General features: G+C 34.8%; 8 protein-coding genes across 11 annotated transcripts in view; 2 read left to right on the top strand and 6 right to left on the bottom strand.

The window, feature by feature from the left end:
- Positions 1–10,489: 10,489 nt before the first annotated feature.
- On the bottom strand, positions 10,490–19,481 carry LOC134253346 (uncharacterized). Its single transcript, XM_062735879.1, has 5 exons — positions 19,331–19,481; positions 16,234–16,372; positions 16,060–16,133; positions 15,750–15,894; positions 10,490–10,941 (listed from the first exon to the last, which is right to left on the bottom strand). Exons 1-5 carry the CDS (start codon positions 19,352–19,354, stop codon positions 10,538–10,540), a joined length of 786 nt encoding a protein of 261 aa, XP_062591863.1. The 5' UTR covers positions 19,355–19,481; the 3' UTR covers positions 10,490–10,537.
- A 20,283-nt stretch (positions 19,482–39,764) lies between these two features.
- On the bottom strand, positions 39,765–49,600 carry LOC134253324 (sialin-like). The gene is made up of 11 exons (XM_062735854.1): positions 49,494–49,600; positions 47,953–48,164; positions 47,578–47,811; positions 47,381–47,468; positions 47,186–47,281; positions 44,192–44,322; positions 42,983–43,132; positions 42,604–42,736; positions 42,109–42,259; positions 41,896–41,986; positions 39,765–40,172 (listed from the first exon to the last, which is right to left on the bottom strand). Exons 1-11 carry the CDS (start codon positions 49,522–49,524, stop codon positions 39,819–39,821), a joined length of 1,671 nt encoding a protein of 556 aa, XP_062591838.1. The 5' UTR covers positions 49,525–49,600; the 3' UTR covers positions 39,765–39,818.
- A 10,634-nt stretch (positions 49,601–60,234) lies between these two features.
- LOC134253294 (26S proteasome regulatory subunit 7) lies at positions 60,235–70,201 on the bottom strand. 2 transcript variants are annotated; one of them, XM_062735810.1, is made up of 11 exons: positions 70,073–70,201; positions 65,129–65,166; positions 63,930–64,011; positions 63,324–63,398; positions 63,045–63,201; positions 62,670–62,838; positions 61,724–61,888; positions 61,538–61,625; positions 61,118–61,320; positions 60,745–60,841; positions 60,235–60,489 (listed from the first exon to the last, which is right to left on the bottom strand). In XM_062735810.1, exons 1-11 carry the CDS (start codon positions 70,140–70,142, stop codon positions 60,332–60,334), a joined length of 1,302 nt encoding a protein of 433 aa, XP_062591794.1. In that variant the 5' UTR covers positions 70,143–70,201; the 3' UTR covers positions 60,235–60,331. The 2 variants fall into 2 exon arrangements, with proteins under 2 accessions (XP_062591794.1, XP_062591793.1); XM_062735809.1 differs by lacking the exon at positions 70,073–70,201 and adding an exon at positions 65,451–65,585.
- Positions 70,202–70,437: 236 nt separating this feature from the next.
- Positions 70,438–78,167, top strand: LOC134253344 (uncharacterized). Its single transcript, XM_062735876.1, has 16 exons — positions 70,438–70,520; positions 71,481–71,693; positions 72,047–72,190; positions 72,546–72,700; positions 73,313–73,406; positions 73,786–73,929; positions 74,038–74,114; positions 74,219–74,308; positions 74,422–74,521; positions 75,315–75,463; positions 75,700–75,827; positions 76,012–76,121; positions 76,215–76,319; positions 76,443–76,573; positions 77,051–77,142; positions 77,381–78,167. The coding sequence occupies exons 1-16, from the start codon at positions 70,488–70,490 to the stop codon at positions 77,560–77,562; spliced, it is 1,947 nt and encodes a 648-aa protein (XP_062591860.1). The 5' UTR covers positions 70,438–70,487; the 3' UTR covers positions 77,563–78,167.
- Positions 78,168–78,625: 458 nt separating this feature from the next.
- Positions 78,626–81,584, bottom strand: LOC134253322 (protein-S-isoprenylcysteine O-methyltransferase-like). The gene is made up of 4 exons (XM_062735851.1): positions 81,570–81,584; positions 80,940–81,198; positions 80,587–80,804; positions 78,626–79,174 (listed from the first exon to the last, which is right to left on the bottom strand). The coding sequence occupies exons 1-4, from the start codon at positions 81,582–81,584 to the stop codon at positions 78,986–78,988; spliced, it is 681 nt and encodes a 226-aa protein (XP_062591835.1). The 3' UTR covers positions 78,626–78,985.
- A 20,614-nt stretch (positions 81,585–102,198) lies between these two features.
- On the bottom strand, positions 102,199–119,161 carry LOC134253334 (uncharacterized). The gene is made up of 23 exons (XM_062735866.1): positions 118,765–119,161; positions 114,598–114,708; positions 114,279–114,431; positions 113,356–113,579; positions 112,094–112,339; positions 111,263–111,543; positions 110,762–111,003; positions 110,346–110,518; positions 108,521–108,698; positions 107,408–108,161; positions 106,884–107,138; positions 106,532–106,663; positions 106,045–106,167; positions 105,697–105,827; positions 105,084–105,215; positions 104,631–104,696; positions 104,163–104,251; positions 103,509–103,629; positions 103,265–103,367; positions 103,104–103,159; positions 102,881–102,991; positions 102,681–102,725; positions 102,199–102,430 (listed from the first exon to the last, which is right to left on the bottom strand). The coding sequence occupies exons 1-23, from the start codon at positions 118,951–118,953 to the stop codon at positions 102,383–102,385; spliced, it is 3,963 nt and encodes a 1,320-aa protein (XP_062591850.1). The 5' UTR covers positions 118,954–119,161; the 3' UTR covers positions 102,199–102,382.
- Positions 119,162–128,364: 9,203 nt separating this feature from the next.
- LOC134253326 (fibrinogen-like protein A) lies at positions 128,365–141,648 on the top strand. Of its 2 annotated transcripts, none has more exons than XM_062735857.1 (5): positions 128,365–128,387; positions 130,587–131,393; positions 138,465–138,587; positions 138,706–138,843; positions 140,366–141,648. In XM_062735857.1, the coding sequence occupies exons 2-5, from the start codon at positions 130,853–130,855 to the stop codon at positions 140,791–140,793; spliced, it is 1,230 nt and encodes a 409-aa protein (XP_062591841.1). In that variant the 5' UTR covers positions 128,365–128,387; positions 130,587–130,852; the 3' UTR covers positions 140,794–141,648. The 2 variants fall into 2 exon arrangements, with proteins under 2 accessions (XP_062591841.1, XP_062591840.1); XM_062735856.1 differs by lacking the exon at positions 128,365–128,387 and adding an exon at positions 129,035–129,183.
- The window catches only part of LOC134253327 (uncharacterized), an 8,270-nt gene continuing 2,934 nt past the window's right edge, over positions 138,844–144,179 (bottom strand). The window contains exons 1-3 of one of the 2 annotated variants that reach the window (XM_062735859.1): positions 142,806–142,975; positions 139,187–139,878; positions 138,844–139,093 (exon numbers count right to left, since the gene is read on the bottom strand). In XM_062735859.1, coding sequence (XP_062591843.1) covers positions 138,987–139,093; positions 139,187–139,850 — 771 coding nt within the window. In that variant the 5' untranslated portion in view covers positions 139,851–139,878; positions 142,806–142,975 and the 3' untranslated portion in view covers positions 138,844–138,986. Of the gene's footprint in view, positions 139,094–139,186; positions 139,879–142,805; positions 142,976–144,179 lie in introns of those variants that run through there. The other variant, XM_062735858.1, reaches the window with a different exon arrangement.

Below are 144,179 nucleotides of genomic sequence, written 5' to 3' on the forward strand. Positions count from 1 at the left end.
TAAAAGAAAATTTCAAATTTATTTTCAAATTTGGAAATGTATCCTAGTTTAATCCGGTCAGGGTTGATTTCTATTGCAAAAAAGTCCTTAGACACAGTAGGTATATGTCACTATTTTTTTTTCTCTTTGAGAATTCTTCCTGAAAGATATCCCATAGTAAGTTATCTGTTTTTCCGTCCAATTATGTTGGCATCTCCTACGTTTCACAGTTATTTTTTTAAATATTTTTTTATTTCCTTTCCAACACTGCATGACGGAATGGTACAAGGAAGATTTTTTTACGATCTCCTGCAGAGACAGAGATTGTTCCATGGAAGTTTCTTGTAAATTTTCCATGATCCTGAAATTTGTTAAAGAATTGAAGCTATATTATGTCATCCTCTGAGTGACAGGATATGTGAAAAGATTAAGATTAAGAGAGAATTTTTTTTAACCATTTGATTCTTAAAAGCAGGAGACTAATACTCCCCCCCCCCCCCCACTGGGAAGTAAATAAATAATAAAGGACCTTGATGAATGATACCCCCTAACAAAACAGATTTTATGGGTTCTGGATTACTTATTAAATTTTTGGTTTGTCAACTTCATCCAACATAGACAAGAAATATTCTGTCTCAAACCATATACACTTTTGGAAGTCAATATTCTGTTCTGCAAGGGGCATGAAACTCATTAATCTAACTTTACAAAATTTGCCAGCCCCTCTCTTCAGATTTTAGTAAATTGTTGACCCCCCTTCTCAAATTTGAATGATGACAACAAAAGGTGAGATTAATAACCCCCCCTCTAAACACAAACAGACACACACACCCTCACACATAGCAACATAGACCTGTAATTTAAAATTTAATAATGGAGTTTTTCATGCAAGCATTTGTATTATCATGCAGTTTTAGGTATTTTTAGCTCACCTGCCCCGAAGGCTCAAGTGAGCTTTTCTGATCACATTTTGTCCGGCGTCCGTCTGTCTGTCTGTAAACTTTTCACATTTTCGACTTCTTCTCAAGAACCACTGGGCCAATTTCAACCAAACTTGCCACAAAGCATCCTTGGGTAAAGAGGATTCAAGTTTCTTCAAATGAAGGGCCACGCCCTCATTCAAGGGGAGATAATTGGGAATTAATGAAAATTTGGTGGCATGTTTTAAAAATCTTCTTCTGAAGAACCACTGTGCCAGGAAAGATGAAACTTATGGGGTAACATCCTGGGGTAGTGTAGATTCAAGTTTGTTCAAATGATGACCCCCGGGGGTAGGGCGGGGCCAAAATGGCCGACCAAAGTTTAACATAGAAATATATAGGAAAATTCTTTAAAAATCTTCTTCTCAAGAATGACAATGCCATAATTCATCATATTTATATGGAAGCATCCTCAGGTAGTGTAGATTCAAGTTTGTTCAAATCATGACCCCCGGGGGTAGGGCGGGGCCAAAATGGCCGACCAAAGTTTAACATAGAAATATATAGGAAAATTCTTTAAAAATCTTCTTCTCAAGAATGACAAAGCCATAATTCATCAAATTTATATGGAAGCATGTTTAGGTAGTGTAGATTCAAGTTTGTTCAAATCATGACCCCCGGGGGTAGGGCGGGGCCAAAATGGTCGACCAAAGTTTTACATAGAAATATATAGGAAAATTCTTTAAAAATCTTCTTCTCAAGCATGACAATGCCAACATATTTAAATGGAAGCGTGCTCAGGTAGTGTAGATTCAAGTTTGTACAATTCATGACCCCCGGGGGTAGGGAGGGGCCATAATAGCCGACCAAAGTTTTACATAGAAATATATAGGAAAATTCTTTTAAAAATCTTCTTCTCAAGAATAGCAAAGTCATAATTCATCATATTTATATGGAAGCAGCCTCAAGTAGTTTAGATTTAAGTTTCCTCAAATAATGACCCCCGGGGGTAGGGCGGGGCCAAAATGGCCGACCAAAGTTTTACATAGAAATATATAGGAAAATTCTTTAAAAATCTTCTTCTCAAGAATGACAATGCCTTAATTTATCATATTTATATGGAAGCATCCTCAGGTAGTGTAGATTCAAATTTGTTCAAATCATGACTCCTTGGGGGTAAGGTGGGACCAAAATGGCCGTCTCTAGTTTTACATAGAAATATATGGGAAAAATCTTTAAAAATCTTCTTCTCAAGAATATCAATGCCATAATTTATCATGTTTATATGGAAGCATCCTCAGGTAGTGTAGATTCAAATTTGTTCAAATCATGACCCCTTGGGTGTAAGGTGGGACCAAAATGGCCGTCTCTAGTTTTACATAGAAATAAATGGGAAAATTCTTTAAAAATCTTCTTCTCAAGAATATCAATGCCATAATTCATCATATTTATATGGAAGCATCCTAAGGTAGTGTAGATTCAAATTTGTTCAAATCATGACCCCTTGGGTATAAGGTGGGGCCAAAATGGCCGTCTCTAGTTTTACATAGAAATAAATGGGAAAATTCTTTAAAAATCTTCTTCTCAAGAATAGCAATGCCATAATTCATCATATTTATATGGAAGCATCCTCAGGTAGTGTAGATTCAAATTGTTCAAATCATGACCCCCGGGGGTAGGGTGGGACCACAATGGCCGACCAAGGTTTTGCTTAGAAATATATAGGAAAATTCTTTAAAGAATAGCAAATCCATGATTGGTCATGGGATTACTTTTGGATTTAAACTTTTTAATAATAAACCAATTTCTACTTTTTCTTAGCTTCAGTACTCAGGTGAGCGATGTGGCCAATGGGCCTCTTGTTTCTGATACAACAGTTATGTTAATATGTGTGTAATAATTATCTCTGGAATACTTACCATTTCTGCAAATTAAAATTCTCTTTATCTTCCATGTTTTTTTTCAATTTGAATAACCGCGCCAGATATATTTAAAAAAAAAAAAAAATTCGAAATATCTCTTGTGTTTTAGAAGCTTTTAACAACATTCAGGAAGCATCGAAAATTCCGGTTCGCGTCATTTTCGGTTCGGGTTTTATAATCGTGGAGCAGTTCTGGGCACGTTAAGAGACTGGAGGAAAAAAGTGTTGAAAAAACATATAATCGGCATTATTTGCAAAGTTCTAAGATTTACATGGTGAGGATTTAATGTTTGTGGACTGCGAACTTGTGCGCGGAAAGGGGTAGGTGTATCTTGTTTTTACAGAACAAGCCATGTAAACAATCGAGTGGAGCAGACGCCATTACGGAGCCTGATACCTTTACTCTTTTTAAGGTACATACATATTTTTATAAACCAAGACCCAAGTACCTGTGATAAAAGTCTTAAAAAGTATCTGTATGTTGAACGAAGTTGGAGACTTCGGGTATAGCGCACTGACAGTATTAAACAGTACGGTGAGTAGACATCATAGGCGCTCGCTATGTACACAATACAAGTTTCAATAAAAACTGCATCTAAAGAATAATTTCATGAAAAGTTCACCAGTACTTCTTTCATGATTGATGTCTCCAACTCTTACTATCACCCTTGACCACATACCACACAGCTGCACGAAATAAGTTACATATCTTACGGAGCTGTGCAAAACGTGTGTACAACCCAGGGGAGCAACCTGTTTTCCTCTGTTTCAATTACTCAATAATTATCAGTCAAAATCACACAGGATTTTGTTAAGTTTTTGATTAAAGATAATTTTAAATGTTTGAAGAGAATACTGGAAAATACATTCCAAATAATAGCTCTCATTCACTTCGAAAGTCTAAATAAGCATTTCTTTTTCCTTTCAGTATATGATTAGTACCTATGAATAGAAAAAGGTTTCCAAAGAATTAATTCATAAGCACTATATAATCAATAGAATTCTACCCAGAACCAGAATTGATTTAGGTTCCATAAAATTTACAATTTTGGAAGAGGCACCCTTGCTCATCATATCCACGAACAAATAATTAGTTTATCTGTTTAATACATAGGACTAGAGGAAGTTTTCAAAGAATAAATGCACCTTCATATAATTAATAGTACCATAACCCTTCACCAGAACCCCTGAATGAAATTCATAATTTTTTTTTCTCTTCGGTGTACTGTCCCTCGAGTGGGAGTGGGTCAGTGAAGAGTCCACCTGTTTAAATACGTGTATCTAAACATCGAAAAACCTCCAAAATAAGCATTTTATGCTATTGTTCCATTCTTTAAATGTCTAATGAGGCGTTTTTTCTGTCTTCAAAAGGTGCATATTTTATAAGTTATGAGCACTTCCGGTCGAAGACTATCTGTTAACCTGTATAAAATCATTCAAATTCACACAATCGTGTCCATTAATGAGGTCTCGTTAATCTGTTTGGCGCAAGTACAAATCCATGTTTCTAAAAGTTTGGGATAGCATGTTTATCACTCCCTGTTCTTGGATGATTTATATGGAGATAACGAACTGTATTCGAGCTTTAAGGTTAACGTGGCGCAATGGTTGGAGCGTCTTCTCTAGAGTCGCGAAGTAAGGAGCTGATCCTTATGTCGCGGGTTCGAATCCCACTGTGGGACGTGGAGCGTATCCTTCGGATGAGACCGTATAAACCGCGGTCCCGAAGCGCTGTAGGTGCTGGCACGAAAAAGATCCTTCACTGCTAGATGGCCCTGAGTGCCGAGTGTAGGACAAAATTTGCAGCTTGCAGTGGTGGCGGCTCCATATGAGTACAAAATTCCCCAGAAGGACGTTAAACAACATAAAATCAATCAATCGAGTTCAAATGTTCATTAAACAATGCAAATCAGGAGCAGAGCAAATACAGACCTAAAAAAACATCAGAGGTGGGATCATGTGCTATTGAAGAGTAAGGATCGCCTGCCTACCGGTCACATCCGCCTTGTACTCTTTGTCATGATCAGGAAATAAGGTAAAAAAAAATCGTTCGACAATTCAACATGTAAATAATGGACTAGCAATTTACATGTCGTATTAGCATTTGACTTAATGATAGAATGCATTTGCTGACAAGTTCATTATTTCGACCAGAGATCTTACAAAACAATGGATTTAAAAGAGACTATTGATTTCCTTGTTTCATCAACTTATTTATCAATAATTTACCTCGTTTTAGAAAATCTTTATACGTAGCTTGTTCTTGCGTATCGAATCAACTGAGAGATATATATAAATCCCGTACGCAGCTGAGAAATATATATTGTTGCATAAGTAAGGGAAGTTGACGATTGAAAATGTGAAGTCATCAAGTTTGTCGTAAAGCTTTGTGAAACAGATTTGCCTTCCCCCGTGGTATCTTTTATTTCCAGCTCTGCCGCATCATTTGAATGAAATAAGACAAAGTATGTATGACCATGCAAAATCTACACTCGAGAATTCTCTTACAGGTTTTCTGACAGAAAGGCGTCAAAAAGGTACTGGAAAGTCAATAACAGAAAAGTATACATAGGATGTGCTATGAATATGCTATTGCAGACAGGGTTGTGTTGATCGCCGAGTTCCAAAGATTGATTGACTTTTTGTTGTTTAACGTTCCTCAGAGAATTTTTTACTCATATAGAGACACCGCTATTGCCGATAGAGAGCTGAAAATTTTGCTCTCTGCTCGGCACTCGGTGAGGGATCTTTTTCGCGCCAGCACCTACTGCGACACCACGGGACCTCGGTTTAGATGGTCTCATCCAAAGGACCGGTCTCCACGTTCTACATTGGGATTCGAACCCGCGACGTAAGGATCAACCACTAACTTTGCGACTCAAAAGAAGACGCTCTAACCACTGCGTCACGCGGGCGACTGATTTCCAAAGAGAAGTTATGAGTAAGTATAAAATGAGGAACTCTGATTCACAAGACTCATCGCAGATAGCAAATGTGATTTTATGTGAGGAAGAAGCAATAAATGGAATAACTCTTCAAATCCGAGAAAGAGCTTCAACCTTGGATACGCATCGGTGATTATGGTTGAAATCACTTGTTTTGTATTTTTCTTGATATCTGCGACAGAAATAATCAATCGACACTATTTTACAAAGAATAAAAGATTCCTTACCTATTTTGAGCTGCATAAAAGATCTAGGAAATGTAAATATATCGAAGAAGAAACAAAATCTAAGTAACACAAAAACAATGATAAATTGTGTTTGCTGACCGGGTCATTGTATCGACCTTAGACCTTACGAAATGACGACTTTAAACGAGACAGCAGAGATTCTTGTTTCATCATCTTGCTTGTCAATAATTTACCTCATTTTAGAAATTGTTCATATGTAGAGCATACTCTTGCGTATCGAATCAACTGAGATATATAAACTCCGTATGCAGGTGATGAAGGTATATTGCTGCATAGGAAAGGGAAGTTGACGATAGAGAAAGTTAAAGTCATCGCGTTTATCCTAGAGCTTCGTTGTTAGATAACCATTAACGTCTTTTTCAAGTAAAATATCCAAATACGAAACAGATGTGTCAGACTCTGTGGTATCTTTTATCTCAAGCTCACTAGGATATATCGTATCGACATAATGGAAGTCACCATCATTAATTGCCAGTATGTCGTCGATATACCTAAATGTCGAGTTGAAGGCCACAGCAAGTAATCTCTTCTTTTCCCGCAGAAGATTTTGAACAAATTCTTCTTCATATAAAGACAAAAATAGGTCTGCTAATAACGGGGCGCAATTGGTACCCATGGGAATTCCAATAGATTGTTTGAAGACCTGGTCTCCAAAAACGACATAGATATTGTCAATCAGAAACTCAAGCATCTTTTTTCATGTTTACTTCAGAGTACTTATGTGTACAATCGGAATGATTTTTTAATGACCAATGACAAGGTAAGTTAATTTACGAGTTCCATTTTCATTGAAAAAGCAACTGTCAATGATCGATATCAAAAAGCCTGGACTTTAATTTATCGTGGGGAATGGTTGTGTATAAAGTTGGAAGGTAGTAAGTTTTTAAACTGTTGATTTTGGTGAAATCTTGTGATTTCAAATTGTCCAAAATTTCCTTGGAATTCTTAAGTATCCACATCTGATTTACACCACTTCTTGAATATATTGTTGCACAGTACTCTTGAAGTTTCTCCTTCACTACTGTTAATATCTTAGTGAATGAATTGTCTTGGCTAACATAAAGCCACGAGAAACAACCTTTGAGGAGGTCCAAAAAAGAGATTCGTGAATGGTTGAAAGAGGTATTTAAGTGTCATGAATATTTCTTGTAGCAAAACACTAACAAAAATAATTTCCCATATTTGTTATCCGTGCAGGTATTGTTGAAGATGGCTATGAAAAAATCAGAATACAAACTTCTGTTCTACTTCAGAAACTATTTCGACCTAGAATGGAACATCCATAATGACAGTAATAATGAACCTGACCCTAGATATCAAAGATGAGAGTGACACTTTTTAGGATTATCATTATGATTCTGTCTTGTTTGAATGTCCATGACGTGACAGGGGCGTGTTGAGCTGTTTTCGTAGCTGTCTGTTGTGACAACGTTTTAAGATGTTGTTTTCATATACACTTTAAGACGTCATTTACGAGCGATACAAACGTGTGATGCAGGACGTATTTCACTTTTTTGACTAGCTTTGGTTTTGAAGAGTTTAAAAATAATGGAGGTGTCTTAGTGACTTTTTTAGGTGTGTTTTGGGGTAGTTGCAGGCTGTGACGGGAAACAACAGAATTTTTGGTTAAACGACTCAGTCTGCAGCTACAGGGATAAGCTCAAAGCGATAGGGTTGGTTCTTTAATGATTTGATTATAGCTCGTTATTGTTTAGTTTGACTACTAGTATCATTATCTAGATAGGACCATTATGGAAAAAGTATATATACTGAATTTTCAGTCAGTTGTGATACACATGTTTTTCTATTAACGCTTCATTGTGTGTTTGTTTGATTATCGATTTAGGTACCTCTCGAGAATTTTTCACACATATGGAGATGCCATCACTTGCCGGTGGAGGCCCCTCAAATTTATACCTATATTCTGAACTCAGGCCAATGCATTGAGCAGTCCCTAACAAAAAAATACTATAGTTAACTATAGTTAACTATAGTTTACTACAGTTAACTATAGTTAACTATAGTTATAACTTTGACACTATGAAAACCTTGGTTTACTATAGTGATCACTTTGACACTTTGAAAAACTTTATCGAAAACTTTGACACTTTGAAAAACTCTGGCGAAAACTTTGTCACTTTGAAAAACTCTGGCGAAAACTTGGACACTTTGAAAAACTCATCCTTAAGCTGCAAAAAGCAGAGCATGCAAATCGGTCTAAAGCAGACGCTCTAACCACAGTGCCACGCAGGCTACTTTTAGGGGGATGCATTACAAAGTAGCAAGAAATCATTAACACAGAGACGGTAATTAGATAGCTTAACGATATTTACTACCTGTCCATAGTCCAACATATATATCTTAATAAAAGAAACATAGCTGTTCTGCATTTCTCAATATTCCCCAATACAGAACAAGAATTACACGTACTTCCCACCGTACTGGGAAATGGTTTTTGTCCCTCGCTTTCGCGAAAGCGAGGGGACATTAAATCTCATTCTTCTGTTCATCCGTTCATCTGTTCACCCAAAAAAATTTTAACCGTGCTCATAACTTTTGATTTAGTGGAGCTATGGCTTTCGTATTTCACATGTGTATTCCTAGTGACAAGACCTTTCTTTGGGTACCACAAATTTGACCTGACCTTGGAGTTGGACCCACTTTTACACAAAAATTCCAAACTGTTACTTTGGCCATAACTTTTGAATGGTAGATACTTGGGCGTTCATATTTCACATATGTATTCTTTGTGGCAAGATCTTTCATTGAATACCAACAACCTTGACCTTTTGACCTTGACGATTTCCGTACTTATAAAAACAAGAGGCCCATGGGCCACATCGCTCACCTGAGTAACTTGAGTGATGCAGTTCTTTGCCAAATTCCCCATCTTGTTATACCTATCATGGCTCCCTACTCCCTCCCCTGTCATGATTTTAACAATTTAAAATCTATACTACCCAAGGATGCTTCCAAATAAGGTTCAGCTTTCCTGGCCCAGTGGTTCTTGAGAAGAAGATTCTTAAAGATTTTTCCTATATATTTCTATGTAAAACTTGGATTCCCTATTGTGGCCCTGCCCTATCCCCTGGGGTCTTTATTTTAACACTATAAAATTAACACTACCCAAGGATGCTTCTATATAAGTTTCAGCTTTCCTGGCCCAGTGGTTCTTGAGAAGAAGATTTTCAAAGATTTTTTCTATATATTTCTATGTTAAAATTGGAATCCCTATTGTGGCCCCGTCCTACCCCCAGGGGTCATGATTTTAACAATTTAAAATCTACACTACCCAAAGATGCTTCCACATAAGTTTTAGCTTTTCTGGCCCAGTGGTTCTTTAGAAGAAGATTTTTAAATATTTTTCCTATATATTTCTGTGTAAAACTTGGATTCCCTATTGTGGCCCCGCCCTACCCCTGGGGATCATGATTTTAACAATTTAAAATCTACACTACCAAAGGATGCTTCCACTTAAGTTTCAGCTTTCCTGGCCCAGTGGTTCTTTAGAAGATTTTTTAATGACCTCACCCTATTTTTGTCTTTTCTTGATTATCTCCCTTTGTAACAAGACTTTGCCCTTCATCCTAACAATTTAAACTCCCCTTCATCCAAGAATGCTTTGTACGAAGTTTGGTTAAAATTGGCCCATTGGTTCTTGAGATGAAGTCGAAAATGTGAAAAGATTACAGACGGACGGACGGACGACGGACAAAATGTGATCAGAAAAGCTCACTTGAGCCTTCGGCTAGGTGAGCTAAAAAACTTTAACGTTGTCCATAACTTTTGAACGGTATGGGCTAGGGCTTTCATACTTCACGTATGTAATCCTTGTGAGGAGACCTTTCATTGGATACAAACAACTTTTACCCTTTGACCTTGGATTGTGACCTTCTTTTTAAAACCTTTAACCTTGGCCATAACATTTTAACGGTTCGGGCAAGGGTTTACATACTTCACATAATTATGTAATACTTGTGGCAAGACCTTTCATTAGATATAAAGAACTTTGACTCTTTGACCTTGACCTTTGAGTTTGTCCTACTTTTTAAAAACTTTAACATTGGCCATAACTTTTGTATGGTTCGGGCAAGGACTTTCATACTTCACGTATGTAATACTTGTGGCGAGACCTTTATTAAGAAACTACTAATATATATTTAATTTGCATTTAAGAAAAGTTGAATCTTCGCTATTTTGCCATATGGGTTTATCAGGTTTCCTTATAACATTTGATTGAGAAGAGATAGGGCTTTCATATCTGAAATGTGCATTACCTATGACAAGATTTGACACAATATGTCACAACAAATGACATCCCACCAAAAAGACACCGAAAGCGGGGGACCACAATTCTTTGAATTTGCTTGTTATCTCTTTGTTCGTAGCTGTCTGTTGCAGAATCAGAAAAAACGCAATACGAAATACAAATATAAAAAATATTCATGTATTCAAGAACACAACAGAAAAAAAAAAATAATCAAATACATACGATAACAATTCGTCAATCTTGACATGTATACACTATGGATTTGTCTCATTGAACAAAGCTTTGGAGGCCTCTATCACCTCCTTCATAGTTCGTTCTGTGTGACTTTTAATAGTTTTCAGATGACTGTTCATCTTTCTCAGTTTATGAATGTTCTCATTACACCTCTTCATGGCTTCCGGTCCCTCCGTTCCCGCCAAATCGGCTTTCGTCACTTCCTTTCGCATATTATCTTCGTCATCCAGAAGAATTTTGGCGGAATTTTCTACTTCTGGTGCTCTTTCCAAAATTTTCTGAATATTTTTGTTGAATGAGTTAAATAGTTGTAAGCAGTCGAGGACTTGTTGGGGATTCGTTGTGCTGTTACGCATAACATCTTGGTTCTCGTACACAATCACAACGCTGTATTTCCGTCTTTCTACCGTTAATTTACAATTCCCTGCAAAAACAATCTTTTTATTAATTTCTTTTTTAATTTAATTAACTTTTGGTTTGTTAATTGGCAAAACCTTGTAAGCAATTACAAAGTTGCTCTGTTCTCTATAGATATTAACCAAAAAGGAATGTCGGTGAAACGTAATATTTGCCTTTAACCTTTGTATCGTATTTAGTAAATTCAAGTTTAGTTTTTCACATTCATGCAACTATTTTTACTTCCCTCTACAATGTACTCAAACAAAAACATCATGTCCGTCTGTTTGTCAGTGATTAATTTTCATTAGCTACTAGATGGGGATTGACTTCATTCTCTATTTTATGTTTATTTTGTTAGGTTTACGTATTTTAGAAGCAGCAAACAATAATTATCGGTCAATTCCTGGGTAAAATACAGCGATGATACAATACCACAGCGTCACGTACATGTCTGAAAGTCACCATTCTAATATTGATGTTTCCGCCCAATTTAAAAGTTCATTAAATAAAAAGTATGAGGAAGAAATAGGTGATTTGTTATCTAATAATTTGATAAGTTAACTAATAATTTGATAGGTTAACTAATAAGGTGAAAGGTTAACTAATAAGGTGATAGGTTGACTAATAAGGTGATAGGTTAACTGAAAAAGTGATAATTAACTGATAATATAATACCGGTAACGTGATAGGTTAACTAATAAGGTTAACTGATAAGGTGATAGGTTAACTAATAAGGTTAACTACTAAGGTGATGGGTTAACTGATAACATAAATTGCAAATTTAAATTGAATTTCTTAAAAAGGTTTCTCGTTTTATCGTATTTTTAAATAAATTTGTCTCCATAAATTTGTACTGAGATCACAATTCAACCATGCCATCTTTTCTTTTTAATGAGAGATGATTTTTTACTCTTGTTAAAAGTCGTGGCAAATTAAAGGTACTTCGGACTTAAACGAGAACTTTTATTTGGTCAGATATACAGCCCTGCATAATTTTCCGGGAGTACTTTTTTGTACTTTTAATCTCTAAAATCAATATACTCGCCAAACCCACTGTTTAACGCTTTAACTTTCCATAAATTTGATACGGTCTTATCTCTTAATGTTTACGTTTATATTATAATTTGTGAAAACAAACACAGTATCAGAAATTAAAATCTTGTAATCTGATTTGCTTCGTGTTAAAAACTTAACGGGGAGAGGGTATTAGCATAAGAGTCGTGATATTTGTGAACGATAAAAAATGTACTGTTTTGTCTTAAAATTCATAAAACAATTTTTTTTAAAAATGTAAGAATAACAATTATTTATTTCCATTACTTTTTTTGGTACAAGCAATAAATAAAGCAGAGAACAGCTCGTTGAAATGCTATCTAGAAAACAATTATTATATATACAACATTTATACAGGTTGGTGCCATTTTTAGGGTATGCTTGCTGACCTTCCGGCGCAAGCACAAATCTTTGCCACCTTTAATATATAGCTTAGAAAAATAAGCTTTTCAGTGTATGATAAACATTTTAAAATGTGTAATGAATGAATTGATCAGAGATTGTTAAGAATCCGACTTGAATTCATATTTGGTACTTTCACTAAGGCGCTTTAAACAAATCCTGTTTCATATTCCCCCCTCCCAACTGAACTGCATACATTTTCTTGGAAAAATCATTTTTAATTTGTCATTGAAAATTGATAATTTAAAATCATACTTGCTATATTCACATATAAACAACCTACATTAGTCCTCATATCATAGAATGGATTAATGTGATTGGTTAGATATGAAAAAAAAACAATCAAGATTTGTAATTACCGAAAGACGTCACTACAATCAGCAACAAACAAATTGCCAGGCGCCCACGGTTGACTCAGGACCCCTGGCTGCGAGAATGATTTTTCAGTTGGTTTAAAGCTTTCAGAAAAAATGTAGATTTCACTGACTTGGAACGAACGTCAATATATATATTTTTTACATTATGTAAATTTATTCTTGGCTCCCTCTCAGCATTAGTACCAATGAGAGCCGTAGTCAGATTATATACTAACCAAATTCCTGTGTAAGTACAGTGTATAGCTACATATACACAATACAGGTATATGTCATCAGTCGTACTGTAGTCAGGTATACATACAGACAGTACAGGTATGTCATCAATCGTATTGTAGTCATATTGTACTGTGTCAGTAACTATATACACACAGTACAGATATGTCATCAGTCGTACTGTAGTCATATATTAAACTATGTTAATATCTACATACACACAGTACAGGTTTATGTCATCAGTCGTACTAAAGTCTGATTGTACTGGTATAGTATCTACATACACACAGTACAGGTGTGTCATCAGTCGTACTGTAGTCAAGTTTCTAGTGTACTGTGTTATTATCTACATTCACACAGTACAGGTATGTAATCAGTCGTACTGTAGTCAGGTTACTAGTGTGCTGTGTTATTATCTTCATACACACAGTACAGGTGTGTCATCAGTCGTACTGTAGTCAAGTTTCTAGTGTACTGTGTTATTATCTACATACACACAGTACAGGTATGTAATCAGTCGTACTGTAGTCAGGTTACTAGTGTTCTGTGTTATTATTTCATACACACAATACAGGTGTGTCATCAGTCGTACTGTTGTCAGGTTACTGATGTACTGTTATTATCTTTATACACACAGTACAGGTGTGTAATCAGTCGTACTCAAGTCAAATTTCACCAGTCACATCGCTGTATATTAAGTATCTACTTTAACTATGTACATACACAGGGGCGGATCCAGCAATTTTTAAAACTCTTGTAGGGGGGGGAGAGAATTATTTATTTTTAGTAAATTGAAATATCAAAATTTCCTCTAACCCCCCCCCCATACACACTCTCAAGCAATAATTCACACACACAACACACGTATTGAAATATCTTATTTTGTGGTAAATAATATCTTTGTTCAATCCTTTTTTTTTTTGAAAAGGTACCCCAAGTCAGAATAAAAAACAAACTCATTTCAAAACATAATGAAGCCTTACAAAATTAATGGATCTGCAGCATTTCCGAATTAGAGTAAAAAGAATTATCTTTTAGAATTTGAAAAAAAAATTGGGGGGGGGGGGGGGGGGTAAGATTCATGCAGGGTGGGGTTTTAAAAAAGAGTTTTATGTTAGTTCCTTCAAAAGATATGATTAAAAAGGGTACATATATATAGCCAACACAGCCAAAGATCGCGGGAATATCATATCAAATTCAACTTCGCATGTTACATATCACATATATAAGATACAGTGTATATAAAAATAAGTAGAATATTTTCTACCACTCGCTAATAAAAAGTAATAATGAAGGTGAATGGAGGAAACTAAATATGTGGGAGTCTATTCAATGCATAAGTTAGACGTATAAATATTTTTTCTCAGATAACGTTGTTTCTCTCTCTCTCTCTCTCTCTTTCTTTCTCCACTTGGCAAAAAATAAATTGGGGGGGTTCCAACCCCCGGAACCCCCCCCCCCCCCTCTGGATCCGCCAATGATACACACACCATAGTTATGTCATCTTTGTGTGTTTTTAAAAAAAAAAAAAAAGCTGAACACGACTAATAAATAGGCATACGCCATTTTCGATAATACTATCTAAGATATCAGCACCAGGGTATACTCTTCGCATTCATTACACCTGACTGCTTGATTGTCACACCTGACTGCTTGATTGTCACACCTGACTTCTTTATTGTCACACCTGACTGCTTAATTGTCAAGGATTTCGGCTTGAAATGGCGACCCGTGTTCGTGGTGGTTAACTTGCATTACATTTATTTACATTATTGGTGTTAATCGTATTTATGTCTCTTCCTTTTTGGTTTTGTATACTGCACTGACCTGTGCAACTGTTGTCTGTTTCTTTGGTATCTTTCTTTCCTTCATTAGAAGAAGTACAGAGTTATTTTTTTATCGCTACAGAGTGCTGTATAGCGAACGTCCGTCTACATCACTGATTACAATGAACAGTGACCAAGTGATCGGCTCTAAGTATAGGGGTCCTCAGATATAGCGAAAGTCCAGTCGAATATGGCGGACACATTCTCAAGTAAAGGGTTTTTAATACGATCTGCTTCACTTGTGGGACGGAGCAGATCAAATACCCTTGACTTGGGAAGATGATTCCTTTTACGAATCGTGTTCAGCTATAATTACAATGCTTCTTTTCGTAAGACGTAAGATTCCAAGCTTTCTTTCGTTCTTTCCTAAGATTTTCTTTCATTGACCGTCTTCGTGGATGCTGATTGGTTGAAAATAAAGTTTAAGGTTTATCAAACCATATGAGCAAGACAGATTTGAGAAACCGTCGTGCAATCGAATTGCAGTAGGCGGTACTTATAACTTCTCTGACGATTTAATACATTTATACTCTAGTGTACCATGCTGCATGGTTTGAGCGAATACAACTGAAACTGATACCCATTACCAAAAAATCTAATTAGAGGTTTTCAACTCTCAATAGCCCCAATTATGTAGTTTTTGATGTTCACCTCCTATATAGAAAGAGTTTTTATAGATCCCTGATGTTTATGACTGTAGAGTTTCTCTTTGAATAAATAGAACACAAATATTAAAATCTATTGACAACATTTCGTGCCTCTTTAATTTATCTCCGCCTATCAAACAGCCAGCTTTGACAAGGTTGGCCAATAAGTAAGGACATTGTTCAGAAAGCAAGAATAAACACCTCAATGAAATACACTACTGTAGTCAGATTATGCTTATTACACCTTTGTGTAAGTATCTACTTACACACACTGCAGGTATGTCATTAGTCGCATTGTAGTCAGATTATACTTACCACACCTCTGAGTTAGTATCTGCATACACCTTGAAAGTACAGGTATGCCATCTGTTTCAACAGTAAAATGTGATTTGAAGTTGTTTAAGCTTTCTCTCATATTCTGAAACTGCTGGAATATTTCATCAAATACTTTTCCCTGATCCTGTGATAATATAAAATAAATCAAAATAACTTCGAATCTGAATAACTGTCATTGGATGAGAAGCATCTAAGTGAGCTTATCAAATTATCAAATAAAAAAGTTCTGTATTAATATCCATAGAAGCTTGTTTATATCATCATGCATCCAAGAATTAAATACACAAACCTGAAAAGTCTTATTTAGCGAAGGAATCGTAATGTTCTTCATATCAGCTGTTGCCAACAAATCGATGGAAGTTACTAATTAATTAAACAAAAGATTATTCATTAGAATAAAATATCTTGTTATAAAATGTTTGATATGATACATAAATACAGATAAATGCATAACGTCACTTACAAAAGTCCTTCTCTGGGGGCGGATCCTGTGCTTTGTACTTCCTGGCAGATGGCGCTGTTTGCGTTGAAGGACTAGTATACGGAGATCCGCCCCCTTTATTATCCTTAATCAACGGGGTCTTCGGATTGGTTTCTTCATTCTGAAAAAATAAATAAAGATAAGAAACGTGTACCATTTATTTAGAGTCTCAAAGTTCTGTGACTTATTTAAAAGAAAACTAGAGGTACTGTGAGCAATGAGCTCACTAAATGATACCCCCCGCCTCCCATAATGTCCATGTGTTGCCATATATTGTTTTACGGTAATGTGTAAAGAGGATTAACTCGTCCTTTCAAATGTTATCCAGAAGCTTCTATACATATGACGTCATAGGTAAAGATATAATGGCCATGTCCATGTTTTTGCTATGGGAAACCTAAAATACGTGTGGAATAAAAAAGTAAAATAGGAGGTGCACAATGGCAATATATAATAAAGATTCTGTGAAAGTTTCATTAAATTTCACTCAGTAGTATAAGAGGAGTTGCGGATAAGAGATAAAGCGTAACAGACGGACGGACGTACAGACAGACGGACGGATGGACGGACGGAAATCCCGATTACTATATACCCCCACTTTTCAAGCGGGGGGTATAATAATGGATCACAGATCGGGAACATTTGGCTTCAGTTTTGTCCGCGAACATCTTGGATTATTCGCCTAAACTTTAACGATTTTTGAATTATAAAAATGTTAAATAACATATATCATATGGCTTCGCGGGTGACTATAACTGAATATTTGCCCCTCGGTGACAGGAAAGCCCTGGAGTGTTATGTAATCCTCTGCCTTCGGCATCAGGTAACATAACACTCCAGGGCTTCCCTTCACCTAGGGACCAATATTCTGGTATGTCAGCCTCAAAGCTATATGATATATGTTTATTATCACCTATATGTCTCCCAGTTGATTTGAAAAGAAAGAGCATATTCTACGTTCGAACAATTTCTGAAACGACACAAACTTCTGACAAGTAAGTTGAGGAAATGTTTAAAATCAATATTTCGCAAATTCTATACGGTCGATATAAAGACCCTGTCAGCACATACAGTATATATACAGTAATATCAAGTCGAATTTTGATTGACGTTTTCAAAGAATTATAAGTTAAATACAATATATTTTCATATTTCATTGTCTACGGATTTTTCCGTTTATCTGATCATGACAAGAAGCACGTGGTGGAATGTTCACTCCTACATGGCACCTGATCCCACCTCTGATGTTTTAAGGGTCCGTGCTTGCTTTGCTCCTGATTTGTATTGCTTTAATTGATTTTGGTTATTGGACCTGATTATTGATCGTAATCTTCATATCTCATAAATGAAATAGGTTGGGATAATAAATTCCTACTCATGCTATTCTGAAAAAAAGTACCGCTTCATACGTCATATTATTATACCTCTACTGTAATTACTCTATATAAAATTAATACCATAAAACTGTCTATTTCCCCGAGAAGAGACTATTTCCCTCATCTGAAGACCACTCCCTGGAAGATCAGAGCTACTCCCTGGGACTACCCCCTCATGAATATTTATTAGTAATTCTAACCAATCAAAGTGTTCAGTGGGCGGAGCGTTCAAGGAATCTCGAGTCTGTGACGTTATGTTTAATATTAGCAAATGTAACTTTGACGTCAAAACATTGCGACAAGTGATGTAAAAATCATACTTGAATTCTAGCAAAATGAAGACAACGATAATTCTTCGAAATGTCAGTAAAAATACTTTTTAAAGATAATTTAATTGTTTTAGGACACGATGCATTACTTATCATACAATCTGTTAAACCACATGCATTTGTAATGCCTCTACAGTGTTTTTTTTTTAAATGTCGGAATATCTGGTAAAAAAAAATTTTAATCGCCTATGATTGTTTCGGTATAATAAAACAGTTATGGAATGGGTACAAGGGAAATAGCAAATTTATGGTTCCCCGAGGGAGGAAATATTTTCCTGCCGAGGGGTACCATAAATTTGCTATTTCCCTCGTACCCATTCCATAACTGTATACTATTTTCATATGAATTTTATGTCTTAATTCATCATGAAATCATTGTGAAACAATGTTGAGGTTTTTTTAAAAAATAAAAAAGAAGGCCAAAACTATTATAGGGTCGTTTCTTCGTAAGCCAAGTATTAAAACCTTGGTAAGCCGACAAATAGAAGGAGAAACAGGAAGAAAACATGGTGCTGTCCGATCCTTACAAAAAGAAATTCATGTAGAAGAATTTAACTCGTCATCTCAAACAGTCACGCAAGGACGGCGTACATGTACATAGTTACGACTGTATTTTAATGGAGATGAAATACATGCGTAAAATATTCCTCATTTTAAAGGAATTGAAGACTAGGCATAATTTCTCAATATTATTAATGTTCTGTTTAATATCAGGTTGATTACTTTTAGCTTATAGCCTTCTAAGTGTATGTGAAAGATACATCTTTACTCTTGACTTTCGAGTGTTCTTGTATCCTATTCCGGGAACAAACCCTGCTAATAATGTATCGACCAATTGTATACTTACTGTCAAAGTCACAAAACCTTTATGTCTATTTTCCCCTTCGTCAGGCGGAAATTAAAATTTTTCACAAAGGAGTTGGGGGGGGGGGTCCAAATCAACTCGGACTTAGAATTTTTTTTCAAGCCACAAACAAAAAAGAAAATTAACTTCAAAATTGAAAAAAATGAGGATAAACATTAAACAAGGGGACAGGTTAGAAGAGCTGGTACACTTTCCTACAAGTTTGTTTTCTTTATCGCATGTACATTACACTTCTTCTGATTTTACAGGGTTTAGTATTTCCAAAGGAGGTGAAAGGTCATTTTATCGTTACATTTTTCTTAAAACATTTAATAACAGTCCAGGGGTTTCGGACCCCCATCCCCGAGATCCGCGCATGCTCTATCCATATACCTGTATTGCCGACTGATTGTTTACACATTAAGAGTGTAGAAAGCTTATCCTTAATTTCAACATTTATGTCAAAATGTATGTACATGGTACATGCAAATAACGAAAGTGTGTTGTTATGTGTGTGACACTGTACATACCTCACTAGAAAAGCAACATCCCATCGTGTAACATGTAAATGGACTGTACAGCTGAAAGAGAAAGTTGTCACATGACGGCGGTCTCTCATGACCTATTTATAGGTTCAATGTCAACAAACACTGCCTTTACGGAACTACGCTGGGGATACCAGGTATTTAAAAATATAAATAATGGCAACAGGGGCGACGTACATTCTGTTAATAAGTCGGGTGCGTGCGCGTTATTTTTTTTTTTTAAATATTGATTATTAATAAGCATACTTGGTGAGAACTTTTTTTTTCTTTTTACTGTTTAAGCGCTTTAAAATTTCCTTCCGAAAATGTCATAATGATAATAGCGCGTTTCTAAAGATAATTCTTGAAATAAGAATACTTTTTAGCCGGGCTTATTGCTCAAAGAACAATTGCCGGCTTATGTCATCCTGTTCAAGACAGAATGTCAACCCCATAGTCGCCATTTTAAAGTTACGTGTAAAAATATAGTTCTTACTCTCAACCGCTTCTGAGATAATACAAACGCTAAATAAAGCAACATAAATAAAACGAAGTTTTATCTAAATAAATAAACATTAGTAGTAATGACTTTGAAAACTTCAGCCTTAAGTCAGATTAATTTTGATTCTGACAAAATCAGACCGTGGTATTTGGATCGAAAACTTACTGTCAGTGTCTTATAATTTATATTGCTAGTTTTAAAATAATTTTTTTCAGAATTTTTAATCTGATATTCTTGTTATTTATCTGTTAATACAATATAAACGTATGATTCATGTAAGAAATTCATTTTACTCTGTAAATGAGCCCGGCTCTCTGTACTTCTGAGTACTTTGATTATATCAAGGCTGTGGTGTTTTACCTTACAAATAAAGTGTACAACAGTGACGTAGCATCGTTTTTGACAAGATTGGGGGGGATGTTACAACTTACCTGAAGAAAAAAATTGAAAAAGAAGGGATGTCCAAAGTTCCAAACTCGAAAATCCTATAGGAGGGATGTTAGGTAGGTTCCAACTTCTTTAACTACCAATTTTTTAACCCTTAAATTACTAGGGATGTGTGATTTTATCGGTATACCGGTATATCGCGATTTTTTGTTGCGTGATACGTATCGTGATACGGATACCTAAATACCGGTTTTTAGGTACATATTATAAAGTCCAGAAATTATTCATTTATTTGTTCAATCTTTTAAATTACAATTACAGAAAGTATAAAAATTGTGTAAAGTGAAAAGAACGAGATCTTACCGTCCAAACATAATTGATTTTATATACATAAAAATTTCAAGAACATAAAATTTTGTTTTTATAGCATATTTTTTTACAAAAATAATGACTTTTCATACAAAATCAATGTAAAAACTGCTTTTAAAAATATCATATTATCATGATATCCTGGGAAAAAATCGTGATTTATCGCAATACGAAATTTTTGGCGATACCTATCCCTATAAATTACCCTTATATGACAATACTGCAACCAAAAGTGTGGGGGGGCTGACTTTGCCTGTAAAATAACTTTAGATACACTGGAGCCACCAAAAACTGCACTCGTCACCGCCCCTCGTCCAAATAAATCAGGATACACCGTATCAGATTTACAGTAACTTTTACTTGTATATTATTTTGTAAGAAAAGTTTGTATGTATGTCACTCTCGAGAATTTCTCACTCATATGGAGACGCCTCCACTTTCCGGCGGAGAGTTGCAATTTTTGACCGGCACTGAGGGCCATTGAGCGGTGAGGGATCTTTTTCGTGCTATCACCTTCTGCGACACTGGAATAAACCTATCATCCCGCGTATATAGGATCAACTTTTTACTACACGATTTCGAGCCATGTGGCGACTAATTTATACGTTTAGAAAGAGTGCAATAGGGTTAGAAAGTACGAGAGGGTTATAGCCCGCGTGGTAAGAGGTCTGCTCTAAAGTCGCGAAGTAAGGAGTCCCGCTACGTATTTACGTCGGGGATTCGATACCCACCGTGGGACGTGGAGACAAGTGATTTGGACGAGACTGTATAAACCGAGGTCCCGTGTCGCAGTACGAGGGCCGTTCAAAAATTACGTGGACTGTGCTATTATTTACTCTTACAGACGTCATATAGTTATAAAATTTCACAGAAATATGTATCTTAAAGATTCCAATAAATTTGTGGCAAAATTTCAAAATTTTAAAAAAATTTATAAAATTATCGGCATGTTGATATCGTTGATAGAAACGGCGCACGACAAAAAAACTTAAGCAAAAGCATGCAGATTCAAAACTTTAACTCATTGATTTTCTAAAATTCGCGATATTTTTCAACAATTTTCTCAAATGTACCTTTAAATTGTTCTATTATTATGTATTTAGATTTCGGAAATATTTGAAGTACATAACAGAAATAATATATTTTCTCATGCAATGCCCGTGAAAACGACTGTGAAAATGACGTTTCCTTAATTGACTGCGCACCACACTTTCGTTAAAATATGTATAATGACGAATATCGGCAACATAGATCGCAAAATTTGCAATAATACATGTTAAACTTTCAAGTCTTAACATTTGGACAATTTTAGACAGGAAAACAACTTTAAAAAGGCTGTACTAAGTCCAACTTGCCCTTCATTGATAAAATTATTTTGTTTCTGCAATAATGGTTTTCACAATATTACACTATATTAATTAAGTAGTTTTTTTTTAAAATATATGCAAAAAAAGAATTTTTCTTGTTTAATATTTTTTCCAAGTATGGTTTTTTATCAAGTGATACTTTCTATAAGTTAATCAATAAAAAATTTATAAACTGTAAAAGTTTTAAATTTATACCTCAATAGTTTTGGAGCTATTTAAAAATAATTTTTTGTGAAATTTTACCTTATGTCGTCAAAACCTTAAAGTGCATCAGGTGGTAAGAACATCCCATCTAGGTGCTGGCAAATTCAGTATAAAATTAACAAAATTAAAAGCCTAAAAATTAGCTCTGAAACACATGTGGTACAAAGTGAATCCAATGAAGGTTATATTTTTTAAAAGATCAATATATCAACAGGATTACCATGTAAGTTTTAATGTTAAACTTTAAACAACAATGGTGAAATTTTGAAAAAAACTTAAATGTCAGCACGCCATGAAAAAAAATATGTAACGAAAATAGATAAGGCCTAAAAATGACCGTTTTCGGAGCAAACCTTGAGAATGAAATCCCCGAGTTAAAATTTGGGATGGGCTTGTCACGCGATATACCCACCACTTTTTTTATATATATATATAAAACCTCGTCTCTGCAACTTCTTTTGATCTAAACAACTAAAAAGCGAGATCCTCAGCAATAGAGAGAGAGAGAGAGATATTAAAGTTTTTAAGTCATTATTGCTTTGCGATGTGTAGAACCCTCTGAAATATTGTAAAAAAAAAATAAACAAAATTAATAAACGAAACGCAATAAACATTCAAGCAAACAAAAAATGGCTTTGGGAAACTAGCGCAATGTTGAAAACCAAACTATGTCTCTAATTGGATGGAAGGCGGTTTAAAAATCACACTATTCTGTGTTTGCGTGTAAGGGAAGCAGGTCAATGTTTATAATTTGCATATGTAATTACAAATATTAAATAACGCTGGAAGTTTGGGTTGTTATCTAAGGCAACCATTTTTTGATTTATAAAAATCTACAAAAATGTGGTAGAAAACAGCCCAGTAACAAATGGCGCACAAAAACAAAAAAAACAAAAAAAAAAAAAAAAAATTAAAAAAAAAAACATTCTTCAAATATATAAGTATTTAATCCCAAAAGGGGGAGATACCCCCCACCCCCCCCTTTCACATCCTTCTGGCGACAAAATAAATATGCTTATTAATTTTGAAAATAGTAAACTTGAATATTTCTTTGACTTTGAGAAGAAAAGATCGAAAACCTTTTATTTTGAAAAAAATCCGTTGAGAATTCAAGTTGGACATTATCAGAGAAGTTATTAATGTTGTGTATAACTAAATAAGCACGTGCATCATGTGTTAACTCTCACCATTTTCCAAAAAGATATTAAGGAATTTTAAGATAAAATAAATGAAGTGTTGTTAGCAAAAAAAATTTAAATAAACAAATTTATGAACTAAATTGTATATTGTTTAACTATGTTTAGAGAATAACCAGGTGTAACAAATACAAATGTACTTCTTTTTAAATAAATATTAAACGAAATATTGCAATATTAAGCTACATGTAACTTTGAAATCTAAGAAATTTTTCTGAATTACACAATTTAGTGTGCATTGATACATTTGTGTAAAGAAATAGTCAATTTGAAAGTGCGGGGGGAGGAGGCTAAATTTGAGTAAGAAGAAAGAAAAATTCAAATCTGAAAAAAAAATTGACAAGAAACAGGATGTCCATTGTCCAGAACTAAGTAGTTCAAACCCGTAAAATCCTAGTGGGACATTTCCAGAATTTTTTTTTTTAAAAGGCTAACACATCTCTTCTTTTTTTTACTACACTGTAACGTGCCTGTTGAAAGCAGACTAACCCAATTTCAAATTGTTCAATGCCTATATTATGTCTATCTTTAAAAAAAAGGGGTAAGCTCGGGAGCCTAACCTCCCTCCCCGCGTTTCCCGACGCCTATGAATTAAATCACAGTTGTGAAAACCAAGTCATAAATATGTGTTTTTATACTGTTAGGAAATTTTGAACCGGTTTCGTGATCAAAATTCCACGACCCGGCTCAGTTTTCAACGGACTAGTGGTCTAAATTCAACATTTTGGTCTCACTATTCAACGTTGAAAAATGACCCTCGGGTCAATTTTGAATATGTCTGTATGTCAAAATTGGAACGTTACACCGGCGGAGAGTTGCAATTTTTGACGGCACTCAGGGCCATTGAGCAGTGAGGGATCTTTTTCGTGCTATCACCTACTGCGACACTGGACCCTAGTGGGAGTCGATCCCGCGACGTAAGGATCAACTCCTTACTACGCGACTCTTACCACCGAGCCACGTGGCGACTAATTTATATGTTTAGAAAAAGTACAATAGGGTTAGAAAGTACGAGAGGTTTATTGCCCGCGTGGTAAGAGGGTCTGCTCTAAAGTCGCGAAGTAAGGAGTCCCGCTACGTATTTACGTCGGGGATTCGATACCCACTGTGGAACGTGGAGACAAGTCCTTTGGACCAGACTGTATAAACCGAGGTCCCGTGTCGCAGTAGGTGCTGGCACAAATAATATCCCTCACTGCTCAATGGCCCTCAGTGCCAAGTATAGGACAAAATGTGTAGCTCTCCACCGACATGTGGTACGGTACTGTAGCTTCTCCATATGAAATATTGTTTAACGCGCAATCAATCTATCAACAGGATTACCCATATGACAAGTTTTAATCGTTAAAGCGTAAATACGCAACAATGGGTAATTTTGAAAAAAAAAGAAATACAGCACGCCATGAAAAAAAAATGTAACGAAAATAGATAAGGGAAGGTCACACGGCGTTCCGAAAGGACCCTGAGTTCGTAAATCCCCGAGTTCCCAAAATTTCCGAGTGGGCTTGTCACGCGATATACCCGGAGTACAGTTGTATATATATATATAAGACCTCGAGTCTCGATAGAGTCAGTTACTGATACATTTACTGATAGTGTTAGTGTAGAAGTCCGCTATAGTTAAGGAGATAGACAGCAATAGAAGAGAGCCAGTGAAAGGATATTGGTAAGTCTGTTCATAAGTCATTATTGCTTTGCGATGTGTAGAACAGTTTTCACCTAGTATGTAACAGTCTACGTGAGCGTTGCATAAACAGGCATTCTGTGTTAATCTATGAGTAACCTGTAGCTTCTGGTAGAAGCGACGTGCCGGCGCTTTGGTTGTTTCTTTTGGCGCTTCTTGAAGTCGCTCCAGGCATTGGCGTCGGAAGCAAATTGAAAATGGGGGGGGGGGGGCTAAATTAACCTACGAAGCAACGTTAAATGTCTATACTAAGTATTTATTTGGAAACAAAGTGGGGGAGGGGCTCCCCTACCCCCCCCCCCCCCCCCGGGTTCCGAAGCCTATGTGGCGGTTCCGAAGCCTATGTGGCGGTTCCGAAGCCTATGTGGCGACCAACGTGGGGCTTGATTTGGTTGCTTGATTGAATTTTAAAAAATAGTAAACTTCATATATTTCTTATGCTTTGATGAAGAAATAGCAAGGTTAGAATCCGAAATTACACGTTTAGGAAGGAAGACGCTTGAGAATTCTGAAATATCCTCTGGACAATCATGATCAGAGAACGTCTACTCCAGCTAGTATAAGAACTACAACTGCAGCCCGTAGAAGCCACTCTGGAATAATGACCCAAAGTCCTACAGAAGATGTTAACCAAGCTTTGGCTAGAATCCAGAGTGGAGTTCTTCGTGAGACACCAAGAATTGACAATTTAGAACAAGAGCCCATTTTAAGAAGCGATACTTGTATCGATGCCTGAGAGGACCAACCAGGTGTAACAGTCAGATTACGGCGCTTTCTTATAAATACTAAGACTAACGAACTAAAACCAAAGGAAGAGAATACTGTAAAGAAGCCATCTAATTATATTAAACCAGCCACGTATGACGGGCTTGGGTCATGGCTTGATTATAAATCACACTTTGAGGCGTGCTCTTAATTGAATGATTGGAGTGTTAAAGAAAAAGGTCTTTATTTAGCAGTCTCTTTGAGGGGACAAGCACAAGGAGTGCTTGAGAATTTGAGTAGAGATGATGGAAGGAACTACGATGAACTGATTAAGGCGCTTGAAGATCGTTTTGCCCCTGCAAACCAGACAGAACTATACAGATGGCGACTGAGACATTTCCAGACAGTCAATCCGGAGGCTAACACATCTCGCCTATCCTACGGCACCAAACGATGTTCAAACACTATCTAAGGAACGGTTTATCGATGCTTTAGTTGATGCAGACGTGCGCCTTAGAATCAAACAAGCTAGACCCCAGAGTTTAATGACGCTACAAGGTCAGCTGTTGAATGGGAAGCCTTCGTCAGAGCTGATTCTAGAAGATCTGAATACAAGTCGCTTTTGTGTGTAGCTTCAGGTACATATTACGATAGTACTGAGTTAAAGTCCCAGAAAATTCCGATGAGCTGACCAAAACTCCTAAAGATTTGCAGAGTTCTGTTATGGAACATAAGACAGAAATGAGTGAAATACAGAGTAAGCCACCTAGCTCAATGAAAAGGGTAGATCGTAAAGACAAGAAGCGACGGCAACCCCCAAGAACAATAAAGTGCTACAATTGTCGTAAAGAAGGACACATAAGCAAACTTTGTCCAATTAACCGGTTAAATGAAACGACAAGGCAGTATGGTAAAGACTCTAAAGCACCGGGTCAAGGTTCTGGTTCTGTTAAGATTGTTAGAACACAACGTAAGCTGCAACCAATTGCTTACAATTGACCAAGTGAGGCTGGAATGTATCTCTCAACTAAAGTAGAAGATGTAGACACAAAATTGTTTATCTATACGGGAGCGACCGTTACCTTATTGCAAAGAGAGTCTTCGGTGAAATTCAAAAATCTCATCAAAATCTTGTTTGGGATAGGATGCACCAAGACATAATGTCTGCTGAAGGTAGACCTCTAAAACTTTTTGGCAAAGCTACCTTAAATTTGGCCATTGGCTCGAGTAACTTTGTGAGAACAGTGGTGGTCGCTGATATAACAGTGGATGGAATCCTAGGTCTGGATTTCATGCATGAACAAAATTGTACGTTGGACGTCTCCAAGAAAGTAATGTCAATAAATGGTGAACATTATTCTTTACTACTTCAAGGTATGCTAGGATGTTATCGGATGGTGGCTTCAGAATCGTTCATTCTACCACCAAGAAGTGAAAATGATTGCAAGCTGTGATGTATGCGTACCAGAGGGCAAGAACCTTCCAAGTGGATATGGTGTTGTAGAGCCAAGGAATTGTTTGAATGAGTTTGATAGATTCAAAGAAAGGTTTAGTTGACAGAACTCTGGTCAGCAATCATAATAAGGTTCCAATACGAGTTATGAATCTCTCGACCGATGCACAGACGAGTTACAAGGGAACTGATATGGATATCTTAGCCCAGTGGTAAAGATACCTGTTATTAGAAGGAGAAAATAAAGATAGCAGTTTTAAGAGACATTTGTCAAAAGAGCTGCAGGTCTAAGTGAAAACACTTGAGAGAAGAAGCAGACTTGTTAGTTGTTGGTGGACGCCCAAAAATATGCTTGAGAGAAGAAGCAGATAGGTTGGTGGACGATATGCTTGGGAGGAATGTAATTGAACCTTCGTATAGTCCGTGGACCTCGGGTATCGTACTGGTTAAGAAGAATAGACCAACTCGATTTTGTATAGATTATAGGCGATTAAATGCGATTACTTTGAAAGTTGCTTACCCTCTTCCGAGGATTGACGACATGTTAGATAGTCTAAGTGGTGCTTCGTGGTTCTCGACTTGGCTATGGGGTACTGGCAAGTGGAAGTGGAGGCCAGTGACAAAATAAAGACTGCTTTTGCCACCAGAAAAGGATTGTATAAATTTAAAGTGATGCCCTTCGACTTGTGCAATGCCAAAGCGACATTTGAAAGATTGATAGAGACAGTCCTTGTAGGGTTGAATTGGGAAATATGTTTCATTAACTTAGACGATATCATCTTCATTAGTAAGACATTTGAGGGCATGGTAGAAAACCTATGCAAAGTGTGTCGAACGATTGTCAAATGCAGGGTTAAAATTGAAGACCAAGAAGTGTTCCTTGTTTTGCAAAACTGTAGAATATCTCGGACACATAATTTCCGAGAAGGGTATGACTAATGATCCAAGAAAGATTGAAGCGATTAGGGATATAACAGTGCCAGCCAATGTGATTGAGCTACGTTCATTCCTGGGTATATGTAGCTACTACAGGAAGTTTGTGAAAGACTTTGCGAGTATAGCAAAACCCCTTCACAAAAAGACAGAGAAAAGCAAATCCTTCGTTTGGAGTGAGGATTGTCAGACAGCTTTCGAAATGTTAAAAGCTACACTGACAACTGCCCCCATCCTTGCCCATCCTGACTTTAGTAAGCCGTTCGTATTGGACACGAACACAAGTAACTTTGCAATGGGAGCAGTATTGTTGCAAGTGCATGATGGTAAAGAACGATTGATTGCCTATGCCAGTAAGTTATTTACAAAGTCCGAAAGGCAATACTGCGTGACGAGAAAAGAGTTGCTGGCGGCAGTATATTTGACTAAGTATTTTAAGCATTACCTCTACGGAAGTAAATTTGTTTTGCGCACGGACCATAGCTCGCTGAGATGGCTGAACAACTTTAAAATTCCACACGGTCATCTTGCTCGCTGGCTTGAGTTGCTGTTCACTTATGACATGCGCGGATCTAGAGGGGGTCGGGGGGGGGGGGGGGGGGTTCAGACCCCCCCCCCCCTGCAATTTACAAGGTTAAAAAATGTATATGCTAAAGCAAGAAAGAAGTTACCTTGGACCCCCTTTGGAAAACGCTGACCCCCCTGGTAAACGCGAATATGTGTGGTATGAAATGGGCATGAAAAGTGAACGGTTTGAGGCAATAGAAGTCATAGACTCCCCCCCCCCCCACACACACACACACACACACACACACACACACACACACACACACACACACACACACGAAATAGGTTTTTGAAGTTTGGGCGAGATAAGGTTTTTTTTTTTTTTTTTTGCTTGTCAAGAAATTCGTGGTATTTTTTTTTTTTTGACTGGGGTAGACCCCCCTCCCCCCCCCTGGAAAAAAATTTCTGGATCCGCGCCTGTATGACATAGAGATCCAACGTCGACCAGGCAAGCTACACCAAAACGCCGACGCGCTTAGTCGTCTTCCTTGTAAGCAATGTGGATTCAAAGTAGACTGGGATAAAGAAAACCCAAAGTAAGAACTGCAACAGTTGACCTCCCAGTTATTCAAGAAACTTACCTCCATAGGGTACAAAGTGAAGACAAAGAAATTGTATTGTGAGACATTGGATGGATAAGGAAAAGAAACCATCGTTTAGAGATGTGGCCAGTCAGTGCATTTCTACGTTCTCTATGGTCACAGCAAAGTTTACTAACCATTCAGGACTATTTACTATATTGGAGAACCATAGACCAAAAGACAAGGACGGAAAAGCTCCAGATAATAGTATTTATGTCTGAGAGAAGGCATGTTCTAAAGAAATACCACGACAAGCGTACTGCAGGTCATTTAGGCATAAACAAAACTATCGCAAAGATAAGAAGTCAGTTTTATTGGCCAGGCCTTAACAAAGATGTTCGTCGGTACATAAATGGATGTGACGTATGTGGCAAAAGAAAGCCGTCATTTACTAGCCAGAAAGCGCCAATGCAAATTGTTCAAAATGGATTCCCCATGGATAGATAAGTAACAGATATTATGGGGGAACTGCCATTAACAGAATCTGGAAACAGATACATACTGGTAGTTTCAGATTATTTTACTCGCTGGACTGAATGTTATCCGATACCAAATATGGAATCAAAAACTGTGGCAAAGATTCTAGCTGAACAGTTCATCACTAGATTCAAGGTACATGTACCTAAACAATGCACTCAGATCAAGGCTGTCAATACGAAAGTGATTTGTTCCATTCGGTTGGCGAGCTATTGCAGATAGAAAAGACACACCACACCTTACCATCCACAGTCAGATGGTATGGTGGAAAGGTTTAATCGAACCCTTGAAGCCATGTTAAGTTCCTGCCTGGACAAAAATCATACGGATTGGGACGAACACTTACTGAATGTCAGGATGGCGTATGGATCAGCAGAGCATGACACAACTGGTTTCTCTCCGAACTAACTTATGCTTGGTAGAGAAGCGACAACACTTCTAGAACTCAGATACGAAATGGAGGTACAATGGAAGCCGATGCCACAAAATAGATGGGCCTGGATGCTTCAAGAGAGACTGGAAGAAGCACACCGTACTCCCCCTATTGTGAGGGAAAATAATAAAGGGGAAATGATGCGTCAAAAACGCTACCATGACAAGAAGTTACGGTGGCAGAGATTCTCCCAAAGAGACCACGTTTACGTATTCTTTCCTCGCAGGCGTATGGGTACTTCGCCAAGGCTAACGAGCTTTCGGCAAGGACCTTTCGAAGTTCTAGAAAAATGTTCATAATTTACGCACAAAGTATCTTGTGGTAGTAAAGGGTCGCCACAGGTGATACATGTAGACAGAATGAGGTTGGTTAAACCTCAGATTCTGTCTGGTGAGGTAGAACTTAAGTGATTCTGGTGATGTCAGCTAGAATGAAAGTCTCGTCTCATGTTACGACAAGATGAGTCTGAAGAGTTAGGCATTGATAGAGAAGGTGTTAATGATCCAGTGATCGATCAGAAGCCCCAAAGATCTGGTAGAAACAGACGGACTCCTGTTTATTTATCAGATTATGTAGAAGATCTTTGCTAGACAGGTTATTTACGTTACTTTATTTTTTTTATATTAAAGATGACAAAGATTCGAAGACCATTTAAATGAACTTTATGTCTTTAACCCATTTTTTGTTTGTTGTAGATTACATTTATGCCTAATATAAGGTTCACCAAAGCTAAACAGCCTTACTGACCTTTTTGTGACAAAGCCATTGATTAGCCATGGCAGGACCACGTTATTTTATGCTCAGGACAGAGATTTAAATGTGTAAATTGTGGAGCCAGGTTAAAGAAAAACAGCTACCTTGTGAAACACTTCAAAAAACTGAACTTGTGAAAGTTCATAATGGTTCAGCAAATGTTCCATCCCCTGCTAAGAAGCAAAAGCCGAGAACGATTACAAAAGCAGCTGATATTGTAGTTGGTGAAGATAGTCCAGAAACGACTTCTGCTAGTGACCATATGGAGAAGGAGTCTAACCAGAGTGACTGGGAATTTCAGGATCCTGGAGAACTGTTAGTTGTGTTGGGTTCATGTAACCCTAGTGATGAAGAAGACTCTAAGGAAACTGAAGAAGTAGAGAAGGCACCTGAGGACCTAGAGATAGGAAGAATCATTCGGAAGTGAACTCAGCCGGTTCTCTATACAGATTCCCAGACGAAGAGATTCAAAGAGCAAAGAGATTCCGAGCCGGTGGTGCATGATTTGGAAAAGTCTACAAAGGTATCCACTGTGAACGTGACTACGCAGACCGAGTCAACACTTTATGTGTACTCCACAAAAACCATAACCACCAAGTGCGGGAATGGGGTTCAGATCAAAGTCAGTGAAAGAAGAGGAGCTAACACATGAGTTAAACGATTTGTAGAATCCAGAATTTTAAAGTAATTTGTTATTGATGGAATACATGTAAATACAGCTTACTTTGTCAAGGAAATTGACAGTTTTGGATTTATTGTAAATAAGAAAAATTGTCTATACTATGCCTCTTTGTTTTATTTTCCTATGCAAGCGAGGACGCTTGAATCTGAGGCGTGGGTAGTGTAATGGAAATAGATAATTTAGGGAAGCTGACATGGCGTCCCGAAAGGACCCTGAGTTCGTAAAACCCCGAGTTCCCAGGAATTCCGAGTCGGCTTGCCACGTGATATACCCAGTGTATGTATATAAGACTTCGAGTCTCGATAGAGACAGTTACTGATAGAGTGCCAGTGTAGAAGTCCGCTATAGTTAAGGAGATAGACAGCAGCAGTAGAAGAGAGCCAGTGAAAGGATATTGGTAAGTCATTATTGCTTTGTGATCGATGTGCAGAACAGTTTTCACCTATTATGTAACGGTCTACGTGAGCGTTGCAAAAGCAGGCATTCTGTATTAATCTAGGAGTAACCTGTCGCCTCTTTATAGAAGCGACGTGCTGGCGCTTTGGTTGTTTCTTTGGGCGCTTCTTGAAGTCGCTCCAGAGTTAGAAGCCCAATTGATTAGGAGAAGGTTTAACTATTTCGTTTATTTGCGTGCTAGGTAAGCACCCGATATCTGCATATCTTGCATATGTAAATAAGTTCTATTCAACAATCAAATTCCTCAGCAAGTTATCTGAGGGGGGCCTAGACCCAGAGAAAAATCATAAAGTATATGTGTTAGGCAAACACGATACAACTTGAACACTTTTGATAGAAGTCAATTGATCTCCAAGTCTAATCTAAAATCACTGACACAAAAAGTGAAACTAAAACAGTCTCATATGTTAGCAAATAAGGGTGTCCAAAAGGAAAGATTTTTTTCAGTTAATGTGTAACCTTTATTTTCCGACACTCTGTATTTTATTAAAATTTTTAAAATCCAATTTTTCTCATTTTGTTTCACTATTATCCTAACCAGCATTGGCTTGGGAAAAAAATCATATTAGTTATAGCCTCGATAAATTTGTTATATCTGTAATCCGAGACTCCGACGAGTCTAACCCCCTGCTTTTTATATTGTTACATGCACATGAAGTCAGCACACAAATACACAGAGTTTCAAATTAACACGTGCTCAAAATAAATGTGATTTTTTGTAAAAACCTGAAAGTGTTGTGAAAAAGTACATAAAACAACATAATGATACGACTTCTTTGCTAATATGAGGGGGAAAACAGCAGCAACACCACACATGATTTTTCCAAGTGATAGTTTGTGTATTTATGTGCTGACGTCATGCGCAAAGAAGTCGAATGGCGAGGAGGAGATCAAATTCAAGCGGTGCTTCATCTGTCGATGGCCCCGTAGGGATCCGGGTTGGAATAGGTCCTCAGTACCCCCTTGCTTGTCGTAAAAGGCGACTAAATGGGGCGGTCCTTCGGATGAGACCGTATAAACCGAGGCCCCGTGTCACAGTAGGTGTGGCACGATAAAGATCCCTCCCTGCTCAAAGGCCGTAAGTGCCGAGCATAGGCCTAAATTTGCAGCCCTTCACCGGCAATGGTGACGTCTCCATATCGGTGAAATATTCTGGAGAGGGACGTTAAACAGTATACAATCAATCAATCATCTGTCGGTGTGTAGGGCCGTTTAAATAGCGAAAGCATTCGTTCAACTGATGATTAAGTTGTAGAAGAATCATCCCTTTACTTTTTTCTCGCGTCTAGGATGTTAGATCCGCGAAATAAAGTAGTAAAAGGTAGCCGCTTCATTTGTCGGTGAAAGGGCCGTTTAAATGGCGAAAGCATAAAACATATGCAGATAACGAACAGTATTTAAGATCTAAAGTCCATAAAACAATACATAACATAAAACGCGGACCTCAAAAACATCATATTAGAGATCAGGTGCCATAGAGGAGTGGGAATACCCTGCCGACCGTTCACACCCGTCATGTGCTCCTTGTCATGATCGGGAAATAACGGAAAATCCGTCGTCATTTCAGTGTATAAATAATGGACTAAGAATACGTATGAAAAATTGACTCAATGATAAATTGTATTTGCTGACAGGGTCATCCGTTTGATGATGATTAAGTGATCACCCCCTTGCTGATTTCTCGCGTCTCGGAAGTTAGATCCGCAAAATAAGGTTGTAAAAGGTAGGCAGAGTCGCGACACCAGCTGGTGTCGCTGAATTCCCACTTTTCAATATGGTCTCTTCTTTGACTCTCCCTTGCACATTTCACAATATGAAAAGCAGTGGTAAGAGTCAGAGGAGTCTCGGATTATTATGCCTACAACTGGCCCCTCAGCTTCAAGAAACGTTGAGACGTGTACTTGTTTTACTCGGTAGAAATTCAGTTTATCGACCTTTTAATTTTTTGACATACTAGTATACGGATTTTTAACTTTAAAGCTGACATGAATTCTTAAAAACGCAACATTTTCATATATGTACGACTTGTTTTATACCAACTATAGTCGTATTCCGCCATATTTCTTTCAGATACTAGTACCTTGTCTCATTGTAACGATATATACCCTAATGCGCTCGTTACAGTTGAATGATTTTTTGGTTTGGGTATCGACTTGTGCACATCTCCGATGGTAAAGCATATGAAAACACATGAGGAGATCAAGACATTTCAAAACCACAATAAACATAATAATCATATTTCTGAATAATTATTGATTTGAATCAAATGCAGACCTGTTTACCCTTATTGTTGTCTCTCAGTATTTTTGATCAGATTTGTCCGTGAGATTTAACATTTGCCAGTAAGATTTCGCTTTCCATTGATTTTACGTATATTATAGGAGAGCAAATGCTTTTTGATTAATAAAACATGGTTAAATACATGTAACATGTTCTTTTCATGTCATACCACAGCATTTTTGATAACTGGAAATCGCCGATGTGCTTGATTTTTTTTTACGGTGATTGAAGGGCGTGAAACTGAGACAGATCATAAGCATGGTCGATTGATTGTTTAATGTCTCTCGCAACATTTTTAGTCATTAAGAAGCCACCACCTGCCCGGCCGTGAAGAGCTGCAAATTTTGCTCTCTACTCAGCACTTAGTACCATTGAGCAGGGAGGGTTCTGTTTCGTGCCAGCACCTAATGCGACACGGTTTATACGATCTGATTTGAAGTCTCCAAGGCGCACTAGTGTGATCCGAACCCTCGATATAAGGAGCAAGTCCTTACTGTGCACTACACAGAGTAGACGCTCTAACCACTGCGCCAGGCGGGCGACCAGATCATAACGATTGATTGTCAATTATTGTTGCTGTTTTAAGCCGAGTCGGCATTCTTTCAGCTTTATTTCAGCAGATCAGAATGAAAACTAACTGCAAAATTCCAAACGAACACATTTCCGTATTTTCATAATAGCAAAACGTGAGACGTAATTTGGATTAAAAATCCGTAAAAAATACGGCGAAATCGTAAGAGTAAACACCTCTGCAAATGTAATTAAAAAAAAAAAGAAAATGCAAGTTTGAAAGAAAGTTTTAGTTGCACGAGTACGCATTTTTACACTGCGCCAATTTATGCAGAATAAACATGAAATAAAAAGCACTAAAACGCGTAAACACACTCTGAAATTACTATCATTTGAATAGAACAAAACAACCAGTGTCTTTGATTTGCAGGTTTTATGCAGACTTTGATGCATATCGAGAAAACGCGTCGAACGCTGTAAACGTACCCATACCTGGTAATAAGAACTCTGCATCGGTTCGAAGATGTGCACAAGTCAAGTGATATACACCCTGAATTCCATTTATTGAAAAATGCAACACAAAAAAGAAATAAACTCCATAAAAAATCAAAAGTAAACACACTGTGACTACTCCGTTCAGCCTAGCACATCAAAACACTTACCGGGTAGTCCGTGCTGATCATATTTTGGTCAGGGAAAATATCACAAGTGGAAAAGAGAAGTTATTTGGTATTTGCGCAGCTGAAAGGGGGGAGGGGGTGGGGGTGGGTGGGACTAAAGTATAAATATAACGACTTTATAAGGTACAACTGAAAATTGTCTATCTAGTTCTAATAAACATTCTATATATAGTCTGCAGTTGTTTTGCATCGCAAAATTCATTTGTCAATTACAACTGATTATTTTAGTACCAATCTCAAATCTAAACCAAGTAATTTGATATACGGTAATTATTTAGTTCAAGACTTAAAAGCATTTAACCAGAATACAAAATTTTACGTGTACATTTGTTCGTTCTTTAACACACACGCAAAAAAAAACATCCCTTGTTTAGATTGACATTTAGGCATTTGTATTTTTAAGGGGGGGGGGGCAGAAATAATTAACATGACCGTTACCTAAATAGTCTTGGAAGACAGACATCTCTGCCAATTCCATTTTTCGAGATTTTTTATTGCCTCACTCCGACCACAAAGTATGTGCATTTTTGAGGAATGTGGCTGTTTTATGATTATTACAGAAAGTCTTTCGAGATTTCAGTATCCCTGTCTGAAAGTCTAGCTTTTTTAAAAATAAAAATAATTTCTGTTGCAATATTTGGGAGATGTTTTTAAAAAGTAGGATAAGGATACTTGAAACCTGGTTGAATACAGATAATTTTTAATTACTATTTTATTCATTGAACTCTCTTTATTCTCCTGTAACCATCCGTAAGCGCAATAAGAGATATAAAATCATATGCATTTTGTGCTGTACCATTTATTAGATTCTGGGACAGATCAAGAATTTTTTTCAGGCGGGGATGTCGAAACTTGTTCAAAAATTGAAATAATAATTTTACTTTTGACAAGAAAAATAAACCTAAACGCCGAAATTAAAAGGGAAATAAACGTCAAATCTACATCAAAGGAATGGGAACATTGGGAACTTTCTCAAATACCTTCTAGCTCAGGTAAGGAATCTGGACAAAAATAATTAAGACAAGAGGTATAAAAAGCTAATTTTTGGAAGAATGTGGGACTCTCATCGGCAGTTTGCTATCCCTTCCTATATGCTTCGACTATTAACATTTTATGTGATGAAATATAACGCACATTTAATTCCAGGGGCGGATCCAGCCATTTTTAGAAAGGGGGGATTCCAGGTCGGTGCCCTCAGCACTCAGGCGCAGATCCAACAATTTTTTTCCGGGGGGGGGGGTCCACCTCAGTTCCAAATAAAAAATCTAACCCAGAAATTTCTTGACAAGCAAAAAAAAAAAATAAATAAATAAAAAACAGACTCGTAAACTCGCCCAGACTTCAATAACTTATTTCGTGGTGGTGGTGGTGGTGGTGGGGGGGGGGGAGTCGATGACTTCTGATTAGAATTAGAGTTAGAATATTTATTCAATCAATTTCGGCCCACAGTGGTGCATATAGAACAATGTACAAAATCATTACAGTTATACATACACAAACAGAACAAAACAAACATTGTATAAATAAGCTTCGAACCTTAGACTTTTCATCCAATTTAACATAAATTCGCATTTACCAGGGAGTCTGCGTTTTCCGAGGGGGGTCCAACGTAAACTTTTTTCCTTGCTTTAGTATATAAATTTCATAACCTTGCAAATCCCGGGGGGTGGGGGTGGTCCTGACCCCGCAATAGATCCGCGCATGGCACTCATGCCTAGAATCACACCACAGCCACTTCAGTTTGTATTGACGGGGGACCTCCAAATTCAGTTGACAAGCAAAAAAAAAAAAACAAACAAACAAACAAACAAACACAAAAAAACTTTTAAAAAACCCCTATGTATCACACTCTAATATCCATTTTTTTTAGGGGGGCTTCCTGTAACTTTTTTGTTCGGTACATTACTTTTAAAAATGCTTGAATCTGCGCATTTTCCGGCAACAAAAAAATGTGGAGGGAGCTTCCAAATCAAAATATTATTTAAAACTGCAGCAAAAGAGCCCCCTCCATTTGCATACTACGGGAACATTTTAAACCTTTATCTTCACTGAAACGAAATATTCCATGTATATTTCATGTATACTTCTAAAAGTTAGTTACTTCTGAGGTGTTCAAAAATGGTATAGCCAAAGTTCGCTGGAATCTACCTTGCATGTTACTGGTGGGTGATCGGAGCCCTTAGCCAGGGTTACCAAGACAAGATAAAAGAACTTGGAGATGAGTTTCAATACATACTAAAGTGCAGCTCGTTACTTTCAGAAAGAATGCTATGCTTAACAGAAAAAAGCATAAAATTTCAGAATGTAATTAATTCTTAACACATTATGAGTAACAATAGATACTGTTTTCTGTGAAAATTGTGCTCTTTTATAAAGAAAAAAAATAAAATATGCCCCCGGCCTAAATTCCCATACTTCACATTTATAGCAACGTACAATTTTTTGTTTAGTTTCTTATTCACGCATGCTTTATAGATCTACTGTTATGTATAAAATCACCTATATATTTTGTGATCTCTGTATACTGTTGTAAAATGGTGAAGAGATTCAAATAAATGACTGAAAAATGATTGAAGGTACAAAGAGGAAAGCAAATCCGCGAAAATCTACAGATCTAGCGAACAGACAGGACAAAGGAGATTTTTTTAAATTCTTCAAATTATATCTATCTTTTATATTGCAGAAAAACATTCTCTCTCTTTCTCTCTGTGTATGTATGTGCAAAAATAAAGGGGGTCCAATCCCCGGAACCCCACCCCACCTCTGGATCCGCCAATGAATTCTATTTTGATCATTCATGTACCACAGCATCAAGCTCGTTTATTGTGTAAAAAATTATAAAATAAGTTTAAATCAAGTTATATTAGGTCTATATTTAAAAAAAAAAATAAAGCCAATACAAAGTATTTATAATGAAAATATTTGATCGTAATAAAATCCGATCTTTTTCAGAGAGCGTTATGCAATTTTTATTACCCCCCCCCCCCCTTTCACGAGAGAATCTAGTCAAAGGATGAATGATTCGTAATGTTGCTCGCTATGAAATAAATGTAATGTAGTTAAGCCAAGTTTCTAAAACTTGTTTACATTTACATATACAGACAAGAGTAATATTTGGTTGATTGAAAAAATTATTTGCATTTTTTCAATCAACCAAATACCAGTAAGCTTTCCACCTTTGAAATTTCCCCTGAACAAATAGACTGATCGTCGTGGACCACGTGCGTCCAAGTGCTATGTGATGAAAATTATTTACTGTTCAGTTAGCAATGGATTACATGACTTCTGAGATGCATATTTCAATAAAAGTAAAATAGGATATTTCTTTAGACATGTGCACATCCCTGTAACGATAGCAGTATTCATGTAAATATCTTTATCACTGCGTTCGATGCATATTCTCGACCTGCATGCGTGCATATCCAAACGGTTTTTGATGTTTTCCGTGTTATTTTTTTTCTAAATTGCAGCAAATGCATTCAAAAATTATTCACTTCTCTGTTTTGTTATAGTTTTTGTTGGATTTTTTAACTTTTAAAACATGTTTTTGGTCAGTTTATGGATTTATGACAACTTTGCTATCGGAGATGTGTACATGTCGACAGTCAGGCTAGAAAATCACTCAAGTGAAACAATTCTACAAGGCTATATATAGCAGGTACAGGTGGCCAAAAATCTTCGATTAAAGCTGAACACGATTCGTAAAAGTATTGTGTCCGCCATTTTAGTTCTCGAGACTCGCTACCCTGCAGTCCCCTATAAATAGGGCAAGAATTAGAGACTTGTCAGTGTGATCAGTGGACACCGGTGTAGACGGACGTATGCTTTACAGGACCTGGTAGCGAGAATAATAACTTAATACTTCGTCGTATGCAGGGAAGTAAGATACCACACAAGTCAGTGCAGTATACAAACAACATAGATAAACGTAACTGCAATAAAATATAAACAAAGGTAATGCAAGATAACCAGCACGAACACGGGTCGCCATTCCACGCCGATACCTGTGACAATAAAGCAGTCAGGTGTAACGAATGCGACGAGTATACCCTAGTATTGATGTATCGTAGATAATGCTATCAAAAATGGCGTATGCCTATTTACGAGTCGTGTTCAGCTTTAAATATGGCGGAATCGAAGAAATATGGCGGACAAGGGCGTACAGGAATGTAGTAAGTCGTACAAAGATGAAAACTGATGCCTTTTTAAGAGTTCATGTCAGCTTTTATGTACTATTTTCAAATTAATACTACAAATGATAGACTATACATTTATTTAAAACTGTATTGTCCTTGCATTGTCATTGGCGTCTCCATCAGAATGAGGTTCTGGGTCGTTTTGGCGCTGAACAACACTGTAAATCGGACCTTCGTTTTCACGAGATTCTTTTTCTCCCAAGTTTTCTTCCTTTGTTTCTTCTTTAGAATAATCGTCTTTTGTAATTGGATTTTTGGGCTGAGCGTTGTTTTTACCGGGGATTTTTTCGTTACCAATAGTTACTTCCAGTTCTACCTCATCACGAGCCCAATCTTGAATCGTTCCACTGCCAAACAAACCATAAATAATGGCGCCAAACACGTCAAACCCTGCACAGACAAAGAAAACGTATCGCCACTCCGACTGTGATTTCTGTAAGTAAACCAAATATGGTATTTTATAATTCTATACTTTATACTGAAAGGAAAAAACAAGTAGAACTGTATACGTAAAAAGTGTAAATTTTAAACGCTATTCGTTTCAACTTTACAGACATAATGATAACCTCCTCTGCTATTTTCAGTAAAATTGTTCAATTTTGTGTTGTTTATTTCACTCCTTGAAACGTTATGGCTTTCAATTTGAGCTCTTGAAACCCAAGTAGAGCAATACATGTTATGCTAGTAACTGAAAAAGTTATTTAGCAAGACCAGAGACCAACAAGCAACACAAATTGCACATGTCCTTATGGTTAATGGCCCACAGAGCTACATATAACTGTGTAAATATATAACTGAAGAACAAAATATACAGTAGGCATGAATATAATTTTTTCAAATTTTTGAGTTCACCCAAGTATAAACTCAGGTGACTTATTGCTATCTGTTTCGTCCGTTGTGGTGTATTGTGTGTTTACATTTGAACATTTTCAACTCCTGTGCAACCGCTCGATCAACCGATTTTGGCATAGAGCGTCCATGGCTGAAAGGGAACAAAAATTGTGAATTTCGTGGTCCCGGCCAAGGTCAGAGGGGCGGGGCCAAAAACCAATAAAATTAATGAAATCTTTAACAATCTTCTTTACTTTTACAGATCAAGCAGTCAAATAGTTAACATGATTGTAATAAGCATTGAGCCCTCTACCAAATTTATGAAGATCATGGCCCTACGGTCAAGGGTTCTAGTGTTAGGGCGGAGCTATACAGAGTATATAGTGAAAATACGTTATTTCTTTGGAAATTTTCTTCTCTGCTCCTGGGTATTAGTCAGATGAACTATATAGTTATAATGAGCAAGGGTGCCTCTTCTAAAATTGTGAATTTCATGACTCCAGGGTCAGGAGTTCTGTTGTTAGGGCGGGGCTCTACTGATTATATAGTGAAAATGCATTAACTCTGAGTATCTTAAATTCTTCTGATTTTGGGTATTAAGCAGATGCTTTGCCTACTAAGTAATGATGAACAAGGGTGTCTCTTCTTAAATTGCGAATTTCATGGCCCCCGTGTCTGGGGTTCTCGTTTTAGGGCCGGTCTTTATTGATAATATAGTGAAAATGCGCATGCATGGATTCATTGAAAATCTTCTTTGTCCTGGGTATTAGGCAGATGAACTACCTATATGATAAAGTTATATTGAACAAGAATCACTCTTTGAGAATTGTGAATTTTAAGGCCCCTGGGTCAGGGGTATCCTGCGCGGGGGGGGATTATTATATTTTGAAAACTAATTACTGGGTAATATTTTGAAATCTGCTAGGACGCCTTTTCCAGAACTGTGAAATGTGTGGCCCCAGGGTTAGGGGTACCTGTGGGATGGGGGAACAACTGAAAATTACTGATTAGTTGAAACTCAATTTGTTGTTCCCCTACACTGCCTATGGGTAATAAGTAACCAAAGAAAGGATGCTAAGTGTATAGTTATGGTGAGCAATGGTGCTTCTATCAAAATTCTGAATGCCATGACCCCAGGTTTAAACATGAATAAATTGCAAATTTAATTGTTGGAAAGTTGTTAAATGATGCTCAGGTGACCGTTAAGGCCGATGGGCCTCTTGTTTGAAAATTAATATTATTTACATGTACATGTATGTCTCTACCCACTAATGACATTTACTATATTACTCATATGCTATAAATTAAATACAATTACTTCTTACATTTGGGGTAAGTTCCCCAGCAACAATTGGTGCTAACATCCCCGGAATGGTCGCCATGGTGTTGGTGATTCCATACAGCACACCGGCGTACCTTGTAGGAGAACATAATATATACTACTAGTATATATACAAAATGAAATGATAGTCTACATATATATTTTCATCATCGAAAGTCATTGCTTCATAGTAAAATATCAAAAATCTTTATTTTACTTTGGAGCAATATCCACGTGGTTAACTGTAAATCCCGCCCGACACAGTCCAGTGAACATCACCGCGAGAGACAGCAGCGCCACCGCCACGCCTCGCTGGTCACAGTCCGTGTATCCTACCGCCACAGACATAGCGCCGGCACCAATAAACGCTGCAAAAAAAATTGTCTGCATTCTCTTGATTCTTTAAAGTGCAACTTTAACCAGTTTTACATTACTGACTTATACCTATTCTTAGATCTTGGATTCAAACAGATCTCCCCTCTACGATGCGGCAAAACCAATAATGATATTTTTATCCTTTAATTAGTATTAAAAGCGGTCAAATTTGATTTACTCTCTATGATATTAAATTTTTGAATGGTTCAAATACATAAGCACGAGTTACCATTATATTAATATTATGTAAACTACATTGTATAACGACACAAAATGATCGATACAGATGAGAGATGATAAAAAAAAAACATTTTTATTTTTATGAATTTTTCAATACCCGAGATCTGATAGAATTTCCTGGTATTAGTGGTGTTGAGGATGCGCTTGGATCGGATAATGTCCGCTGTTTGACCCGCCAGAAATCCGGACACCGCCTGGCAGATGTACGGTAACGCTGAAAGCGCTCCATTCTGTAATTATAATGGTTAAGAAAGCTTTTTGTCGTAATTTGCAATGACAGACAATTTACTCATTAATGTCAAGTATACGGGAACTCTTGTAAGTTATCAATTATTCAAGCTTGATTTGAACAGAAATGTTTTATTTTGTGTGATTCACGTGATAAATTATTTTCAAATGATTGGCATATTCGTGAAAGCTTGACATACTAGTACACAGGTCTATCGCGCAGTTATTATTATAATAACTTGACTCACGCTTTTTATGTCAAACTTGAGGACTTCTTTCATGAAGGTAGGGAGACTGGTGAGCAGGGTGTAATTTGTCCAGTTATTGCACACGTGGGCCGTCAGACACGCCCACACGGCAGACGACATCGCTATCGACTTCCAAGGTGTCTTCGGTGTCTGGTTTTGAAAAAAATTATTTTCAAACTGCTTTATATCTAACAAATGAAAATCGAAGTCACTTTCAGAGGAGTGTGATCTGAAATTATACATATTTTTCTTGTCTTATATATGCTATATATATATTTAAAACAAATATTTTGATGTCCCTGTAATAGAAGATTCGGGAGTACATAGTTTTTGCCTTGTCCGTCCGTTCAACCGTCTTCTGTTTGTCTGTAAATCTGTTTATCTGTTTGCCCGCAAAAAAACTTGGCCATAACTTTTGATTGATTGCATGTTGCTTAACGTCCTTCTCGAGAATTTTTCACTCTTATGGAGACGCCACCACTTGCCGGTGGAGAGCTGCAAATTTTGTCTTATACTCGGTACTCAGTGGGGGATCTTTTTCGTACCAGCATCTACTGCGACACGGGACCTCGGTTTAGATGGTCTCATCCGAAGGACCGGTCTCCATGTCCCAGAGTGGGATTCGAACCCGCGAGTAAAGATCTACTACTTACTTCAGAGAAGACGCTCTAACCACTGCGCCACGCGGGCGACTCCATCACTTGTGTTGGTGGAGCTAGGGCTTCATATTTCACAGGTGTATCCGTTCAGACAAGACCTTTCTTTGGACACCACCAAATTTGATCTTGAGATCTTGACCTTCGAGTTTAACCCTCTGTTATAAAAATTTCGTCCTTTTATTTTGGCCAGAACTTTTGAATAGTTGGTGCTTGGGGTTTTATAGGTTTTATACTTTGCATGTGTATTTACTGTAACAAGACCATACAATGGTATAAAAATATTTCATCTCTTGACCTTGACCTTAGAATTTCACCCATTTTTTAAAGACTTTATCTTGTTCATAACTTTTCAACTGTTAGTATTAGGGCTTTCATACTTTATGGGTATATTCCTCGTTACAAGAACTGCCTTTGGATACCAAGAAGGTTGACCTTGGAGTTTAACTTCTATGAGAAACTTCGACCCTTGCCATAAACTGTTATACATGTGCATAGTTGTTTCACAAACACATCTTGTTTTTGAATTTGTTTCAGGTGAAATGATAGTTACCCGTATTGTTGTATTATATTCTATGGAAGAGGTTATATAATCTCTCTCTGCCTTAGAAATGCGTGGATGTTGATCTGGTGTATCTGCTGTGACGTAGAACCATGCAAAGACCCATAACAGAGTTAGGCCACCTTCAGAAAAATAAAATTCCAATCAGTCCACCTTAAGATAAATAAAAAATCATAATAATTCCACCTTAAGATAAACTTAAACATAATGAGACCCCTGATAGATAAGCTATAATATATAATTAGTCCTCGGAAAGATTGTTGATTGATTGTATATTGTTTAACGTCCCTCTCGAGAATTTTTCACTCATGTGAAGCCACCACTATACTTTTCGTGCCAGCACATACTGCGACACGGGACCTCGGTTTCTAACCACTCGAAAAGACAAAGTAAATCATAATTAATCAACCTTAAGATAACATTAAATCATAATCAGTTCCCTATAAAGATAAACTAAAACATAATTAGTCCTCCAAAAGATAAACTAAAACATAATTAGTCCTCCGAAAGATTACTCAAATTACATCATAATCAGTCCGACTTATGATAAATAAAATTATAACCAATCCACCTTTCGATAAATAAAATACATAATCAGTGGACCTAAAGATAAATTAAATCATAATCAATCCAAGTAAAGATAAAATTAAAACATAATCAGTCCAAGTACAGATAAAATAAAATCATAATCAGTAGACCTAAAGATAAATCAAATCATAATCAGTCCAAGTTTAAATAAAATAAATCATAATAAGTCCACGTAACGCTGTAACCAGTTACACCATAGCCCGCTGGATCAAAAGAGTGATGACAGAATCTGGAATAGACACAAACATTTATAGTGCACATAGCACACGTTCCGCTGTAACTAGTGTTGCAACGTCTATGGAACTGTCGCTCATCAGCATCATGAATACTGCAGGATGGTCCAATTCGGGAACATTTTATAGGTTTTATACCAGAACTGTTCAATGTGATAACTTTGGACTGTCAGTTTTATCAAAATATTCTACAGAAACTGACAATAAAACTTAACACGTTTTGACAATTGATTGCTGTAATAAATTTGGTGATATTTGTCAATTCAATTTGTCGATGTTTTATGCAATAAGACATATTGCTAAATCAGTTTATTTTCCTAATAAAGTGTTGTGACCAAATTTAAATCTATCACATGATATCAATACTGACGTATTCTGATGGAGAAATTAAAAATTAAACGATGCATACCAAGTAGAAGTTTGATTGTAATTCTTCGAAGTATACGTAAGTATTAGAGATCAAGTGCCACACTGCACCCACCTAGCATTGCGAGTTTTGTTTTGTGGTCACAACACCTTAAAAGACTGAATTCTGGGAATTGCTTTGCAATCTCACCTGATCTCTAATACTGACCTATACGTCGGAGAATAACAATAGAACTTCAACTTGGTATGTATCGTTTGATTTTTAAATTATAAGGCTAACTTAGAAAAACAAGAGGCCTTATAGGTTACCTGAGCATAATGTAACAACTTTTCAACCATTGAAGTTGGTTCATGCTTTAAATAAGATGGGCCAGCATTTTTTTATTTTTAGGTTTACAAACCCGCCGCTCAAGTTTTTGAATTTTCAGAAAAAAAAATAAAATTCAGAAAAACAGAATTTTTTCTTTCCGATGTCAAATTTGAGTCGGGATCGAGATTTCAAATTTACGAACTCGTACTTCCGGTTTTAAATGAACATGGCGGGTAATGAAGGGAGATTTGTGTCAAGTCCATAGCAGCACTAAAGCTTGGTTTAATGTAAATATTTATCGATAAGAGTGCCATTCAAAACGTTTCACTCGTTCAGAGAACAATAAAATGCTGACGACTTTGTTGCAAAGTGACATGTTGGTGAGATAATTATGTATCCGTATTCAAAAGTAACTGTCTCAGTGTCTGTAATTGTAAATTATTTTCCTTCCACAGGTTTAAAACTGCCCATGGTAGCTATTGTCAGAGACAATGTTTAGGTTTTGTCATAGCTTACAGTCTTAGCATCATTCTTCAGAAAAGGGTCGCTTATGCATCCGATGTAATGAATAAAACTATGGGAGAAGTTAAGTCCATTTGAAGAAGAAATAAACAATAGCCTAAAGAAATAGAATATTTCAACTATTTAAAAACAAGAATATACAAATATATACAGACATGTAGTATCGTTTATGGCAGCCAGAAAAATTATTTTACACTTAATTGAAAAAAATTCCACCCTACTCCTCAATACTCCTTGGGAATACTCCCTGTCTGTTTTATGAAAGGAATTATTACTTTTATAGGTCATAAGTATATTAATATTTTAGAATAATTTCTACCTAACACACATTAAAAACAAAAATGAAGATATATTAAAAGAGATTTAAAAAATTGATTTTTTTTTTATAAAATCTGTATTTTGTTCAACATCAAAAGATTTATATCACTGCCCCCAACTGGTAGATGATGAAATAAACAATTAAAGGTTGTATTTTCCCCTTTGTAACCCTTATGTGTCCTGTGGCAAGAAGCCTGTTAGGAGAGCATAAAAAAAGAAGCAAAAATTAATATAGAAAAGTCGATAATGTATCCCAAATATAATTTTATTTTTTTTTTTTTATTTCCTCCTCCTACGGGACTTTTTCATTCTGATGTTCGTAAACCTAAAAATAAAAAAATGCTGGCCATGCCATGAAATTCACAATTTTAGAAAGAGGCACCAGTGACCACCATAACTATACATTTAGCATCCTAACTTTGGTTACTTAATACCATAGGCAGAGTAGGGGAACAAAAAGGCATTTTAATTAAATCAGTAATATTCAGCAATAATCCATCCCACAGGAATCCCTGACCCTGGGTTCACACATTTCACAATTTTGTAAAACGCATCCTGTGCTCGTCACATAGTTTAAATAATAAGTCATCTTTCAAAATAAAATTTTACGCGATATGATACATAAATATCGTGTATAAAGTGAATAACCTGTGATGTAGAAGATCGAGCCCCATCCGTTGTCAAATCCGTACTGGCATAAAAGACCCGAGGTAGACAAAGTCAGCACCATTCCAAACATAGTACCTACAAGTCAGGGGAAAGCTGTAGAGCTAATGTGTAATGACAGTCACTGCAAATTATGATTCAAAATTGTTCAGATGTAAATCAGATAAGTAACGTTACCTAGGTAGGAGAAAGAAATCAGTTTACTTCTTTCTAATGGCGGTGCCCACCGTCCCCATATCGACTGAACCGCGGGAAATGACACCGCCTATGAATATTTAAATATATAAATATTTAAATAAACATGTAATATAAACAAGTGGATACATTAAATCTAATTAGATAAAAATAATATATAAACAAAACAATGTTCTTACCGTTGATAGGCCAAGAAGAACTCGTAGAACATACACCAAGATTACTGAATTGCGCGCGCATACCGGAAATACCAATGTGCAAATGGAGGCAATGAACATCCCAATACCAAACACCCGTCTTCCCCCAAACCTGTCGGACAGCCATCCTCCGGGAACCTGGGTGACGATGTAACCGTAGAAGAAGGACGCAAGAATCGTAGACTGGGTGGTTTTAGACCAATCAAACTCGGCGTGCTGCAAGTTTGTATACATAATTTAAGTTAAAAAAAAAAAAACATTTTCTCTTTTCCGTATTTTTAAAATTTTGTTTAAGAAAATATTGAACTGGTCTTGTTTTCAAATATACTAAGTTTTACAGATGACCAGTGTAGTTACCTCGTACACGGAGCTACTTTCGTCGTCAGTAGTACATGGACTTAGGGTGCTGGCATTATCACGTGAGCTATTGCTGGGATTCTGGGATTTTACCATACAGACGATAGCTACGCTGAGATTCACTCGCACGGCATAAACGCAGATAAACCCCAAGAAGCTGACGTAGGCTGTCTTCCAGCGTTGAGAGAAACAGCATGGTACATCGTCATCAACTAAAGGTGTTTTCATTATTATTTTGAAAATGCCATATTATATTATATTTGTTCTAAAATGAAGCAAAACCATTCATATCTTATTTTAATTTTATATCAAATAAATTTAAAACTGAAGATTTGAAATAAAATATGAATATAACGTAGATTTGACAAAGTGACTGAACTGCAATTTGAAGCAAGCACGAAATAATACAAAAGTTATATTTTATGCATCGTTGCTAACTTTTCAGTAAAACCATTTGAATCGGAACATTTTAAAAATTGGGATTTAAAGTGTAATATCTTAATGTCTTCCAAAAACTTTAATTTTGCTTGTTACTCTTAATTGATTAAAGTTATGGCTTTCATATTTCACAAGTATATATATTCCTTATGACAAGGCCTTCCTTTTGGTACTAACAAAGACCTCTTAGCCTTGGAGTTTGACTCACTTTTGCAAGAATTTACAATATTTAACCTTGGACACATATTGAAACAGTTGGTTCCAGGGTTTTCATACTTCACATGTGTATTCATTGCAACAAGTTCTACCCACGTTTTCTATGAATATCAATACTTTTAAACTTGATCTTTGAGTTTTATCCTGCTTTTAAAAAATCTTTAACCTTGGCAGTAACTTTAAAACAGTTAGCACTAGAGCTTTCACATTTCATTTGTGTATTTCTTATGTCAAGGCCTTTCTTTGAATAACAAAAATTTTGAACTTGACTTTGAACATTTAGTGCTACGGCTTTAATATTTAAAACGTATATTTCTTGTGACAAGGCCTTCCCCTTTTTGGCATTGACATTGGAATTTGACCCACATTTTTAAAACTTGAACCTTGGACATAACTTTGAATGATTCGTGCTTGAGATTTTTTATTTCACATTGAGACAAATCCTTTCTTTGGGTAACAACATTGTTTTCTTCTCTTGACATTAATTTGCGTTTTTAGTGCAACTGAGAAAATTGATCCTTTCCCAAAAGGTGCCATACAGGGGCATCAGTGTTTCACAACACATTTTGGTAAGAATAAAAGAGACAGCATTCGATGTTTTAAATGTTATTGTGTCCTGACAGGGTGAATTATGGGAAAATACGTCGGTTGTAAACTTACATAAACGTTAATCAAATTGTGGGATAATAATGAAAATATTGCGTGGAAGTCACAAGGGGAAAATCAAATGAGGTTTTTTTTAAAGTATTGAATTTGATTGGCTCCAATTACTAGTATCAAAATTATGTACGTGAACAATGATAAATTATCAATACATAGTAACGTAAAATGTCTTTTTAGACATCTTTAATAATTTAGCAAAATTTCTCAGAGATAAGTAGCCTTACCAACATCCTCTGTGATTTTCTTTTCCTTCATGTTTCTCTGTGTCTATTCCATATCATACATTGTGTTCACCTCTGATCACCCCGAGCTATCGACATGCTTACCTCCCCTGGTATCTACTCCCACTAGGGGAACAACGTACACAGAGAGGTAATAAATTACCGACCCAATTCCTGGGTTTCCAATTGTCTCTGGGTATCCTCCTTTCGGGTAATTACATTTTTTTTTATATACATGACATTCTATTTTGAAATAAAATTCCTTTTGACGTTATTAATTTTTATCAACTGTTTTGGGACGCGCTACGGTAAGCAGTTAACTTATTTGGTCTTCAGAGTACACGGAGGATGCATGTGTTTAGCATTGTATAAAGATGTGCTGTTCGTATGGAATCTTATGCTACAAAGAAAGACGATAACATACTGTACTCAAAGATACAAATAACACATTCTCCTACAAGCACAATCTAAAACTGACCTTGTGATTTATTTTCGACATTTTCACTATATATCTATAACGACGATGAGCCCGTGTCTAGCCCTAAAAGCCAGGATTTCGACAAAGTTGATTCTATCCTTATTTGATTTATTTGAACAAATTGAATGTATACAACATTGTGATATGCTTACATATATTAGGGTTTTAGATAATCTCTCAAATTTATATTACATACCTCCCTTTCGTATCGTGTAAACCTTCGCTTGAAGAATAGTGTTTTTTTATATAAATTTGTTGAATACACAAACACTGGTTTAGTGGATACAGATCTTTATGTAATTTAGATATAAGCTAGACTTTTCGATCAGAGACGATCACGTACATGAGTCGAGATTGGCTCAGATGAGCTCAAGCTCACTGTGTCTATTTCATTTCACCTCTTTACTGATATCCTAATACACTATACCCCTTATAGGGTCCTTCTGCATTATTTCACTGTAAGTTGCTATTTTACTGATATCCTATTTCACTGTAAGTTGCATTATTTCACTGTAAGTTGCTTGTCTGTGTAATAAAGGATATGGAGATAACGAACAGTATTCAATATCAAAGTCCATAAAACAATACAAAATAGGAGCAGAGCAAACACGGACCTCCAAAACATCAGTCAGAGGAGGGATCAAGTGCCATGGAAGAGTGAGCATCCCCTGCTGTCCGGTCGCACCCATGTGCTCCTTGTCATGATAGGGAAATAACGGGAATATCCGTCGCCATTTCAGTGTATAATTAATGGACTAACAATTAAGTATGAGAAACGTCAGTCAGCATTTGACTCCATTATAAATTGTATTTGCTGACAAGGTCATTGAATCGACCAAAGAACTTACGAAATGATGAATTAAAACGAGACTGTTGATATTCCTGTTTCATCAACTTGTTTTTTCAATAATTCACCTCCTTTTAGATACATAAACGTCGTATGCAGGTGATGAGGGTATATTGCTGCATAAGAGAAGTTGACGAATTTCTTCCTTAGAAAGGGAACTATGAGTATAAATTGGATTACCATTAGTAGAATTAAATCCAAGTTCTTCTAAGATACAATTTATATAATGAGCCTTACAAACGAAGACAATGTTGTTACCTGCTTTTTCAGCAGGGACCAGTACGTACTGATCATGTTATCTATCTAATTCTTTTTTCACTTCACTTCTGGATTATTGAATACAGAAGGATAGACGGTTTTCATATTGCCCTCAATCTTTTAATATGCGATTTTAACATGGACCTGATACATTTAATCCATTCTGAAAAAGTGTCAACGTCTTCTATTTCATTGATGCCCGTCGTCTTGCGTAATCTTCAACAGAATCCATAATATTTATGAAATTCCGACGCCAGTCGAAAAAAAGAAACTGCAGTTTTTGCGAACACAAAGATGGTGTCTACGTGTGAAGTTATCTCGCAGCAAGAAAGCAATATCATCTGATGAGGAAGTAGAGAAATCAGGTGTTTACACTGATCCAAAGTAGATGCCAGGTGAAAAGTCAGATGATAATGATAATGCAGGTTTAATGTCAAGTATAAATTTAGATGAGAATAATAATTCCAGTTTGATGCAAAGCAGAGAGCAGGATAATGATAGTGTATTATCAAATCCTGGTAGAAAACCCAATGATGATGGCAATTCACAGGCATCTCCAAGTAGAAGGGCCATTTACCGAGGTGTAGAAAAAAGTTCAACGGTTATTACATGAGAAACTGATTAATTCGCCATCTACTGGCAGGGCATTAGAAGAAAAAGGAAGAATAATGTCTACCAAGACCAAAAAGAAACTAGATTTAGCAGACATTTTGATTGAACATTTTTCAAGAAATATCACTCAAGTAAAGCTAAAAAAATGCCCATCATCTCTCAGAGCTTACCAAACTTTGCTGCATACAGTTGCTTCAGCAGCTATAGTTTGTAAGAAATATAGTATCCAATGCAAACTGGCATTATTTAATATTGATCGGAAAACTGGAAAAAAAGAGCTCTGAAAACTAAAACTAAGCATCAGCATTGGTGGAAACCAGACATAAGAAAAAAAGGAAGGATCGAGTAGATGAATGTACACGTAGAAAAGTTCAGGACTTTTACTTATCTGGAGAAGTCAGTAGAGAAGTACCTAACAAAAAAAATGTCTGCATTAAGGTTGGTGGCAAAAACGATTTTTTCCAAAAACATGTAATGAGAATGACAACAAGTGATGCTTATATATATTGTTTAATTAAGTCTCAAAACGAAGACATCCACATTTAAATCATTTAAACCAAAGAATGTGAGGCGAATATCGGAAACAAGTCGAAAAACTTGTTTATGTCAAATATGTTGTAACCTATACTTCTAAAAGTCGAAGTTCTGAAGTCTTTTATGAAGAAACATGACAATATTCAAGCTTTTGGAACAAAGGCAGACAAGACAACATTAACAGAGGAAACATTGTGCAAGGTTTCAGAAGGTGAACATCATAGAAATGATTGTCTGAAAAGATTGTGCAATAAATGTGTTACACACAAAATAAAAGAGTTTCTAAAACTCGTAGTAGCCCTTTGTTCCAAAGAGAATATCGCAATAGATTGGCATAAATGGGAGTATACAATGGTTGATAGGTGTGATAGCAATGGCAATTCAAAGAAACGAATTATGACATGTAAGCCTAAAACAATCACGTTCAGCTTGTTGAAGACCTTGAGGTTGCGCTGAAAGAATATCCTATTAATAAATTTTCCGTGCTAAATGGCAGCAAACACAGGATCACCTGAAACCAAACGAACTGATGATGGTTATGGATTTTTTCGAAAATTATAAATGCTCATTCCAGAATGAAGTCCAGAGTGCTTTCTTTGATTAAAATCTGGTAACAAGTCATCACATCATGTGTTACTATAGGCAGAAAGTAGAAAATATAGACCACCTTTTCAAACATTCAATTATTTGTATCTCTAATGACTTGAAACATGACTAAACTTTAGTCAAAGTCTTTGAGGACCGAAGCTTAGCCATCATCGAGGAACAACAGAAATTGGACTCAATTTATCAGTGGACAGATGGACGCGCTGCTCAGTATAAGTGTAAGACTGCTTTTGGTTACCTCAGCAATAGGCAAGGAAATATTAGTCAAAACTGTTACGAGATCAGTCATGGAAAAATGTCTGTTATAACTTGGGGCAGTGGTGAAGAATAGATGTTATCGCAATGCTAACTGGCAAGATGATTGGTGATGCAACAGATCTGTTTAAACATTGCCAAGACACATTGGCTCACAGTGTAATTATATCTGAGAAGTAGAGGACAGTTTCAATTAGACAGTTTGTATTTGTGGACAAGGACGAGTTAGACAGAAGTAATGTGCCAGTAGTAGAAACTCTAATTATAACTAGGAAACTACATCAGGTAAGAAATACGCAGACATCGCTGAAAGTGGAAAGTAGGAATCTCTCTTGTTACTGCCAGGGATGTATCGGTAACTATCAATGCCAAAACAGTGAATATGTTGAGGAATGGACTGCGGCTGACCTGAAATGTATCCTTCAATTTCTGTCTTCAGTTACTGTTAATGAATGTCTAAACGTAAAAAATAATATGTTAAAAACAATTAATGAGTTTAATTTCTTACTCATTTTTCGACGTTAGTTTTATTATGCAAAACAGTCTCGTTTAAAGTAAGGGCTGGGTATTGGCCCGAGATTTCGTATTGCGATATATTGCGATATTTTCAACTGTATTGCGATATGTATTGCAATATCTTCAATGTCATAAAAATGGCATTTTCTTACTATATTTACATTGATTTACATGCAGAATGTACATAACATGATAAGTAACCAACACGGAAAAAATTTCTTATTGATTTCATTTAAGTTATGCTCTGAAATGTTCCCACAAAACAACTTCTGACTTACTGTTTGACTTAATAACAAACTTTCATAAGTTCATTTTTATATTTAATGACAAAATTCTTTAATGTAAGCATATTGCCAATATATCGATATTACAAAATCGTATTGCGATACAATATTTTTTGCCATTGTATTGCAATATATTGAAATATCGATATTATTGCACAGCCCTATAATTAAAGTCATCATTTCGTAAGGTCTATGGTCGATACAATGACCTTGTCAACAAATACAATTTATTATTGAGTCAAATGCTGACTGACGTTTTTCATACTAATTGTTAGTCCATTATTTATACGCTGAATTGACAACGGATTTTCCCGTTATTTCCCGATCATGACAAGGACACGGCGGGTGTGACCGGTCGGCAGGGGATGCTCACTCCTCCATGGCACCTGATCCCGCCTCTGACTGATGTTTTGGAAGTCCGTGTTTGCTCTGCACCTATTTTGTATTGTTTTATGGACTTTGATACTGAATACTGTTCGATATCTCCATATCCTTCATTTTCGGAAATTTATATAAAACATTCATTTAAACATTTTCTTGACGCAATAATAGCAAAGTTGCTCAAACCCAAGGCGTCAGAATGTGGACAATCAACAAGTTCTAGTCGAAGAAAACAGAGACGGGCTCGCATGAATTAACATAAACTCACATAAAGTATATCCTTATTGTATATTAGTTGGTTGTTTTTTTATGTCCCTGATTTTGGGATGCAATTAATTTATCATGGTGGATTATAAATTTAGATCTGTACTCATTTCGCAGTGGGAATTTTTTGAACCGACATTATATTTGTTAGGATCCACTCCTTACTGAGCGACTTTAGTGCAAAGGAGACTGTTTTATCTACTGCATCAGGTGGGTGACTATATACTTGAGTTGTTCATTACACAAACAAATGGTAAAGAAATAGCTGTAAAAAATTATATATATAATATAATGTGTCCCACCCCAAATCATGTCAAAAATTTGCTGAAAGTTCATGATTGTTAATTTTTAATCATAAGTTCGGCCATCAACAATATATGCTACATTTAGTCGTTGACATTTGACAACGAAAAGACATTAGAAAATTGATGTTTATGTATATATTTTGAAACTGTGTGGGTTGAATTGTTATAAATAATACAAATACAAAGTAAATAAAAAATATTGGTCAAAATCTAATTATATAATCAATTTTTTTCCAAGATGATAACCAAAAAAATAGAGACATGAAACGGCATTGTCCGTAGCCCTATTGCATACACAGAATTTATCCTTGTTTGGAAGTTAAATTGAAGTTTATTCTTGGTCGAAAACTATATTTTTCTTTTAGAACACCGATAAAATGTAAGTCTGACATACATTAAAAAGTTTTTGTTAACTTGTATTGTGAATTTTGAATATTTACGTTTTTGTTTCATTTCTTGAATTTAAAAAAAAACAAGTGCATAAACATGATTTTATATGCAGATGAAATTGTTCATTAAATATTAAATGACTCTTAGAATATAATTTTAACAATTAGTATTATTTAGAGTACGAGTTTTCTACTGTATCGGAGATACAGGGCGGGGCTTGAGGCGAGAGCGATAGCTCGAGCCGGGCCCCGCCCTGTATCTCCGATACAGTAGGAAACGAGTATTCTAAATGACTTGTGACATGACCTTTCTTATGACCTCACTAATTTACATGCGTATTTGGGTACATATCACTCAACCAATCAGATGATTTTGCAGAAAGCTGATTTAGTATCCCATTTAATCATTCGCAACTGAAATCCCGAGTGAGGTGGACGTGCAGGTATTTATCATTTTAAAATAGTTATTTAGGGGATGCATAATATAATTTGTTTTCCAAAAAAATTAAATTTAGATTTCATTACGTAGTGCTTTTTTTTTTCTCTATTCAGCTCTTGCTGATATTTTTTTAAAATTAAGCCTCGACTTAATTAATGCAAAACATTTTGATATATAAGAATTGTGCAGGAATATTTTTGAAACAAAAATGCTTCGGGGAAAACGTAATCTGAGAGAAATGTCCGACAATGTCCTCCTCCGGTCGTCATATACAAAATTGATATAAACAGATGAAAGGAATGGGGCCCACCTATATTTAACTTCATGTTTTTAATAAAATGTAGTGTAACCAAAGGGGATCCGAGTAATCACTGGAGCCCGCCCCCCCCCCCCCTCCCACCCTCCTTGATTTTTTTCTTTTTCACTTTCGTAAATGATTTTTGGTAAACTTGTATACATACGCTTTTTAATTTATCAATAAGTAACGATATCACGCACATAGTATATTGGTTGGATATAAATCTAACCCCACGAAATACGATTTTCCACTGATTTTTTTAGGGGGGGGTGTTCAAAGTATTCATTTGTGAACTGCCCCACTCCCTCTTTTCTTAAGTTTTTGAATCCGATTTTTGAGTAAATACTAACAGTGCTACATGTTTCATGCGAATTGAACGATTTTGTGTCTGTATGTACAGATACAGCTTTCCGTCATGGCTAAAAATAAACCGTACTGTATCGTTGATATTCTGCAGATACAGTACAGTTTCTGCTCATTTGCATACGAAACGCCCACAAAAAGTGTTCTGTATCGCAGTTACAGTATGCTTGACTTCAAAGGAAAACTCGCCGGGTCATGTCACAATGTACTTTTACAAGCAGTAATATACTTATGTTATATCATTTAAGGAAACATATCAGTATTATCAGATGTATAGTCCATAGCCCCCCCCCCCCTTTTTCAAAATTGTCAATCAAAAAATATCTGAAAAAATCTTCCGTCTAATGCTATCAAATTTTGAAATTTCCATCTCTGTATGTATTGTTTTAAGAAAATTGAAAGCACTTAACTCTATTTCACCTCGATAATTTAAATATTAAACGTAGAATACTTTAACAGTTTTTGCATTTTATCTTTGTTCTTTGCATACTGCGTCATTTGAACTTACATGAGTTACTATAACAATATTTGTTTTCTTTATTAGTTTAAACCAAATAGTTTGAAGAGTTTATACTTGAATTATGTATTTCTTAATTCAATTTATTAAATTTATATGTTATGCTTGTATATGTATAGTCCATAGCCTGCTTTGAAAGGTATTACATCAAGACTGAAATATTTACAACTCCTTGACAGAAATTTCAGGTTATTTGCTAGCTGCAGAACTGTAGCTCTTCGAAAAAAATATATTGACAGACCAGAGAGCTAAAATGCCACCCATTGAAAAAACTATATTTATTGCGAACAAAAAAGTGCGCTGTTTCTCCATTTATTTCTCCATGTGTTCAAACTGTCATCTCAAAATAATACGAACCGTGTATTCCTAACATATTCTTTCACTGTTCCCACAACAAATCATTCCTTATAATTTTTGTTTATATCCATCCTGGAGCTGAAATTGAGAACATCGAAAATTTCGTCTATTTATACTGCCATTTTGGTACAGATATCAACTACGAGAGAACTTGATAGAGGAGCAAGGAATGTTTTTAAATCTAGCCTTTTTGCAATTGAGGTTAGAATTTGGAAGAATTAATCCAGAATAGGGCGCATTTTCGCAATAAATATACAGTTTTTTCAATGGGTGGCACTGCAGCTCTCCGGTCTGTCAATATTTTTTTTTTTCAGAGAGCTACAGTTCTGAGCTAGTTATTTGCCAAAAGGCTGTACTTTGACATAGAATACATTTTTTTTTTTTATAGAATTCAATCAGCTTCATTTTTTTCCAAAATATGGGCACCAGATCTCGGCCAAGCTGATGATAAAAAAATTAAATACAATGTATTTGTAGATTACTGCTTGTTGCGTTTCTTTTGCGCATCAGTATATGAAGAAACGTATTTTGATAAAGTTATTTCTCAACTCAAACATAATTTTTTTTTCACACTGTGCAAAAATATTTTACGGATTACCACTAAGATATGTACGCATATAAATTGCATTCATGTACTTTTATTTGTTATCTTGCATTTTTCATATGATCTTAATTAAATTCTTTTTTAAGAGATAAATATTATGAAATGATTGTATGTTTTTGTTATGTCTTACAAAGATAAAAAATTTGGTATGTCAAGAGTTTTGTCATAAAAAAGTACGTGATACCATCAGATCTCGGTCGGCACACCTGTTACAAAATGTCAATAACAATCTGCCTTGACCTTCACACTTACCTACTGACAAAAACTACAAAGCATTAAAACTCGGATTTAATTTCATAAACAGAGTGTTAATAAGAAATATCAATTACATCATGGATCACAACATGCATTCCCTGTTAGAGTACCGTATTGTGTTTTTAGTTCTTATAATCGTGTTGATGGCTTCCCACAGTATAGTGAATTCCATCTCGTGTGGCAGGATCACACGGCTAACCTACATGTACTTGTAGATGAAAAGAGAGCAGTATGCGTGAATCTTTCTTTTCCATCCTCTATACTCCCTCTACACGGGGTATATTTATTACCACTACATTTTCAAAATTATCATTGCATGCTCATACCGCTACACAAAGTACAATTACCGCAACATTACAGCTACATTGTCTCTTTCGTTAGCCAGCGACTAATCCATGTACGGATTGATATTAAGTACAATTCAAAATGTAGTGGAAATGAATTGTAATCACAATTGCCTTATTGATAAAATTTAGCAGTAATCACTTTTCCAATCCCTAAATTCTTTTTCCCTAGAACTTTAATGTTGGCTGTTGTCATTTCCAACTTTCCAACTCCCATTCCATCTATGCAAAGACCACTGTCTTTCAATGCTATGTACAGAACCAACTGATGGTGCAGAAGATGAAGACACATGCAGATGCTTTTTATAAAGCAACAAATTTACAAAACACCACAGCACGATGTCCTTTTCGAAATGGGAGACCAAAATACAAAAGTTGGAAATGACAAAAGCCAACATAAAAGATCTATGATAAAAGAATTTTGGGATTGGAACAGTTAAATGGAATTTTGGAAAAACTGGCAAATTACTTATCAAAAGAATTGACAGAAAGTTACACAATATCTTATGACAAGAACAGGCATGATTTAGAAAACGGAAAGGCTACATTGACCAAATATTCACTCTGAAAATCATCATGTTAGCAATCGATGCACGAAAAACACCACACGATATAAACTCTATAGATTTCAAATAAACCTGTGATAGTATTTATAGAGACACACTTTGGAAAATTTTAAAAGCATTCGAGTGCCAGAAAAAAAAAAACAACCCTCATCAAGTGCTTCTCTACACAGTTTGAATGTTCAGTCATATACTCAATGACACAGATACAGACTGTTTTTCAGTCAACTTTGGGGCCAGACAGGAATGCCACAGGCACCTGACGTTACTTTTTTTCTTTTAATAAAAAAAATATACCCTTACCTTATAATAAACCCCTTGGTTCATTATAAGGTAAGAGTACATTTTTTTTATTAAAAGAAAAATAAGTAACGTCAGGTGCCTGTGAGGAATGCATCATTTCTCCAATCTTATTCTTGTTATTGATTGGGTTATGAATAAAACAATAGGTGATTGTAAACGAGGTATAACATGGTCCATTTTCTCCACCTTACAGGAACTCGAATTTGCTGATGATATCCTCTTCTGTCATCTCAACAAGATCATGTGTAAGTAAAATCGCAAAGATCCAGCCACTATGTTAGTCAAATTGGTCTGAAACTCAAACCAAGAAAACTGAAGTTCAACACATCTTACCCTAGGTCATTGTTTGAACGTCAATTTACACTACATGGGGATGCTAACATATAAATACGACTAATATTGGGTGCATGGAGGATAAGATTTTCAAAAATTTTCCTATCCTATAAATTCCCAAGTAAATCTCAGATTGCTCATGGTGGCTTAACCCTACCCCTATGCTTCTTTATATATACCAGTATAACTAATCATGGATTTGCTGTTCTTGAGAAGTTTTAAGAGATAGTCCTGGGTATCTTCATGTACAACTTTGTTCATTCATAGTTTTCCATCTACCCTGTAAGTCAACACTTGAATAAATCGGAATCTTATGTCAGGAAGCTTCTGAAGTATTTTGATTATACACTATTCAGAGACTCACAGTTAAAATTAATATGCTTAAAATAATTTCATGAAATATTAATGTTATTCATTTCTAAACTTCATAGAATTAAAGAATAATTCTGAACATTCATTGCATTATCATACACATTTATGACATTTACTTGTTTATAAAATCTATATTAAGCTCCAATTTCATTTCAAAAATATCTGCTATCAACCATACTGTGTATCTTGTTTATTGAAGGTAAAACATTGAAACTTTAATGGGAGAAGAATACTAAACTGCTATGAGCAAACACAAATTAAAGCAGATCAGTTGTCAAACATTTATTTGCCGATACAGACTGCCTCTGTTTATAGGCAGATCATGATGAATGAAGTCACATAAACACTGGATGTTTCACATTGTCTAGTTATATGTCATGTATCTGGGAGTGGAACTAAACTTAGCATATGCCTTAATCACTTTGTTCACAGCTTCTAAAAAGTCTTTTTCTGTGGCCATTTTCCTTCTAGCTCTGATGGCAAACATACCAGCTTCAGTGCAAACACTGCGGATTTCAGCTCCTGTAAATTACAGTTTTATCAGTCATTACAAGCATCATAACAATTCCTATCTAACAAAGTACCCCTTTTTCGTTTGTAATTAATGTACAAACAGATGCCGGAAATTTTTAAATCAGCTGAGCTAAAAATTGTAAGCGTGTCTACTACATTAAACCAGATAAATAAAAAATACTCCAAAATACCATCCATTTTAAAAGCAAGTTACTATTCATCAAATGTTGTAAATGTTAATACCATGATATTTTTATAACGTACCTGTGCTGTTAGGACAAAGTCTAGCAAGCAGTTCATATCTGATGTCTTTTTCTACACTCATAGACCTGGCATGGATCTTAAATATGTGAGATCTTCCCTATAAAGGAAAACTGACATAAATATTTTCTCGTTTTTTGCAAACAAAAAAAGAATATACATCTTTATAACCTCAACCTGCAAACATAAAATTTTAAGGGGAAAAAACGATATAACCCGCGATCTTTTGATCTGGGTGCATAAAAAAGATGGATATCTCAGAAATATTTAGTACAGTCTGCACTAACATTTATCTGTAGCACAAGTCCATTTTATTTATATTTGATTCTACCTCTAGATCTGGGAGATAAAGATTTATTATTAAATTCTGTTCTACCTCTAGATCTGGGAGGCCGAATTCTATTTTCCTGTCCAGACGCCCTGGTCTCATAAGTGCAGGGTCTAAGGTGTCTGGTCTGTTGGTTGCCATGAGAACCTTGATGTTACCTCGGGGGTCAAAACCATCAAGCTGGTTGATCAACTCCAGCATCGTCCTCTGGACTTCATTGTCACCGCCAGCTCCATCATCAAAACGGGCACCTGTCCCAAAAAATAACATCATGTGACACTATATACAGAAACTTTATACAATTAACTCCCTTAGCAAATGAATTTCAGTAATAGAATTAAATTTTCATGTCTTAAATTTTGTTTTTCAACACTTCATATATTTGTGTATAATACTTGTAGCCATTAAGGTTGAGATAAAGAAAAATAAGAATATGATTTACAGTAAATTATTTTTTTACGACCATACCTCCAACAGCATCTATTTCATCAAAGAAAATAATACAAGCTTTTTTGTTTCTGGCCATCTCAAACAGTTCACGAACCATTCTGGCACCCTAAAATACAAGCATTAACATTAACGTACATTTAAAATCTCAGCTTCTGCCTTACAAGTTTGAAATTTTGAGGTGTCAAGTCTAATCATCTATCTTACCTCTCCGACATATTTCTGCACAAGTTCTGAACCGATGACTCGGATAAAGCAGGCGTCAGTACGGTTGGCCACGGCTCGTGCACACAATGTTTTACCTGTCCCTGGTGGTCCAAATAACAACACACCCTTAGGAGGCTCAATTCCCAAGTTAACAAAACGTTCAGGCTAAAAAAAAGTAAACAAGCATGGGATACTAGTATCTATGTCATCTTCAAAGATTAAGCACCTCTACCCCAATCCATTCCAACCATACTCTCTCACTGGATCTGCTCTGAACTCAAGATTGAACATTTTGACCTTCAAATCTACAAAATTTCATAATTCTGAGGAAAGATCACAACCCTTGGTATTGAGAATACACTCTAAAAAGTTTATGCTTGGCATGATAGTGGGATTGCCACTACATCTTGTTACTCTATTACTTTTTTGGGGTTACTTACATGACATAATGGGGTTTCCACCACTTTTTGTTACTCTGATATTACTGTTTTTGGGTTAGAGTGTAACTTACATGAAGTATTGGGGTTTCCACCACTTTTTGTTACTCTGATATATATTACTATTTTTGGGTTACGGTGCAACTTACATATAGTAATGGGGTTTCCACCATTTGCTGTTACTATTTTGGGGTTATGGCGTGACTTACATGAAGTAATGGGGTTTCCACCACTTCCTATTACTATTTTGGGGTTATGGTGTGACTTACATGAAGTAATGGGGTTTCCACCACTTCCTATTACTATTTTGGGGTTATGGTGTGACTTACATGAAGTAATGGGGTTTCCACCATTTCCTATTACTATTTCTGGGTTATGGTGTGACTTACATGAAGTAATGGGGTTTCCACCATTTCCTATTACTATTTTGGGGTTATGGTGTGACTTACATGAAGTAATGGGGTTTCCACCACTTCCTGTTACTATTTTTGGGTTATGGTGTGACTTACATGAAGTAATGGGGTTTCCACCACTTCCCTCAGCTTGTCTATCTGCTCCTTACACCCTCCCACATCACTGTATGTCACGTCAGGCTTCTCCTCCACCTGCATCATTGTCACAGAGGGGTCAATCTTTGGGGGCAGAGGAATGTGGATCTGATATTTGTTCCTGTCCACACTGTAAGGAAATAGTGTTAGAAGATTCAGATACTTGTTGGATAAATTAGTTACTTGAATTTGATGATTATTTTACATAAGAAAACACCATGTCACAATCTACTTGAGGATTATTTTATCAAGGAAAATTCTACATCAAACAAATACAAGAAATTCCACAGTTGTAAAAGAAATTTTTTTGTAACTAAATATGAACTGTGTCCCTACCCCACCCTCATCCCTTCCTCTATGTCCGTGGGCGCCACCTGGTCCCCCAGATCTACCACAAACTTGGCAAACTGCTTCACATTGATGATGTATTTGGGGTCGTCTGAGTCAGCATTAATGATCTTTGTACACCTGGCTACCTGTAATGGCTGTTCACCTGTAAGTAAAAGGCGGAAAACATACTTCATTAGGAAATAAAATGAGATTTTCAATATGATAAGAAAGCAACTTTTAAAACATCTCTATCTTCTGGTGATAAATTTGAAGTATTGATCTTACTTTGAAGTGTCTGTTTGTCTGCAGCTAAATCCCAGAGAGCAGGTGGGGCTAGTCCTGTGTCTGACTCCTTGATTCCTACAATGTACGAAATATTAAAACTTAACTATAGGTATACTACAAGTTTGATTGTATTTATAGATGTAATTCATAAAGCATATTGTAACCATGATATTTTTACGAACTTCAATTTTTGCAGATTCTAAAGAATGAAACTGTCCCATAGGCTAGGAAAGTTAATCAACCTTTTCCTTGAGGTTCAAAGTAATCAATCCTATCTTTTTAACACTGTATTTACATAAATGTATTTGTAATGATACATTTCCTTTTTTTCCAATATTTACATTTAACACCTAAATCTTGCTTGAAGCTTGTGTGTGAGTAAGTATTTTTTCAATGAAACTGTACATAAATGTTAAGTTTATTTAAAATTCCAGGCATTTCTATCATAATCTACTTGCTGCTATATATTTATCTATAAAGAATGTTTAAATTTTGTTTAGCTGTAATTGTATGTGTTCAGAAGTAAATAATAATTGAACATATCAAACCCCTCTAATTATAGACTTGTAACAGAACATGATGCTGTTGTTAAGAAATGCTGTATACCTGCTAATTCATTGACCTTTTTGACCCCATTTTGGATATCTTCCTCCACACTTTTTATGGCTTTACTATACTGGCCAACTCCCTTTTGGACAAAAAAAAAATACATGTATATAAAAATCTACAGACACATTAATTGTGCATAATTGATGCATAATTTCACTTTTGGGCCAACAAAAGATGAAGACTGTTTGAAACATTTGGGAAAATAAATGCATTTGATTGTATCCAGTACCTTATTAAAGAATCCTACAGAATATGACATTGTGATAATAGCAAGTGCAGCGACCTCAATAGACTAACGTGTAAGAAAGAGGAAATTTGGAATGAAATCTGTACATTTTTGTGTGAAACCTTCCCAGAATTCCTTCGCTCCCAAGGTTCAATGCGAATTTATTTTCAAACATACAAAGGACCAATTGTTCCTTACCTGGATATGTTTACTTTTCTTTATTTCCACAAAGCTTAAAAGTCACAGAAAATATTTTCATCTACTCTACAACCTATTTCATTATAAAAATATTGCACCAGACTTGAAGTCTCGTTTAACCAGCCACTTGGATGTCTCCGTAAATTCTGAAGTCAGGTGACATCACAGTCTGCATTTGTTCAGGCCGACTGACATTCAACAATTCAACTGTAAGCTATGTATAGTTCTGAGCTCACCCCAACGGTCACACCGTAAAACATATTTAGGATTAATAACGGTGCAGCGAAGCGAGCTCAATTGACTTACGTATAAGAACAGAGGAAATTCGGAATGAAATCTGTACATACGTCAGGCAAATTTTTATGTGAAACATTCCCAGAATTCCTTTACTACCCAATGTCCTTTGCGCGAATAAAGAAATAAATAATAACGTAAAGCATAAAAGGCTTTCAGTTTGTGGAAATCTTTCAAAGCAACAAAAAATACCTCTGCAATGTTTTTCGACCAAAATTGCACTAGGTCTTTAGTTTCGGCCAGACGCTCGGCTGTCCCCATAAGCTCTGACGAGCTCCGTGACGTCGTGTGACGTCACAGCTAGCCGAGATGTCTTGTGCGGTTTGATATTTGAAGTGCCTGATCAATTTTTCAAGTTTTTTGAATGGTACAACTGCGCTCACCCCAACGGTCACACCGTAAAACATATTACTCTACTCATATTTTTTCCCACCAGGTCATAATTCATAGGACAGCAGATTCATGTTATTTTACTTACATATGTTTTTAGTAAGGCAATATCCCCTTCGTCCAATGCTAAAAAAAAAATTCAGGGTTTTTAGGCAACTTGGCTTTACTCCTGTTAGTTATTTATGGATAACTCAATTATAATACAATCCTTGGTGCGTAATGGTCATTGAGATATTGGCCTTTAAAATAGTTCACTTTCAGATTTAAAGAGATAATATGTTAACTTACTTAATGAAAAATATTTATCACAAACTAATTCAAAACAACTGAGAAAATTCTGTCGAGTCTTTCTGGTCTGTAGAAATTAAATAAACGCGACAGTACTTTTTTCATGGATACGTATATTTTACCTTGAATTGGCTTTTCATCTTCTTTGTCCTCTTTTGTTTTTCTCTGGTCTGCCCCCAAATGATCTGGCATTGTCTAAAAAAATAAATACCAGAATCTGAAAAAATGTTAACTCACTACAGAACTCTTTTGTACTAAAGATAGAAATGGCATAATGCAAGATAAATCGTTTTCTTTTTATTCTATTTTAAATTTTTCGTTCAAATTGGTCAATCAATAATTATCTGGCATTTTTATGTTTTATTAATCTTGAAATGAAAATGATATAATAATTTCTATCAAATTAGTATTTTAAAACATAGTATTTACTCTTTTTGTTTGAATTTTTGTACTGATTTCAATTAAGATATTCTTTTTTGTTGAATGTTTCCTCTCTATGTAAATCTTTCGCCAAGAAAATTTATTCTTGTGTTTTTTCAAACCTTAACATGTTAATTTACATCGAAAGTAAAGCTTTTCCGGTGAGTTTTTCTAAAATACATAATATAGACAAGGAAATTATATTTTACTTTTCATTACTTTTCTTGTCTCAGTTTAATATGATTTTGTCTAAGTTAATTTCTCTCAAAATACAAATTGACAGATAATGAAAATCTGTCTATTTTTATAAAAAAATAGTTCAGAATATATATACAGGCACTAAAATTTACTTTTCTTGTGTAGTCACATATGTTGTACTTTAAAAAACACTCTAAAAAAAAAATTATTAACAAATCACAGCCAGAACAAATTATATTAATTTTGCATAAAGAACAAATTTAATGTATCTGTTTGGAAACTATTGATTTTGACAGTTCAGAATTTTATATATACAGGTATAATATTTTTATGTGTACCGTTGGGGCTAGCGAAAGTTTACCATCAAATATCAACATAAATTGATTATATCCTACAAACATCAAGCCACATATTCTGACTAGCTGTGATGTCAAAATACGATATTTTGCCTTTCTTATCAGAGAGCTGTATTGTTGACCTTACGAACCGACAGCAAAATATTTGAGTGAATCGTTTGGTTAAAAAAAAATATAGAACTATTGCAATTTTGGTTGAAATCATTGTAGATGTTATTTTTTGTTTCTTTGAAAATTTCATATATATATACTTTTCTTTATATGCTATATATGAAATTATATATTTGCGTAAAGGACATTTTAGTGCAGGAATTCTGGGAATGTTTCACAGAGAAAAGACGTTGTACCATCAAAAATATGGTTCTAATAGCTAGTCTTGATCAGCCACTATTAAACATGTTAAACATAAAAATGTCTTAATCATAATACATCATAATTTTTTTCAGCACCGAACATTTTTGTTGTTGTAAATTTCAATGACAAGATTGCTTAATTTCCGAGCCCGGATGCTGCACAAGTTATTTGAGATTCTACACACAAGATCACCTTGGTTAGTTCAGATTCGCTACGAAGGGGCAGTTAAATTCTATCTCTAGGGATGCAATATTTTTGAAAAACATATGTAGAGATTATGATATTCTGACAACTCTGTAAATTAAGATGAACTTTGTCAAAGAAATTCTATGTATAATTATTATATTTTTCCTCATTATCAAATGAAAATAAAAGAAGAAATGTTTTTCTCAAGTAGTTAATATCATGTAAATTACATTATACATATGTACCAGTCATAATACAGAGTATTTGTTTATTGAGAACTAACAAACAAAAATTTTATATCTACACTCTTCTCCATGGCATGCATCTCAATTTTAAATTTGTTAAAAAAAACCTTCTTAAATTGGGTTTTCTTTTTCAATGAATTGCCAAAAATTTTTTTCAGTCTGTAACATTGTTGTTGTTGTAAATTGAAATACAATATGTAATTTAATATTCTATTTCTATAAGAAATATTAAACACTAAATACTTATCACCATGTTCCATGGAATTTCAGTCAATTTGTCTGATTATACAGGGATGTTGGTCTACAGTAAACCTGAGATTCTTGAATTAGTACTTTAAACAACCGAACTTCAAGGCCCCACTGTCCGACAAGGAAATGTCAAAGCATTCACACATGAGATTTTATACTGAAAGACTTTCAATAATATATATATAACTTTTTTACAAACTGTAAATGTAGTAGAGTAAGTCTTGAAAAAATTTAAATTTGATTGAATAAAAGAAGTTATGCAAACCCAAACTATGATAACACACTGTAAATTAAGCAGTTTCATTGGCATTGCTAAGCAATTTTGAGCAAGTAAGCAAAAAAAAAAAAAAAAAAGAAAGAAAAGAAATGTCCATTTTCCGAACTAATATTCAAAAATTTTAAACCTATACTGCATTGTGTCCATGGCACTTTATCTTGTCTGGCCTGTTGTAAGTCTATCTACCACCTATAAAAAATGCACCCCCTGACCACGGTTCTGACGCCTGGTATAACAAGTTTGGACAATTTCCTTTTTTTTTTTCTTGTCAAGGTGCTTTCCCTGGGTACTTTACTATTTATTTTTGCTACGTCACTGTTCTCTCGTCTGAAAAATACAACTCTATTAAAGTTAATGTTGGAAATAAACTCATAATTGATATAAAAATGTTATATTTTGATACTGTTAACCCTCATAAATTGGGTTGTTTTTCAGTGAATGTCTGAACTTCATTTCACGAAAGATAGTAACTGCTCATGTGCGTGATTCTAGGGACATGGGCAAAGGAGTGAGGAGCGTAAATATTTAATCCATCCAAAAAGTATTTTTCCAATAATAACACACAGTCTAAAAATAAAAATTCCAGAAATTCCCAGAAATTTCTTGACGAGCATAAAAAAACACAAACGTCAAAATCCTATTTCGTAGGGAGAAATGCTTTAGTATATACATTTTTAAACCTTGTAAATTCAGGGGTTTTAACACCCCAAATGCACTGGCGAAGTAAACTATCATGCATCCAGACATCTAGAAATTGTCTTATTTTCAGCGTTAATATATTTTATATTACAAATAGCACTTAATTTTCAATATGGAATTTATATCTTTACGTCGTATTTGTGATCAGCCAGAAGACTAAAAAAAATTATGCAAAGAACTGAAAAATCATGGGATACTTTTTTTCTGTACATGACTTTTAATATATATAAACTGACTATTAGTACTGCAATAAAAAGGGTTGGGGGCAACAAGTGTTTCGCTGAACTTTTCCAGTAGTAAAAATTTTAGGAAAATGTTTCGTGGCTACCGGCGAAACTTTCCCCATAGGAGGTCGTCCACCCGGAAGTCAGTATATATATTGAGACTTTGGTGGTTTGATTGTACATTGTATAATGCCCCTTGAATTTTTTCAAAAGGAGAAGCCACATCTTGCCGGTGGAGAGCTGCAAATTTGTCCTATATACTTGGCACTTATAGCCATTGAGCAGTGATCTTTTTTCGTGCCAGCACCTTCTGCGACACGGGACCTCGGATAACAAGGTCTAGATCTCACCCGATGGATTGAACTCCACGTCCTTCAGTGGAATTCTTACCCACGACGTATTGATCGACTCCTTAAGTACTACTATACTTCGTGACTCTAGATGCCGTAACCACAGTGCCACGCGGGCGACTTAACCCAGGGGGAGGCGGGGGGGGGGGGGGGTCATTATCCATATGTACTATTGAAGATTATCTATGTTTAAATATTGGTTAAAATGATTTAATTATAAAGCACTTTTAAAATGATATTTAAATATTAATTCATACATGTATCATGTGTATAGGACGGAGAACTTTTCTTCAAAAACTGAAAACGTTCGTATATATAAACATCGTTTTACGATTAAAAAAAATATTCGGGGGAGGGGTTGCTATGAAGTGGGGGGCGAATTGCTATATATAGCGAGATTTCCCACGGAAGACTAGCTATACCCAGGGGAAGTCCCACTGTATAGTCTTCCGAAGGAAGCATCACTATGTAGTCAGTCTTCCAAGGGAAATCTTACCATCTAGCGAGACTTCCGAGGGAAGGCATGTATCGGGTACATACCTGGACTTTTAACAAACATCGTTCATTTGAAAATTTAAGTTGATTGATAAAGTATTAAGGCAGAAAATTGGGAAAAAAAACTCGAATAACCCCGGCCCGGTTTGCTTACCTAATTTTACCAACACTCTTAGCGAACACCCCTGCCACCTAGCGTTATAATGCGGCACTAAATTAGGACAACTCGTATTCGTCTTCATTGAATATGCTTCATTGTTAGCGTGATTGAGTTAACGTTCGTAATAGAGATAATCATTTAAGATACTGTATCAATTTAAAAGAAAATAAAATGACTTAACAAGAATAAAGAAACATTAAGGACGAAATGAAGAAGGATAAAAGTCAAAGTGAAATGTAATAAAGACGAATATGAAAACAATAAAGTGACATACAGTTACAATAATAACAAAGCATAAAGAAGTAGGCAGAATAAGAATAAAAGCAAGATACATAGACTTCTGGCGGTAATTCCCTTCCATACAATTGCTATATGCAAGACGGTCGTGTAGATAGATTTTACTTAATATCTATGCAACGGTCGTGTATATATCTCATTACTTTGCAATAGCTATTTGCACGACGGTCGTGTAAATAGATTTTCCATATAGTGTGCACGACGGTCGTGTATATATCATCGGCCATATTTTACCTTGAATTGGCTTTTCATCTTCTTTGTCCTCTTTTGTTTTTCTCTGGTCTGCCCCCAAATGATCTGGCATTGTCTAAAAAATAAATACCAGAGTCTGAAAGTGAAAAAATGTTAACTCACTACAGAACTCTTTTGTACTAAAGATAGAAATGGCATAATGCAAGATAAATCGTTTTCTTTTTATTCTATTTTAAATTTTTCGTTCAAATTGGTCAATCAATAATTATCTGGCATTTTTATGTTTTATTAATCTTGAAATGAAATTAATGATATAATAATTTCTATCAAATTAGATACTTAAAACTAAACTTTTTTGTTGAATTTTATGTACGAGCTATCTAAGATATTTTACGCCATTTTGAAAGTTTCCAATGTAAACAAGAACAAGGGTGCTTGTGTTTTTTCAAACCTTAACATGTTAATTTACATCGAAAGTAAAGCTTTTCCGGTGAGTTTTTCTCAAATACATAATATAGACAAGGAAATTATATTTTACTGCTTTCATTACCCTCTCAGTTTAATATGATTTTGTCTGAAGTTTTTTTTCCACAAAATACAATTGACAGATAATGAAAACTGTCTATTGGGTAGTTATTCATCAGGTCCAGCACAATCTCTTTATTAAGCTATAAAGCTTTATTAATCTATTCAAAATAGCTTTATAAATATATTTATATGCATTTTTTCACAAAAACGTTTTTTGAAAGAAATAAACAAAAAAGTCGCAAATATTTGACTATTCATATATGTACTATGGACTATCAAAAATACAACCTAAATCATAGAAATTCTTAACATTGCTGCTGTTTAATACTTTTAAGCAAAATATGAATTTCCATTGTTTGAGTAACTGTGTGTGCAGTGAGGCGTGGGTAAGTATGATTGCTTCTCATTGTGTTGAACTGTTACCAATCAATTATCCTGTTGGCCATAACTGGCCTCCTTTATAATTTCATTCAATAAATAACTGTGTGGTCACTCATCAATAGCCCCAAAACTTTTAAAACTTTGAGTACAAAGTCTCTCAAGGAGACGCAATTTGGTGAGTGATTTCTACATGCATTGTATTCAGAAGAAAACAAAGTTTAATATTTCCACTGCACCAAGGTGCGACTTTTTGCACATGTTGAAAAAATAACACATCTGAAAAAAATCTGAGCAAATAGCTTAATCAAGCTATTCTGAATAGCTAAATAAAGCTATATAGCTAAATCAAGCTATATAGCTTAATCAAGAGATTGTGCCGGACCTGTTCATTGCATTATCTCCTACTTTTCTTGTGTAGTCACGTATGTTTATATCTATTGATTTTGTTTCAGTTCAGAATGTATTATATATACAGGTATAGGTATATTAAACATGTTAAACATAAAAATTCTTAATCATAATACATCATAATTTTTTTCAGCACCGAACATTTGTTGTTGTTGTAAATTTCAATGACAAGATTGCTCGGATCCGAGCCCGCATGCTGCACAAGTTGTTTGAGATTGGCTACCCAGATCACCAGTTTAGACTTCGCTACAAGGGGCAGTACCTCAGGGATGCCTTTCTCATCAGAGATTATGATATTGTTGACAACTCTGTGATTAAGATGATTCCTTTGTCAAAGAAATCTGATGTATGAATTTTATATTCTTTCCTCATAAATCAAATGAAAATAAAAGAAGAAATGTTTTTCTCAAGTTGTTAATATCATGTAAATTATATTATACATATGTACCAGTCTTAATACAGAGTATTTGTTTATTGAGAACTAACAAACAAAAATTTTATATCTACACTCTTCTCCATGGCATGCATCTCAATTGTAAAGAAAAATAGTACCTGTATAACATTGGGTTTTCTTTTTCAATGAATGAATGTGGCAGTCTGTGCTCATAGATAAGAGTTGAAACTACATTATGTAATTCAATATTCTATTTCTATAGAGAAATATGAACTAAATACTTATACCATGTTCCATTATTTCAGTCAATGTCTGACCTACAGTCGGTGGCGGGATCCTCCACAGTAAACCTGGATCTGAACGCTAACGAAACAACCGACGTCAAGGCCCCACTGTACAAGGAAATCAAAGCATTCACACTGAGAGAGAAACTACTGAAAGACTTCAATGTATATATATATAACTTAATTTACAAACTGTATTATAGCTAAGTCTCTGGTGATGAATACTTTTGTTATGCAAAGCACAATCTGATTAAAATCAATATTGTCCAGCTCCTTTGTTTTTTTATTGTCACTACCTCATGTAGCGACAATAAAAAAACAAAGGAGCGGATCGAGGATCTGATTTTGATCAGATTGATGCAAAGCAGCTATGATATCACACTGTCTATAAGCAGTTTCATTTATGCTAAAATTTTGAGCAGCAGTAATGCATAAAATTCTATGAGTGAAGGTTATGGGCAGTTTTCTGTATAACTTGTTATTGTATGAGCTATTGTTGAATCTTTATCTTGTGTTTCAGGGCCTGTTGTACATGCACTTCCTGACCACCTGTCTGACCCTGGTAACGACCTTTTACTACTCTTTTCTCTGGACCTTCCCAGTTTTTATTTTTGCCGTTTTGTTCCGTCCCCAGTACACAAGAGTTGGAGGATATGTTGGAAATAACACTCATTTGTAAGTCACTAAGAAGTATTTGTCTGAAAGTCAGATTTGTATATGCTAAGGTCACCTTTTAAAATTGTTTGTTTGCCCTTTCTCTGCTTACTGGCTATAAAAAGTGGCTCTACTAAAAACTTTTTTAAACCACCAGAAAAGGATAATTTTTCTCTTTCATTCTAAGACTTGTATTTTCTCATCCCATCAACATGTATATAATTATACTGACCCAATTTTTTAACCCTGAGTTGGAACAGGCAGCAAACATAAGATTAGAGATCTAATAAAATAGAATTTATTTCCAATTAAAGTGAATAAAAGCAAATCACACGTTATTTGATAAAGTCTACCACAAACATGGCAGTGGTTAATGCCTCTGATAGTTTTGTTGTGTGTTAATTAGAAAATATACAACTTAAATAAATAAATATTCAAAAAGAAGTTTGATTAATTAACATATAAAAGGGTACTAGTTACAATCACCATTCACCACTGTAAATGACTTTCTTTACAGGAGATTTATTTTCTGTGTGGCATACTTCTTGATCACTACTGATTTCTTTGTTTACAGAAGAATTATTTTCAATATTGCATACTTCTTGACCTTACACTATAATACTTTGTTTACAGGAGATTTATTTTCTGTATTGCGTACTTCTTGGCTTCTCTGGGGACACTAGGAGCAGCTATTTACATGTCTGCCACTTCCTGGATGGTGATTGTGGTAAGTTTTTCATCTTATATGTGATTGTCAGAAAAAAAACTTTAAGATATCTGATTCCAGCTATTGTAGTTAAATCATATGAAGAAAAAGTGGTTGGAACTTGAAACTTACTTGGATATCTTAAACATATTTTTTTAAAGATATTAATTCTCCACTGCTCGAGATACCATGCAGATCAACTTTAAATTTTTGTGCAAAGAAAAAATTAAAAACTAGACTTTCTGAAATTCCTGATTTGACATCCATAAGATAGGATTGTATTGTATTACAGAATCACGGCTATGAGGATTGGGAGTTTATCAGTGACTGCTCTCATAAGAATGTATTCACTGCGATATTCTTTGATATCTATAAGATTGTATTCAGTATTGTGTTTCAGAATCATGGCTGTAAGGACTGGGAGTTTATCAGTGACTGCTCTCATAAGAACGTCTTCACCGCGATATTCTTCGCCATGCAGTCCCTCCTTCTCCTTCTGTCGGCCATTGTTGTGGGCGTGTTGTTCTTCAGTTTCAGACTGGAGGTAAAATAGAAAATACAAAAGTCAGTCTACCTTTGATTTTATAAATATTTGAATATCTATATATTTCATTTGAAAGGGAAAATTTTCAGAACTTTTTTTTCTCTGCAGATTGGAGATTATATTGAACAATTCCTAGTTCAGGAAAGGGATATTGAAATGGTGATGGCAGCCGCTCGCAATGGAAGGTTAGCTCCCTTTGTAAAGAATATTCTTACATGTAACCAGTGTGTCTACTATTCTTGTTGCCTTTGTAAATAAGAAAACCTTCAATGCCCACGGTTTATTTCAGACTGAAGGACAAGAGAACAGCGGCCTATGAGCTGGCAGCCATGGCAGCCTCTGGTGACGACAACAAATTCAGAATCGTTGCAGAGGGAGGGTGAGTCAACTGTGCTTCTAAACATTGTATCCATAAAGACTATATCAAACTGTAGAATTTAAAATACCTGACTGCTATAATCTTTTTTTGCTATATTTTTCTGTTTGATTAAGTTTGGAGGTTCTGCTAGCTCTGGCAATGAGTACAGATGAAGGAACACAGGAGCATGCAGTGGAGGCTCTAGAGGAACTCATCACCATCCCCTCCATACAGGTAATTTATCATCCCCTCCATACAGGTAATTTATCATCACCATCCCCTCCATACAGGTAATTTATCAACCCCTGCATACAAGTAATTTATCATCCCCTCCATACAGGTAATTGATCATCACCATCCCCTCCATACAGGTAATTGATCATCACCATCCCCTCCATACAGGTAATTACTCATCACCATCCCCTCCATACAGGTAATTTATCAACCCCTGCATACAAGTAATTTATCATCCCCTCCATACAGGTAATTGATCATCACCATCCCCTCCGTACAGGTAATTGATCATCACCATCCCCTCCATACAGGTAATTGATCATCACCATCCCCTCCATACAGGTAATTACTCATCACCATCCCCTCCATACAGGTAATTTATCATCACCATCCCCTCCATACAGGTAATTTATCATCCCCTCCATACAGGTAATTGATCATCACCATCCCCTCCATACAGGTAATTAATCATCACCATCCCCTCCATACAGGTAATTTATCATCACAATCCCCACCATACAGGTAATTTATCATCACAATCCCCACCATACAGGTAATTAATCATCACCATCCCCTCCATACAGGTAATTTATCATCACCATCCCCTCCATACAGGTAATTTATCATCACAATCCCCACCATACAGGTAATTAATCATCACAATCCCCTCCATACAGGTAATAACAGTAGCTGTGTTTTTACAATACTGTTCAGTGGGTCTGTGTCATTGTACAAGGTATTTCAGAATATTAAATAGATTTCAGCCTTCACTGTATGTCCTGCCTATTTTTAGGACAACTTTGTGGAGATAGGAGGAGTGAAGGCTTTGACAGCACTACTCCACTCAGAGAATTCCCGAATCATGCAGGAAGCTGCCAGTGCCATCTACGGAATAGTATCAGAGTCTGACGAACACAAGAGTGCCGTAGTCATGGATCATGGGTAAATGTCGCCATATGTTTTGTGAGAAATGAATTGAAGTATTTTAAAAATCACAGGTTTTTACAGAATGCAAGTCATGAATTTGTGAACAATGAAGAGCTAGGCCATATTGGTGAAAAGATATCAATAAACTGCCTGTTTTAATACAGTGGCTCTGTGTAAGTTATATCAGATTCTTAAATTATCATTAATGTTATTATGGCAGGATATTTATATAGAAATGTGTGTTGTTTCAGTCTGGATGACCTGGCCCGTGCGGCTTACCAAGGAACAATAACTTGTCAGAGGACCGTGGCCAGCATCTTCCTGGATCTGGCATTCAACAGAGATATCCGAGTCCAGATCACCTCCAGGAATATTCCAGGTAACTGTATCAAGGGACTTAACTAGTGATCAAGTCAATAACTCTGATTGTCATGTCAGAGATATTATGTCTGGCATGATACCAACTTGAAAGTTCTGCTTTGATCTTGAAGGTTTGTCTTTACTTAAATGTTAATACACTGATATGAAGAACTAACACTTAAAATGTCTGTCTTTATCTGCAGCTCAGGCCTTGATCCACCTTTGTAGAAGCAATGATGTGGAGACTCAGAGATATGCTCTACAAACACTAGAGCTTCTGGCAATAGAGAGTTCTGACATGATCTGTGCCCAAGTAGGTGTCATTGTAAATTGAGCTCTGCATTTACAGTTAAAGAATTACTCAAAAAATAACTGTTCTGGTAAAAATGACAATTGTTCTATTTAGGAAAATCTACTTGAGGTTCTTTTGGAGCTTCCTATGAATACCATGGATGAAAAGCTGTTCCTTTTGGCTGGAAAAATCCTCCTATACTATGCAGAAAATAGACATGTAAGTCATGCCTAACTTTGTTCCTGGGGTATAAATCATAACATTGTGTGGACACCTATTTTAAGGAAGCCATCATGTAAAAATGCCCCTTAAGAAGTTTTTTTGATGGGTTTCTGCTTACAGACATGTGAACTACTGATGGATCACACCATGCTGAAGGAGTCTCTGAGTATGTTTGCCAGAACCAAGGACCCCATGCTGCAGAAAGTTGTGGCTAAAATCATCTTCTGTATGCTGGAGGCTGCAGATCTACGGTGAGTTATAAATATTTCAAATCAGGACGTGTATCTTTAAAAGCCTACCTTTATATCAGGTTAGATGAGTTCAGGTTTAAGCTTAGGACTAGAAGCATCAGTCTGTACATGATTTGATTACATCATTGTAAACAGCTTTCACCAAAATATCAAATCATGATGACATGGACAGTAAAAAGACATTCTATTTCAAATAACAGATGGAACACTATTTAACGAACTTAAACATCAAGATTTATTTATTGAAAATGACAAAAACTAAGAGTAGCAATTTAAATGTGTATACAGACAGATAAAGTGTGACAATGGAACCTAACTATAACATATAAAGTTCTTCTGAGTTTGAACTAAAACAGATAAAAATTTTAATGATCTGTGACAAGATGATATTTTGAAATCCACACATACTAGTAAAATATTTGATGTTACATTATTTTTCGACATACACTGAATGTTGCTTGTGTTATTATTTGACAGTGTGCGGGCTCGGCGCCTGAAGTTGGACCGGGTTCTGGAGTATATAATGGACAACTCTGCTGACAGGGAGGCGTGGGACATGGCTGACCAAGGTAACATGTAACAAATAAATTATAAAGCTGTAAAATACTGACAGTATATCTGTTATCATTTCTTCTGTGAAAGAGGTTCTTAATCTGCATTAAAGATTCACTGTGTGTGAAAATAAAAAAAAAAATTAAGTATAGCTCTGTAATCTTAGAGTCAAATACCTACTTCCTACATACCTGGTCATTCCTATATTCTGAGTCTGTGACAGTATGATAATGTAGATATTTTCTAACATTACAGGCCTACAGGTGATGAATTCCAAGGACGACCACACCCCTGTACCCGCTCTTCCCTCCCTCAGTACACTGGAGAAACTCAACAAAATGGCTGCCAAGGACTCGTTTGGATCACGAGCTTCCCTACGCTCAGATCAAGGCTCATCTGGAGGCTCGTCTGATGACGTAAAGAAGGGACTGAACTGAGGATATACCCTCCTCCCCATGCAATAGAACTCAAGTACTGTTGAAATCTTTTCTGTGACGATGTTAATTAAATTTTCCATAGTATTTTATTTTTGTTACAATATATTTATCTAGTATTCTAATAATATGCATAAATTTAAAGTTTTGTTTATTTTTTCCGTCCAAAATATGCACTCTTTATGAGTTATTTAAGGAAGTACATGTATATTGTACAAAAAGGACATACTAAAGTATATCGATTTTGTTACCTTTTTTTTTTTTTACAAACTTGACATTTATTTGTTGATTACTGTGATAATTCTATGATTTATTCCTATTTGTAGCATTTTATTCATATAAACCTGTATGTTTATATCTATCTGTATGTAATCCTTCATGTTATTTTTTAAATATTTATGATTTAATTGTTTTCATTATTTACAACCCTTAGCTATCTTTATTATGTATTAATACATTTTCATTTTCCATTTGTTTTAATAAATTCCAACAATTTTATTATTTATATCAGACATTTTATTTGAGACTTTTGGAGGCTGGTCCTCTTTTGCTTTATTAACCATGTTAACCGTTATAAACCAATGCAGTAAACTATTGAAGAGTTACAAGTGTGTTTTTTTTCTCTGAATTGTGGGATGTTGTCGGGTTTCTGTAGATTACAAGTATTTTCATGCATAAAGCTACTATTATCAGCCCCTTAATGTGAAGGTTTTGTAATAACAGATACATATTTTGGGTTTCCCAGAGCAAAATATGACAACAGCCATTCTTTCTATAATATTGAATGGTACCCGTCTTTTATTCGCAAATCCTCCTATACCCCTAAGTAAAATTTAATGATACTTTCAGATTCTTAGTTACTTAATGCCAATGCACACATCCTAATTTCACTTTTTGATCTGAAACTTATTTCGGTTCTCCCAGAGTAAAACATGGACTTCCCCATTGTATATAATTATATGGGAGGCTGGGGGTATCATTTAGTGCACTCAGTGTGCACAATTCCTCTATGATGTTTTGGTAAATATTTTAAAATTAAATCATAATAAAAACAAAACAAACTAACTTAAAATACACCTTTAATAAATATAAATTGCATCATTTGTTCATAAAAAATATTTCACTTTACACATGTATATTCATGACTGACAACTTTCGGAAAGTTTCTTCTTGTATTAAAATGTCAATGAGCAGAAAGACATTAAATATCTACTAGCAGACATCTCGGAACAATGGAGTGGCAATGGAGCCTAACAGTTCATAACTGCTTTTCTTGGATTTAGTATTATGTTAAATGCAGTTGTATTATAAAACACACATAAAAAGGAATCAAAATGTTATCACCAAGAATCTCACATCTTCATGTTTGTAAAACAGATTAAAATGCACTCTTGAGACAAATTCTGAATTAAAACTGGACTAGATATTACAGCGCTGAGTAGCCCGTGTAGCCAGTAATGAAAGGTAGACCAGTACCCACAGATTTCTGGTAGTCTAAATAATCTTCACCAAAAAAGTTCAGAAGATAAATCTCCTCTTCATAAATTCTCTCTCTGAAAAATCTCCATGACACTATTGTATAGGCTATCAAACAGAATGGATTTCCTAATATAAGCTGAAAAAAAATTAAGTAAAATTCAAACATTAATAGGTCTAATATATTGAAATGCTTTAATATGCAAAAACCTAACCCCACACATACTTGTTCTTTATTTGTTCCTCAATGCACTATATGCAGCAATGACATACACCCCTTCCCTGAAAACTGATAACCTAACAGCTTTCTACATTTAAGTTTTATTTTCTGGACAGAAAGTGATAATTGCTGCATAAAAGTTTTCTGATTTTTGTAAGCTTGAAGTGAAATATGTTTGTAACAGTTTCTTTTTCATGTCTTTATCAAATGCTTTGTCCAACATGTTCATCTTATTTTGATCAAGTACGCTAGATCATGCATGTGTATATTTATATGATTTTGTTATGATCACCACCATTGAGATTTAACATTACCTGAGTCCCTATGCTCCAATATAACCACGACAATACCTGAGTCCCTATGCTCAAATAAAAACCCACGACAAAACCTGAGTCCCTATGCTCAAATAAAACCACACGACAATACCTGAGTCCCTATGCTCTAATAAAACCACATGACATTACCTGAGTTTCTATGCTCCACTAAAAACAACTTGACATTACCTGAGTCCTTATGCTCCAATAAAACCCACGACTATACCTGAGTCCCTATGCTCTAATAAAACCACATGACATTACCTGAGTTTCTATGCTCCAATAAAAACCACTTGACATTACCTGAGTCCCTATGCTCTAATAAAACCCACGACAATACCTGAGTCCCTATGCTCTAATAAAACCACATGACATTACCTGAGTCCCTATGCTCCAATAAAAGCTACAACAATACCCGAGTCCCTATGCTCCAATAAAAACCACAACAATACCTGTGTCCCTATGCCCTAATAAAACCACATGACATTACCTGAGTCCCTATGCTCCAATAAAAACCACAACAATACCTGTGTCCCTATGCCCTAATAAAACCACATGACATTACCTGAGTCCCTATGCTCCAATAAAAACCACAACAATACCTGAGTCCCTATGCTCTAATAAATACCACAACAATACCTGAGTCCCTATGCTCCAATAAAAACCACAACAATACCTGAGTCCCTATGCTCCAATAAATACCACAACAATACCTGAGTCCCTATGCTCCAATAAAAACCACAACAATACCTGTATCCCTATGCCCTAATAAAAACCACATGACATTACCTGAGTCCCTATGCTCCAATAAAAACCACAACAATACCTATGTCCCTATGCTCAAATAAAAACCCACGACTATACCTGAGTCCCTATGCTCTGATAAAAACCACAACAATACCTGATTCCCTATGCTCTAATAAAACCACTTGACATTACCTGAGTCCCTATGCTCCAATAAAAACCACTTGACATTACCTGAGTCCCTATGCTCCAATAAAAACCACTTGACATTACCTGAGTCCCTATGCTCCAATAAAACCAGCCGACGTAGGACGGATGTCGACACCAGGAGTACACTCCCCTGGTGACCAGCTGATGACCTGGTCTCTTGACGTACTGGACATAATGGTTAAAATTTGTTGAAGCCGTAATCATACTGGCTTTCCTCAGAGATTCTCCCAACAGGACTAGTAGTACACCAATGACAGCTATATAATAATACTGCTTTAAACCTAAAATAAAAATGGTCTTATTCAGAATTTACGTAAACAAAATGATGAAATTCATAATTATACATGTGCATTTCTGCTGATAAAATGTTTACATATGTTTCTGTTTGTATAAATTCTGTGTTATTTGACTCATACCTGGTGCTAAATACCATTCTACAAAAAACTCCAGCCAACTAGCTACTGCTGCCAACTTATACTCGCGACTGTGGTCCAACAGGTACGAGTCTAGGGTGAGAGAGCAAGGATTTGTAGCTGCTGTTGTCAAATACTCAGAGAAGTGGAAGAAGCTGAGCGCCATCAGGTACCACCCAAAATGAGTCAGGGTGGTGCCAGAGAGGCTGATAAGACACCCGAGTCCAAACACCAGACCAAGGAAGCCACCTCGTACTGCCACCTGGTAAAATATACAATACAGTAACTCAAACCTTCACCTGTTCACATCATAATGATCATTCTTTGAAAGAAATCCATCACCTCCTATATAACATGATATAAATTATAGTTTTATTACAGTTATATAAACCAGATATCATTCTAAAGAAATCATCAAATTTACATTACATGTTACAGTAGCTAACAGTTGTCTATAAAAATTATTTGGGAAGTAAAAATAAGACATGCTTTCAGTTTCATAACTAAAAACTAAATAGATTATTCATGCATAATTAAAAGCTAGTATTCAGGTACCAATATAATGCAAAATAAAAGCAAATGATATCAATTTTGAAAAACACTCTATAGTACTTTAATATGCTAAACGTGTACCTTGTAGAAGTTCATTATACAGCAGTAAGCTTAAAAGGTTTTAAAAACACCACCTGTTGTGGTGTAGCTGAGCAGCACCAATACGCCATAATACCTTTGTAAATAAATTTTGCATACAGTAAAAACAGAAAGAACTGTAAAAGTATTGTATATAAATAATTAAAATTAGTTCCTAAGTACGATATCCATGGCACAAAAACGATGTATACAGGCACCACCAAGAAAACTTTTCAAACTTATTCTACCATTCTCAACTAGAAACGCCATTGTAAACACATTTCGTGATAAATATTTCTTTTCTTTTTGTGAATTTTTCAATGATCACGTTTAAATTTATCGATTACTGATAGCTGTAACATAATTCCGATTACGGGTATGGAAATAAATATATTAAATTTTGCCTTTCACAACTGTATTTGTTAAAGTTACAAGTAAACTTAAAAGCTGTATAAGAACGAAACAAAACGCTTTATATCCATCATGTCACCTGTATGACAATGAGCAGTTCAAAATAGGCTTATTGGTAGTTTTGGTTTAAAAAGACTACAGATCAAAATATTTTTATTTGGTACTGAATTGTAGGCTAAAACTTTTTAGTACAATATAAAGATAAAGATGTTTCCATGATTTCATGGAAAAAGACCGTATATTTATTTCTAATTTTAAGTCCAGAAAAAGATAAAAAATGAAATTATTAATATAGTAAATTGTTATACGGAAAACCATATATTTTTATGATAACATTGCTAATTTTAAGCAACTTATGAAAATACTATTTAATGGGCTGTATTAAATTCAGTCATATACTGTATAAAAGTACGACTACCATAAGAATTTAATTTAGAACTTCCTTGTCTTCTTTATTACTGACATATACACTCCAACCCACCCCAAAAAAGTACATATATGTCATCATCTAAAACATGAAAATATTGGAAAAAATATAGATGTATATATAATTGATCTAATTATTACTTATCTTTTATAGTGTTTGAATTTTTCACATGTTATAAAAAATGAGTACAGTATATTTTATCAGTATCCTGTTATATATTATATCTCTAACATAAACTTGATCTTTAATATGTGTTTTCTAGGAATGTGTAAATGTTGGCTGCATAAAATATAAACTGAAGTTAGACACATGCATCACCTATATTCAAAAATGTATTAATGTTTAATTTTAGAAAATAAGACATGAACTACGCAGAGTACGTTTTTATGCGAGAAGTAAAATTCGATGTTCTAATTTAAAAAGGGATCTGTCGTTTTTTGATAGTAAATGATAAAACTTTATATATTAGATATGTAAAACATATTTATTTTTACATATTCACTTAATGGAAGTTTATATATTGTGTATATCGTAATTTAGAAAGGGAAGAACATTCTGATTAACAGTCTTTTCAATGTTAAGAAAACCTTTAATTATGAATAACTTCTCCCTACCCAATCACCATACTCCAACACTTAAACTTATATGTATAGAGCAGCCCGGTCCTCCGGGCTGCAATTAGTCGTCGTTATTGTAGGAAAAATAATAAATATAATTATGATACAATAGCCATTTCTAATTGCAACCTTTGACAAAAAAATCTTAATTTACATAAAAACCCCCTGTAATCAAAACTTTTATCTACAGATAAATATAGTTTTCATAATTCAGCTTTGTTTGTGCTGCCATTATTATAGTTTTATTGACTTGTATACCAAACTCTAACTCTTATATCTAACCCTGGTTTTCACAAACTTTTGAAGCGTTATACCTGCCAAAAAAAAAACAAAAAAAAACTACATGTGATCAGAAAAAAGGGATAAAAATTGTATTTATTCTGTATCCATTCTCCTATAAATGGATTGTGTCTATACAGGCATCTTCATTTTGGGCAGAAATAAATACCAATCGTTCCTGGAAAATTGAATTCTTGTCGTGTGAAAAGAAAGAAAGAAAACAGACAGTAATAGACAATAAATTGACATTTAAAATTTGCATAATACACCAAAAATATTGGAAACAGCTAGCCTCCTTAATGATTTTGGCGTCAACCGACACTGAGCAGAATCATTAAGTATCGACAGACCGATTATCTCAAAAGTCAAGGACCGCATCAGGTGACCAGTATTACTGTATAATGACGCAGTGATTTTGGTTTTTTCTTCTTTCTTTATTTACGGATATATCTGTTTTAATAATCCATTTATTATATATAAAAGTCATCCGTGACATAATCCCCCTAATTCTCTGGTTACGTCTATTTCGACTTCATTTGTTTGTCAACATGTTTTCGATGAATTTTCACCCTTATTAAATTTTTCTATTTTTGATTTGAAAATTCTTTTATGGATGAAGAAAATCGATGCTAAAAAATCTCAAACAATTAAACTTATTATTGTAAAATTTGGATAAAGAAGCATCGGCCTTGCGGCCTAGGAGTACATCAATCAGGATTCAATTTTGAAAACAGAATGGTGAAACGATCTGCTCAAGGTCCTTTCTTTATTAAAATTAATGATATTTTTTAAAACTTGAAATAAATAAAATAAATACAACATTAATCTTGATTTTTATACGTAATCAATTTATTAGCCCAAAAATCAACACAAAATTGTCCAGTCACTGTACAAGTTTGTTTCCAAAAATCTTCAGATTTCAAAGAGAAAGCATGCAATGTACGTTGATTTGTAAGGTTAAGAATCTGTTTTAATACTCCCCCACCCCCTAACCATCCACCCCGACTTTCCATGTGGAATACGTGAGCTATATGACCCTAGTTTTTATGCTATGAATCCATCCGTTTGTCTGTCTGTCCATTTGATTTTTCGACCTTTTCTGAACCCAATTTCACATTTTTTTTCACAAAAAGGAAAATAATACATATTGAAGCTGCCTTACCTAATCATGGTAACTAGAAATATAGGATAGAACAACAATAAGTGTAATTTGCAAAAAGTAATTAGTACCTTTTTATTATTTTTTTTTCAAGTCTGGCCTATGAACCACATTTTGTTAAAGTACAAAAATAAAGAAAAACAAGATGTGTTTGTGAAACACTATGCGCCCGGCGGCAACAAAGTTTAAAAAAAAACAACACATTTTTAGCATATAGGTCACAGTCAAGGTCACAAGGTCATTGATCTTGGTGTCATCTGAAAGAACTTGATTATTGAAAAATGCATATCAAATATGAAGTCTCTATCTCTCATGGTTCAAAAGTTATGGCGAAGATTAAAGTTTGCAGAAAAAAGCTATTTTTAGCATATAGGTCACAGTCAAGGTCACAAGGTCATTGACCTTGATGTCATTTGAAAAAGCTTAATTAGTGGAGTATGTTTACCAAATAGGAAGTCTCTTTCAATCATGGTTCAAAAGTTATGGCGAAGGTTAAAGTTTGCAGACAAACAGACAAACATATAAACAGACAAACAGACAGACAGACAGGACAAAAACAATAGACGCCTCGAATGTTTCGATCCGGGCGCATAACTAGAGTTACTGTGAGCAATGAGCTCACTAAATGATACCCTCCGCCTCCCATATGAATGTAATGGCAGTGTACAAACCCAAAATTAGGAAAGCCAAAATATGTGTCGGATAAAAAAGTAAAATAGGAGGTGCACAATGTCAATATGTAATAAAGATTCTGTGAAAGTTACATCAAATTTCATTTAGCGGTATGAGAGGAGCGTAACAGACGGACGGACAGGCAGACGGGCATACCGATTACTATATACCCTCTTGCTTTTAAAGCGGGGGATGGGGGTGGGTGGGGGTGTTATAAAAAAATGTTGACTTTCTTGATACAAATTGTTCCGACAGACCTTTCTGTAACATATGATTCTGTCATTTTTAGGCAAATCTTTTACAAATTATGGAATTATCCATTTCCTCTCAAAGTATAAGAATCCAGGAATGTATCCTCGTTATATCTGATTTCATGTTAATTTACAGAAAAGTATACAACGTTTATCACCCACCATCCGCGTTCAGACTGAGTAAACATACTTGTTTATAATAACCTGGCGGGCATTCTCTTCTCACAAAATAAAACTGGCGGGGTTCCTTATTAAGGTCTTCTTATTTTATTTTTAAATTACCCCACAACCTTGAACAGTTATATATAATAACTCTGTTTTATGCTTCTGAATATCCATTAACCAGTGACAAATATTTTTTTTTATTTCAAATTTAAGGAAGTTGAGCCATTGGTGGGTTCAGTTTGCTCGATGCGGGTTTTCAGTTGGTGGGTGGGTTCAGTATATACTGTAATAAAAAAAGGGAGGTAAAGAGACAGTGGGTGGCGTACTTGATTGTCTTCAGCACGTTAACTCCTATTCTTATCAATCTCTTCACAGACAATGAGTCAATACTTTGTTTTTATGAAGAGCATTTACACGCAAAGTACTCATTACTCAGAAAGTCAACACTGCCAACATAGTGATTAACAAATACATTGTTACTCAAATTATTATCAAGACACAAGAGACTTATTCAATGTTTACGTAGAGATTTTAGAGCTTTTTCTTCTTGAATTAATTCAAATCATATAAATTACATACATGTAAGTATGTGCATTTTTATTCTTATATCTATAGTCTCGATGCATTAAAATTGAAGATTAAAACTTTGATAGATTTTCGTAATTTGTTCTTACAACTAAGCACCGTTTTGAGTTACCTATTTAATATTGAAGACATGGGTATGCAGAAAACACCTTGCTAGTTCTGTGGTTCCACTTATTTCGCCAAAAATTCATTCCCGTTCATCTGCTATCTTAATCTAAGAAGGTTGATACTTTTTTAAGCCCTCATATTCGTGCCTGAAAGATAAACTTCGTGCTGAAAACGATTGAAATAAGCGATATGACATACGATATGACGGGAAGATCATTAAATATTAGGAGATTTTGATCTGCTGTGAAAATTGAGTGAAGTTCGAGCCAAGACAAGCCGTTTTACCGAAATTTGAAAGTGTGCCATGAAAAGCTGTGCAGCTGAAGAACTGCTTCCGTTTGGCTAATTACACCGAACTTATCAAGTCAGAATCGTTACGTAACCCTAAAAAAATAAATTATTGAATAGGCAGATTTCTAGAGACATCAGGAGGAAACAGAGAATGCTATATCCACTTGTCGTTTTTTATATACTTGAAACACTTTAATTGGAATGAAATTTTAAAATCTTGTTATTTTTAGATTTGATCAAATATATTAACGGAACTGCAACAAGAATCAGTTTTAAAGCCATACTAATTCATCAGCAACTGCTAAATTTCTTATCTGCCGGAAATTTATTTGTGGCACATGGACAAATTGGTGAATCTTTCACCACAGTTTAATATCAAGTTTAAGAATGACATCTGAAGTATCCCAGACATAAAAACCGATGAATGTGCATTTGTCTCTTAGGAGAATAATAAATGATAACTTAAGAAAAATCACCAGTCGCTAGACCAGACCACACATATGCTGGTTTTTCTTAATTCGGGTCCATTTGCATGAATTCAAGACAGCCCCGATGGAGTGATAGGCGCGTGATGGACGTTCTCTACGAGATAGAATTGGTCATTCAATTCCCATTGGAGTCTCTATCAGTCACAGTCCCCATTGTCAAAGCCTGAAGACAACGAGAAAAGGGACAATGGCCCTCGTGCCGAAAATGTCTGGGAGAAGATTCGCCTTGACAGCCCAGAATTCTATATCTTAGAATCTAAGGGAGAGAAGCCAATTACCCAGGGCCTAAATTCCGGGGACCATTGTCCCGTCTTGTTTGCTCTCTCTGCAAGAATTTTGCAGATGGTTGGATTAAATGTCGCCCATTCAGTGGTGGATTGACACTTTACAGATTAAGTCATCTCTGAAGTGGTGTTAAACTAATTAGTGCGAATTAATTATTTTTATCAACTGTTAAATTGTTTCTTTTCAAACTGATAAACACAGACAAACAATTAAGGTCCTTGAAGAACATAGAACCGAATTGTATTAAACTGAACAGTTTATTGCAAAGAGAACAGATCTAGTTAACGCTTTTTTCTGAAGATGTTTTTTTTTAACTAGTTATCGTTGTAGTATCAGCAGTCATTCCTTTGTAGTTTCTTGTTTTTGAAATCTCTGGTTTAGGTTATTTTTTCTGGTTCCTCAATACTTCAAACTTGCAGATTTTCAGAGATAAATTATCAATCCATGGTCTGGTTAGGGGTCGATTTTAAGGTAACAATATTTTTAACAGGTTTGATGACTGATTAGAATGTCGCAAAAAATGTGACAAGGAATCGGGATAATGGAGGAAACGCCCAGTTTTACTTGGTCTTAATGCTACTCAGGTCAAGGTGTTTTACTTAACACGTCTAGATAGCTAACTGATATCACTGCTCTCAGATGTAAGACGAATAAAAAACTAATACTGTTTTATCAGATGTAACTCAGATGTAAAATCACACAATCGTGAACAAAACATCGCGTGTCAAGTGTTTGTCGACCGTTTGTTTGTCTGCAGGAAATTAGTCCGCGCGCGTTCCGTTCTCCGTGTGACGATGACCCTGAGGTCACCGGATATAGAAACTTCTCCGATTTCTACAATCTGACAGGCCAATCTGTCTATCATGATCAGATTATACTAGCGAATTATTCTATTATAGCATATTTACATAACCTGACTGAAAGAAAAAATGGAGAGAAAATAAAAGAATGACTAAAGCTGGGGCGTTGAATAAAATACCGGAAGAAAATGAGACCGATACTTCAGTAATCTTTGACATTTTTGAATTTTTTTTACTTTACATATAAGTATTTTGTACTTACTCATCAGCCAAATTTATTCCACCATAAATATTATAATTATATTGTAATATTTACATAGCAATGTCTGACTGAAAGGATTTGATTTAGGTAAAAGAAACAAAGAAAAAAAATCGAAAAGAGTGAGTTATTTGAGCATAGATGTACATTTTTTCCGTCCTTTTCAGTATTTATATCAAGAGCTTCAAAAAATCTTATTGATGCTTTGTAAAATATGAAAGCTCTGGCACCAATATTTAAAAAAAGATGACTAATGTAAATTTAAAGTGTAAACAGTAGTTGAAAAGTCCTAGATCAAATGGTCAGAATAAATGGTGCAGTAAAGAAGAGGTCTCGCCACAAGAAACACAACTGTGTAATATAAAAGCCCTAGCATAACACTTTAGGGCAAAGGTTAATTTTCAAAATTAGGTCAAACTCCAAGGTCAACGTTCAAAGGTCAAAGATGACTGTACCTAAAGGAAAGGTCTTGTACCTAGAAATACACAGCTCAAGGGATCCGTTCAAAACTTTATGGCCAAGGGTTTTCAAATGTATACATGCATAGGTCAAACTCAAAGGATCAACTTTGTTGGTAGTGAACTATGAAACGCCTAACACCAGACATTCAACATCGTCGGAACCCCACGGGTGATCTCTTCTTTACTTATTATAAGCAAAGACGAGATCACCCGTGGGGTTCCGACGATGGATATTCAAAAGTTATGACAAAGGTTAATGTTTTGCAAAGGTAGGCCAGACTCATAGGTCTGGCCTAAAGTTTTGATTGTTGAAACGCAAGGGAAGGTCATGAAACTAAAAAATGCTCATATATTACTATTAAGATGGCCTCATGCAGCTTCGACCATTCCAAACTTATGACCAAGGTGAAAAAAATGGGTTTTTAAAAGAGTATGTGTCAAACAGTCAGGTCAAGGCCAAAAGGTAAAATAATCCTACAAGGAAAGGTCTTATCACAAGTGATTAAGGAAGCTCAAGTACCGACGTTAACTGTTCAAACATTATGACCAATGTTTAAGTTCGGTAAAAATTGACAAAATGAAATCAAGCTCGAAGTCAAGAGATCAAATATGTTGATACCCCAAAGAAAGGTGTTGTCATAAAGAGTATGTGTGAAATATGAAAGCCTTAGCTCCAACCAATCAAAAGTCATGGCTAAGTTTTTGTAGAAAAACAGATTAACAGATTACCGAACAAAAAGAGACAGACGAAAAGACAGAATAAAAAACTATATGCCCCTAAATCTTTGATTACATGGGACATGATTATCTTTCAAAAATAAAAAAAAAATATCCCGGCTTTGCACATGATTAATCATACGATTTATTCCAATAGAACATCTAGATCTAATGAAGCTCAAAGTAAGCTTTAATTATAGTACTGTACTCTTTTGTTTTACTTTTAAAGGTTCTTGCAAAGTTGGACAAGGTGAACCTGATGACGGTATTTTTAGTTGTCTGATCAGCAGGAAATCATTCTCAACACTGCAATGAGATATTTTGGGAATGCATTCCTTGGGTTGATCAGATTTCATCACTTCACTACATCATCTATTATTTTATTTGCTTGCCAAGAGCCAGGGACAAAGGTGAGAATTGTCACTTCATTCATCATCATTAATGTTCACATGACAGGAATACCTATCACTTAAACCAGAAAGGAAACAAAAATTCTTCTCTGTACTCAGTGAAAAGAACGTTCTTCGTCCCCTGATTATTTTCAAAAGTTCATACATTTAGTAATACATCTGTTTGTACTCTAAGATTGTTTTACTTGGGTGCAATGTAGTTTTTATAACCTTGCTTGCTTTTTATCAGTATTTATACAAGGACGTATCAGTATAGGGAGGTCCAAGGTTGATCAACCTTAGGTCAATTTCAAAGGTGTAACAGAGACACCCATAGTTCAGTGTGTTGACTGGTCTGGGCGCGTTCAGTTTGGAAGCGAGACACGCTCCAGACACCGGAAGAGAGACAGGCGTCCGGCGGCGTTTCCTTACTCCGTCAATAATGCTTGTTTTCTTCTTCTTCCCTATTGTTGTTCTGCTTATTAAGGGTATATTGTGCCAACCGACGTGATACGAGAGACGACATGGAGTCGATTAAACCCCAATCCGTCGTACGCTGGATGCTTTCAAATAACCACGAAATCGGACACTATAACAATCGTTTTTATATCAAACGTTTATTTTGTCGAGATTGGGGTACTTGTATATCAAGTTTCTCTTCTCTGTAAAATAACGATATCTGTTTATCAGATGAAACAGGCATGCATCCCTTCAAGCGCTGACTGGGTGTATTTTTTTTACCCAACGACAGAAACCAACCAACAAACAAAATGTTTGTAATTGTGAGTGAAGAATGTTTAAAATTTAATTAATTAACACGATGAAGTTTCTACGTTCGACTTACCTTTATGACTACATTTTGTTATAAATGAAATCAGTAGAAATATCTTTATTTTCTGCATTTATACTTCGGCATTTAAAATTTGTAGTTACTATACACTTCTTTTGTCTGGAAAGCTATTATAGTATTTAAGTTCGGTTATATTAAGAGTTCTCTGATAGTATTTAAACTTTTCCAAAAGCATATAAATTCCTACATAGATCGTCCGCTATTTCTGAATCCTACGGATGAAATCTCGCAATAGGTGTGTTTTCTACAAATTATTAAAAACAGAGTACCGATCAAAGTGTCAGGTCATGAAATTTTGAGAAGAAACTTCCACCCCACGGAAAAACTACAATACATAGCTCTCTTAATATTGCACAAAAAATGGAAACAGATATGCCATGAAATGGCAGAAACAATGAAAGCAAATCAACTTGATCACAGGGAAAAACCTTAATGGAGCATACCAGAAAATAAAATACTTAGAACTACTCATCTCTGTTCTATGGAATGGGCGTAAGGAGTTAGCAACTACTCACATAAATCACTTTTGCTATCATGTATTTAGTTGGTTTTTTTTTGTTCTGTCGTCAAACAGACAGCGAAGCTATCAAGATAGAATATGCATTACGATCAGGTCCTGTCGTGTGAACTCATTCTTTATATATCGGTTTGAGTTATGCTGATGTCTGCATCTTTATCGAAATCCTGTGATGTTTAATGATATCTTGTGTGATATCCTTCTGATATCAACAGCAGGACAGGGTTATAAAACAAAACTAACAACGAATTAAATTACAGTAAGGGATTTTTTTTCAATTAAAGGACAATCACATTTATACTGAAAATGAAAAGGAACTAATTATTGATAGACGGTTTTTAACCACAGTGTAGTTGTATCAATATTTTTATTTAATGGAAAGTAACCATCCGGCAAAATAAGCAAGTTTAAAGTAGTTTTTTTGTTCTAAGCAAGAGGGAGAGTGCTATGTAATATAAAATAATTATAAAGGCATATTTATGATTTGAATATGCAATGGATAGTTAAATCAGGATTGAACGTTGGAAAAACTGTATTTTTAAAGGAGGGAGCTTTACAATCTACATATATGTATAATTAAAACAATGCAATGCCACATGGATTTAGTTAGTTTGTTGTTTAACGTCCCTTTGAAGAATTTTCACTCATATGGAGACGCCACCATTTTTCCGGAGGAGGGCTGCAAATGTATTCCTATAATTGACACTCAGGCCATTGAGCATTGAGGGCTTTGTTCTGTGCCAAGACCTACTGCGGTATGACATGTCAATATACCGGTATACGGTGTCATCCGAAGAATCTCAATGTCCCACAGTGTATTCGAACCCACGATGTAAGGATACACTACAGTAGACGCTCTAACCACTGCGTCATGCGAGCGACCACATAGATTAAGACATTTATCATGAAAGCTATACTAGTTTAAATTTCTACTGTATCATTTGACTTTTTAAACATTTTTATAAACAAATCTGAAGTTTTCGTATTCATAATTTGAATAAAATTCAAGTTGCTCTATGTTTTTGGAGAGAGAAGATGGAGCAACCTCAGAAAGCAGAAGTGGATAACAGATAAGACTGACGTCATCAGACATGGATCAGTCTAGTCAACTTAGTTATTTAGTTCTAGCAGTCTTATGATGGAGGGAAAAATGACAAAGGTCAGAGTTTTGGGTCGTTCCTTCATATATGACGTTTCAAACAAGGTAAGTTGTGAAATAAAGGATACACAGCGCAAAATAAAGACTTAATCAGATACGTAAGTTTTGATTTGAAGGTCAAATGGTTAGTTATTTACAAAGATAATCTTGAGAGGCAGAGATATAATATAGCAGTGAGTATAAGCACTTAGGTCCTCCCAATTTCTGAAGGGTGAGATTGAAATCATGCAAAATTAATATTACATTAAAGGGTTAAAAGAGGATCAGAGAAGCTAAATATATATATTCATTGAAAAATTATGTACTTAATCTAAAATTATGTGTATCTTATGCAATTTGAATAATGACGCTTCGCGCTGAGAACTGGCACAAATTTAGTTGTTAACGTTGAAGATTAAAAAAAGTTTACATAATGGAGCAATTTCCCTATTCCTTGGGAAACGGAATCAGAAAAAAGTTGGGCATTATTGAGACAATACCTTCTTTAACTTTTTTTGGAGGTAGTAATTAACTGTTCCAATTTAACTTCAAAGTCAAATAAAACTTATACATTGTATATATTGATCACGAGGTTCGACCCACGTAAATGTTGCATTTACTTTGATAACACATTTGTTTTGGTTTTTTTTTCGATTCTTAAGCGTTGGAATCTGGTAGATAAAGAGATGCGCTAGATATGATTGTCTTAGACTTTGTATTTTCCAAATTATACTTTAGCAAAACGGGTTCCTGGGAAAATAAAAAGGCGTGCAAGTTTTGTACATTGCTTTTATCATTCTCACAATGTCGAGGTTTTGTAATTTCGGAATTCGGAAATCACAAGACCTTGACATTGTGAGGATGTTCTTTTATGTGATGTCCTTGACAAAGATACATAAGATACTGTTACTTTGATAAACGTTAATTTGTTTGTTTATTTCAAGTTTCACTCATTGACTAATATCTCACATTTTCCGACTGAGGACTGCAATTCGGAACTCCATAACTATGTCTGTACATGTAGGATTATTATGTTGACATAATTATATGATCACAATCTGTTTAGAGAATCTGATTTATATAATGATAAATTTACTTACTGATGCAAGAATCTGATCCAACAACATGCATCCAACTAGTCCGAAAAAAAAAAACTTGACGCTCAGGCTTTTTTTTTTTAACGATTTTGATATTTGACATGTCTGGAAAACCAGGCACGTCAAATATCAAATGGTTAAAAAAGCCTAGCTAGAAAGCGTCAGATAATTCAGAATATTATACTTCATGTAAAATTAGTTGAATCTGATTGGTCGAGAAACATTTGTTAAAAAACACTACTACCCGCTGAATAATGAAGCCACGCCCTCCAGCGTAGCAACAGTCAACATTGCTTGACGACGGTTGGTATTCCAAAAAATAGCGACTGCGCAGAATTTATGCGCCCACGTTTCACTGTTATATGTATTTGTATAAAACATTCAGTATAAGATAATAAATATTGCATGTAGTTGAGTGTAACATTGAAAATTTTCACCCCCTCGAAAACCATTGTCAACCTCGGCTGCGCCTCGGTTGACAATGGTTTTCTTGGGGTGAAAGTTTTCAATGTTACACTCAACTACATGCAATATTTATATACTAACATCCAACATAGAATATAAGTAAACGTATGTTGGGACGCGACTTATTTGAGACTCTGTTCATGGGGAGGTTTGCATACTAATACAAAACTTGTACCAAAAACATTAATTCATATGCTAGAGGTATTCCTACTGCCAAACCGTGTCTCTTATACATGTACAGTTGTATTTGGGATTGTCTTTAATGGTAACTAACAACCAAGATCTATTAAACTTTAATTTTATAATTTTTCTATCGTCAACTTTTCTTACTTATGCAGCAATATACCTTCATCACCTGCATACGGATATATTTCAGTTGATTCGATACGCAAGAGCATGCTCTACGTATGAACAATTTCTAAAACAAAGTAAATTATTGACATATAAGTTGATGAAACAAGAATATCAGCAGTCTCATTATAGTCATCATTTCGTAAGTTCTGTGGTCGATACAATGACCTTGTCAGCAAATACAATTTATCAATGAGTCAAATGCTGACTGACGTTTCATACTAATTGTTAGTCCATTATCTATACACTGAATTGACGACGAATTAATTTTTCCGTTATTTCCCAATCATGACAATTGCAAGGAGCACACGGGGGTGTGGCCGGTCGGCAGGGGATGTTCACTCCTCCATGGCACCTGATCCCATCTCTGATGATTTGGAGGTCCGTGTTTGTTCTTCTCTCGTTTTGTATTGTTATATTTACTTTTATCTTGAATATTGTTCGTTATCTCCGTATGTTTCGCATAAATCTTTTTTTGCCGACATGATAAGTATTAACCCCCAAATCTTAACTTATTCGGAATACAATATTTTTCGAATGAATACCATAAAATTATTCCACAGTAATGCTGTCTATTTAATCGACAGGTTTTAGCAGAGGTACCATACTTCTGTGTACCTAGCAGAATTGTTAGATATGATTTAAATTAGTTTGAACCATGTACTGAAGATGTGAACTTATCTTAAGTAATTCACTCTTTCGGTACAGAATCAAGACTTGATCTATTGATGAACGTGGGTGAACTTGTTTCCCCTCTCATGTTCGCCCTGCAATGTCGGTAATACAATTTAACTAGCAAATGGTTTGAACAAGATGCAATTTTTTCTGTCATACTCTATAAAATCCTACAACGTATGCCGAATACCGCACTCATATCATATCAACTTGATCTTGTAATTTTCTGTAACTTAAAGAGGTAACGACGATGTATACTTTGGAATTCAAGAGTATGCAATTAGTTATAGATCTAGCTCTATGATTTAAATGTCTCGAAAAAAATAATCTGTGGAAATGAAGATAATAAGGAAGTGTTTTTGTTTTCAGCCTTGGATTTAAGTCTACCGGATGAAATATAGAACGTGATGTATAGATGATAAAATAACAGTTTATTTGAAAATGTTTTGTACTTTAAGAAATGACGTAGTTACATAATTTCAAGATTTATATGGAATTTGCACCATCATCCGCGTTATTTTGTAAGCACAATGTTCCTCAATATTTACCGGGGATAAATCATTTAACCCCTCACTCATATTTCGATACCCTGAGTGCGAGCTAGTCGTACAATCCGACAACGCATCCTAATTATACGGACTGCAGAGTATATACCCCCAGGAGTCCAAAGAAAGACAGCATATACAAAAGGAATGATAAAGAATTGTTTTCCTTGTGTCTGAAATTATTTCCTTCTCAGCGTGATGACTTCACAATATTGTAATGAGTTTTCGTCTGTATTAGCCCCATAAATGTCAGCTGCGTGGGAGGAATGTTACCCGGGGTCGAAATGATCGTAAAATATTGACAACCCTGTTTACTTATGATTCTAATTATGGTAAATGGAAGCTTTTTGACTAAAATGACACTTGGTATTACCATCTCTGGTTGAGCATTGATTTATATGACGGAGCCAGTGAGGGAATGTTAGGATTAGGGTGATCATAGCATCCCCGAGCTGCGAGGATTTTTGTGGCTAACACCTGTATGGCTTTTAATTTATGGAATCTTCCTTGTCATAAAGAACGAACAAATTGGAAGTGTGTGGCCAAGAGATTGCTATCTTGGGTGCAAATTTAAAGCTTTTTGTGGTAAATTTGTGAACGCGGAGTTAGAGGAGGTCGCGCAATGAGCCGTTAGTAAGGGGCCGAGCTCTATGAACAAATCAAGTGATTCATTATTTAGAGGAGAGCTCATAAATCCCGGGCTATTATTCTCGGATGACAAGTCCCTAAATGGTAACGATTATCAATGATACTTTGTATATTTTTGGGGTCTTGGGGTTAGGCAGTGAAGATTCGCCTCAACTCAATGAGTTTTAACCCTATATGCTTCAGCAGGTTGCACGGAAGGTATTCTGAGATCTTTTGTTCATTTTTTTCTTCAGAATTTTAAAGATTAAAAAATGGTCACTTTTCTGCACGAAAAGACATGCACCAAATGACAATTATAATATGAAGATAATCATTCCTGAATTTTCCCCCCTCAATTTTGGAATTAGGCCTTCTTTGATATGGAGCATTGACTAACTCTTCTATATACATGTTATATTGTTTTCCCTTCTCATGTTCTCCTATGCAATGTCGGTAATGTCCCCTTGTGTTGTCCGTATATTATGTTGTCCAGTGTTGTCCGATCATTGTTGTTGTCCTTGCATTACTGTTGTCCGATCAGGCGCTGTCTGGATACTGTGGTTGACAAAGTTTGTTTACCTATTACGAAGGTATGCTCACCTAATATCAACAAATATTATATCACGTTAAATCACGTAGCCACAATAAGCAGCTGCAGGTTCCCCTAGCTGCTATTTTTGGCTCCATCTCAATTTGATCAACAACAGTTGTGTTAGTTTAAAGGTGTTTTTATAAAATAGATCAATCAGGATCTAAAATACTTTGATGTGATCGTTCATAATTTTACCGAATCCATTATGTTGTTCAGGGTCAGACGATACCTGATCTCAAAGCGATGAACCTGTATCAAGATCACACTTTATAACAAAGATAGGTAGGTTTTAAACCTTGTACATGAAGGCTACAATATATATTAACCTGTATCAAAATATGCAAAGAATTTTAAAGTACTAGTACACTGTTTGTCTTTGGGGTGAACTTGAATGGCATTCTTTTTATAGAACAATTTTTATATGACATTTTATTGTTTATGTCGACAGAATTTTATTGCTACTCCTATATCAGAATCCTAGATTGGTGAATTTATATATATTGTTAATGTCCAGGTGTCTAACGAAATTGAATGCCGAAGAATGCCCCAAAATACATGTTGCAAATATTTTTCCCTGTTCCCATGATTGTCTTAAGTATAGAATTCGAAGAAACTGCTACATTATATAGGCTGCATTTACAAAAACACCTGAAGATTCAGCCGGCAATCAAAGCACATCAAACGATGCCAAGCAATGGTCCTCTAAAACGATATCTCTGTTATCAAACTTCAACAATATACATTGTACTTATTTCAGTGAAAATATCACAAAGGGGGTTTATGATTGAGCCCCCAGCAGAGAAAGCGTCAAAAAATTCTTTATTCGTGAAAATAAAATTGTAATTTGTTTTCCAATGTCACTTAAATATTAAGCGAAATAAAATTCTTGTTTTTTGTGGCGAGATTCGATCCGTAATTTTATCAATACCCATATCAGTGAAATTCATAAATCAAACTGCTCCCAAAGAAAACAATTCCATTCAAGTAAAATCTAAATGTGGGGTCAGCTCTACGGGATACAAGTTTTACTCTTTGTGTTTTTAGCCAGACCTTGGATCCTTTCGTCTCTCTGTTTTCGGGTATATCGTATCGCTCGTTATCAAACTCTAATCTTTTACTAACATAGTGACAATCTTGTTGCTATTGTGACGTGAATTTATTACACAGGGTGAGAATTTTTTTCCAACCATTTTTATCAATGAAAGCAAATGTGAACTTTACTTGGGTAAAATGCTATGCACTATCACGTACCGTAGTACGACTTGAGATTTTCGTCTTTATTCTTTCTTTAACCGTATAATAACTTTAATTAGCGGTGACCACAAAACAAAATTGCCAATTACCGTTTTTAAATTTTTATCGATTTTATGGAATCCTTATTGGCAGTAAACATATCTATTTTTTAATCAACATTTTTGAGGTAAATGTTGGCTACCCCTCTCTCAATGAAACCTGTGACTTATTTGGTAGGTCCTTGTCTGGAATGGTAGGCGTTAGAAGTAATCCGGCAGACCGACCGCGTCATAGCTCATAAATATGCATGTTTTCCCCCGAGTTATTCCGACTAATTTGACCTTTGTACTTTCGTTTTCGTTAAACCAAACAATAACAATCCTCACAGAATAAAGCGTATGCAAGTGTTTAAAGTTTAATACAATAATTGTATTAATATATTTTGCAGACAGTTTCAATGACTGCATTAATAGTATACGCGTCGGAACTTGATGGGAGGGTGGCTTAGCCCCCCCCCCTTTTCCAAATATATATTTATAGTATATAGGCATTCTTCGTAGGTACAGCCCCCCCCCCCCCAACACCTCGCAGTATACCTTAAATTAAACTTGAAAATTTAGCTTACTGTATGAAACAAGTGCCTGTGAGCCTATCGGATGAAACTACTGGATGGCAGTTGAATATTGTATATCGACAAAAACAAACAATATTTTTTCTTTATGCTTATATATGAATGATTAAATTATGATACGATATATAAGGAATCAAGTCTTGCTGTGAGAGAAGCTGAATTGAAATTTAAAAGTTGCAATAATTTCTAATTTCTCAATTTAATCTAAGTGCGAGCTGGTAATAAATAAAGTCCGCAAATGTTACAAGAGGTAGGGTGGGGGTAACAATTTAACTTATAGTAGGAACCTTCTTATCATTAGGCCTAGAAAAAAATATGTTTGTTTCCGCTTTCAGGCTGAAAAAAATATAGGGTAGGTAGGTAGACAATTTTTAATATTATTATTTTTTTTGGCTACTTTTCTGTGACCAAAACTTATAAAGGAAAGGTGACATAAACTTCTTTCTGTCTTGAAAAAGCTTGCAAAGTTGGAGACTATCTTGCACATCATGGGACAAAAACATTATAAAAAAAATATTTAGGGTCGGTCGGGAAAGCCGAAACAAACATTTTATTTTTCTAAGCCTTAACCCAAAATTTAGAATTTTTCAATTTGTTAAAGACAAACTGTTGTACATAAAAAAAAAAATTGAATTGAAAAATTCTAAATTTTTGTAGAATGTATCTGAGTGAAAGTAAGGTGCATGACAAATATATTTTAAAAGCTAATTTTATCAACTTTATTCAAAGTTTTACAATTTTAAGTCAAAATAGAAAAAAAGAAATATATCTGTTTACCTTGAAGGTCATGTACACTGAACATGTATTATATTGAAGGTGTTATTGTCCTTACAAGACCATTCTGTGTGTCAGAAACTTTGATAAATCTTTCAATATACACCTCTAATAACTGTGCAGATACCAAATTAGCATCAATATCTATTATTATCAAAATATATATATATGTATAAATATGATTGTATTATATAAGTAAAATTAGGGTCAGTCTAGAAGATCTAACGATGAGTCGAAGCAGATTCATGAAAAAAATTCTCAAATATATGTCATTATACAATAACAGGGAATTGTTCAATTTGTCTCTGTCACCTATATTATGTAATATTATATAAATGTCAGTCTGGTAGTTTCCAAGGTCAGTCTTGCAGATTCCCTGAAAAAAGGTCACATATATATGTCATTATACAATACAGACTACATTATACAACTTCTGTACGATGTTTTAGTATGTATTACATTGAAGGTCAGTCTAGCAGATTCCATGGTCAGTCTGACAGATCCCTCACTAAAAGGTCACATATATGTCATTATACAATACAGACTACATTATACAACTTATGTATGATGTTTTAGTATGTATTACATTGAAGGTCAGTCTAGCAGATTCCAAGGTCAGTCTGACAGATCCCTCACTAAAAGGTCACATATATGTCATTATACAATACTGATTACAATATACAACTTCCATATGATGTTTTGGTATGTATTACATTGAAGGTCAGTCTAGCAGATTCCAAGGTCAGTCTGCCAGATCCCTCACTAAAAGGTCACATATATGTCATTATACAATACAGACTACATTATACAACTTATGTATGATGTTTTAGTATGTATTACATGGAAGGTCAGTCTAGCAGATTCCAAGGTCAGTCTGACAGATCCCTCACTAAAAGGTCACATATATGTCATTATACAATACAGACTACAATATACAACTTATGTATGATGTTTTAGTATGTATTACATTGAAGGTCAGTCTAGCAGATTCCAAGGTCAGTCTGCCAGATCCCTCACTAAAAGGTCACAAATATGTCATTATACAATACAGACTACAATATACAACTTACGTATTATGTTTTAGTATGTATTACATGGAAGGTCAGTCTAGCAGATTCCAAGGTCAGTCTGACAGATCCCTCACTAAAAGGTCACATATATGTCATTATATAAAACTGATTACAATATACAACTTCTGTATTATGTTTAAGTATGTATTACATTGAAGGTCAGTCTAGCAGATTCCAAGGTCAGTCTGCCAGATCCCTCACTAAAAGGTCACAAATATGTCATTATACAATACAGACTACAATATACAACTTATGTATGATGTTTTAGTATGTATTACATGGAAGGTCAGTCTAGCAGATTCCAAGGTCAGTCTGACAGATCCATCACTAAAAGGTCACAAATATGTCATTATACAATACAGACTACAATATACAACTTACGTATTATGTTTTAGTATGTATTACATGGAAGGTCAGTCTAGCAGATTCCAAGGTCAGTCTGACAGATCCCTCACTAAAAGGTCACATATATGTCATTATATAAAACTGATTACAATATACAACTTCTGTATTATGTTTAAGTATGTATTACATTGAAGGTCAGTCTAGCAGATTCCAAGGTCAGTCTGCAATACAGATCCCTCACTGTATTACATTGAAGGTCAGTCTAGCAGATTCCAAGGTCAGTCTGACAGATCCCTCACTAAAAGGTCACATATATGTCATTATACAATACAGACTACAATATACAACTTATGTATGATGTTTTAGTATGTATTACATTGAAGGTCAGTCTAGCAGATTCCAAGGTCAGTCTGACAGATCCCTCACTAAAAGGTCACATGTATGTCATTATACAAAACTGATTACAATACACAACTTCCATATGATGTTTTGGTATGTATTACATTGTTAGTCAGTCTAGCAGATTCCAAGGTCAGTCTGACAGATCCCTCACTAAAAGGTCACATATATGTCATTATACAATACAGACTACATTATACAACTTATGTATGATGTTTAAGTATGTATTACATTGAAGGTCAGTCTAGCAGATTCCAAGGTCAGTCTGACAGATCCCTCACTAAAAGGTCACATATATGTCATTATACAATACAGACTACATTATACAACTTATGTATGATGTTTTAGTATGTATTACATTGAAGGTCAGTCTAGCAGATTCCAAGGTCAGTCTGACAGATCCCTCACTAAAAGGTCACATATATGTCATTATACAATACAGACTACATTATACAACTTATGTATGATGTTTAAGTATGTATTACATTGAAGGTCAGTCTAGCAGATTCCAAGGTCAGTCTGCCAGATCCCTCACTAAAAAGTCACATATATGTCATTATACAATAACAGGGAATTGTTCAGTATATCTCTGTCACCTATATTATGTAATATTATAAATGTCAGACTAGCAGATTCCAAGGTCAGTCTAGCTGATTCCATGAAATAAGGTCACATATATGTCATTATACAATAACAGGGAAGTGTATTACTGCCATATAATGTCCCTGCCATTCAAAATATCATACAGTGCAGAGTACAATACCGGGATCTTATTCCCAAATCATATCAAGGCCACATTAAATATTATTTCAGCAATCAAAATCTTTTAAATTTGATAAAGAAGATTTCAAATAAAGAAACTGTACTGATGAAAACTTTTATCCAGTATGAAATTTATAATAATGTGGATCTGCAATACCTTAATGCAGTTTAAAACTCTATAATAGAATATCATTGAATACAAATTCATTTTTAATTTATAAATATATATTTTTTAGCATATAAAACATTTAAACATAGCAAAATCAAATATTGTCTAAAATTGTGATTCAATATAAACAGATTAGCAGTGAATGTCATTCTTTTCACATGACAATAACACATTTTTGGAGAAATTCTTTGCAAAGCTAAGGGTCATAAAAGTTATTTTCGTTTTAAAACTTTCTTCTCTCGGCTGATGGATTCTCTTGGCTAAATAAAAAAGGAAAATATCAATAAATACAAGCGAAACTTCTTTATAATAATGCTGAATAACTGTTTTTCACTCTAACAGATAAAATTAATCCCATTGTAACCTCATATTAACTTTTGATGCCAATCTCTAACCATAAGAATTTTCAATAAGGTATCTTTATTTTTACAAATAGTTGTCATGTTCAAGAAAACCAAAATATTCATTTTCTTTGCCTATACATATATTTTTCATTGTAGGAAAACTTACCTTCTTAGCAGAAGTCTTTTTGCATGATTTTTCACCATTTTCTCCCTTAAAAAAGAAAAAACCAGCAATTTTTATAATCATGCATACACAAAACTAGTATGTGAGGCAGCTGTGAAGTATATTTTTATATCAAATTTGTCATTCATAGCATTTGTTAAATTTTATGAATATAACATATATAAATTAAATATATAATATACCCAAAACTTTATTGAACACATATCGCAAATGAAGCTTTCTTTTAGTTTGTTCTCCTCCCCAACACAGTGGTTTTTTCTATGGAACTTTCTGCTACATTTCTCACAATTTATCTAGATAAATGAAATGTATATATTATTTGTAAAGAACTCTACATCTTTTCATAAACAGAAATGTTACCCAATTATTAGAGAAAGAAATCAGTTTCATATCTTAATACCCCACCTCATTATTTCTTCTTGTCACAGATCCACATGTAGGGCAATGTTCTGTCAGGTACACTGAAGCAAATATACAACAGCAGGAAAGAATTAAAGATAAATATAGAAGTAGAAAAATGTAATTACAAGATAAAATTCTCAGAAATATTGTGTATCTACACACACCTTCAAACATCATTAAATTAGTAGCAATTTTGATTCGCATCGAGTCCAGGTCTGCTTTGGTGATGTTTGTGATGGACTGCCCATTGAAATGTCTTTCTGCAAACTGTTAAGTAATTCTGAGTACATGTAGTAATTATTTAAATATCTCTATTTAAAGGACATTATATATTTTTCAAACTAAAAATAATCTGAAATTATTCATGCTATTCAAAATTTCTTGGAGTATTAAGGGAAATGCACATACCAAAAGGCAGTACACTCCACAATTGAAACTGTCAATTTGCTTTGAATGTTCCCTTGTTTCCACTCTCCACTGCCTGTTATCCAGCTCATTGAAAGCAATCATTCGTGCACCCATGTATAAACTTAATTAAAGATGAAAACATTTTTTAAACAATGTTTTAAAAAATTTCAAATATCTCTTCTATCAATGTACTCTTAACACCAGAAATTCAATATTTAACTCACTTTTGTCCACTTAATTGATACAAATTATTTATTGAAATTTATATGGCACTTGAATCTACCACTGATATTTTAAAAGGGTGTTTTCTATATATATAAATATATATTAGTAAAGCAACATGAAAATTTGTATGTGTATAAAAATTTTATTAGTTTGGTTCATGTAGGGCTTATAGTTGCTTGTGAATAAAATATAGGTCAGATCCAGCATCTGAAGCAAGTCTGGTAGTGTCCATCTCTAGATGCATCATCCGTGCAAGTTTCTTTTGCCCTAACTTGGGATAGGATAGCAAATATGATTTTAAGGATGGCCTTATGTTTTTTTCTCCTGAATGTACTTTTATGAATTTGCACTATTTAAAAAACACAGAAAACATATTCTAATATAGAATAAGGTTAACAATTTTTTCTTTGCATTCTTAAATGTACATACCACCAATTTCTTTGAACTTCTCTTATTTGGATCCTCCTCTCAGTCATTGGATTGTAGAAATAAATCAATCCCTTCTTTGGTTCAACTATCTATGTACATGTGGAAAACAAACACAAAAAAAGAAATGTAATGTATTATTGACAATGAAATGTATAATCTTTCAAATGTAGTCTATGATCCCTTGTTGATTGATCCACAGTTAAGAATAGTGTAGTGGGGTTAAGTTCATTTATAAATTATAATAATCTGATTTCTCCTTTTATAAATTCAGATGTATCTTTCAGGGTATCCGTAAGATCCTATTTCCCTTTGACCGTTATTTCCCTTGACTTCACCTTGGTTAATTCTGGGCATGATTGAGCAAGTAGAATATTGACAACTTCCTCAATTATAAAACTTCAATGTATCATACACTGTACAATTAATTTTTGTGGTATAATCATAAAAAAGAAAAAAAACAATAATTACCACCAATGTCCAATGGTGATGTTTGATAACAGCTCCTACTATGGCTTCACATTCAAATACTTTCAACTATAAATGAAAAAGAACAAAAATACAAAATAATTCAGGATTTTATGCTAAATAACGCAGGAGGTTACAATATATTTCAATTTATATGATCATTTTGATTCATTAATGAGGTAAAATTGTTGTTCTTTTTATACTTCAAGCATTCCATATTATGCATATGCACTTTATATGTCACAAGGAAATACATACCTGACATAAGATAAGGGATTTTTTTTCACATGTATGTCAACAAGTTAAAAAATATCTTTACAAGTTTCTGTATATCTTGACAATTAAAACATTCCTGAATCTACATATGCTAATTTCCAACGGTTTAAGACTATATGCCAATATTTACACTACATCATTTTAATTCAAGATGAACAATTAAATGATTTGAAAAACTACCTTCTTCCTACATCCTTCCAAAGAGAATGTGCCACTCATAATCGAAGTCATTGTTTGTGAAGGGTACATTGTGATATGGTTACCCTTTTCAATTTCAGCTTGAACTATAAATGCAACATATGCATCAATGACCTGTAAAAATATTGAAGAACATGAATTACATAAATTAATCCTAAACCAACACCCTTAAATCATTTCATTTGAATGGTTACTTTGTATAATTTAACTTCAGTAAAGCAAATTTAGTTGAACTATATTATCTTAAATACAGAGCTGAGTCAAAAGTCTGAACCTCTTTAATATTCTTCATGTTTTGTACCTTTGATATCTTTGGTCATCTTATACTGTAAACCAACTTTTTTCGTGTGCAAGAAATTTTCACAAAGTTCGGGAGAGCCTCGTCATCGCGAATATTTCTCGCCATGAACCAGTCCTTAAAGTCGCTGTTTCCATTGAGAAAAGTTTCGAGAAAGGCTTGGTCGCCAAAATTAATCATCGCAAACTTGGTTATCCCCAGTAAATCGCAAAATAAAGTCGTCATGAATAAAAGTTGGTTTACAGTATCTAAAATTTTAGCATTGTTCCCAATTAGTTTGAGATAAGGAGATTTCACCTGATCTGTTAACCATTTCCCAGAAGCGAGTGACCTAAAATCATCATCTGTCACATTGTAGTTCGACACTCTTGCTATTATATAGTTGGTACTCTCCCTGAGGCTCCATAGCTTCTTAACTGCATCTAAAGCTGTGAAGTCATATTGTAATTATCTCATCAATCATTTTGTTATGTTTTAAGTAGATGAAATATTAAAATACATCAAATTATTTTACCATTACTAATGCAGTAAATAAATGAATTGTACGTGTAACATAGAAAAGGGTGTTAATCATGAACAAATACACAATGCCATACCATAGATACAAGAAGAAAGTGAGCAGGACTATGTAAATTTTTAATATACCCTGATTGCGGTCCATCTGTGTAAGTGGTTGAATATCAGCCTCTCCCTCAAAGTGAACTTTTTTGCCAATACATTTTGTACTCCTGTCTTTTATCTTTAATATACTTTTTGGATGTTTGGAGTCTGTAAAAAGATTTCAAACAACTATTACTTCGTTGCAGATAATACAGTCAAACCTTTTTATCTTGGACATGATGGGATCAAGAAAAAAAAAAAAACAAGAAACAAATTGCCAGATTAGATTTCTGATAATTCAATATCAAGAGTTTTGGACATATAATTTATTTCATCATATCAATGGTATTTTTAACTGTTTCAGTTATTTAAGTTCCAGATATCAAAGTTCAACTGTTTAAGAACCATAGACATATTAGGGTCACAAGTAAATCTTCATGAATTAACTTGTTAGTACCTATAACAATCCTTAACATAATCAACAATTTGACCATGAAGATAATGCTTTTAAAAGCAATTCTAATAACTGTACCATTAGTTCTTGCTCCTTTGGAATTTAATGACTGAATAGACTTAAGTGCATCAATACAAGCTGCCATGGAATCTTGTGCCTCTTTATCTTCCTTTTCAATATTTCGATGCAACTGAAATTTTCCTTTCTTCACTGGAAATAGAATAATCAGAAAGTAAGAAATAACTTAAACATAAATGAATATACACATAATTTTATTCATCCCTGCATCATATAAATGATGCATGAATGCATACTGCAAATGACATAGTTTTTTTTTCATGATTAGCAGTAAAAAAAATTAAATACACACTTTATTCCTAGAATTGAAGAATCATTTGAGCCACTATTCACATTAGAAATATATACATACCAAGTGTCCATAGAAGTAGTAAAGCAAATCGAAAATTATGCTGTTCTTCCAAACCAGGACACAGTTTTTTTGCATCATTAATAATTGCCATGAGAATAGCATCATGATCACTTCCATCAATGTCTTCAGATGGAAAAAGCTGCTCTAATAAAGCAAGACCTGTACGAGCAACTATATCTGTGGAGACACTGCTTGATAACCTGGCATTATCAATCAATCTATCAACCTCTTTCTGTGACATCTCTTTCAACATTTCTACAATGTAACATACACCCTTTTTATTTTTGTTTTCTTAAAATAAACATGAGAAATGCATTTTTATATTTTAAAAATTTGAATCTCCTTTAAAAAAATCTTTTGTTGCGTTTTGTTCATCTGATCCTTCAAATGAAAATAAAATTTCCATCCGTACATGATACACTATATAGGTTAAAAAAAAAGCTTACTTATTTTTCACTGCACAAGCTTTAGAATTTCAATCATAATTTTTTTTTCAGGAAAATAAGATTCAAAAAGTAAGGTACCTGTGATATCTTCCTGTATTGTATTGGGAACCGTTTCATGTCCCTCTATTATGATTGTTTCACTACATGCACGTTCCTTCTTTTGTAACTTTAGTGGTGGCCTTTTATTTCCTCTCCTTGACCCCTTTTTTTTCTTTTTCATGTTCTCTTGAATTTTGATTGTCTTACTTGGAAAATCTTCTTGTGCTGCCGGTCTTTTTACAGCCTTCTTTGTCTTTTTATCTACATGTACATCCTCTGTGCAAAGTCCACTATCCAGGTATAAACTGTTGTTGAAGGTACTCAAAGCTTCCTTCAACTGAGCATCAAGAACTCTAAAAGCATTGGCGCTTTGGCAGAGATAGGTGGCATTATGTAACAGTGAGAGTTTTTCTCTACACTGGACTGCCAATGCTTTTAGGGACTTAGGGCCTTTCTTTGCTGATGGAAGGTCAGTAAATTGTGTTGCATCATCAGTGGCATCAAGTAATTGTGTTGCATCTAAATTTTCCAACTCATCTTCCTCAAGTGTCTCGGATGGAATTGGCATTTGAATGCCAATCACATGTGAGTCGATGTTAAAATATGGGGAGGAGATGTACTCTGGAGGTAAATCTTCCCATGATAATTCTGTGTGCTTTATGATGGCAAAAATGTGCTTGCAAGGAAGCAATGTCCACATCCACGCGTGGCATCCACAGCTTGGCATCCCTTTCCCATTGTCAATTGTGACCTGGTACCCTTTTTTCTGTTCAGTATCAGACTGACTTTTCACCTTTCATAAATAAATAATTTCATTAAACATGGAAGTACAATTTATATTAATTACTTCAATATCTTTTTCATATACCAGCTATTTTAAAGTTTTGCATGAAAGTGTATGCATAGGGATTATGAGGTAAGGAATATTTCAGGTATATAAATATTCATACAAATACAAATGTCCCTTAAATGTTAAATTTAAGGCTTTTATCTTAATTCAGCATAAAAATCTATTTTGCTAGAAAAATGGTTGTAACCTCACATGACATGGTTTCTGCTACAATGTACTTATATTATTAATAAACAACATGTTTGAATGTCTTAATTCATAATGCATTGTACATCTCCATGATTTAAGTTCACTGAAGTTACCTTGTATGTTCTATTGCCCAGAGATATAACTTCAGTTGCATCAATGGTGTCTGCTAATTCCATTTTTGACATGCAGTGCTTTATGAAGCTTGGAGGTCTGTTCTTCAAAAACTCGGGTACATCAGTTACATAAGATCGTCCAAACATATTTGTTGCTGTGGCATTATCTCTTATATACCTAAATAGAATAACACTTTTTAATTAAAAACAAGACATTTCAAGTTAGCATTGTAAAATGATATCAAGCTCTAACAGCTAAGTGTAAATATCTGAAGAATTACTTTCTATACATGAAATCAATATGGATAGGGCAGATTTAAACTTTATTGAATCAAAATTAATTTAATAGGTATTTTTGAATTAGACTATAGCATTATACATGTATAATAAAAAATAAAAAAGATTGTTAAATTACTATTAGCAAAATCTTGACACCAATTGCTCCCCCCCCCTTCCCCTCAAAAAGACAACAACAAAAAAGATGTTTGTGATACACTGATGCACCTGTCATGGCTTATGGCCAGGGTTGAATTTTCTCAAATGTATGTCAAACTCCAAAGGTCACCGTCAAGAGGTAAAAAGTGTTGGTACCCAAACGAAAGTCATGTTAAATGGAGTATACCTATTAGATATCAAAGCCATCGTTCATACTATTCAAACATCATGACCAAGGTTAAATTTTTAAAGAACATCAAACTTCAAGGTCAAATTTGGTGGTATCCAAAGAAAGGTCTTGACACAAGGAATACACCTATTAAATATGAAATCCGTAGCTCACCCAATGTGCAAGGTTAAAGTTTTTGCAGACAAACAGACAGACAGACAGACAGCTAGACAGACCGATGGACATGGTAAGAGCTATAATTCCTTGAAACTTTGTTTATGGGGGCATAAAACAGTTATTAGTCAACTATTAATCCTGATTGATGATCTTTTATGTGTACAATGAAATTCACATCAAGAGACATAAATTAATGAACAAGAGACAGTGAGAAACATACTGGACATTTCAAGCTTGATAATACTGGACATTTCAAGCTTGATAATATGAAGCAAAGGAGATCTAAAGTAACTACTTGTATACAGATGTGATGCCATATCAATAACATTACATGCAGCTGAACATTGGTATACAAAGCTAAATAGTATTTTCCCTTTTCTTGCATAACAGGCAAGACATAAAACATATTTGTGACATTTAAAGTTCTTGAGGTCTCCCATATCACAGGATATATTTAAAATTATGATTTCAATTAATGACAGAAACAAATATTTATGCATTCAAGTTGAAAAATGAAGGATGTATTTAAAAGTGTTAATGACTGCAATGGTAATAAAAAAAAAGGGGATGTGTGTTTCCAGAAGTATGAATTTTTACATAAAAATTGTATAAATATACATGAATAAAAAAAAATTTACCTTACCCTGCCATAGTATACTTACTTGTGTTTTTTTCTCTCTCAACTGTATGAATAACCATCAACTCACAACTCATCAAAACAAATTGCATGCAAAATTATGTTGCCATTTCTGAAATCCAATGTTTTGATCTCTCTGATTTACATGTATTTAACGTGATCATCATTCTTAAATCATGAAAAAAAAATCTTTGATAATTATAAATGATATGATTGTTCCTTGTTAAAGGGATTTTTTTTCATTCAATAATAATGATTCTGAAATAAAGGGGAATTTCAAATTATTTTCAAATTGTTTTTACATAACTAATTTAACAAAACAAAATTAAACCAAATCATGCAAAGCAATCAACAAATGCATAATTTTTAAAAAGGTTCATGCAACTGAAACTGAAACTTAAACCTACTTGAGCATCATTGTTGGTAAATACTGATGCACAAGGCTTGTGATCATTCCTGACACGTTGTTGTTTTTTCGCTGTTCCAAAAACTGATATTTGAAAACTTTATTCTGTCTCTCTAATCCGTTATTTGTGTTGACCAATAGCCCAGATCCATATCTTTGTGACCAAACCCAGCGCTATATATGTAAAAACAAACCAAATATAAATATTACTAGATATACAGTTTTTACATTAAAAAAAAAAATTACAAGTCACAAGAAGCTAAGGCAAATGACATCAAAATTTGACAAAGATTTAGGGGGTCCTTTATCTTGCTGTGTATCATTCTTTCTTAAATGGTTAAGTTGTTCAATCAGGAATACAAACAAAAGAGATCTGAAATTCTTTGTCATGAAATTAATAAATATCAATTAAAAAACCTTTTTTTCTGTCAACCATGTTTTTGAAAACCAGTTTCTCAGACGACTATTACTGGCCCAGATATCAGATTTTTGCAAGGCAGAGATGGCTGAGGTGTATTCACTCTCTGATGTTGCATGAGCACACCTCCTCAACATACCCAGCACTCGGTCTTTGCAGTCAGCAAGACCATTGTCAGTCTTACTGATCCATCTTGACCAACTTTGCTCTCTGTGAAAATCACAGATAAAAACAAAGCTTTCTGAAAGAAAAAAGATATGGATATAGCAGTTTGAAGTACCAGGGGTACATGACTACATATATTACATTTATATGTACATGTATAATAATTATTACTTATAATAATTTTTCTGTCAAATTTCTTTCTCAACACTGAACAGTTAGAAGTATTACTGTTGCAAGAAAATTTAATGCCATCATAACCAACAAATAATCATTATCTCTAAATAAATTGAAATTTTGTTTTAAAAAAACTTAAGAAAAAAGAATAATCATTATACCAGGGAAAACTTCCTCAATGGCAACAATTTCCCTTTCACAGAAATCTGTCATAAAGAATTTTGGTTCCCATGACCATTCAGCTGGCCGGTCCGGCGCATCAAGGAGCCAAGTTTTAATGGTTTCTAGACCCTGCATAATCGAATTCTTTCTTTCGTGCTGCACAATGAATTCTGCAGCAACACTGTATCCGACATTAGTCTTTACAGCGAGAAAAAACAGGGGTAATGCATACTTCGTTGTCCTGTATGTTGCATCAAGAAGGCAGAGGGAGTTTCCATACCTGTAACAAATTGCATTATGAAATAGGGATTTAAAAAATTAAAGCAAAAAAAATGTGTCTCTGAAACACTAAGCCCCCATATGGCATTAAATTAAATTATGGTAAAGTTTGAAGATTCTCAAATACAAGTCAATCTCTAAGATCAAGGTCAAGAGATAAAAATGTTACCCAAAGAAAGGTCACAGAAAATATAATTGTGAAATATTAAAGCCCATTTATTAACTGTTAAAAAGTTAGGGAAAGGGTTATTTTTTTTTATTGGTGGTCAAATTTAAAGGATCATAATTGTTGGTATACTTCAAATCTGGAATAATCTGTACTGTTGATAAATTTTATGCTACTTTGTGAGTACATTGTATTCGCAAAAAAATTTTTCTTAAAAATAAATCAACAACAAAAAAAGTAATCAAATTTTTTTCCCCAAAATCTTTAATTGCAGGGGCATGAGAAACTAAAAGAAATATCTGGTACAAAGCAAATCACTTACAAAATTTATATGATTCTTCAAAATATCTGTCAATTCTTACAATTAAAAAAGAAATTATCAAACCTATACAGGAGATGACGTTGGAATTCACTTTGATGACAGAAGAAAAATTCTGTTGTCTCAGTCGTCTGGATTTGAGGATAGACCTCATCATCATCATCCTGCTCTACGCACTCTACATCCTGCAAAATATCTTTGTCACTTGGTGTAGAGTCAGAGGCGGGCATAAAGATGAAATTATCCCTGGGATAATTGTCTTGCCACTCTGCTACCTTATGCAGAAGGTTTTCTTGATCTATCCTTGAATATCTATGTAAAAAAGATATTACTGAAAATTAACACTCTCTTTGCCTTTTGCATGGTCAATTGTTTTTAGTCATATGTACAAATATTAGTGTTGGCAACGAGTACCCGGTTAACCGGTTAACCGTCGAACGATGCGAGTATCGGTTAGTAAAACTGCTATTCGGTTACTCGGATAAAAATACATTTTTCATAGTAAATACGTATAAAATGATTTTGTATGCGGTTTGTAAATGTATATTGGCACATTTCCCTAAATTAATTACCGTTAATTGCCGTTAGGCTTGCTCTACTGGTTTACAATTGGGATCGATTTGTTTTGATTGGTTTTCACAGCGTATATAATTGATGGCTTTGATTACCAGGGGGGTACATGTTTTGAAAACCTGAGTTATAATTACCTAAATAGACCTGTGATAGTTAGAAGAAGTTACTTTCACAAGATGCCGCCTCAAACATCTAAAGCGTGGATATATATTTTTTTAAAAACCGACTGAATCGAAATCTGTCAAATGCAAATTATGTGAATCGGAGTTGTTATATACGGGTGGAACTACAATATGCTAAATCACCTTAGATTGAAACATAATTCGGAAACCAGTGACTTGCAGGAAACTCCACAAAAACAACCAGCAATTACAGGGTCATGTGTTGATTATTTTTTTCTTAAAGGAAAACAAACTGACTATTTCAAGTGACATTTAAAATCAATAGTGTTCGAAGATGTTGTGTTTTTTAAAGTTTGTATTTGTAAATAAATTAAAACTCATATACAATGTACGTTGCATTCGTGGATTATTTTTCCCAATAAGTAAAAGGATGAGGTTAATAATACATACGGAAACTATAGCAAAAAAATCATCCGAGTAACCGGGTACTCGATCGGAAGATTAAGCGAGTAACCGGTTACTAAAAATCGTCCGATTTGCCAACACTAACAAATATAAATGATATATACATAGACATAGTAGAAACTAGATTTTGATAAAAATAAACATTTCAGCAAGTCCTTGTCACCATACCTCAAGCGTAGCTGGGCAAGGTATATATGGGTTCTTATTGTTTCGTCTTTTGGGTAGTATGCGGCATCAGTTACTGCAGGGCGTTTTGTGTCTTTAAACAACATGGTTTCAACAAACACATGCAAATGTCTTCGCATCTCTGAGACACTTGTTACCCCATGTCCAACAAGTTCCCCCAGTTTATCTCGAACTTCCTTGGATAGAGGATTCATGAAACCCGCAAGCTGAAAATTGTATTACATATCAGTTCTATAAAAGGACACATTAATTAACACTTTATTTCTCTTAATCCTCATCTACCTTTAATAGATGAATGGTATAGGTGTGAATTCTTCATATGATCATATTTCTGTTAGTCTTAACCAATCAACTGAATCTTCTAAGTTGTCATAATATTGTTACTTGTTCTAAACAGTGCGATATGGGTGATTTCTAAACAGTGCGATATGGGTGATGTCACATTAACCCATATCAATGACAAATCTATATCAAAGTGGACGTAATGTTTATATACAGTTTAAAAAGTTAAATAGCTTGATATTAATAAAATATGCATGTAATATTATAATTGCAAAAAACTTTTGGCTGAACTTTAGACCCATAATTGGCTCTATTATATATCTAAAAAAAAATGTTCATGTACATCCATGAAAAAATTAACCTGAGGGCTGATACTGTAGTCATGGGTTGATATGGGTAATGATACAGATTTTACTATGTATCATTATAGTGACCCTTTTTTTTTTAAATATATTAATCGACTGATCAGAATCAAAATCAATAGTGTTATGTGTGTACTTTTCTTAATGGTCAATATTAAAATTAAATGACTGTAAATATCTTTTTTAGGTCTGAAGATATCAATTAGGTTTCCTATACCTTTATATGACTTAATTATTTACTGAATACAATTTGTTATTTACTTGTCCAGTAAGATGTGTTGACTCATGATCCTCGTTCTTCGGAAGCAAGATATAAATCCGCCTCTCTCTTTTGACATTACTGGGCACATCTGAAAGGTCATCCCTCAATAGTTCACTAGCATTTCTTTTAACTTTTTCTGTGTTTTTCATAACCTATCAAACAATACCAATATAATATATTTTTAAAATCTCTTATACATAAAAATGCAGTAAAACTTGGTTATAATGAAGTAACTGGGTCCTATGAAATGACTTTGCTATATCTGAAATTTGTTATATCCATATTAGGGTTTGGACATATATATTTTCATGTTTTTACCTGATAGTCAGGGAAGAAGACAACATCTTTCATGATAATCCTAGCCTGGCAATCTTTTTTTTTAGAAGCTTGAAGTAACTGTTTACGTTTCCTAGGGACTGGATGATCACCCTGATAAATGCAATCACACATTAAGAAACTCATATTTAAAATCAAATCAAAAGAACATATTAAATAAAAAGTATAAAAAGTACTAGAATCTGCTAGACTGACCTTCAGTATAATACATACTAAAACATCTTACATAAGTTGTATATTGTATTAAATCGCTATTGTTTAATGACATATATGTGACCTTTTAGTGATGGATCTGGCAGACTGACCTTGGAATCTGCTGGACTGACCTTCAATGTGATACATACCAAAACATCATACATAAGTTGTATATTGTAATCGGTATTGTATAATGACATATATGTGACCTTTTAGTGAGGGATCTGGCAGACTGACCTTGGAATCTGCTAGACTGACCTTCAATATTATACATATTAAAACATCATATGGAAGTTGTATATTGTAATCGGTATTGTATAATGAGATATATGTGAACTTTTAGTGGGGGATCTGGCAGACTGACCTTGGAATCTGCTAGACTGACCTTCAATGTAATACATACCAAAACATCGTACATAAGTTGTATATTGTAATCGGTATTGTATAATGACATATATGTGACCTTTTAGTGAGAGATCTGGCAGACTGACCTTGGAATCTGCTAGACTGACTTTCAATATTATACATACTAAAACATTGTACTGAAGTTTTATATTGTAATCGGTATTGTATAATGACATACATGTGACCTTTTAGTGGGTGATCTGGTAAAATGACCTATGAATCTGCTAGACCGACCTTCAATATTATACATACTAAAACATCGTACATAAGTTGTATATTGTAATCGGTATTGTATAATGACATATATGTGACCTTTTAGTGGGGGATCTGGCAGACTGACCTTGGAATCTGCTAGACTGACTTTCAATATTATACAATATACATACTAAAACATCATATGGAAGTTGTATATTGTAATCAGTATTGTATAATGACATATATGTGACCTTTTAGTGAGGGATCTGGCAGACTGACCTTGGAATCTGCTAGACTGACCTTCAATGTAATACATACCAAAACATCATATGGAAGTTGTATATTGTAATCGGTATTGTATAATGACATATATGTGACCTTTTAGTGAGGGATCTGGCAGACTGACCTTGGAATCTGCTAGACTGACCTTCAATGAAATACATACCAAAACATCATATGGAAGTTGTATATTGTAATCGGTATTGTATAATGACATATATGTGACCTTTTAGTGAGGGATCTGGCAGACTGACCTTGGAATCTGCTAGACTGACCTTCAATGTAATACATACTTAAACACAATACGGAAGTTGTATATTGTAATCGGTATTGTATAATGACATATATGTAACCTTTTAGTGAGGGATCTGTCAGACTGACCTTGGAATCTGCTGGACTGACCTTCAATGTAATACGTACCAAAACATCGTACATAAGTTGTATATTGTAATCGGTATTGTATAATGACATATATGTGACCTTTTAGTGAGGGATCTGTCAGACTGACCTTGGAATCTGCTGGACTGACTTTCAATGTAATACATACCAAAACATCGTACATAAGTTGTATATTGTAATCGGTATTGTATAATGACATATATGTGACCTTTTAGTGAGGGATCTGGCAGACTGACCTTGGAATCTGCTAGACTGACCTTCAATGTAATACATACTTAAACATAATACAGAAGTTGTATATTGTAATCGGTATTGTATAATGACATATATGTAACCTTTTAGTGAGGGATCTGTCAGACTGACCTTGGAATCTGCTGGACTGACTTTCAATGTAATACATACCAAAACATCGTACATAAGTTGTATATTGTAATCGGTATTGTATACTGACATATATGTGACCTTTTAGTGAGGGATCTGGCAGACTGACCTTGGAATCTGCTAGACTGACCTTCAATGTAATACATACTTAAACATCGTACATAAGTTGTACATGTATATTGTAATCGGTATTGTATAATGACATATATGTGACCTTTTAGTGAGGGATCTGTCAGACTGACCTTCAATGTAATACATACCAAAACATCATACATAAGTTGTATATTGTAATCGGTATTGTATAATGACATATATGTGACCTTTTAGTGAGGGATCTGGCAGACTGACCTTGGAATCTGCTAGACTGACTTTCAATATTATACATACTAAAACATTGTACTGAAGTTTTATATTGTAATCGGTATTGTATAATGACATATATGTGACCTTTTAGTGAGGGATCTGGCAGACTGACCTTGGAATCTGCTAGACTGACCTTCAATGTAATACATACTTAAACATAATACGGAAGTTGTATATTGTAATCGGTATTGTATAATGACATATATGTAACCTTTTAGTGAGGGATCTGTCAGACTGACCTTGGAATCTGCTGGACTGACCTTCAATGTAATACATACCAAAACATTGTACATAAGTTGTATATTGTAATCGGTATTGTATAATGACATATATGTGACCTTTTAGTGAGGGATCTGTCAGACTGACCTTGGAATCTGCTGGACTGACCTTCAATGTAATACATACCAAAACATCGTACATAAGTTGTATATTGTAATCGGTATTGTATAATGACATATATGTGACCTTTTAGTGAGGGATCTGTCAGACTGACCTTGGAATCTGCTAGACTGACTTTCAATATTATACATACTAAAACATTGTACTGAAGTTGAATATTGTAATCAGTATTGTATAATGCGATATATGTGACTTTTAAGTGAGGGATCTGGCAGACTGACCTTGGAATCTGCTGGACCGACCTTCAATATTATACATATTAAAACATCATATGGAAGTTGTATATTGTAATCAGTATTGTATAATGAGATATATGTGAACTTTAAGTGGGGAATCTGGTAAACTGACCTATGAATCTGCTAGACTGACCTTGAATATTATACATACTAAAACATCGTACATAAGTTGTATATTGTAATCGGTATTGTATAATGACATATATGTGACCTTTTAGTGAGAGATCTGGCAGACTGACCTTGGAATCTGCTAGACTGACTTTCAATATTATACAATATACATACTAAAACATCGTACTGAAGTTTTATTTTGTAATCGGTATTGTATAATGACATATATATGTGACCTTTTAGTGGGGGATCTGGCAGACTGACCTTGGAATCTGCTAGACTGACCTTCAAATGTAATACATACCAAAACATCATATGGAAGTTGTATATTGTAATCGGTATTGTATAATGACATATATGTGACCTTTTAGTGAGGGATCTGGCAGACTGACCTTGGAATCTGCTAGACTGACCTTCAATGTAATACATACCAAAACATCATATGGAAGTTGTATATTGTAATCGGTATTGTATAATGACATATATGTGACCTTTTAGTGAGGGATCTGGCAGACTGACCTTGGAATCTGCTAGACTGACCATAAAATTATACATATTATTTGTCCTTAGTTGACTGACCTGTTACATTACATAGATTAAAATTTACTCTCCTAAAATCTAATTGTGAACATGTTTGTAGTTACAAGTGCAAAATTTTTAAAAATATTTTATTGATGTTCTTGTATTGAATGGGTTCAATCTATATTTCTTTCACTTTTGAAAACATAAAATAATTTTAGATTAATAAAATTATTGAATCAAATGTGTTCTTACACATTTTTAAGTGTATTGATTGTACTTTTAAGTGTTGTTCCATGAAGATCGAGCATTATAAATCTTAAACTAGAGGTATTGTGATCAATGAGCTCACTTAATAATACCCCCGCCTACCATATGAATATAATGGCAGTATCCATGTTTTGCTCTGGAAAATCCAAAATATATGTCAGATCAAAAAGTAAAATAGGAAGTGCACAATGGCAATAATGGCAATATGTAATAAAGATTCTGTGAAAGTTTCATTAAATTTCCTTCAGTGGTATGAGAGGAGTTGTGGATAAGAGATGGGTTTTACCCCCAAAGTGTAACAGACGGACGGACAGACAGGCAGACGGACATACCGATTCCTATAACATAACTTCCCACTTTTCAAGCGGGGGGTATAATACTTATATTATACACTTACCTTAAGGAGAGAGTTCCTCCCTTCTTTGAGCTCATTTTTCTTTTTTTTGTGTTTATCCTTTCCAAAAACGCAGTGCCTTTCACACCTAGCCAGAATGATGAATGGCGTTCCATCATAAGGAACAATGCAAGGGTCTCCAACATCATTAAATCTTACACGAGACTTCTCATTAATAACTGAAACAAACATATTACATTAAAAATATTTTTCTTTGACATGAATCCTATTTAATATGTACAGTTAAATAACTAATGCTTAATCATATGTGAAATTATACTTTGAATTGAAACTTACATGCTTTAATACTCCATCACTGTCCATTCAAGACATGCAACTTAGAAAATGTTTTAAGAATAACAATCTTAGTTAATAATAATTGAATGTAAATTTTTAAAAAATAAAAGCATATTTTATACATGTAATTAATAACAAATTAAGTTTTTAGATATGTTAAATTATTGTGAAATCCAAAGCAATAAATTTAAATTTCACAAGTTTAAGGGTACAACACCCAAATTAAATGTGTACCATCTTCACTTTCAATCATGAATATAAGTTGGTTTGGGGAGGTATAGCGGCTGGAAGATAGATTGTATAAAATAAAATGATATGTGGTATTAATTCTAGTTGGTCTACATGGTCTAGTCATTAAATCAGATTAGTCCAATAGATTTAATCTGCAGTTCGATAAAATTAGATCTTACTATGTGTTTTACATATGTACATTGGGTGGGATTAAAAATTAGGACAGTATGCTAATAAAAGATCAAATGAAAAGAAGTTTTGTGTGTTTTCAGCACTCTATTCACAATATACTATTAATTATAATTCATAAATTGAATCATAAACAGTAAAAAAGGATTTATACTTCTTTGTTTTGATTTCAGTTTGGGCAGCAAGATAAAATTAAATTGTCTATTTTCTCAAATTACCATAATTACACACACACAGGCAGAGAGAGAGAGAGAGAGAGAGAGAGAGAGAGAGAGAGAGAGAGAGAGATAGAAAGAGAGAATTTTGAAAGTGCAAGATAGACATGCATGACTCCAAACAGTCCAAATTATAATGATTGATTGTGTACTTTTTACGTCCCGCTCCAGAATATTTCACTTATATGGAGACGTCACCATTGCTGGTGAAGGGCTGCAAATTTAGGCCTATCGGACACTATAACAATCGTTTTTATATCAAACGTTTATTTTGTCGAGATTGGGGTACTTGTATATCAAGTTTCTCTTCTCTGTAAAATAACGATATCTGTTTATCAGATGAAACAGGCATGCATCCCTTCAAGCGCTGACTGGTGTATTTTTTTTACCCAACGACAGAAACCAACCAACAAACAAAATGTTTGTAATTGTGAGTGAAGAATGTTTAAAATTTAATTAATTAACACGATGAAGTTTCTACGTTCGACTTACCTTTATGACTACATTTTGTTATAAATGAAATCAGTAGAAATATCTTTATTTTCTGCATTTATACTTCGGCATTTAAAATTTGTAGTTACTATACACTTCTTTTGTCTGGAAAGCTATTATAGTATTTAAGTTCGGTTATATTAAGAGTTCTCTGATAGTATTTAAACTTTTCCAAAAGCATATAAATTCCTACATAGATCGTCCGTTATTTCTGAATCCTACGGATGAAATCTCGCGATAGGTGTGTTTTCTACAAATTCTTAAAACAGAGTACCGATCAAAGTGTCAGGTCATGAAATTTTGAGAAGAAACTTCCACCCCACGGAAAAACTACAATACATAGCTCTCTTAATATTGCACAAAAAATGGAAACAGATATGCCATGAAATGGCAGAAACAATGAAAGCAAATCAACTTGATCACAGGGAAAAACCTTAATGGAGCATACCAGAAAATAAAATACTTAGAACTACTCATCTCTGTTCTATGGAATGGGCGTAAGGAGTTAGCAACTACTCACATAAATCACTTTTGCTATCATGTATTTAGTTGGGTTTTTTGTTCTGTTGTCAAACAGACAGCGAAGCTATCAAGATAGGGTATGCATTATGGAATCTCTGTACTATCAGGTCCTGTCTTGTGAACTCATTCTTTATATATCGGTTTGAGTTATGCTGATGTCTGCATCTTTATCGAAACCCTGTGATGTTTTATGATATCTTGTGTGATATCCTTCTGATATCAACAGCAGGACAGGGTTATAAAACAAAACTAACAACGAATTAAATTACAGTAAGGGATTTTTTTTCAATTAAAGGACAATCACATTTATACTGAAAATGAAAAGGAACTAATTATTGATAGACGGTTTTTAACCACAGTGTAGTTGTATCAATATTTTTATTTAATGGAAAGTAACCATCCGGCAAAATAAGCAAGTTTAAAGTAGTTTTTTTGTTCTAAGCAAGAGGGAGAGTGCTATGTAATATAAAATAATTATAAAGGCATATTTATGATTTGAATATGCAATGGATAGTTAAATCAGGATTGAACGTTGGAAAAACTGTATTTTTAAAGGAGGGAGCTTTACAATCTACATATATGTATAATTAAAACAATGCAATGCCACATGGATTTAGTTAGTTTGTTGTTTAACGTCCCTTTGAAGAATTTTCACTCATATGGAGACGCCACCACTTTTCCGGAGGAGGGCTGCAAATGTATTCCTATAATTGACACTCAGGCCATTGAGCATTGAGGGCTTTGTTCTGTGCCAAGACCTACTGCGGTATGACATGTCAATATACCGGTATACGGTGTCATCCGAAGAATCTCAATGTCCCACAGTGTATTCGAACCCACGATGTAAGGATACACTACAGTAGACGCTCTAACCACTGCGTCATGCGAGCGACCACATAGATTAAGACATTTATCATGAAAGCTATACTAGTTTAAATTTCTACTGTATCATTTGACTTTTTAAACATTTTTATAAACAAATCTGAAGTTTTCGTATTCATAATTTGAATAAAATTCAAGTTGCTCTATGTTTTTGGAGAGAGAAGATGGAGCAACCTCAGAAAGCAGAAGTGGATAACAGATAAGACTGACGTCATCAGACATGGATCAGTCTAGTCAACTTAGTTATTTAGTTCTAGCAGTCTTATGATGGAGGGAAAAATGACAAAGGTCAGAGTTTTGGGTCGTTCCTTCATATATGACGTTTCAAACAAGGTAAGTTGTGAAATAAAGGATACACAGCGCAAAATAAAGACTTAATCAGATACGTAAGTTTTGATTTGAAGGTCAAATGGTTAGTTATTTACAAAGATAATCTTGAGAGGCAGAGATATAATATAGCAGTGAGTATAAGCACTTAGGTCCTCCCAATTTCTGAAGGGTGAGATTGAAATCATGCAAAATTAATATTACATTAAAGGGTTAAAAGAGGATCAGAGAAGCTAAATATATATATTCATTGAAAAATTATGTACTTAATCTAAAATTATGTGTATCTTATGCAATTTGAATAATGACGCTTCGCGCTGAGAACTGGCACAAATTTAGTTGTTAACGTTGAAGATTAAAAAAAGTTTACATAATGGAGCAATTTCCCTATTCCTTGGGAAACGGAATCAGAACAAAGTGGGGCATTATTGAGACAATACCTTCTTTAACTTTTTTGGAGATAGTAATTAACTGTTCCAATTTAACTTCAAAGTCAAATAAAACTTATACATTGTATATATTGATCACGAGGTTCGACCCACGTAAATGTTGCATTTACTTTGATAACACATTTGTTTTGGTTTTTTTTTTCGATTCTTAAGCGTTGGAATCTGGTAGATAAAGAGATGCGCTAGATATGATTGTCTTAGACTTTGTATTTTCCAAATTATACTTTAGCAAAACGGGTTCCTGGGAAAATAAAAAGGCGTGCAAGTTTTGTACATTGCTTTTATCATTCTCACAATGTCGAGGTTTTGTAATTTCGGAATTCGGAAATCACAAGACCTTGACATTGTGAGGATGTTCTTTTATGTGATGTCCTTGACAAAGATACATAAGATACTGTTACTTTGATAAAAAGTTAATTTGTTTGTTTATTTTAAGTTTCACTCATTGACTAATATCTCACATTTTCCGGCTGAAGACTGCACATTCGGAACTCCATAACTATGTCTGTACATGTAGGATTATTATGTTGACATAATTATATGATCACAATCCGTTTAGAGAATCTGATTTATATAATGATAAATTTACTTACTGATGCAAGAATCTGATCTAACAACATGCATCCAACTAGTCCGAAAAAAAAACTTGACGCTCAGGCTTTTTTTTTAACGATTTTGATATTTGACATGTCTGGAAAACCAGGCACGTCAAATATCAAATGGTTAAAAAAGCCTAGCTAGAAAGCGTCAGATAATTCAGAATATTATACTTCATGTAAAATTAGTTGAATCTGATTGGTCGAGAAACATTTGTTAAAAAACACTACTACCCGCTGAATAATGAAGCCACGCCCTCCAGCGTAGCAACAGTCAACATTGCTTGACGACGGTTGGTATTCCAAAAAATAGCGACTGCGCAGAATTTATGCGCCCACGTTTCACTGTTATATGTATTTGTATAAAACATTCAGTATAAGATAATAAATATTGCATGTAGTTGAGTGTAACATTGAAAATTTTCACCCCCTCGAAAACCATTGTCAACCTCGGCTGCGCCTCGGTTGACAATGGTTTTCTTGGGGTGAAAGTTTTCAATGTTACACTCAACTACATGCAATATTTATATACTAACATCCAACATAGAATATAAGTAAACGTATGTTGGGACGCGACTTATTTGAGACTCTGTTCATGGGGAGGTTTGCATACTAATACAAAACTTGTACCAAAAACATTAATTCATATGCTAGAGGTATTCCTACTGCCAAACCGTGTCTCTTATACATGTACAGTTGTATTTGGGATTGTCTTTAATGGTAACTAACAACCAAGATCTATTAAACTTTAATTTTATAATTTTTCTATCGTCAACTTTTCTTACTTATGCAGCAATATACCTTCATCACCTGCATACGGATATATTTCAGTTGATTCGATACGCAAGAGCATGCTCTACGTATGAACAATTTCTAAAACAAAGTAAATTATTGACATATAAGTTGATGAAACAAGAATATCAGCAGTCTCATTATAGTCATCATTTCGTAAGTTCTGTGGTCGATACAATGACCTTGTCAGCAAATACAATTTATCAATGAGTCAAATGCTGACTGACGTTTCATACTAATTGTTAGTCCATTATCTATACACTGAATTGACGACGAATTAATTTTTCCGTTATTTCCCAATCATGACAATTGCAAGGAGCACACGGGGGTGTGGCCGGTCGGCAGGGGATGTTCACTCCTCCATGGCACCTGATCCCATCTCTGATGATTTGGAGGTCCGTGTTTGTTCTTCTCTCGTTTTGTATTGTTATATTTACTTTTATCTTGAATATTGTTCGTTATCTCCGTATGTTTCGCATAAATCTTTTTTTGCCGACATGATAAGTATTAACCCCCAAATCTTAACTTATTCGGAATACAATATTTTTCGAATGAATACCATAAAATTATTCCACAGTAATGCTGTCTGGTATTTAATCGACAGGTTTTAGCAGAGGTACCATACTTCTGTGTACCTAGCAGAATTGTTAGATACGATTTAAATTAGTTTGAACCATGTACTGAAGATGTGAACTTATCTTAAGTAATTCACTCTTTCGGTACAGAATCAAGACTTGATCTATTGATGAACGTGGGTGAACTTGTTTCCCCTCTCATGTTCGCCCTGCAATGTCGGTAATACAATTTAACTAGCAAATGGTTTGAACAAGATGCAATTTTTTCTGTCATACTCTATAAAATCCTACAACGTATGCCGAATACCGCACTCATATCATATCAACTTGATCTTGTAATTTTCTGTAACTTAAAGAGGTAACGACGATGTATACTTTGGAATTCAAGAGTATGCAATTAGTTATAGATCTAGCTCTATGATTTAAATGTCTCGAAAAAAAATTCTGTGGAAATGAAGATAATATGAGAGTGTTTTTGTTTTCATCCTGGAATTGAAGTCTACCGGATGAATTTTAGAACGTGATGTAAAGATGAAAAAATAACATTTTATTTGAAATTGTTTTGTACTTTATGAAAAGACGTAGTTACATAATTTCAAAGATTTATATGGAATTTGCACCATCATCCGTGTTATTTTGTAATCACAAAGTTCCTCAATATTTACCGGGGGTAAATCATTTAACCCCCCACTCATATTTCGATACCCTGAGTGCGAGCTAGTCTTACACGCCAACAACGCATCCTAATTATACGGACTGCAGAATATATACCCCCAGGAGTCCAAAGAAAGACAGCATATACAAAAGAAATGATAAAAAATTGTTTTCCTTGTGTCTGAAATTATTTCCTTCTCAGCGTGATGACTTCACAATATTGTAATGAGTTTTCGTCTGTATTAGCCCCATAAATGTCAGCTGCGTGGGAGGAATGTTACCCGGGGTCGAAATGATCGTAAAATATTGACAACCCTGTTTACTTATGATTCTAATTATGGTAAATGGAAGCTTTTTGACTAAAATGACACTTGGTATTACCATCTCTGGTTGAGCATTGATTTATATGACGGAGCCAGTGAGGGAATGTTAGGATTAGGGTGATCATAGCATCCCCGAGCTGCGAGGATTTTTGTGGCTAACACCTGTATGGCTTTTAATTTATGGAATCTTCCTTGTCATAAAGAACGAACAAATTGGAAGTGTGTGGCCAAAAGATTGCTATCTTGGGTGCAAATTTAAAGCTTTTTGTGGTAAATTTGTGAACGCGGAGTTAGAGGAGGTCGCGCAATGAGCCGTTAGTAAGGGGCCGAGCTCGATGAACAAATCAAGTGATTCATTATTTAGAGAAGAGCTCATAAATCCCGGGCTATTATTCTCGGATGACAAGTCCCTAAATGCTAACGATTATCAATGATACTTTGTATATTTTTGGGGTCTTGGGGTTAGGCAGTGAAGATTCGCATCAACTCAATGAGTTTTAACCCCATGCTTCAGCAGATTGCACGGAAGGTATTCTGAGATCTTTTGTTCATTTTTTTTCTTCAAAATTTTAAAGATTAAAAAATGGTCATTTTTCTGCACGAAAAGACATGCACCAAATGACAATTATAATATGAAGATAATCATTCCTGAATTTTTACCCTCAATTTTGGGACTAGGCCTTCTTTGATATGGAGCATTGACTCACTATTCCATATAATATCCTCCCCTTGTGTTGTCCGTATATTGTGTTGTCCATTGTTGTCCGCTCATTGTTGTCCTTGCATTACTGTTGTCCGATCAGCTGCTGTCTGTGTTCTGTGATTGTCAAAGTTTGCTTACATATAATGAAGGTATGCTCACCTAATATCAACAAATATTAAATCATGTAGCCGCAAGAAGCAGCTGCAGGTTTCCTAGTTGCTATTTTTGGCTCCATCTCAATTTGATCAACAACAGTTGTGTTAGTTTAAAGGTGTTTTTATAAAATAGATCAATCAGGATCTAAAATACTTTGATGTGATCGTTCATAATTTTACCAAATCCATTATGTTGTTCAGGGTCAGACGATACCTGATCTCAATGCGATGAACCTGTATCAAGATCACTGTTTATAACAAAGATCGGTAGGTTTTAAACCTTGTACATGAAGGCTACAATATATATTAACCTGTATCAAAATATGCAAAGAATTTTAAAGTACTAGTACACTGTTTGTCTTTGGGGTGAACTTGAATGGCATTCTTTTTATAGAACAATTTTTATATGACATTTTATTGTTTATGTCGACAGAATTTTATTGCTACTCCTATATCAGAATCCTAGATTGGTGAATTTATATATATTGTTAATGTCCAGGTGTCTAACGAAATTGAATGCCGAAGAATGCCCCAAAATACATGTTGCAAATATTTTTCCCTATTCCCATGATTGTCTTAAGTATAGAATTCGAAGAAACTGCTACATTATATAGGCTGCATTTACAAAAACACCTGAAGATTCAGCCGGCAATCAAAGCACATCAAACGATGCCAAGCAATGGTCCTCTAAAACGATATCTCTGTTATCAAACTTCAACAATATACATTGTACTTATTTCAGTGAAAATATCACAAAGGGGGTTTATGATTGAGCCCCCAGCAGAGAAAGCGTCAAAAAATTCTTTATTCGTGAAAATAAAATTGTAATTTGTGGAACGATTCTAAGGGGTTCATTTTTCCATTGTCACTTAAATATTAAGCGAAATAGAATTCTTGTTTTTTGTGGCGAGATTCGATCCGTAATTTTATCAATACCCATATCAGTGAAATTCATAAATCAAACTGCTCCCAAAGAAAACAATTCCATTCAAGTAAAATCTAAATGTGGGGTCAGCTCTACGGGATACAAGTTTTACTCTTTGTGTTTTTAGCCAGACCTTGGATCCTTTCGTCTCTCTGTTTTCGGGTATATCGTATCGCTCGTTATCAAACTCTAATCTTTTACTAACATAGTGACAATCTTGTTGCTATTGTGACGTGAATTTATTACACAGGGTGAGAATTTTTTTCCAACCATTTTTATCAATGAAAGCAAATGTGAACTTTACTTGGGTAAAATGCTATGCACTATCACGTACCGTAGTACGACTTGAGATTTTCGTCTTTATTCTTTCTTTAACCGTATAATAACTTTAATTAGCGGTGACCACAAAACAAAATTGCCAATTACCGTTTTATAAATTTTTATCGATTTTATGGAATCCTTATTGGCAGTAAACATATCTATTTTTTAATCAACATTTTTGAGGTAAATGTTGGCTACCCCTCTCTCAATGAAACCTGTGACTTATTTGGTAGGTCCTTGTCTGGAATCTTTTGATGTATGTAGAATGAGTCACATATTCGAACGCCGTCAATATATTGCATAATGAATAATAATATGGATTGTCTCTTATTTCCGTTCTGAAAGCTGATTCACTCCTAATTGATGTTCCAAAAATACATTTAAACACATTCATTTATCAGTGTGAACTTTTCAAACAAAATTAGAAACAATTTACTGAACCTACATGTATATCTAAGGGGAAATCTTAATCTTGTTTTGCTTACGGTTACGAAGTGTCTTGCACAAATGTAGAAAGGGGGTTCTTTCAAAGAGTTACAAAGGTTGTGAATAAAAGAATGCAGTATACCGGTATTTTGCATGTCAAACACTTAAAGAATGCGAAAGACCTATCACGATTGGCTTAAAGCATCAAAGAATTGTTTTAACTTGTAAGAAAATTAAATTGTCGTTAAATTTAACTATCATTCTACATATCTTAATTACAAGTCAATTTGACGAAAAGCCACCATTTGAGAGGTAAGCGAACCATGTGACACCCTGGTTGACTCCACAATGTGTCTGTTATTTTGATAGACATTACAGATCGGGGTACGATTTTATCATCGACTCGCTGCAATTATCTTATTTTTAAGTATTGTTTCTATTGTTCACAGAAAAATTCCAAACATTTCTGACTATATTTTTTGATTATTTCGGAACCTTATGCAACACAAAATCAATCATCCCGGATTACTGATATTGGTAATAGAATATCTGGTAAGTTAATAACTTTACTAGAAAATTATTACATATAACAATTTTTCACTCTTTATAAAGATGTAAAACGAATTGTAGAAAATTACCTACAGTTATTTGTTTTTATATTGGAGAAAACTTTGATTAATTTGCAATTGGCAATGGTAAAACGTGTGTAAAAACATTGGTCTCTTTTAGAATCTTGTGGGAAAAATTAAGAAAAAAAGATATTTTTTGTTAATGTCATTCATATCCTTGTTTTGAGTGAAATATCCCTGCTGTGGCTAGACTGTTTAGTAACGGCGCGTTTGATTACAAGACAACGGCGACACCCCGCAGTTCATATGACGGGTTTTGGTTGTCGTCTAATTGACGTGGTAAAACGCACACTTCTAACGAGAAATCTTACAAATTTTCACACATCAGCTTCTTTACGCATAAAGAATGTAAATTATCTAATCTTTTAATTTTAAATTAATCCCTGTTTTTTGTGTTAATTAATGAAATTGAAAGCTTTCCCCACTGAAAAAGAAGGGATGTATTTAGTTACACGACGAATGCTTAGTGCAATATCGATAAGCGCTAAGTTTTTTTTGTAACCGCAAGCGTTATTATAAGTTTCGTGAGTCAGAGAGAAATTCTCATCTCTTACGAGAGTGCGAGGCAGCTTGTTTATACATCAGAGTAAGATTGTAGTGAGTCAAACTGACGAACAGATGTTTGTGTGTACGCTACTGTCTCGGTACTCCGTGATCGGCTAAGTTTTGTTTTCTTGTTGTTGCATTTTATTCATTGTTGGATTTTAAATTTTAAAAAGGTAAGGTTTCTTAATTTTAAAATTCAAAATACTACTTGCACTCTAAAAATTATTTTTCATGCATTATTGATAATTGACACAAGCATGTTTTGCACAATTCTTTTAATTATCAAATTTAATACTTGTACACGATGTGCAACTTTTTTCTGAAAGAAGATTAATTAATTAATTTGCAAGGAATAGATGGTAAATAATAAGTTGAAGGAAAACCCTCTTTTCAACAAGATGCTTGTACGGCCTAGCGGTGTAACTGAATCCTTAAGATTCGGATCAGGATAGGGTGAAGATGTGAAGGATAATTAAAACTGACACTTTGTATCTGTTTTTGGCGATAACTGGGATAATTTATTGACTTTCAGACACTTGTACTAATTGTATCAGTAATTTATGACTCTCGCTACACCCGCGGTGGCACACGGGGTGTTGAGGTGCTAGGCTGTCATGTTATAGCGTGAATTAGTGGCCTAATGGTCCATAGTTTCTGCTCCGGGTCAATTTCATAGACGATGTAATTCAACCAAAGACAACATAACATAAAATTTAGCAATGTCAATAATAATAATTCGAGGAATGTTGGATTTTTTTATTTTGATGTTTAAATTATGTTAAAAACAAGCACTTTGTGACAAGTTATTGGTTACTTTTCTTTTAAAAAATAAGAATAGATTGAATTTCGAGGATATTCTTTTTAAAAAAAAAACTTAATAAAAAAGTCTATTTTAATTTTAATTACTTAAGCGTGTTTGAGATTTTGATAAACTTGACTTTGAACTGTCTCAAAAGGTCGCGAAAATAGCAATATTCCTCGGCCTACATAAAAAGTCAGAATCAGGTATTTCATTTTCCATTGATAATGTTTAAATCTCGGTATTATTTATTTACGTTTCGAGTTTAAATTGAATAGCAAGCACAAACTGCAAAGCTAAAAAAAATTTACAGTAAATGAGGTTGATAAAGTCTTCTCCCAGTTGTACGAATTGGCAAAATTGAGCTAATAAAATATTCCCAAAATAACTGTTTTTACAACATATATACAGACTATTGACTGCCAAAATTCGTCCGTGCTCTAAGCTACACTTCACTAGTTGAACCCGTTTTAATGTGTTAAAATTGGGTTTAAAATGGAGGGAGAAAAACTTAATATGTAGGATTGACAAAAGGCAATGAAATCAATATTTGGGGATGAACCCAAATTCGGCACGAAACGGTTTAGAGGGGATTACAGGTGCTATAGGATAAAAAACATAAAGTAACTGTCGCTTGTTGACAGACATAGACCGGGGAAGGACTTATTGACAACGAGCAGGATAGGGGAACAATAGATTGTATGAACAGTTGGCGGGTTTTACGACCGCCCTCTGCCGGCGAGTCTTGCCTACTGATTCTGCGTTTTCTATTTACAGCGGACGAGTGGCCGTGTTTCCTCAGTCGTCACAGACCCTCAGTATATAGATCAGCTGATAGAAGTTAGTCTACCCGACACCTGACATGGAGCAAGACACCTGATATTCGTCTCATTCAAACGACAAGACGTGATTTATAACGTAATGTCCCTCTAAATTCAATACTATTTTGAAGAAAAAATTTCTTAGAGGAAAGTACACCGGAGTGAAGACAGATATTTGTTATCATATTTTCTGGAAATTTTAGTGTCCCAACTACTGACAATATGAAGCTTGGAAACTTATTTTACGTATTTTCTCTTATTGGTGTTTTATTTTTTGTGGATTCTAACAATGCTAAATCGCAACGTTCTAAGTCTGTTAAAGGATGCAAGTGTCGTAAGTTTTACAAACACATCACAACTGATCTAGATTCAAAATTTCGGTCCTTAGAGAAGAAACTAATGCTGCACATGTCGGCCTCTGACATGGTGATGAATTCTACAGGATCTTACAGGGAACTGGACACAAAAATGGGACGATTAAGGGGGGAGGTCATGCACACCAAAAAAGCCTTGAATTCAGAGACAGAAACTCTACAGAGACTTAAAGATCAAATCCGATCTCAGAAGAGAAGCATGGAAAACATAGATAACCATTTTGTACTTTTAGAAAATGTTGTTAAAAACTTAACGGAAGTTATAGGGAGGCTAGGTAATCTTGCTCCGTCCGTAGCCGTGCACCGGACAGTAACGGAAATACTGACGACACCGTCACCGACCGTCCAACTCAAAACAACCACGGAGCCTGTTAGGGCATACCCAAGACGTAAGTCTCTTGTTCATGTAATTCATTAATATATGTTCATAATAATATAATATTGTTATTTTTTAGCAATTGGTTACAGTATATACAGTATATAATCTTTGTCTATAAATATATTTCTATTAAGTCCAAAATATGTAACAGCAACTTTTATAAAAGCCTAAGATTTCGGTTGGGATTTGACAGTTATATATGTAAGAAATGTCAAAAATGAAGGCGATAAATTTCATGCTCTATAGTATTTCAATGTCCTTGCTAGAATATGTAGAATGCGACAGATCAGAATAACTGTAATGCCATTGGCCCAAAATTAAAATAAAGACGCAGGTGTTGCGGAGATTAAGGTATAAATATTCCTGTAATGCGACTTTTTGTGGCATGCAATATATACCGCATGATATTAAAATCTTAATCTTATCTATGTATATATAATTGTATGTATAAATATTTGGAGGTACTTCTGAAGAAAATTCTGCAATATCGTGTTGCAATAAAGGAATACTTCACAGAAATGTAACAGATTTAAAACCATGCTTTTTCCAAAAGAAAATTAGGAAATCGCTATGTTAATCTTTCTTGAGAATGACAGGCAATATTAAATATATTTGTATGGTACTATTTAAACACTTACAGTCATCCTCCAGAGATTATAAAATAAATTCAGACCTACGTAAAAATAGTTGGAAATAGTTGGATCGGCATGTTGACGTTGCATTTTCAGCCATCAACGTTCTGGGGCGTTAATTCTTCCACGAGGCAGATGACTATTAAAACATGTTAATGTAGAATTGTGCTTCTTTTTACATTGAAATCATGTGCTTTGTCATCAAGGTAACGAGATAATCCAATAAATCCCATAAATTATTCACGCCCACCCAGCAAAATATCAAAAATTTGTATGAGGATTTAAAATGAATAAATGCTTACATTTTTATGGAATTATGTAGAATACGCAAATCTATCTTCATATCGCCAGAAAGATGTGTGTATATTATGACATTGACGAAGTTATAGGAATTTCTTTGTTGGAGGTCTTGATCTGATTTATTAGGGAATAATTTTCGATCAGGGATTAAATGTCAAGGCTTAGGTGGATCTGCAAAAAAAAAAAGCATGTGGTGACCTAGAAAGTCTAAGGCCTGAGTAAATGTCTGTGCCTCCTAATTCAAAACAGACAGTGCTGCAAAATTAGATGGCGGGTCGAAACAATACAGGAGAAATTAGTCGGAACTCTTTCAAAACTTAGACTGAAAATAAAATAAACTGACGAAGAATAATTAAGAAAGGGTAAATCATCCAGTTATTTGCTTTCGTTATTCGCACTGACTCGTCGTACACACCACGTTGTTATTATTGACAAGATAGAGTATTCCTATTGTTGATTAATTTATCAGAGATCTTGTTTAGAGAGCGTGGAAAAGGCGTCAACATATGAAGTGAATAGAGTCAGTTATCTAGCATAAACAATCATCTTATTATGACCTATCTCACTACAAACCACAAAATTAGCCTAGAATGATCGGGTTCGGGGTTCAGCGAGTACCCCTGATAAATGACCAACAGCTGGCAAAAGAAGTCCAATATTTGTTCATCGAATTAGGATTTGCACTTCTTTTTAAAAAGAAAATCTATTTGAAAATATACATGAGATATTTTTCTTTATCTTCTGTTTAACTTTTTACTTTTGTTGGAATTTGTATGATCTCCGTTTAGCAAGGTCAAGTTATTAAAGCATGGATATTTGGCGTGAGGTGCCAAACCAGAGTTGCATCTAGACTGGTGGTATATATATTATATACGAAACGATCGGTAATTCGATGGAAATTTGATTACATTTTCCTTTCAAACAATATTTATTCTGGGAGAAAAAATCTGACCAGATTGAATAACAAGCACTTATTTCCCTTTATCTTACCAACCCTGAAAAGTTGCTGTTGTGGCAATTTCATTACTTTCCTTTTGACCCCTTGCGCTTTCGGTGCGATCTTCTCCAAAAACTTCACAAGTTTTCACATTCCAAAAGTATTTATTTTACTAGATATGATTTGTAAAGTCAACTGCATTATCATGTATATTTGGGTCCAATTCCTGCAATTGTTGGAGAGCCACATTTTTGGCATACTAAATCAGTGTAAACTTACTGTAATTACCGAGTCGGGTCCCCGATTTTTTTCCCCAGTGTACAAAAGGTAGAGATAATGTAAAGATATGGAATCATTGCAAATAGGGGAGCATATTTATGCTTATAGTTCACAAGAGGATTCAGATCGTATTAAATGTGATGTAGTACCGAGTTCACAATATATCTCTTTATCTCCTTATAGCCATTAAAATAAACTTAAACGGAGTCTGAAATGTCTCTGTTGATGATGATGCATGTTTTAAGCCAATTCTTTTAAAGGCAAAGATAATTTTTTACTTAAGTAGTCTACAACAAAAATATTTTTATTAGTTTATTACCCTCTTTGATTGAAAAAAGTATTATTTTCGTTTCAAGGTCAGTTTTATTGACGTGTAGATTTGAGGATTTGATATTATTTTTTAAATTTTTTTTGAAGAAGTAATGAGAGAAATAGTCTATTCAAATGCTAAAAAAGCAAAGTGTATTGAATGACGAAGTTCTCCAAAAACTGATTAGCCTTTGTATCTGAGTTGCTGTCTTTGTATGGCATAGATTAGAGATATACAGCACTTATATCAGATACATCTAATCAGTGGATTAAACACTGTGATACATCCGAATTTGAAGAAAACTCGGTGACGGACAGGTCTTTAAGCCTATCAGCCCATGACTCACCCGTAAGAAAGATCAAAAGATACCGCTGAACGGGGTAAAATTGTGAACAATTCAGGAAACTTGACCCCATATTTTGTCGACACTGAAGTCATTGTTTGTGTCCAATCATCAGTTTTGGACCATGTAAGACAGACACAGAAACGACTTAATCCAAACAACAATGTCAAAATCAGGCATCCTTGTCTTACACCTGTGACGGCTTAATATAGGGTCAACACTAGATAAGTTATGCTACATTGTGACAATCTAAAATCTCTTTAACGAGATCAGCGATTGAATCATCGTGTTTGTCGACACTGCGTAAAAGATAGCGATTTTCTTTTGTGTAATCTTTTAAAGAAATCAATGATTGGGAAGGACAGGGTGGGAACATAACAAACCTCCTCTTTATTAGTAGTATCACCCGGCAGAGAGGGTTAAAGCTGTCCAATAAATGGCTAGAAACTAGCTCTGAGATAACCACGCCTTCACGAACTAAGAAAATACAGCAACAACACAAATACGTATACGGTATACATCAAAATGATATAGGAACATAATTTTTTATTTATAAAAAGTTTTGTTCATTGTTTTGTATGATAAAGTCGTTAGTCGTCTTGTTATCTGTTAGTGTAATCAATTAAAATAAAAAAAATTATTGTGGAATTTCCCCTCAAAATTTCGTAAAAGATTCGTAGAGAACTTTTTTTCTGATTGTGGGCAGGTACTTTTGTACTAGACAATTAGAAACAGAAGACAAGGAAATTGAATCAGGGGAAGTTGTTACTTTGAACTTATCCGAGTTATTGCTTAAACAAGTCTTTGTCGCTGATAAGATTTAAAAGAAAAAAGCAGATGTGATAAAAGTCAAAAATTAACCAGTAGACGGAATGGTTTAGCGTCAGAGAGCTATCACAGAACAGGCAAATCATCACTTTGTTTTGTGATCAATTTGCGATATTGTTGCCAAAAGACCATAATAACTTAACGGAAACCACAAGTTTTGGAACTTGGCATAACACAATAAGGTGATAATTAATTCTTGTACATAATTCTCTCTAGACTACTTGATCCTAGAATTTGGGTTTTGAATGTATTTTCAAAAGACTGATCTCACAGATTTTTCAGGAAAAGGGAGGATTCTCTCCTTTAAAGTGATTTAATAGATCAGCGCAAATTCAATAGCTCGGATGAAACCACAGTCTGGTCTTGCGGCAGCTAAAACGAACAAGAAATATTAAAAGAAGTAAAATATTAAAAACGAGGCAAATTGACTGTTAAGCAGCCATATAATGAAACTAAATTTTTTTTTCTGATGAAGCCTATATGTATAAGCCACTTCAGAAGACAAACGAACGTTTTCTGAGAATTAATGAAACATCCACTCTGTCTAAATACTTACAGTTGTAAATGTACAAAATTTTCAAGGCTCTGGAAAATAAACTATAGCGCAGAGCAAGTTGTCTTTAAATGTTGAGAAATTAATATTGAACTTTTCTGTGAAATATCTGTAGTTCATTCCTCTTATTTTAATCATTGATTTTACATCCTGGAAACTTTAGCTGATACAAATCTCATCTGGTCTATTGCTTGATATCATTTGATTTCACATTAAAAGAAAGTGAAAAGTGAAAAATTAGACTTGAATGATCCAGAATAACCTGTCCTACTTCTGATGAGAAAGGAGGTCATGTCGGAATTTTGTCATGTAATGGGTTGACACAGATTTGTTATTTTATCCACGTTTCATTAAGTAGTCTTATTTCATTATCAAATGTGAAACAGCGCTGGATAATCTAATATTGAACAAGATCTTTTTGCAATTATGGTAGTTATGTTCATAAAAAATTTCTAATTATGATATAAAGTTACAGTCTTAAAATGATTATTACATCATGAGAGAGAGAAAGAGAGAGATAAAGAGAGAGTGAGAGAGAATCATTGCACTTGGATTAACTAATAGCACCAACCTTTTTATCTAATGTTATGCCATATCAGCAGCAAAAAAATCATAGAGGAACAAAATTAAAGAGAACATTTTGGTTGTAATCTTGATGGATAGGCCCAATCTGATGTAAATTCATTTGTTTGAATGCTCTGCCTGTCTGGATATCATAAGATGGTGCTTCTATAGAGCGTGATGTCTTCCCCCCAACCATGCTCTTTACCAAAGACGTATAGCACTCCAAATGTCAGTATTCTGTTAAGATATAATAAAAGCCCTTAACTTCTACCGAGAACAAACGATTTTCCACCACATCAAGGCCCTAAATAATGTGTAAAATATTTGTAAGGCTTCTGCATAAGTGCAAGACACTTTGAGCATACCCCATGTGACGTCACTAAATCTATTTTCCATAACCAAAACAAACTTCTTCATGAAGCAGTAGAGATCGTGATCTTGTGTTCGCAAGTTATATCAAATCAAAACCACAAAGAATAAATGCGTATTGGAGGAGAAACTCGCTTATTTTCAGTCTCACTGGAGCAAATTTAATATAGCTGAATTTTCCTGAAACATAATTATCTTCGGCATCAACTTATAAAATTAAGGCCACCTGACTTCTTCTCAATGTTTAATTCAAACTTTTCTAAAAATTCTCAGTGATTTGCGTATAAAGTACATTTTTACCACACACCCTTAAGAAATTGGTCGAACTTAAACGAACCGTGTACTCCTTGTCTTCGACGAATCAACTTCAAAGACTTCATTTAATTAAACATCTTTATTATTGGAGGTTAAATCTAAAAAACAAGGCAGATTTTCTTTGCTAAATGTTTGCTCTCGGCTTTTTCGAGTTTAGACAAAGTTGTAGGAATTTGCAAGAAATATGCTTGCATCATCTACTTATCTTAAATGTACGAGGGGTGTTAGAAAAGTTCGCGGACAAGTTTTATTGTGAGCGCGCTATTTCCACGAAACCGGTCAAACTTTACAGATAAAATCTTTACCTTTTTTCCAATTAATATACAAGAATTTGGTGCTCTCCGATGATTATTGAAAAATATACAGCTTTTTTATTTTGATAAATCTTGCTTCACGGAGCATGCTACATTTTGGCACGTTTACATCACACTCTTTTTTAAAATTAAAAACATCGCAAATAGTTTTATGATATTTTACCTGCCGTTATAGTATTCATGAAACGTCACTGGGAGAAATTTTGAACTAAATTGGAGGGTATATGACTGTTTTATAGCCGTTTTTAACTGATCAACGCTTAAAAACACAGCCAAAAATCGGAACGTCATTTAGCGTCATGGAGCACTGCACTATGTAAAAATTATGTATGCAGACTGGAAAATGTCTAAAAAGAGATTAAAATGTTCAAGACGGGAATTTCCTACACCTACAAAGGACAAGTTTTCAAATGGTTGTAGCTTCATAAGAATGGAAGGATTAACATTTTGAATGATTACCTCCATTGATACTTCAATACCCCCGTATCGCATGGACGTTGTGTTGCGCCTATATGGTTTTGCATAGTTTCCATACCTGATCGATTAACTGCATAGACTTTTTTAAAGATCTCAATAATATCCGAATCAGTACAAAAGACATTATATAAAAGAAAAGTAATATGTCTTGATATAGATATTCAATTTTAAAGTAGAAAATAGATAAGAAAAATCTGAAGAAATGAAAGATTTATAGAACTTTACCGGTTGAAATCTGGTTGTCACGTCGCCTTACGTCAAGTGATTGCTCCGTGAATTCCATGACCTCATAGTAAAAATGGTTGTAAATTTTCAAGATTTTATTATATGGACCTGATTTTTTACATACCAATAAACAAAATGTAGGAATTTATTCAGACATAGGTCATACTTCACAGTACAAAATAGATTTTCCGTAATTCAAAGTGTCCGCGAACTTTTCTAACGACCCTCGTACATGTACCAACAATTTTTAAATTTTTGAATTGTTTTCAAGAAAAATTCTGTGTATGGGTTCAATAAGGAGGGGGGCCCGCTGCGTATGACCCTTGGCCGAGGTCCTGAAATATAATGTCCTAAGATCGAAAACCCTAACATTGGGCGGCTTGTGTTTTTTTAGTGATAAATGTTAGAAATTCCTCTGGCATACATCTTCCTTTGAAAATCTTAATTCACTTAGAAACAAACAAATCTACTTCCTCCTCAGCTATGTGTATTCGTCCATTAAGTCATAACAGTATATCTTGGTCACAATGAGTTCATCAAGTGCTCCCCATCGTCTGTTTTTGTTGATATATTAACAAACCACCAGATATGTTGATAATTCTGTTAATTATAAACTAGTTTTCTTATTTTTCCAGATTGCCATGACGTATACAAACATGGTGGACTTCGTTTCCAGGGAGATTACTACATTATGCTACAACCAGAAAAATCCCAGAAACCTTTTAAAGTTGTCTGTAAATCCATAAATAATACCGGGGGTGAGCACAGTTAAATGTCGGCAATCATGTATATGAAGTGGCTATAAAATATTGTTCAAATTGGCTTTTTTTTTGCAATGTTGCATACATTTGACAGCAATATTTGTATATTTGTCAGGTTGGACAGTGATTCAGAGACGCCAAGACGGCTCAGAAAATTTTTACAGAGACTGGAAAACATACAAAAACGGATTCGGGTCTCTTTCCGGAGAATTTTGGATGGGGAACGACAAAATCTACGAACTGACAAACCAAGGTGATTTATTATATACAAACAAATATCACAAAATGAATACAGCAATAAATAAACATTAATATCGTAAACACTAGTCATTGGAAAGACAGAAGGTCCTCAACATGGAGTATTCAGAGAAATCGTCATCATGCTTTGTCTTGGTATTAGTTGTACTCTTCCGGTTCCTCTCTAATAGTACTGTCTTGGAGACGGTTAGCTTCGATTTCTTTTTTGCCGTACTTAACTTTAAATTTATATATCTGACCATCCTCTGAAAAGAAAATATAAAGGCATCAAAGTAATATAACAGCTTACCTTTTCTTGTCTAGCTTTAACCAAACTTATAGTTCACACAAAATCTTACTTGGATCTAGGTAGCGACCATCAAAGTTTCTGTCCTGAATCGACACAGGTCGTCTTTTGATGGTGGTAACGTAAGGTGTGCTGATTTGGGGGTTAGGGTTATGATAATTCCTGGGTGTCCTTGGCTGTTGGTAGCCTGTTAGTGACGGTACACTTTGGGCCCGTGTCACCACTCTTCCGCCATGACTTTCCCATCTGGAAAGGGCGGGGGCGGTAAAAGGTGGTCCTCCTTTACTTTCATTTACCTGTGATGGATTTGCAAATGGAGGTGCAGTTCTTATCACAAAAGGTGTTTGTGGTTCTTCTTCAATAATGCTAAGTTTTCCCGATGCAAGTGAGTCGCCATCGGGTGATCTTGGCCTGTATCCTTTTGCTACAGGTTGTTTGTTGGTTACCGCTGTCCAGGGATAAGCGAAAACTTGGTCCTGGGCGGGCTGGATATGTTTAGTATTGTGGTGGGGGCAGTTTATGTGATCATACAGCATGGACGGAATATGTAGGCTGCTGGTGCTCGGAAAACAGTGGCACACGGAAGGATCAAAATCTTCGTCGTACAAACTATTTCCGTCCTCGTCCAGTCGTAGAACGTTGAGCTCTATCCGCGGGGGTTGGCCTTTCTGTCTTGGTAGATACGCTGGTACTGGTCGACGCAAAGGCGACGCCATAATGTCCAAAATAATGTTACACTTTAGCCTGAAATAAATAAAAAAAGTTTGTCATAAACATTGGTCCGTTATTTATGGGATACGTAATAATGTAGCAGATACCATTACCACTTATTCCAACTATGTCCCTGGCCTCTTAAGTATTGGACCAAATTATTGATGTCAAAATGTATGTTTGTTTAATGAAACCTCCTAGCTGCGCTGATGAATGACCGTTTGAAAGAGTGGAAAGTTAGCTTATCAGTATTATAACATACCGACACATTGTAAAGCAGCCTCTCAAAGGAAAATTGATAACATTTTGACTTATCGGAGGTGATTTTGGTCTATGGTCCCATGTTGCTGATATGATGCAATTGTTCTTCAATAAAGGTCCTTAGTAGAGCAAATAAAGCGAGACTGCAATTTTTCAAAACACAAGGTCAAGTTCAAAGTTTAAAATTCTTTATTTTGAATAAAAGATGGACTTTTCTGTACTATCTCTAATGTTTTTTTTTCCTTTTTTTTGTTTTTAGGACCTTTCCAGTTGCGTGTAGATATGGAGGATTTTGATGGCAGGAAGTACTATGCTGTGTACAATTACTTCCGGATTGACGATGAGTCCGAAAACTACAAACTTCACGTGCGAGGTTACCATGGCGACTCTGGAGATTCTTTGACCTCAGTTCGGGACAACCACAACGGAAATATGTTCAGTACGCACGACCGTGACAACGACAGGCGGGGTTACAACAACTGCGCGCGCCATTACAGGGGCGGGTGGTGGTACTCCGACTGCTACGACTCTAATCTTAACGGACAGTACTACCCACAGGGTAAACACATCAACTTCTTTAACCGTGACGGCATTCATTGGAATAGCATCAACATGAGCTCTTCGTTGAAGTTTGTGGAAATGTCTGTACGGCCCGCAGACGACACTTCGTCAGAAAATGAGGTGTAATTTTCTAGGTTTGACAGCGCATGCTCAAAGCCTTTTTCAGAGGTGCTTATCGTTGGAAATATGTGATTGCTAGTCAGATTTGTTGTGAAAAGTTTTTTTCATGAATAAACAATTGCAATTCATGAAAGGACACGGAAAAACATAATACTCAATAAAGCAAGAATGCTTTGGAGTTTAACATATTGTGATAATAACCAGATTAATGAAAGAAACGTTTACGGTGTTTGAAATCCAGTTTTTCAAACACTTGTGTCCTGGAAAATTAAGACGAAATCTCGAATTGTTCGAGGATGTCCGAGATGATTTTTTTCCACTGCCAGTCACTGTTTATGATAATAGAAATGATGTAGTTTCGCAATATCATTGCACAAAATGCCATTGTAAATATTACCCTGTTTCATTCATATTCATTAGTCATTATTTATTTGCTAAATATACGTGAACATTTCAATTCACATGTTTCGATATTGTATATATGTAAATAGACGTACATTACACTTGTGAAGATTTTCCGTTTTGCAATAAATGGAAGGTCTAAATTTGGTAACTTTAGTGCTAATCTGCATTCTGGCGCTAACAAATGAACTTTGAAGTGTTGAACCAGCCGTTATTATATCTTGTTCAGCACAGAATTGTTACAGTTTCACTATGACGTGTCTACAGCATTGTTAGAAATCTTTTCATAGAGATATGGTGTAATATATTGATATTCAGCAATGTCATTACGTTGTCATTCTTTGATTTTTATTTTTATATAAAAGATTTAATTGTTGGATCGTGATTAAAGCCTATATGTCCGTGCCTTTCCTGGTCGATTAAGTACGGGTAGATCGAAATAAAGAAGATCCCTACGTCTTTGAAGAGTTTGTCTTTTTTATGATTGGTTGGAATGTTTAGTGGAAAAAAATATAAAGTTCGTTCTAATGATTGGTAATTTTCATATTAAAAGTAAAGCCTTGCAGTCTAAAATCAAATTCAAAGTTTATGTTGTAGAAGTTCTGTAGCCTAGGTATCTGTAGCTTGGATGTTTTTCATGTGTGGGACAGGAACAAACAAATGAATGTCACTTAATGTGCTATTTATGCAAAAAAAAAAAAAAAGAGATAAAAATATCATTAAATACTTTACACTTTGGCAATATATATAAAAATATGTGTGATTCTGCATAAAACCGAAAATGGCTTTTTTTTCAAAAAGTTATTTTGTTTTGCATAAAGAAAAAAAAATGATATTCAATGATAACAACATACTTTAATAATACTGTTGCATACTATATAAGAAATTCGAATAATGTGCCTTGATGTTTGCGAAAATTAAGTAAGCGTGAACGGTTGCAAGGTTTTGAAAATACAATATTTGACAGGTGCCCCATCCCAAATCGTACAAAATATTATTGCAAGAGAATTGCAAGTACACGAAAAAAGAATTCATGTGGTTGACAAGCAAATATTCAAGACACCTAAAAATTCGAAGTTCTTTTATTTTGGTAAACAAAGAATGTTTGAAAGATTCATTTCTGAATCCTTGACAGTTGACACCACGCTTTCGTATGTGACATATTCTTTTTACAACCCTATCATCTTTCTGGCAGTGCTTGGCTTCTGACCTTGGACGTGTGACAACTATTTACACTGGTATTGCCAAAATCATGATGTCGGTCTAATGGTCATTGGCAATAGTTCCCACCAGCTGTTATCCTGTAAACATCGCCTCAGAGCCCGGATCTTCGTGCTCACTATTACACTGTAATTGTAAAGAGCTCACGTGGACGTGAAAGAAGTATTATACATGCTTCTTTATTGCTGAAGTGGTTTTTTTTAAAAGTCTACTCCGGAAAAGAAATATCTTCTAACAACACATGTACACTGCTTAACCAATTCAATTGTTCGCTGTGTCATAAACTAGGTTCTTAAGAGGAAACAGACAAAAAACAAAACATCGCGTCCTTGGACCTCAAGCTCAGACTCATAATACAAAGTATATTTATTATATTAGATCTATGTATTGCTTACTAATGAGTTTGGCTAAAGGTTAATGAGCTGTGATCAAATGTTGTCCCTAGAGTGGCTGTGGGGTTCCAAAACAACCGATCTTGTCTGCAGTGTCTAACGAGTTGTTATTTTAGTGAACCATATACCAGTCAAAGTTGGCAATGCACTTCGTATCCAACCACCTAGAATATTATTTTATGTCTGTAGATTATTTGTTTATCTATCAGATGATTAGTGGGAAATAAAACGATTGCACGTACATCTTGTGTTCCCCACAGGTCTACAAATCCCGCTCTATGACGTAACACAGAATTATAGAGATGCATAAGGAAATCTACTGGAATTTCAAAGTCATAAGATGAAACATCGGTGAAAAATTTGAAAAATATCTTTCATCAAATGCTTCAGATTAAGAACATCGTGTGTCCTTTGAGGCTTACGTAAACTGACTTCATTTTTTTTTCTCTTATGGGGTCAAATACTGCTTCCGTGAGAAGAGATTCCGAAATAAAATATAATGTAAACTATTTACATGAACAGGAGAATGGTTGTCTTAAATAGCAGAGAGGCTTTTTTCACGATCTCTGTGTATTTACATTAAAACATTCTTGCAAATCATTTGATGGAAGAGCGTCTCACTCCGAGTGCATTTAGTCTCCATGACCGACGCAGAACATCCCCCACTTTAAGGGCCCTCTATTCACTGCACTTTAAGGGCCCTCTATTCACTGCACACTAAAGAGTTCCTATTCTGCGAAATTTTAAGGCGTTAATATGATCCTCTTTTAATCTAAAATTGCAATCTAAAATGTATTACACAATTTATAATGAATTCTTACCTTTTATTAGACCAGGCGAGATAAATAAAATTGAACACTTACTTTTGCTAGTATTTTTTCCTATATAAGTAGGTAAATATGATAATGGAAAACTGACTCCTTCTGACGGATTTCAAAACGAGACGTTTGGACATGCATTCTTATTAATTAAAAGAAATGTCATGTAAAGGGTTTTACATGTAAATAATTGCAAAGATTTATTCGGAAGATCCGTGACTCGATCTTGCATTATATTGTGAAACAGATAGTATTGCAGATTTTTCTCCTGCTGGGGTCTCCTTAATATCAATACATTTACTAATAAATGATGAAAGTATGTTAAGGTTACCTTGAATTTAGTATCTTATCTTTTGCACTGTCCATCTGATTATCACAAACGGTACAACATTTACCGCTATGTAGGTCAAGCAGGAGTTCGAGTCCGTCGTTTATGATTTCCATCAATCTATATCATTTTCAATTAACTGAGCTTCTTTACAAACATTAAAATCCATAAATGTATCATATTTAATTTCAACAGTTCTAATGTTATCAAGTGCGCTTTACTGACCTTCAA

Source organism: Saccostrea cucullata, unplaced genomic scaffold (genome assembly GCF_032062105.1).
Source record: "Saccostrea cucullata isolate Sc308-1 unplaced genomic scaffold, CSIRO_AGI_Scuc_v1 ctg176, whole genome shotgun sequence".
Lineage (NCBI taxonomy): Eukaryota > Metazoa > Mollusca > Bivalvia > Ostreida > Ostreidae > Saccostrea > Saccostrea cuccullata.

Coding starts and splice junctions, on each gene's coding strand:
- LOC134253346 (XM_062735879.1), bottom strand. CDS start 19,354: ATGGGATGTTGCTTTTCTAGTGAG. Junction 16,373..19,330: donor GATGTTGCTTTTCTAGTGAG/GTATGTACAGTG, acceptor TTATTTTTTCAG/AATGAAGAAACCAATCCGAA. Junction 16,134..16,233: donor GCCCCCAGAGAAGGACTTTT/GTAAGTGACGTT, acceptor TTAATTAATTAG/TAACTTCCATCGATTTGTTG.
- LOC134253324 (XM_062735854.1), bottom strand. CDS start 49,524: ATGAAGGAAAAGAAAATCACAGAGGATGTTG. Junction 48,165..49,493: donor GAAAATCACAGAGGATGTTG/GTAAGGCTACTT, acceptor AAACACCTTTAG/TTGATGACGATGTACCATGC. Junction 41,987..42,108: donor CACGTGGATATTGCTCCAAA/GTAAAATAAAGA, acceptor TTCTCCTACAAG/GTACGCCGGTGTGCTGTATG.
- LOC134253294 (XM_062735810.1), bottom strand. CDS start 70,142: ATGCCAGATCATTTGGGGGCAGACCAGAGAAAAACAAAAGAGGACAAA. Junction 65,167..70,072: donor AGATGAAAAGCCAATTCAAG/GTAAAATATGGC, acceptor TTTTTTTTTTAG/CATTGGACGAAGGGGATATT. Junction 63,202..63,323: donor AGACAAACAGACACTTCAAA/GTAAGATCAATA, acceptor TTTTACTTACAG/GTGAACAGCCATTACAGGTA.
- LOC134253344 (XM_062735876.1), top strand. CDS start 70,488: ATGTTAATTTACATCGAAAGTAAAGCTTTTCCG. Junction 75,828..76,011: donor CACCTCCAGGAATATTCCAG/GTAACTGTATCA, acceptor CTTTATCTGCAG/CTCAGGCCTTGATCCACCTT. Junction 76,574..77,050: donor CTGGAGGCTGCAGATCTACG/GTGAGTTATAAA, acceptor ATTATTTGACAG/TGTGCGGGCTCGGCGCCTGA.
- LOC134253322 (XM_062735851.1), bottom strand. Junction 80,805..80,939: donor AGAATGGTATTTAGCACCAG/GTATGAGTCAAA, acceptor TTTTTATTTTAG/GTTTAAAGCAGTATTATTAT. Junction 79,175..80,586: donor ATTGGAGCATAGGGACTCAG/GTAATGTCAAGT, acceptor ATTTTTTTTCAG/CTTATATTAGGAAATCCATT.
- LOC134253334 (XM_062735866.1), bottom strand. CDS start 118,953: ATGTTTGTTTCAGTTATTAATGAGAAGTCTCGTGTAAGATTTAATGAT. Junction 114,432..114,597: donor TCTTCTTCCCTGACTATCAG/GTAAAAACATGA, acceptor ATTGTTTGATAG/GTTATGAAAAACACAGAAAA. Junction 105,828..106,044: donor ACAGATGGACCGCAATCAGG/GTATATTAAAAA, acceptor ATGACTTCACAG/CTTTAGATGCAGTTAAGAAG.
- LOC134253326 (XM_062735857.1), top strand. CDS start 130,853: ATGAAGCTTGGAAACTTATTTTACGTATTTTCTCTTATTGGTGTTTTA. Junction 138,588..138,705: donor ATCCATAAATAATACCGGGG/GTGAGCACAGTT, acceptor TATATTTGTCAG/GTTGGACAGTGATTCAGAGA. Junction 138,844..140,365: donor CTACGAACTGACAAACCAAG/GTGATTTATTAT, acceptor TTTTGTTTTTAG/GACCTTTCCAGTTGCGTGTA.